General features: G+C 38.8%; 4 protein-coding genes across 7 annotated transcripts; 2 read left to right on the top strand and 2 right to left on the bottom strand.

The window, feature by feature from the left end:
• Positions 1-3,612: 3,612 nt before the first annotated feature.
• On the bottom strand, positions 3,613-31,100 carry LOC121319551 (DENN domain-containing protein 11-like). The gene is made up of 9 exons (XM_041257117.1): positions 30,468-31,100; positions 25,773-25,872; positions 25,047-25,205; positions 16,053-16,206; positions 15,477-15,615; positions 14,555-14,686; positions 5,877-6,027; positions 4,783-4,851; positions 3,613-4,036 (listed from the first exon to the last, which is right to left on the bottom strand). The coding sequence occupies exons 1-9, from the start codon at positions 30,883-30,885 to the stop codon at positions 3,841-3,843; spliced, it is 1,518 nt and encodes a 505-aa protein (XP_041113051.1). The 5' UTR covers positions 30,886-31,100; the 3' UTR covers positions 3,613-3,840.
• A 17,739-nt stretch (positions 31,101-48,839) lies between these two features.
• bida (BH3 interacting domain death agonist) lies at positions 48,840-63,184 on the top strand. 2 transcript variants are annotated; one of them, XM_041257115.1, is made up of 5 exons: positions 48,840-48,930; positions 50,953-51,261; positions 55,597-55,730; positions 56,502-56,723; positions 63,022-63,175. In XM_041257115.1, exons 2-5 carry the CDS (start codon positions 51,000-51,002, stop codon positions 63,031-63,033), a joined length of 630 nt encoding a protein of 209 aa, XP_041113049.1. In that variant the 5' UTR covers positions 48,840-48,930; positions 50,953-50,999; the 3' UTR covers positions 63,034-63,175. The 2 variants fall into 2 exon arrangements, with proteins under 2 accessions (XP_041113049.1, XP_041113050.1); XM_041257116.1 differs by lacking the exons at positions 48,840-48,930; positions 55,597-55,730 and having other exon boundaries at positions 51,082-51,261; positions 63,022-63,184.
• Positions 63,185-66,403: 3,219 nt separating this feature from the next.
• LOC121319549 (bcl-2-like protein 13) lies at positions 66,404-104,870 on the bottom strand. 3 transcript variants are annotated; one of them, XM_041257111.1, is made up of 7 exons: positions 104,636-104,870; positions 102,313-102,481; positions 96,786-96,884; positions 90,640-90,796; positions 84,281-84,350; positions 81,478-81,621; positions 66,404-67,906 (listed from the first exon to the last, which is right to left on the bottom strand). In XM_041257111.1, exons 2-7 carry the CDS (start codon positions 102,428-102,430, stop codon positions 66,980-66,982), a joined length of 1,515 nt encoding a protein of 504 aa, XP_041113045.1. In that variant the 5' UTR covers positions 102,431-102,481; positions 104,636-104,870; the 3' UTR covers positions 66,404-66,979. The 3 variants fall into 3 exon arrangements, with proteins under 3 accessions (XP_041113045.1, XP_041113047.1, XP_041113048.1); XM_041257113.1 differs by lacking the exon at positions 104,636-104,870 and adding an exon at positions 104,424-104,560; XM_041257114.1 differs by lacking the exon at positions 104,636-104,870 and adding an exon at positions 103,248-103,267.
• An 818-nt stretch (positions 104,871-105,688) lies between these two features.
• Positions 105,689-126,542, top strand: LOC121319548 (V-type proton ATPase subunit E 1-like). Its single transcript, XM_041257110.1, has 9 exons — positions 105,689-105,964; positions 113,916-113,981; positions 114,338-114,447; positions 114,698-114,764; positions 119,962-120,051; positions 122,672-122,740; positions 123,054-123,148; positions 124,177-124,264; positions 125,720-126,542. Exons 1-9 carry the CDS (start codon positions 105,932-105,934, stop codon positions 125,780-125,782), a joined length of 681 nt encoding a protein of 226 aa, XP_041113044.1. The 5' UTR covers positions 105,689-105,931; the 3' UTR covers positions 125,783-126,542.
• Positions 126,543-144,179: the final 17,637 nt, after the last annotated feature.

Below are 144,179 nucleotides of genomic sequence, written 5' to 3'. Positions count from 1 at the left end.
GGGTTAAACTAGCAAACACAACTTCAGTGCAAAAAGTTAAGTTTATTATGCCATCTTTATATTTAATTCAGTGGCTTTTCACATCATATTCAATTAGTGTGCCAAGACTATAAATGAGGAAAATAAAAGATTTTTGTTTTCATTTTACTGTCTTACAGCCTTACTTCAGATTCCCTCAAAATACATTTAGACTCACCAGAAGCATTTTGCCTGAATATTGAATATTAAGATTTTTTTTCTGTGTAACCTAATTTACTTCTTTGTAATTTAAATGTCATGCATTGTAAGATGATGTACTATATTTTGTATTAAATATACAATGTATGTCACCATCCAGCAAGTATTAGGACTGATGAATAAATCCTAAATACCTCTGTATCCCAGAAGAGATTTTTATTTTGTGATACCAGTAATTCATGTCAGGGGTAGTGTCCCGGTGTGGTTCAATTGGTAAAGACACAGCCATGGGGTGTGCATGGGGAGTCGTACTGTACAATCACCCTGTTACTCTACAGTGCCCACTACTGGACAGATGCCTGGTGAACTCAGTCAGACACCTGCAGGGCTGGCAATTCCACCCTAGGAGACGGTATCCACTGTTGTAGGGAGTTGCAGTGGTGAGGAAACATAATTGGACATTCTAAATTTGGGGGGGGGGGCATAACAAATATAAAAGATGCCTGCCAGAAAGAAAAATCTCTACTGCAGACTTAAAAATAAAATGAAACACACCAGCTTTTAGATGAAAAAAAAAAAAAAAAATCACAGCTTTTATTTATTTACGTAACTTAATGAAACAGGTTTGTCCACTCACTTGAACCTTATGAAACACTAGCAGATAATTTTTTATCCTTTATCTGTTTTAAATATTATGTTTTGGTGAATCATCCCCATCTCAAATACCGTAAAATATTTCCATTCAGTTTCAAACTGTTCCATTCAGCAACATACAGTACGACAACATACAATTACAATGGAAATAGGTGACTATAAAAACCTAGCTACTGGTACACTTTTTGGTTAATTTGTTTTTAGTAGGATGTTTATAAAAGATCAAGTAGTCAAATAACCAGAAGATTTTAGACTGGAAATCCAGATTTGTTTTAATTTTAGTTATGTTTAGTAATTAAGCTTAACAACAAAGATTAATTGGTGGGTCAAAATATGAGGACAGGAAAATGTATTTTCTTTCTTGAGCCTTGATTCATCCAATGCAGGTACTGATAGACTGCAGGTGAAAAAGGCCCTTATTACTGACCCAAAAAGCAGGCACTGGCTACAGCATATAGGGAAACAAAAAAGAAAATACATTTTACAACTCTTATAACTGAAATAATGAAGCATTTTTCTTAATTAATGTTCCTCCTCCCCATATTCTGCTCTGATAGATTGCACTTGTGGTTATTTTCGAAGTTGGTTCCCTGGTCCAACTCTAGACCCTGTTTCTCTGCAGTCTAGTGGTTGCAAATTCACTGCTGTAAGTGGTCAAGCTTGCCTTCGTCAATCACAGGGTTCTTTTGTTTTTGTTTTTTACTTTCATAAAGAATACCTTCATACATTCAACAACTCCTCTTTAGAGTTATGGTGAGCTACCACTAAACCTGTTCATTGTGTAACAAGTTGGTGCTAATGGCAGAGGCTTTGCTGCTTTACATGATAACATTACATTTATTTGTTGTTTCTGACAAGCTGAAAGGAAGCCTGATTTGAATGTAGCAGGAACTGAGACACCTGAGACAAGCTGGGTGTCAATCGTGTCCAACACCAGCCTTGATGAACTTCCAGCAGAAAGACCCTAATCCGCTCTAAACAAAGACTTTATTCAAAAGTTGAGTGATTTATCATGGTATTTTGGGCACTCCTCAAAAAGACACCTAAAACAATGAACCCCAAATCAGCCAGCTAGTAAAACCCAGTGCACCTGTGCAAAAGAACAACATCACTCCCTTCCACTCCCCTCCAGTTGGCTTTAAGCCTAACTGATATAAAACTTTTACACAATCAATGCAAAAATTTAAAACACATACAAAGATAACATAATCACGCAACAGCAATGACTTTCACTTCAGTCACCAATACCACTTCCCCACAGGGAGAACATCAAGAAATAAATATAATTATTTTTTTTCTTAAAACATTAAATAAATATGTTTTCCCCTTACATATAGTCACAAAGGCTTGTTCCAACAAATCTTCCCAAGCTACGTAACAGCTTTCGTGCTGCTTGTATAAGGTATTTTATAAAGTTGGTACACATCACATTTTGTGACGGAGTCAAAGGGTCAATTTATTTATTTATTTATTTTCAAGATTGTTTTGAAGGAACCCCAGAAGTGATCCTGATTTTCCTAGAATGGAAAATGGTCTACTATGGAAGTTATTTTAACCTCTGATGGAACTACCATAGGGTTTATTTTCAGTAATGGACTAGTCTGTTGTAGGGATGGGACGAATACAGTGGTTCAGAATAATTTTTCTTTAAGGTCTCACTGAACCAACACATTTAAGTTGAAAGCTGTTTAAACTTTTAAATCATATAATTTGGTTGTGTTTTTGTTCAGGTGAGTTTTGAATGGCCAATACAGGTTCACATTATAAACGCATAAGCATAACAATAGTTTGTAACGCCATCATGTAGAATTTAAAAAAAAAATTAAAAAACGGAACCGACATTTAATTTGAACATGGTGACGCTCTTGAATGATGTCATTAGGGTATGCAGAGTGCTTTTGATTCAAATGGAATTGTCGGCTTTTAACTGGCCAATTATCATGTATGCTTTGCCTCATCTCAATTTAAAACTTTAACCTCAACATAAGTAGATCGAAGAATTGTAACAAGATGATTTTTTTCAAAACCCTACATGAAGACGTTACAGACTATTGTTATGCTTATGTGTTTATAATGTGGATCTGCATCGGCGACGCAAAACTCACCTGTCTAAAGATTAAAAGACGACAATTTGGTTTTAATTGAAAGCATTTTGGAGATTATACACACAGCACAACCTAACTGTGTGATTTAAAAGTTTAACCGTCTTTCAACTGAAATGTGTCGATTCACCGAGACTTTAAAGGAAATTGGGAAACGTTGTGTTTGTCCCATCCCTAGTCTGTTGCAATATTATTTTTCTAAGTGTACTGAATGAAGCCCACTTGTGCAATTTTACTAACTTTTTATGCTTTGCATCCATTTTTTAAACAATATCATTTTTAGAGATGTATCACATCTCGCAATGCTAATCAACAAACTGAACACTGAAGTTGTTTACAATTGCGCTCGCATTAAGCAAATTACCCCAAAAAGAGCCTCCATAGGATTCGATACACATGAAAGAAATAAGAATGTAACAAACGATTTCTACACATGTAAGCTTAGTTACTCTATTAAAACAGCTTTCATAGCAAATATTTTTTTTGGCTGTCACTCGTAGGCAAATGTACCATATTGTAGACCTTTGCTTTGCATTTTCTTTTTTAAAACAGTCGTGTGCAAATGTATTAGAACACCTCTTTTATATACATACCTGCATGAAAACCTCTGGGTGTGAGAATTTAAATTTTTTGTCAGTAATCAGTGATATAGAACAATAGGCACTCGTGTGGAAATGTTCGACCACTTTGTGCTTTAATTAGACATCTTAAAACAACTTCTAAAAAGTCTCATGCATTTTATCATTTGTGGCTATGTACTCCTTTTCACTTACTATATAAATGTTGTTCTAATACATTTGCGGTGTTCTAATACATTTGCACACTACTATAAACCTAATAGCTTTGTGGCTACAGGTCCCAGATAGCCACAATCACACAGAGGCACACAGGCGGACAGACCCTCAGCTCAGGGGCAGCAGGGATTGTCTATGACCAGCATGACGTCGATACCGTACACCTCCAGCAGGTCCATGAGGAAGCTGCGGTCTCCCTGGGGGTCCAGCCCCATTGCCCGCACATGCTCCTCCGTCAGAGTCTTGTCCTGGCTGGCCGACACCTCCGACAGTATCTGGAATATCCGGTTATTCTGCTCCATGAAAAACCTGGAACGCAGGGCAGGTGAAAACAATTGATTTGCTTGGAAAAGAAACGGCACAAAACCAATCACATGAAAGGCATTAACATATTCTGGTAAAACACTGATCACAAAATGGTGGTGCCAGAAAACCCTTAAAGTGTGATTCGACTAAGTCCTCGTTGCTGAGGGATAATACAACTATGTCGGTAACATTAGATCAAATTAGTGCAGTATCATTAAAAAGCAAGTCATGATGCTCTAAAACCACTGAATTCTCATGTAAAACTGGCATACTGTACATGCTAACAGACACCCACATGCCTCAACAGATTCTGATACATTAATTGGCCAAATGGCTCTCTAGATATAGGAAAGATCTAGAAAGTGTGACCAAAGTGCATATTGAAAACTCCACTATATCCACGATAATAAGTACATGGGGTTTAATGATCTACATTGTGGCTAAAAACACAGCTCTTAAACAATATTGTAATCTAGCTGGAGTTTTTATTGGTAGAATTATTGAATTATTGGTATGAAAATCAGGTTTGTAAACTTAGAACAAGGGTATTATGATCTGGCACATGCGCTTCAATTAGGAGTCTTGTTTGAAGACACTGAAAAAGACTTCTAGTCAAGAATCAATAGTTTATTTTAGTAAGTCAATAAATGAATTGAATTGGGCATTATTGATATTTTTACAATAATATATTGCTCTTTTAACCACACAGAGCATTGCATGACCCTCCCATGTAAATAACAGCTACTTACAGAATGAAGAGGTCCTCTTCACTGGAGCTACAGTCCTGATCTACTTCCTGGGAGTAGAGCAGCATCTGTCTGTAGAGAAAAGCCCAAGGGCAGGAGCTTGTTAAACACAACCTAGTTACTGTACAACCACCTTCCATGTACACATCAATTTCACTGCGCTAGTGGGACAGGATCAGGCCATGCATACATAGTACATTCATTATTTCATTACAAATGATGATTACATATATTTTGCCCAATTCTGTTCAGCACAAACCTGGTGTAGCAAATACTACTGGTTAGATCAGCCAAAGTGTCTTTATATTAGTAAGTGCCAGCCCCATCTGGAGCACTGCAATGCATTGCCAGCAATACCAAAGGAAACTTGATCCACTCGATGGCACTGGATCTCACTTCTATGAAGGTGTGGCTGATCTAGGAGAGCAGCTTCTGAACTCTGGAGAAATCACCTTAACAACGACTCATCAAAAAATAAAAAATAAACCAGTGTTTGAGTAATTTCAATAAGAACCACTCAGAACGATTGCAAAGGTCAAAAGGAAAGAGGCCGATATAAAAAAAAAAAAAGTGGAGTGTAATTTGAAGCTATTTACAGTTACGTTTTTTGTGCAGTTATTCAGCAAACATGAATCAGAAGCATCTCATTTATATTTAAAGTGTACTTTGCCAAAATTCATAACATTCAGAAGTAGGCCAATGCACATTTTCTATATGATTCCCTCATATTATAGTATGATATTCAATGACCCTTCACATGTTGTGGTAATTAAGGGCTGAATTAAATCAAAATGTATGACCTCAATATTGCTATACTTCACAGTGGTTATGGCACCGCCATAAGTTTGATATAATCAAGTCCCCAAACGTAAGCAAGCCATTTCAAATTAACAGTGATAACAAAAATAGGTTAAACAGATATAGCAAAGGAAGGAATCAATGAACATTTTGGGCATTTATGGCACGCAGGGGAGGATGATGTTTCATGATGTACATAATCTGCATTGCTGTCTGCACTCCGACTGTCAGTTGTACGAAGATGAAACGTCACTCCAGCTTAGCCCCTATGCAGATTAGCAAGTCCTGCGTTTCGCTACCTTTGTTCGCTGAGTTTGCGATACTTGTCTCGGTCGGCACCATTTATCCTCAACAGCGGCTGCAGGTTCTCGTGATGCGTTCTTACATTCTGATTGTCCACATAGACATCATACAGACCTTTCTTCTCCTCAAAAATCTTCTCTGTCGTACCTGAGAAAAAAACAACTTATGAAAAGGAGAAAATAGTAGTGTGTTCCGAGCATAGCAAGACAGTTGTTTTTTTTACTTTGTTTTTTTTTTGTTTTGTTTTTTTTTTAAGGCCAGTGGCTGCTAGCCCCTAGCAATTAAAAGGTTCTTAGGCTCTAGCAAGCCAATTACCTCATTTTTGCTGTTCAATTTATAATTTTGCTAATTATAAACACACTGCATTTAGAAATTAAAAAAAAAACAATAAAAATACTTTTTTTCTTTTTTAAATTTGAAATTCTATTTATTCTGGATTTAAAAATGAGTAATGACTTATGTTTTAGGATCTCTAAGTGGCTATGAAGCCTGGACTGAAATATTCAACCTCGAAACTTCAAAAATAACTATCAAAATAACACCTCAAGAAAGACTTAACAATGATTTTTCCTTAAAAGTCTGCAACTGTCAAAACACAAAATGCTGTGTAGTATAAAATAATTAATTCATTATTTAAACCTCAAAACCCATTTATACAAACATATAGTACTGGGGAATGTCAGATTTTGCGGATTGCTGGTGTTTCTTCGTACCTATGTGAGTGATACTGTCATGACGCCCATCATGTTTCAGAGAAGTATGTGAGATTCAGACACTCAACGACTTGTAATGAATGACCGTTCTATGGTAAACTCCTCTCGATATTTCTAACAAGCCAACCTCAACTTTTAGATGGAGGACAGTGACATTTTAGTTTGAATTGCAATTCCTATTTTGTCAAGGAAATGTATACTAAATCATGGAGGAAAGGGGAAAGGTTTGTAAAGTCACATTTTGTACATTGAGAGGCAGATGTCTTTATGCAGAGCCGGTCATCACGAAGTACATTTTTGTATGCAGAAAATGATCTTTCTGCGTCAACAATATTTACTGGTACTGTCAAGCAACTGACAGCAATTGCAGCAAGAGCTGGGAATTTCGTTTCCATGTTTTCCCAGAACTGGTAAAGGTCGGATTTCACTTCACTGATAATTTTGTAGTATTAAGCACAGTATTCACGCTGTGCTACACAGTTCTCTTCAAACAGTGGAACGGCCTCACACATTTCTCTCAGATATGCTATGATGCTTCACTTGATTTAGGTCAAAGACCCGACAGGCATTGAAAAATGCAGATGCAGGTTGATAAAATCAGGCAGTAGAGTTGCATGCTTCAATTGTGTTCCGTGCTGTCAATTGACTTAAATTTTGTGAACGGCTACATTGCAAAGTAAGGCAACCGAGCTAGTTCAGTTCGATGTTCTCTACTAAAATCACGTACACCAACAAAAATCACAGAACACGGGTCACCCGTGACTTAAAACCAGCCTTAATAATCATAGCAAGGTGACACTGCGCAGCAGTTTCTGAAGGACCCTGTGGCGGGGTGTCCCATCCCCGTGCGTATTTTTGTGTTATATGTTGCGTGTGATGTGTTCATTTAAGTGTATAGGTACTGGTGCACGGGATATAATGGGGCTATATGGAACACGAGTGATTTGAAAATGTATATTTTTATTTAGACACCAGGATGGGTATTTGTATGGAAGCACGGGGAAGTGAACAAAGTAGTTCACTTGCAGATTAAAAGGGGTATTTGTATGGAAGCACGGGGAAGTGCACAAAGTAGTTCACTTGCAGATGTTCCGAGATTCCAAATGAATGACTGTGACAGAGATCGAACGATTCTTGGTGTTAGATCACCTTCCCGACCTGTGAGGGCACTATGTAAAAGGAACGGAGTACCCTTAACTAAATGGCATACAATTTATTCCTTAGGGTAGTTGGAAGTTGGTCACTTAGGAAGGGGGCTGAGCTAAGGCACCCAAGCTCAATGACTTTGACAGGAGACGGCGTGGCATCTGAGGATTGGAGGAGCGGATGCGCTCTTAACCTACGGGTCATGAGCGAGGGTATAAATAGGGGGTGTAGTGAAAGTGATCTTTTCCTTTGTAAATGGTTAGATACAACCTAAATAGAGACCATGTTAATTGCTGTAAAAACCGTGAGTGTTCGTCTTGTGTTTGTTAGGTTTGTTGTAAATGTTGTTTGTCTTAACTCGACTACCAGTAACACAATCCACAATGTAGAGCAAGCCAGCATCAACCCGGACATCACTTTCACCCCTGCATTTCACAGAGAACTGTATTACACAACTAGCACTTATTCACTGTCACTGAAAACTGTGTTTGTGTTCTGTGTTTAGTGTGGGTGTACGTATGAAACTGGACTTTTTGGGTTACGGGTCAAACCTGGGGATTACAATTACCGAGTGATACACGCCGCTGTATCACTCCAACACTACTATTTACAGGTGGTTGCCATAAGGTTCTGGACATTGTAAATCATTCAATAAATATCCTTGCATCTGGAAATCATTGTCTGTCTGTTTTGTATCCACTCTGCACTGCACTCACCTGTATTCACTCACCACTTTGCCACAACAACTGATTAGCAATCAAATCTCGGTACAGCTGCATAAAAGTGTTTTTCGGTTGTGTGTTCGTGAGTGGAGAACAGGTGGGGAGAGGAGAATTAAATAAGAATAAGGAAAATAACAATTGCACCGTACAATACTTGTATGTTCGTCCACTGTGTTTGTCTATTTGTTTTGGCTACCGCGCCGTTTTGTTTGCACTGTGTTTCTGTTTTGTTCAAACCTTTTATTTTGATTTATTAAAAGCCGAGCACAGTAGCGTATCAGTTTCAACCCCAGTACTGCCTGTGTGTGTTCCTTCCTGGTCTGACCACCAACGCCAGCCTGTTCACAGACCCTAAACTGGTTACTAAGCAACCTGGCTCAGAGCTTTTAGTGTGGCGTTTTAACTGACATAATAAACTGTCAGTGAAATACAGTATTAAGAACAATTAATTCATTACAAATATTTAACAGGAAAACACAAACATGGTATTAAAATAATATTTAATAAACTTTCAGAAAGTACCCGTCATTTACTTATTAAATAAAAATCGTAGTATTACATCCCTTCGACGTAACGCCATAGCAGAACCTTCAAAATAGTAGCTGCTACGGTCAAATCTTAACCGTTGGCATCTCTGAAAAACACCAATAAACAGAAATGCTTCCGAAAACTGAATGTCTCATTCATATTGTATGCCAGGTGTGACAAAGACAGTCCTTGACTGCCAATAATGAGACTGTAATCTGTTTCCAGTAAGCCACCTGGCATGTTTATTATTTACAACTGGTTCTCCTCCTACATTACTGATCACAGGTACCAGGTGTCCTGGCGTGGCCTCTGCCTCTTGTTCTCTTTCGACTGGTGTCCCCCAAGGCTCAGTCATGGGACCCCTCCTGTTTTCTCTCTACACCCGCTCCCTGGGTCCCCTCATCTCTCGGCCACCTCGTCTTGGATGCACTCGCATCATCTCAAACTCAACCTTTCCAAGTCAGACCTCATTTTCTTCCCCCTCTTCCTCCCCAATCGCTGATCTCTCTATCTCTATTCCTCTTGAATTCACAACCCTCTCTCCCTCCGCATCCCACCAAGAACCTCTGTGTCATCCTTGACCCCTCCCTCTCTTACTCTTAGCACATTTATTTATTTAGTTACATTTTTATAGCGATTGTAGCCAAGACATCTCTACTCTGGCATGCTCCTGTCGCTTCCTCCTCAGCAACATACACAGAATTCGCCCCTTCCTCATTGACTACTCCACACAGCTCCTAGTTCAGGCCCTGGTACTGTCCCACCTTGACTACTGCAACTCCCTCCTGGCCAGCCTCCCTGCCTCTGCCATCCGTCTGCTCCAGCTCATCCAAAACTCTGCTGCCCACCTTGTTTTTTCCCTTCCTCGTTTCTCCCACACCGTTGCTCCACTCTCTGCACTGGCTCCCTACTGCTGCTTGCATCCAATTCAAAACACTTGTACACGCCTATTGCTGGCTTGACCTTTCTGCTCCCTATCTCAAGAATATAATTTCTCCCTACACCCCCTATAGCCCCCACTGCTCCTCCAGCATCGGCAGATTAGCTGTACCCCCCATTCGCTCCTTCTGCACCCTTGCCCCTCACTGGTGGAAAGACCTACCCATGGATATCAGTACTACTCAGTCCCTGACACATCTGTTCAGACAGCATCTGTAAACCTCACAACTCTCGACTATACTGGACTATGGCACCCAGTTGTACCAGTACTTGCATCAGCTTGTACTTGCTCTGAACTGCTCCACATCTTACCGTATTCTACTACCGATTTTATTGTACTTTACAACTGCTCTTATCTGTAATGTGATAGTCTGAAATGTGATATTTTGTAATGTGACACTTTGTCTGTGATTTTGTAACAATTGTAAGTCGCCCTGGATAAGGGCATCTGCTAAGAAATTATTAATAATAATAATAATAATAATAATAATAATAATAATACACATGCACATATACCACCACCGCCCACTATTTACAAGGTCCACCCCAACTTTCAACTATGAGCCCAAAAGGCTTTTGTCTCTTGGCAAAGGTAAATACATATCTTTTTAGGATTAGTATTACCACCCCCTGGTGGTAAAAGCTGGTATACCGTTCTCTGCGATTAGAGTTCAACAGTCCATCCACTAGGCTACCCTGAAACCTTGACTTCTTCACGAACCAACCAGGTAAGTAATAGGTTAATGCTTGTTTCTTGTTTAATGTTTCCGGTGATTGCAGGGTGTTAACTGTGGCTTCCTTTCTCTTCCACAGGTTCCCAAGAAATAAAACAGTCTAATCCTAAAAATGTAGTTTGTCTATTCTTTGTCTTTGCTTCTACACTTAACACCCCAAAACCATGCCTGTATTACCAATACAAATAGTATAAAATGTGGTACTCAAACTGTTTGCCTTGGTAAGCCGACAGGTCCCGCGTTTCTTCTCGTTCACTGTTACTCTACTGATCCTCAGTCTGGACTCCTTGTTTGTCATGACACCCTGCCTGACACTTTCAGCACTCTTTCAGAGACCGCCGTTTGCTTTTTTGGGTTTTTTTCCCTTCTTCTTAGTTAGCTATTTCCAGTCGTTAACTAACACATTTCAAATTTCATTTCAAAGTTACTCTGTATCTTCATGGTTTCTTTGTGCTTATAATAGACAATTGTAAGCGAACCAAAACAACAAAGAATACAGCCTAAGTATTTTCTTCTTGGGTCTCAACAGTGCCCTGCCAGCTTCCTTTTATTCTTAATATGGGTGGGACTTCCTGTCCCCTAACCCAATCTCTGCCTGGCTGCCTCAGAAGCTAGTGATCCATCAGAGCCTCATTTTTCCAACAGCGGCCATTAGTGGTGGAAATTCAAAGTGCTACAAAACCAAAAACAAAAAACAACCCTAGACAAAGTATACATTAATCTAGGTTGGAGGTTTCTATACCCAACCTCCTGTAATTTATATAGCGTCCTGTTACGACTTTACCACACAAGGCAATCCATTTATTCTACAGTAAAGCCTCAACTGTTTAAAACTCAATAATTCTGCAGTCCCAAACGTATCAAGCTTCTTTTAATTTGAACCTATCTATCTTTCATTCAACTCCAACGACTGAATGACTAAATGTTCCAAATTACGGTACTTTGCTTAGCGGATGTGGAACTTCATACAGGGAAAGTAATTCTTCAAATGAAGCTGTTTCATTTGGCTCAAATATACTTTTCCATACATTGCACTGTCGCAAATAACGCTGAATCAGCTAGGCTGGTCAGTAAAACATTGAATCCTTTTGTATGGAGAGTATCAGTAGCTAAGGCTCATGGTTCATCAACTGAGTCAGATTCAGTTGTATTGAGTTTGCCCACTAATGATGATAAACAAACTACAAGTTGGGTGCCTGCTGATATGAAAAACAGTGAGTTTTGGCCCCCTACTGTATTCTGGATGAATGGCATCCCTTCTAAAGTGTCTCTATGTGAGCAGAAAGAAATGTATAGTAACAATGTGTACAGATCCAGAACTATTGTACATGGTGCAGAAGTAACCCTGACACATAAATTAAAACATAATCCTCTTGTTAATTGTGCATGTAATATGTGCCAAAGCAAGTCATCAGTGACTGGGCTCAGACTTTGTCCGGCATGCAGTCATTTGGCTAAACACTGTAGAATCTTGTTTGAATGCAATGATTCTGTAGGAGTTTCTTTCTCTCATTTAAATGTAAACCCAAAAAGATATTAAGAGGATTGAATGCATGAGTTGTGAAAAGGTCACTTAGTAAAATGGGCGCATCTGGGAAAATTAGAATGTGAGGAAGGTGTCCCCACTAAGCGTGTACAAGTGTCTTGTAGGTATGAAGTCAAGGCCATGGCGACTCACACCTGTGATGTGAGACAATGGATTCGGGAGCCTATTGTCGTGTTCGCTGAGCCAACCCGAGTGGAACCTGAGACCGAAGTGGAGTCCTGCTGGGAGTGAGCTGAAACCCTTGACTTTATGCCTATTTAAAATGAAATGTATTAATGCAATAATATGTGTTATAATCTTTTGTAGTTTTTGTATAATCTTTTAGTTTGGAAAATTATGTAAGTGTGTAATCAAAAGTAACGCTTAATGCTGTTTTAATTAGTAATTGTGAAACTTATGTATTTTCTTTATATAAAATCATGCAGTAGAAGCTGGTACAGTTTGATACGAGTGGCTAGTTCTAGGCGGTTTCTTATGAAGATGGGCTTGATTCCCAGAATTGAATGCTAAGTTTCTGCAGCACCCTTTTTAGCCTAAGAAAATGTTGTTAAATATTGAAATAACGTTTAATATGCTTGCTTTTTACTATAAACTATTTGTGCGTGTAAGACCATATGCTTAACACTGCCTGTTATAATAATATACATGAAATAGTTTCTCGTCAAGATAGGTTCGCATTTAAAATAGTTAATAATCGTGTTCTATAGGGAGTAAACTGTCTAGTTTGACTCTGAGTTAAAAGATGATGCAGCAGAAAGAGACGCTGTTTGAAATATAAAATAAGAAGCTTAAATAATAAAAAGTAATTTTAAAAGTAGAGGATAGGTTTTGAAGAAGGTAAACTTTATAACTTGCTGTGAGCCTGTCTTAAAGTCGTGCCAGAAAGTGAAGGGATAGTTGGCATGAAGAGCGGAGTTCTCTTATCAAACAGCGTCAAGGTTAGAGTGTCTTCTCACCATAGAAAAATTGGAAAACACCTTGATTATCGCTGGAAATTGGAAAGCTAAGTGCACAGCTAGTGAACCGGTTTTAGCTGGTTTGTGTGCCGCTGACAAAAATAGGTCGTCCGCAGTTCAGCTGAATTCGTGCTGTTAGGAAACTCATAGGACAGAGACATTACAATCTTACACTTAAATAAAAAACAAATAGATTATCCATGAAGAAGAAACTCTATATTAGAAAAACATAAGATGGAAGTTCCCTATAATATCTGTTAAGCAAATGTCTGTAAAGAGAGAAGGAAAACTAATTTGAAAAATAGAATGGCATGAGGGAATATATACTGAGACATTAATACATATAATCAATATAATCATAACTAATAGTGTTGTATATATTTCAAACAACACTCATATATTCAAAATAATATTATTTTCTTTGTTTCACCTAGCTTTTTAGATAGAGGACGGGTCGAGAGATGAGCTGGTGAGATCATGATCGGATGTGTGCACCAAGTGTCATATCTTGAAAAATTGCTGACACAAGGCTCTAAATTTTTAGGCTGTTATGTGCCAAAGAGGTAAGAATTGGACTTGATAAAGATTCTCCATGTATTCCTATGGAGAAGAATCCTATAAAAACTCTTTTCGCAAAGGGGTACCACAATCAAGACCTTTGCTTGACAGGGTGAAGTGGTCCATCACTTGCAGATCTCGACCAGACTGATTCCTTTGTTCACGCTACTTTTCCTTATAATAGGGGGTAAGCATATTACTAACATTGTTATATCTTACATGTATTGGTTGTATTGCTATAAGGTTTTGAAACTACGTTTTGGTTTTAAGAGTGTTATATTGAATGAAACTGAAATGTAGAAGTGGGTGCTTGTAGACCGCGTGTATTGGAATTTGGTGGTCTGATCAACCTACCTTTCCAATATTAAAAGCATTTTAATAAAGTGAAAGAGCATTGCTCTGATTCGTAAAACTTAAAATGAATGAGTCTTGCATGTCTTTCTTTCCGATTAAATAAAGGTTATATGGACTTACTTACAGCTCGTCCAGTGCTCGAACATAAACCACTAGGAGTTTATAACATCTCTGTCCTCCTAACGTCTCCCCTGAGTTAAGAGTGTGTGCAGAGTAAATAGAAAATAAATAAGACCGAATAAAAAGAGTACGTGAAAATCTGCGAAACGCAGCAGACGTGACAGCACTTGGTATTGCATGAGTGGAATAACCACTTATTTGTGGAGTATCGTGTATGTGTACAAATGGACGGGTACTAGTGGCAGTATATTTAATAGGAAAATGCATATAATTGGCAACCATCAAAGTGGCACCAACAAAGGAGTAATGTGCTGGTGTGTCTTTGTTAAGTTAGAAGCTTGTGCACTTTTGTACTCACAGGCTACATACGAGACCTCAGTCTCCAGCACTTCGATGTCAGCCACGTTGATGTAGAAGAATGGTCGAAACTCAGGCACAGAGACCCCGATTCCAGGAAGGGACACATTCGCCAGACAGCAGCAGCCATACACTGTGAGGAAGAACAGACTGTTTATTGCTGTGCTCTCCATTATTTCACTGCACATAAAACAAGTGAAATATTGAAAATATTAAGTATTATGAAGGGCCCTGATACAGGAAAATATAGGACTTAGGTCTAACAGAGAACGAACCAGATTAGTGAATTATTGACTGGTGAGCATGGTTTTTAGTTAAAGTTGCTGTTATACACTGTTCCTCAAAGATGCTCACACATCCTTAGTAGTCCCTAGTACTGGCAGCAGGCATTTTATAATAATGCAAAACACAAGCAAATCAGACAAAATACGTTGGTTAAAACAGGTAACAGCAAACCATTTAAATCAGAACACACCTTGCACAAACATACAGCATTCACGTTATAACAAGTAAGACAAGCAATAACAATCACTTAGAATGATGGTAATATCATAAAAAGGTCAACGGATAGGCCTCTTTAGAATATCATATAGGGTGCTGTACTATACAAGCTGAAATCCACCCCACGGCTTGGCTGCTCTGACCTTCAGTGGATGAAATTCAGCTTGTATCTTACTATTTTTATATATAGTTTAATAAGAATAATCAATAATATTGCTCCTTTTAATGTAATTTCTATCTGATACAAGCCAACACATGCAAAATATCTGATACAGAGACATTTTAGATGTCTGTATCAAATTAATATCAGGGTCTATTATATATTACATAAATATGGAAATGTGATTTGAAGATGGTTGCTCTGTAAGAACTTAACAACAACTCAACCCTCCCACACTGCACTTGTTTAAAGGTCCCCCTACCCCTGTAACAGACGACCCCCACAGGAGGAGGAGAGAACATGAGGATGCGTTTCCGGAGGAGGGCGAATTTCCACAGGACGATGATCTGCTCCCCAAAGAACTTAATGAAATGGGACATGCAGCCGGCCGGGTGTGTGATCTGTTGGGAGAGACGTTTAAAACCCTTTTAAAATGTGTTGCTAGGACAGTAGAGTGAGGTTATGAAGGTGTGCCAAAACATCACACACCAACCGTCTCCCAGTGCTCAGCTCTTACCACCTCTCAGTCCCTAGCTCTACTTACTAATAAACCACACAGCCTCTTGCTCTAGTCCCTCAGCTCTAACCACAATGCAACACTGCCACCCAGACCCTAAGGCCAGGGTGCCGGAGCCGGGAGGGCCACAGGGGGCCATGGCCCCCTCACTTTTTAACAAAAGAAACGTGCACAGAGGGCTAAAAAGGCGCATATACAGCACAAAATATTTAGTTAAGGTTATATTCTGCGTAAAAGAGAGGCACTAATTAAATCATACAAGATCCTACCTTACTATCCCTATGTCTAATGCTAATGCTGAGTGCAGCTTTCCATGCCTACCTTCATTTCAGGATGCATGCATCTGTTGATGGAAGGCAGCCAGTGGATTGGCTGGAGGGAGGTAGCTGCTCCATTCTCAATGGGCAGGACACCCTTCTTGTCTTCATAAAAAGCCTCTAACTGAGTGTAGTGCCCCGGAGACTCCAGCTGATGCCTGCAGCAAGACAGATAAGCATAATTATAAGTGACTAAAACTCTCAATCTTCCTACAGTTATAAACTCAAATGGACTTATACCCACATTACTGACCAATTGCTGTCATCCAATTTTCTATCAGTGACTCGTGTAGCTCTTTAGCTTGTGGCCCGATTTACACCCATGTTGGAGTGACTAGCTTTTTATAAAAGTGCAGCTGTAACCTCGGAGGGATGACAAAACCTTTATTTCTGCTTAATAAGCTGTTTTGAGCCTATGTACAAACCATAACCAAACCAATTAAAGCTGTTAACTTTTGTTAAAAGTGACATGCTATAACTTTAAGTAAGCGTCACAGAACGCATAACAACACACTATTGGAACACGTGGGCTTCTTCTGTACACATTGTTCCAGTTAAATGGCACAAGCTCTTTTATTTCATCAGCCTTTGTTCCTTTTCATTATACAAACTGTTACTTATGCTTCCCATTTAAATGATAAAGGAAGTGAGAAATCATTGAAACTGTCTCTGAACATTGTGTGATTTTCCTGTGTTTAATGTAAGCTCTGAATCAACGCAGGGTTAATAAACTTAAAATTAAGCTGTATATAGCTGGTGCACATCAGCAGTTTGCAATCACCAGCCTTGTTCTACTTTTTGATGCGTGGGTATAGTGCTATGCTGCCTGTGAGAATTGAGCAAAACTCATAGCATTGTTCCTAAATGTAACTTCTTGTTATCTGTGACATTGATAACGTGAAGAAGAAATGTGCTTTGACTTGACTTTAACTTTCAATGTGCTTTGTCTTGCATCATGCTAGGAAAATGAGACCAAAGGTCAAGGAAATGACGTAAGCTAGCTGCATATCTGTGCTGTACTAAGTAATTTCTTAGCTCAGCTCAATAACATCTTGTGGCAATGTGCCCCACCCCTGTGTTTATTTGTGTGTTGTGTGTTGCGTGGGGTGTGTTAATGTTGGTGTATTGTAGTTAGTACACGGGATATAATGTGGGTCAAATGTATGTTTGTATTTAGGCACGAGGATTGTACAATCACGCCACATGCATACTAAAGTATGTATTTAGTGTAGAAGCACGGGGAGCACTAATTCAATTGACATGCACGTGTACCAAGATCCCAACTGAATGACTGATTAGCAATCGAGTCTCAGTACAGCTGCATAAAAGAGGCACCTTTTCACTCACTTGGGGTTGTGTGTTCAGTAAGTGGAGAATGAGTGTGGAGAGGTGAGAATTAAAAAAGAAACGAAAGCAAAAGTAAACATAGCAATTGCTACATCGTGCTGAAAGCACCAGCAGGGTACTTGTTTAGTTTTCGTCCACTTCATTTTGTTTGTCCGTTTATTTTGGCCTCAAGTGCCACGTACTGTTTTTCTGTTTAAACTGTTTATTTGTAATAAAAAGCACTGAGCGCCACAGTGTCTCAGTTTCACCTGCCAGTACTGCCTGCCTACATGTGTACTCCCTTCTGGCCTGACGTCACCCTATAGCCAGCCCGTTCACACATCTGCACTGATGCCTGCTCAGAAAATGAACATCTTTGATGACATGAAAGGTGGGATCAGCTCAGAAACATCTACACTCATGTCAGCTCAGAAAGCTCTACACTGATGTCGGCTCAGAAACTAACATCTCCTTGCCAGAAAAAAGCCAACATCTCTGATGTCATGAAAGCTCAGCTCGGCTCAAAAGTAAATAACATCTACATTGATGCCAGCTCAGAACACCATCAACTGAGACTTGTGTGTGAGATCACTATCATCGTTGATTTGCTTTGTTCCTGTTTGCATTTTGATTCATGAATAAAGTATTTTTGATTGACTTTACCTGAAGAAGACTAATTATTATTTATTTATTTACCTTTTTTTTTTTTTTTTTTTTTTTATTTTCTCCCAAATTTAGTCGTGTCCAATAATTATTTTTGGGCTCAGCTCACCACTACAACCCCTGCAATGACACTGTCCTCCGAAGCGTGTACCGTCAGCCGACCGCTTCTTTACACACTGCAGACTAACCATGCAGCCACCTCAGAGATACAGCATCGGAGGACAACGCAGCCCTGGGCAGCTTACAGGCAAACTTGCAGGCGCCTGACCAGACCACAGGGGTCAATGGTGCTCTGTCAGCTGAGGACACCCTGGCCGACCTGGACCTCCCTCCGCCGGGCGGCGCTCGGCCAATTGAGCGCCACCTCCTGGGAGCTCCTAGTGACGGCTGGCAGTGACATAGCCTGGATCTGAACTTGCAATCTCCAGGCTATAGGGCACATACACACGGAGCGCTTTTACTGGATGCGCCACTCGGGAGCCCCCTAAAGACTAATTATTTTTTAGAAGAAATCGAACCTCTTATAGAGGTAAGGAAAGAACGTCGGCCTGACTAAAACATAAAACAACCCCCTTCGGGACGCTTAATAATACAATTAAACTGGAAATGCATGCTTAATCCCTTAAACAAGTTATTTCTGACTTCACTTTAAAATATTAACACCGTGTAACAATTTTTTGTATAATCGTAAATCTCAAAAAACTACTCACTTCTAAATCTTTTGTTGTCATTTTTGTATTACTTTAGTATAAATACATGTTAATTTGGATTCGTATGTTGTTTTTTTCTGACTTTATGTGAACGACACAAAAGCGCCCGTTTTCTCATTGGAAATAGTGATATTTCAAAATATCACTGTCCTGGTCACAAAAGCAAAGTTTGTGGGCAATAATAGCCATTTTCTATACTTTTGAGGCATAAGCAATTGGGAAATAACACTTACTACCCAGGAACAAAAATTGTGTTACATAGTGTAATCGGTACTCAAAAGAAACTCCTTTTGCTTCCTGAGCTACAACAAAGCACGTAGGTAACTGTAACAGAGCGAGGAGCCCTGTACAGTTGTTTATGTTTGAGAATGGGGTCTCCCCCTCCACACCTGTGTTATTTTGTGTGTTAATTTTTATTTATGTATATAAATGACGCAGAAGCGCCGTGTGTTTTGTTACTGTTTTGACGGCGTAGCCAAATGTTTTTGTTTTGTAGTGTGGATGGGAAGGCCCATCCACTATTAAAAAAACCTTGTGCAGAAGGTGGCCATCTCCCGAATTAATTAAGTGATTAATTTGTTGCTAATCGGGTCATGGTCATCTGCATAAAAGCCTGCAGCTCTCTGACCTTGGGGTGGGTGTTCAGAGGAGGAACGAGAGCAAGTGAGGAGCGAGAGGTGATTGAAAAAAAAAAAAAAAAATCGAAAAGAAACCCAAAGGATCAGTGAAGGCGGTTGCCCAGCCTGACCTGGGTTTTCTTATTATTTTTGTGTATTGATTAATTTGTTTCAAAATTATATGTATTTATTTTTGTGCTCTCATACCTTATTATGCCATACAAAACTCTCCAGGTTTAAAATACTATGGGCCTCATTCCAGAGTTGTAATGATCCAAGTCAGTGACTCGACTCAACTCAGACCAAGTCGCAAATAACTCGACTCGACACGAGTTCCTGCTCAAAAGACTCGACTTGACTCGAGTCCCGGCCCAAAAGACTCCATTGGACTCGAGTCAGTCTTTATAATAAAATAAACTTTTGATGCCCACAAGCCTTGCCTCTTTATGAGTGAGAGGAACACATGACAACAGAGAGAACAGCATCAGCAACACGGAAACATAGAGACAGAGAGAAGAGCGTCAGCAACGAGGAAGGTTAATCAAGAGTACCTGCATTCGTCGAGTTCACTATAAGAACTGTGGAGTAGACAGGGAGAGAAATAAGCAGTCTGCATCCTGCCAGCACTGAGATATTCCAAACTAGATAAACAAGGTGTTTAAAATAACTGAAATCGTTTTCGGCCTTTTATTATTTCTTACCAAGTATCAATAAGAAATGACTTATTTGGTGGATCAATCAATATATTTTTATTCAAGTAAGCTTACAACTTAAATGCGGTAGAAAAAATAGGGGTTAAATTGTTTGTTTTCTGGTTTAATGTACATTAATCTAAAGTTATACTATGTTTTAAAAAAAAATATTGTTTTAGAAAACAAAAAAAAACCTGAAAAAAAGCTATATTTTGCTAAAATTGTTATTTGTTTTTAAAATCCAAACTACCACGAACCCAAACTCATGTACAAGCTTACAAACTTAAAAAAATAATAATTTTAATTAGACCTGTTTGATTAATTTAACACATCAGGAATTACATTCTGGATAAATGTTTTAGAGTTAGTTTGGTTAATTTTTTTTTTTTTTTTTGGTTTTTTAAGAATAAACTCATAAAAATGAAAATGGATACACCAGACCACAGCAGCATGGTTTTGGGAATAGGCAGTCAACATTGCTAGACGAAAGGCAGTTGAGGACGGAATTGTATTGTTTTCAGTGCATTTTTTAAAAGCTGTCTCTCGATTTTGTCATAGTGGGTGAACACATCAATTACTACACCGGTAAAAAAAAAAAAAAAAAAAAAAAAAAAAGCGTTTGTTTGCGCTGCTGGGATATTTTGCATGGGTTTCTAAACAGCATACCTGTGCTTTTATGTTAGTAGGGTTATTCAAAATACAATTGACCTCTTAGTATTACTGTATGTTTGCACATTTTAACTACACTGATGATTTTATTTAGATTTTATTATGCCAAGTATAGGTGGTTAAAGGGTTTATGGCAGGGCTTCTCAAACTCGGTCCTGGGGACCTTCTGTGGCTGCTGGTTTTCATTCCAACCGAACTCTCAATTACTTAACTAGACCCTTAACTGAATTGATAATTTGTTTAATTAGACCTTCTTACTTGTTTTCAGCTCTTGAACAGTTGCATATTTCAAGATAGCTGTAACATTTGATAAGTAACTTGAACTGCAACTGTTAGGAGCTGAAAACAAGTCAAAAGGTCTAATTAAGTAAAGAGCTCAGTTGGAATGAAGACCAGCAGCCACAGGGGGTCCCCAGGACCGAGTTGAGAAGCCCTGGTTTATGGTGTTCTGTGTGAAATATTTTCGCTATTTTTTTTAAACGAATTAGTGAACAACCCTTTTTCTGAAAATTACTTATTTTGTAACACACATTATTATGCTAAACTCTTAGCCTTTCAAGACACATTTCTTTCTGTAATATTAAGTAAATTATGTTGAGTTTACTGATTTTGAACTGAAGCATATATGTGCGATCATGCAATGGTTTCAAAACTCTGATTTTGCCTCAGTTGCATTACTTGGACTGTTTTCCTTTGTAGCTGCTATGTTTTAAGGCCTAGAAGCAAGATCGCTATGTGGTATGCATTACTGTGCATTTAACCCAACTGAGCATAGGTAAAAGGTCAATAACAAAATTTGCTTATAAATAGGCAAAGGAATCGTTAATTCACTGAAATGGAGACAAAACACAAGGCAGAAACCGTGGACCTTTAATGGTGAACACCAGTGGGGCAAACATGACCACATTATTGTGCATCTCAACTTTGTATTTTTAATTGAAATGTTCTTTTCTTTTTGTGACTATTACAACACTGCCTCATTCACTAAACAGCAGTACCATGTTTTGCATGCAGTAAGCCCCTTTACTGCATGCTTTGTGCACCTGCTGTATTCAGTAGCCAGTGGCAGGCAATCTAGTGCATGGGGAAAAGCGCATGGAAAAAGTACAGTTTTTCAGTCATTTAAATATAATGAATAATGTTAATGGGTGGAAACGTATGCATATTACATCACAAAATACCGTGAGGGAGTTTAGATAGCTCTGATGGTGTACTACAGTACAGCCTGGAAAAGTGTGAACACTCATTTTTGCATGCTGCATTCTGCATAACAGCTCTCAACAATGCACTACCAGGAGCACTTACCAAATCTGAAGCAGCACTTTACTTTGTTGATCCTGTTTTTTATGTTAATCCCTGCTGTCCCACACATTATTTTACATTTTATAAATCGGTGCATGACAAAACACGTTGTTATAATTAGTTCTAATATTTATCATCTGTGTAAATTATGGTTGGCACTAACATGAATTTCTGCCTTCAAATTCACGTGCAGCAATGGTCGTTCGAATATTCTACGAAAATAATAATTACTCCTTGCCGCTGTTTTCACGTCTCACTGCTAAAGTCTCCTCTCGTTGATCAACCAATGAGCACTACTGACATAAACCGAAATGGCAGATTTGTGACGCATGCCAAAATTAAATCTAATCAGAAGGAAAGCTCGGCCAATCAACATGCAGCAATTATACTGACACTCATGGTGCCCAATAGCAGCTAAGAGACAGAGAAGCAGTATTAGGAAACAGAATGCAAGCAGCATGAACTGTGCTGAATGAAAGCACATTTAAGAAACATTGCTCTAGTGTGAATGAACGGAATGCAAGCACGTTGAATGAAAAGCCGATGAAGTAAGTCCCGGTACCCAGTGCCATCATTGAAATAAGACCCGGTACAGAGTACCAGTGAGTACTGGCAGAACTTCACCCCTGTTCTCGCTGATTCAGCATCAAAAAGCCTTTCATAATTCCCCACCACTTCTACATTTACAGTGCCTATAGAAAGTCTACACCCCCTTGAACTTTTTTTCACATTTTGTTGTGTCAGTGCCTCAAAGTTTCATGCATTTAAATGAGGATTTTTTTTCCACTTATCTACACACCATACTTCACACTGTTAAAGGGAAAATAAAGTTTTTATTGAGAAAAAAATTATATATTAAAAATACAAAACTAAAAGATCATAATTGGTTAAGTCTCCACCCCCCTGAGTTAATACTTGGTGGAAGCACCTTTGGCAGTAATTACAGCTGTGAGTCTGTTGGGATAGGTCTCTACCAACTTTGCACACCTAGTTTTGACAATATTTGACCATTCTTCTTTACAAAACTGTTCAAGCTCTGTCAAGTTCCTTGGGAAGCGTTGATGGACAGCAATCTTCAAGTCATGCCACAAATTTTCGATTGGATTTAGGTCAGGGCTCTGACTGGGCCACTCAAGGACATTTACCTTTTTGTTCCTTAGCCACTTCAGTGTAGCTTTGGCTCGTTGTCATGTTGAAAGGTGAACTTCCGTCCCAGTTTCAGCTTTCTTGCAGAGGGCAGCAGGTTTTCCTCAAGGACTTCTCTGTACTTTGCTCTATTCATTTTCCCTTCTGTCCTGACAAGTGCCCCAGTCCCTGCCAATGAGGAACCATAACATGATGCTGCCACCACTACGCTTCACAGTAGGGATGGTGTTCTTTGGGTGATGTGCTGTGTTGGGTTTGCGCCAAACATAACGCTTTGCATTTAGGCCAAACACTTCCATTTTAGTTTCGTCAGACCACAAAACGTTTTGCCACATGGCTACAGAATCTGAGTGGTTTTTTTGCATCCTTCAAACTGGATTCAAGGTGGGCTTTCTTGAGTAATGGCTTCCTTCTTGCCACTCTACCATACAGGCCTGATTTGTGGAGTGCTTTGGATATTGTTGTCACATGCACACTTTGACCAGTCTTGGCCATAAAAACCTGTAGCTCTTGCAAAGTTGCCACTGGCCTCTTGATAACCTCTCTGATCAGTCTACTTCTTGGTTGGTCATCCAGTTTAGGGGGGATGGCCTGATCTAGGCATGGTCTTGGTGGTGCCATACACCTTCCACTTCTAAATAATAGTCTTGACCGTGCTCCAAGGGATATTCAAGGCCTTTGATATTTTTTTATACCCATCTCCTGATCTGTGCCTTTCAGCAACTTTGTCCCGGAGTTCTTTTGAAAGCACCTTGGTGCTCACGGTTGATTCTTTGCTTTGAAATGTCCTAACCTACAGGAACTGCTGAATTTATCCTGAAATCATGTGAATCACTACAATTTAACACAGGGGGAGGCCTCTTAACTTGGTGAGTGATTTTGAAGGCGACTGGTGACTGGTTACACCTGAGCCAATTTAGGATTGCTATTACAAGGGGGGTGGACACTTATCCAACCAAGCTATTTCAGTTTTTATTTTTAATTAATTTTCTACAAATTTCTAGAATATTTTTTTCACTTGGAAGTTGTGGGGTAGGATGTGTAGATAACTGAAAAAAAAAATGTTAATGCATTTTAATTCCAGGCTATAAGGCAACAAAAGGTGAACATTTTGAAAGTGGTTGTAGACTTTCTATAGGCACTGTAGCTCCTAGTCTGTAAACTTTAGATTCCTCCTGGGTCACTATCATTATGACAAACTCAGAACCGTACTTACCTTTTCTTTCAAGCGCCCTTATATACTATAATAAAGTGTGTGTAACTGCTGACCGCTGCTTCATTTCTGTGCGCGTTGTGGCTTCCCCCTGCCAAGAGGTAATTCTAGTAATTTACCACGATTTAGTGAATGGCCCTCAATGTCCTACAGACAGCAATGTCATGTCGATTTGAATAGGGTGCCTGCTCTCTTTGTATATCCAAACTAGATTCTAGAAGATATGTTTCTTTTTAAATGTGTGCCCGGCAATGATCCAGCTTTTTAGCCTCTCAATTAAAAGAGATTAGCCAACACTATTCTCTGAGATCTCACAGACCCAAGCATATTATTATATATAAAAAGAAAATAATAAAATAAAGAACTGAATCTGTTAAGTAATTTGCAGAGAGCACCAAATCATTGGAAAGGACTACACGATGAGCAGGAGAGAAAATCAAAAGCAGTTTCAATTGAATTATTTAAAAACGGACTGTGTTTGTAATTTTTAAGTGAAAAAATGTGCTGCTTTTATGCAGCAAGTGTAAATACATTTGTAATATATAGTATGAGAGATGTAACTGGATTGTGTGTGGCTACTGGCTGTCCCCGGGGCAAATGATACGGAGCATCTTAAGGTTTATATGCTGGACAGCAAGCGTTTTAAAGTCCTGCACCTACCTGACTTGGTTCTCAAGGAAGTGCATGTATTTGTACAGCAAGGTGTAGGAAGGAGACAGAATCCCCACTGACTTCATCCGGGCCCCTCTTTCCTGAGCACTCTCCACCGGCATGTTCGCGAAGCACGCAAGCCCAAAGTAACTGCCTTTGCGGAAATAGCTGCAGAAGACAGGATAGCAAGACAAACCAGACGTTGTGATGTTACGCTGACTAGTAACATACACCCCCTGCCACAGCTGTAAATATAAAAGTAGAAGCACACTAATGCTAAAAGAAAATTATTTGACAAGCATTTCGACAATAAGTCTTTCTCAATGTCTTCAATGTTGAAACTACTGCTTTCTTTAACAACAACACTGTAATAGTAGTTCAATCTTATTTTTTTATTCATAATAAGTACTTATTATGCCACTGTCCACAATTATGAAAAGTGCAATAAATTGCTTTCAATTTCAAATTCACAAGACTGTAAATATAATGTAAAAACACCAAAAAAGCTACAGAAACATTTATATACAGTCTGTAGGGTGACAACGTACCCTTTTACCTACAACATATATCGGTTGAAACTTTTTTCTCTGTACCGTAGATCAAGACTAGCTCGATGTACTGTGCTAGTGTGGTGCAGTTTTTGTATGAAAAATACAACATGAAAAATAAAAAAAAACACAAAAACACATCAATTAAAACAACAAATAAAATGTTTAAGGGGTTAAACATACTTACTTGAAATCTGAAGAGATTCTATGGGATCCGCTGGCCATAGACTTAAACTCTACTCCGTCTAGGTCAATGTCTTGAGGCAAACACCATTCCACTATGTTACCTGGCAACAGAAAAAAAAGCTAAGAATCACACCAGAACCAGCCTGTATCATACAGCTTTCAAACTGTCACGCCGTCTAGTGCATTCTTTGTATGCAAGGCCTGCCACGCTGAATGCAGAGCTATAGAATTTCAGTAGTTAGGTGAACTCGCTCCCCGATTTCCTCCTAGGGTGAAGAAAAATATAGCAAGCAGTCCAGCACTAGTGTGCTTTCCCACAGTATTACCAGTTGGTATGAAAACAGTTACAGAGATAGTGTTCCTCTTTTGTTTGTGCCAAGCATGGACTGGCACAATTCAACAAGTGCATTCTGAATTGACTACTGATACTACAAATGCTGATTCTAGGTTATCTGTTTGTTTGGATGATATTGTCTTTTGGATGACTAAAAATTATAATTCTACCTTTGGTAGGCACTAGGAAACAACTTCAAACAACATAACTATCCCTGACCTTCTGTGGTTGTGACATTGCTGTATCCACTTCAGACAGGAATCTGGGAGTAATCTTAGATTCGGCTCTAAGTTTTGAGACTTAGGAAACATTGTTAGTTCGCTCTTACCTTTTATAATGGATCCTGAGATTTGATCCATGCTTTTGTAACATCACGTATTGATTACTGTAGTGCATTGTTGATTGGGCTGCTTTCTCCCCAATTGTGCGCTGTCCCCTGGGAGCTCCCCTCCACGGTTGGCAATGGAATAGCCTGGACATGAACTGGTGCCAGGCTATAGGCACATCCTGCACTCCACGCGGAGTGCTTTTACCAGATGTGCCACTCAGGAGCCCCCTTAATGGAACTATGTTGATAGAATCATAGAATACAACTGTGTACCAAAGTGATCTGTATCATTAATATGGCCAGAGTTTAAAACAATGTGGCACTGAATCTGTTTATGTTAACTGGACACCATGTGTAACAGAGATTGAGAGAATCATAGAATACAGCTGTGTACCAAAGGCTGAGCTCGAAATTAACGACAGCCATGTGGCAATTGCCATGGTTGGTCTTATCAATTGCTGCAATGCCCCTCCAAATGCAAGACTCTTCCGATTCTTTGTCAATAGAGTCGTTAGAACTTTACAGTGACAAATCGCATGTAGGGTGTTCAAAAAGTGTGTTTGAATTCTACAACAGCAACAATCTTGTAATTATAAAGCCACGTCCGTTCTGAATGTAGGGTTAGAAATTAACTAAGGATTAACACTGATTGAAACTGAATTTATCAGACATAAGTTGTAAAATAGATTGTGTCTGTGTAGCATCAAAACAACTAGGCTATTATTAATAATGCTGATTAGGGGGTTTAGGAGAAGAACCCAGCAGCAGTTTGACATGCAAGGTGAAAGAGAAGTGAGAGTGATCTGTGTCATTAATACGGCCAGAGTTTAAAACAATGTGGCACTGAAACTGTTTATGTTAACTGGACACCATGTGTAACAGAGATTGAGAGAATCATAGAATACAGCTGTGTACCAAAGGCTGAGCTTGAAATTAATGGTGGCCATGTGACAATTGCCATGGGTGGTCTTATCAATTGCTGCAATGCCCCTCCAAATGCAAGTCTCTTCTGATTCTTTGTCAATAGAGCTGTTAGAACTTTACAGTGACAAATCGCATGTAGGGTGTTCAGAAAGTGTGTTTGAATTCTACAACAGCAACAATCTTGTAATTATAAAGCCACATCCGTTCCGAATGTAGGGTTAGAAATTAACTGAGGATTAATACTGACTGAAACTGAATTTACCAGACATAAGCATGTAGCATGAAAACAAAGCATGTAGCATGAAAACAACTAGATTATATTAAGAATGCTGATTAGGGGGTTTAGGAGACTAACCCAGCTGCAGTCTGACATGCAAGGTGAAAGAGAAGTGAGAGTGTGTCTAAACTGGCTGCACTTTAGTCACGAACACACACCCTGATTACACAGGCAATGCTGCTGCTGAGTACCCCGATTACACAGGCAATGCTGCTGCTGAGGAACCCGATTACACAGGCAATGCTGCTGCTGAGCACCCCGATTACACAGGCAATGCTGCTGCCGAGCACCCCGATTACACAGGCAATGCTGCTGCCGAGCACCCCGATTACACAGGCAATGCTGCTGCCGAGCACCCCGATTACACAGGCAATGCTGCTGCCGAGCACCCCGATTACACAGGCAATGCTGCTGCTGAGCACCCCGATTACACAGGCAATGCTGCTGCTGAGTAAATTATAAATTCATGGAATATCAGGTGGTAAGCGTGTAATGAAAGTAGTGTTCTGTGGAAACAATTCTGCTAAGAAAAAAGGAAGTACAATGTTGATATAGGTCATTTTAGCAAAGCATGCAAGCTTGTTTATCTGTCTGTATAAATTGGGAGAACACACAAGCACTTTGAGACGCGCTCCCACTCCTCCTGGTGACCTTGAAAGGTGTGGCCGGCGTGCTCCCAGGAGAGGTAACTGAGTTCTATCTTTACTTCTGTATAAGTTGTGCTACATTATGTTTGGAAATGAATCATTATAATTTCTAAACCAATGTATTAGTTTCCTTACACAAAGCACTTTAAAAAATAACTAAAATAAAGAGACAATTCAATAATACCTAAGTACTAAAAACGACAGAATGGCCAAAAAGAGAATGCCTTTAATCTAGGATTTAAATATGTCCAGTGAACCAGAGTCCTTGACAGAGAAGGGGAAAGAATTCCACAGTCTGAAGACTACTGTACAACAGACAAAAGGCTGTGTAGTTACGTTTCAAAAGGAAATTCAAATACAAAAAATTGGCACCAGCTACAATGATGCAACATCTAATTTGCAATCTACTGTTGAAGAAATGAACAACAGGCTTTATATTGTGCATGAGTTCTATAGCATGAAGCACAGATAAAAACACAGACTTGCCAAAAAATGATTTTGGTGCCATATTTGGCCATCCCTGAATTTGGTCCTCTTAGGGTGCAATGATCCAACAGTAAAGCACAAAATCTAAGAAATGGGCGATGGTAATGGGCCTGTACTACCCCATACAATAACATAGCGCTCATAAAAAACAACAAATATATTGAAGGGGTATTTGCTTATGGCAAAATCACACCAATATGGGCTTACCGTGATTATGCTCACAGACCTAGTCAGTGAGACAAGTTTTGGAGGCATGTTTTGTTATAAAACACTGATGGAAATAAAACTCTTATTGTATAGCAGTTTTATCCATTCCAGGTTTTAATATTTGATTAGCCACAGTGCATATGTCAAAAGCTCAGGTGTGTCTTATTAAACTGGAACAATCTGCAATTTTGTGTTTTCTCCCTCTCCCATTTTGAAGGCATACATTTCACAGAAACAACCTGACATCCAAACAAATAAACGTTATTTCATCTTTGTAACCTTGAGTTTTTACAGCAGTGCCACCAACCAGGTCACTCAGTCTGACATAATACAACACACCTGTCACAGTTCTGAACTACAGTATGAACCTTTCACGGGTGATAAATAAGAAAATTGATTAACATCCAAACTCTCAAAAAACTCACTCACACTTCGATTGTGGTTACCGCAGCATAAATTATTGTGAATTTACCTTAAAAACGTAATCTTTTGACTGGAGTTATTTCAGGAGTAACCGGTTCCCCTGTTATTGACCCACTTCTTTATAGCAGCCACATGCAAACATGTCAAAACCTCTATGCTTGCCCTCCACTTAGACCCCTTTGCTAAGTAAATAGCTTGGTATCCCTGCCTAGATTATTGTCCCCTCTTCAAATAAAAGTTGTTAATGGGCAAGCCCTCTCACAAGTGCAGTGGTAACAACATATCATCTATCATTTACTACCAACGAAAAATGACGGGTGGGATGTTTGCTCTTCATTTTTAGAAGTCAAGTCACCATTGCAGAAACCAATCAATTGATTAAATGAGTGATAAAATCACATTCAGTCAATCTGCATCGGTAACACTGCACTTGCCCATTAAATGTTTGCCTATTTTGGACTACTCAGGGATGGCACAATATTTAGGACTTTCATCATGGATGAGGCAATACAAGCATTAAATGACCCCATGTTGCATTTATTTGTCTAAATCAAGCTTTTTAGCCCATGTTAATATCATCAATCCTTTAACACCAACTCATAAAACAAAAACAATTTTAAAAAAGGGGGAGGGGTTTTTTTTACCACCAGCACAGCACTGGAAAGCAGTTATAGACCTGCTGAACCAGCCACAAACCCTGTGGGTGTCCAGAGGGACACATTTACCTGTCATACAAATAAACTCATGTAAGCAGCATACGACAAGCACATCTATTCAGCGTCTTTGATTGTGTTGGTAGGGTTTACCCTGCAGTTTCACTGTTCTGCACCTGTCTGCATTACATTACTGTATCTGGAAATGTGTTTCACCACTGGCAGGACACGTTCCACTATTACATTTCCGTAAATTACACCAGGTACTTCATCTCCCTGTAGCCTATACACATGCAATTATTTACAGAGCAATACTCTCCTCCAATACTGCGTTGTGTCTTTCCAGTCTACCTTCACACCACTGTGGCTATGCAAAAATGCCACATTGTTCACTGTGATAAAAAGTCATTTTCTTACCAGATCTGGTATCAAATGTTACAACAAAAACAGCCACGATTTGGTCCTTTTCCTCCCACTCGGGTACACTTGTCGCAGGCTTCTTTTCCGGGCCTCCCGTCTCCCAGCCCGAGAGTCTGCACTCTCCTTTCACGGGACTGTGTGCATCCCAGCACGGCCCCACTCGCACAGTCTCTGCGCTGGCAACAGGAGCAGAATCTGCCTCCCCGCTAGCAGCTGCAGATGGAGATGGAGATGGAAATGCACCTGGACCTCCGGGGCTTGTGCTCCAGCCGGTCCCTGGTGCAGTGCTGCCAAGTGCCCTACAGTTGGCACCCCTTGATACGTATCCGCGCTCCGGTGGCGGTGCTGGTACCGGTGCGCCGGCCGGTATTTCCTCCCAGTCCAGCAGCGGAGCTCGGTCCGACTGCTCCACCATTGCGCGATACCGACTCACAGTTTACTCGGCCTGGAGTGGATTGTGTTATTTTTTTGTTGGAATTATTTCCCAGTGTAACAAAACACTGTATATCAATAGAAAAAAATCAAGTGGGAGGTGGTGACTGGTTATGCAACTTTTTTTTCGATGACGACTCCCCTTTCCCTTGTCGCTCAAGTCTGTACCTTTCTAGCCTCATGCGAGATGCAGCTTGAGGGAGTACAGTTTTCACGTCAGCTGAACACTCACTTCCGTTAACACGAAGCACTGTTCTGCATGGACGGTGCTTCGTTCTATTGATTGTCATTTTTTGTTCAATATCTTATCTTTATAACATTTAATAAAAATAAAAAAAAAACACACACACACATTGCAAATTGCACCAGTAATACAATACATGGATTGCTTTTTGGTTACAGTTTCGGCGACTGCAACAATGTGCTAACATAACTAGCAATAGTTTTTTTTTTTTTTTTTTTTTTTTGTCGTCATGTTTCTTTACCATGTTAATAATTTTCAGATTAAAAAAAATAATAATAATAATCAATTGAGGGTGCTTATAACGAATTGGTTTGCTGCCACCGTCTGTATATTTTCTGACAGGTCAAAGTTTCATCAGCTGGTGATAGTTATTGATCAGCCATGCATCAGTCAACCAGATGGCACAATCGGTAAACAAGTGGGCGGTATTTAGAGAGCTTTGAAATATGCATACCTCGCGCGAAATGCAAGTTTAATGCAAAGAGAAAGCGTGGGAAAGCAGATATGGCGTTGAAAAACAATTTTAAACAAGCAATGAAAAAAAAAAACAGTAATTGAATGTATTTGGCACACAGTTCACAGTGTTAATAACGTGTTTTGGCCGTTTAACCCTTGCAAACACGTTTTAAATAGAACTACATTTAAAGTTGGTGTATTTTTAGTATAATACGATATAAAGTAATTGTAATAACAAATATACTGTATTTTGAATATGTACACGCAATAAATGAAACTCTTTCCTGACTAATATATCCCTAATGAAATTAGGACAAACAATGACAATTCGTATTCTAATAACCGGGACGTTTATTATATTTTCTTACTTTCTGAATATCTGCAAGTGTAAGTTATGTTTGGTTTTAAATCCTACTCTAGTCACTCATTTAATATAGTGATGTATATAGGCCACATTTCCAACAATTGCAAACTTTAAGTAAGCCATTTAAAGCATGAAAAAACAGAAGTTGTAGTATTTTACAAATTTAAAAAGGGATGATTCAAATTAAGTTAAGTAAGGCCCAGTTGAGGCTGAAATGTCTCCCTGGTTGGCTCATAAACCTGGCAGCTCTTGGAACCCCTATGAGGAACACTCGACGTTAAGAGAGTTGGCCTCAGTTTAACTTTTTTGTAGACAGTCTGTTTGACTTACGTAAGAAATGTGTCCAACCCATAGTGTAAAGATATTAAAGGTTGTGTACAAATGGTTTGTGTTTGTACTCATTCATAGACCATGCATGTGATAAGAATCTTATGATCTGTAGGCAATGGAATAAATGCTGTTACATGACAACTGTGTGACCTTATTGACAGAGTTGCTGTGTTTTGTTGTGATTTGTTTCCTACATTGACACATTTTTTAATATGCACAGTTTCATCCTAATCTAACGCATGGCAAACTGCAATTACCTGGATCCTGTAATGCATATATAGCATATGGACATTTTGCTGTCTTGCAGGACCAATTTCAGTGTAAGGTAACAGAAATGCTTCCTGTATGGGAGATGTTTGACGCTGTCTCCTGTCCCCTGTAGATCACTACTCTCTGACGAGATGAGCGGCATCAGATTCGGTGGCGGTATTATCCAGAAGCTGAGCTTCTCCAGCGGTGGCAAGGAGGAGAGCTGTGACAGCAGCGTGGATGACTGGAGTTCCAGGGAGAACAGTCCCAAAGCAGGATGGCGGATGACGAAGGAATGCCAGTCTCCGAGGGCCTCCGAGAACAAGGATTGGCTGACTGGGGAGCTCAACCTGGGCTCTGCCTCTCCCTGCACGCCACAGGGCAGCCGGAGTCCCACCGGCGACTATCATGGCACCCCCTTGCATTACACCATCTGAAGGAAGCTAAGTCTTTGTGATTCTCCCAACACTCCTAAAGTAAGGCAGGGCAGGGGGTTGGTGTCTTAAGCTGTTTAAAGATGGCTCTCGTATTTAAAAAAAAAAAAGGGGGGGGGGGCTGAAACATTCCAAAATGTATTTAGGAATTGTCTAGAATGCAGGATTAAATAACCAGAAGATCATATGCATGATTCTGACTATGGCGTTGAATCCTGCACCCTTTTTTTAACTGGTTTGTGAAGTATATGTTGCTAAGATTGCTGGTGGGTCAGGTGGGGATTTCAGTAATTTTCGGTAGAATTGGTTAACAATCAACAAACGGGTGGAGCCACCAACTTGCCCCACCAAGCTTGAAGCATCTGTTTTGCAGTAGTGCCCGGTCTAGCAGAGAATATATACTTTTTAAAAAATATTTTGCATTTTGAGGGGTAGTCTCATTGTATAGAAATGTATTCCGTGTTTAGGAGGTTAAGTGAGGAGAATCTACAATTTCATGACTGAATGTTCCTACTAACCTTAATGGCTGCAAATTCATATTAATTTTAGTAGTTTCGTAGGAGAATAGCAGCTAATGTTGTTCATATAATTGGATCCAGTATTGCTGTGTCTTCGTGACCTGAAAGCAATTCTAGCTTGGCTTCAGTTTCTTTTTTGTAGTATTAAGATAATGAAGTCATGGCGTGCAAGATGAGGGGTGGAATGAAGGGGTTTCTGCAGCTTCATCTTTTTTATTTGGTTGTACCTGAGTAATTGTTTTGTCCTTCCTCAGAGCTTGTTATCAAAGGTGAGTGTTCTTAACTCCAGCAGTAAATTTTGCCATGGTCCACGGTTACTGAGATTTACTGCCAGAAGAGATCCAGCCCCTCCAGCCCATGTACCATCTGTGAATGTTAACCCTTTCACTCACGAGCCCTTTAAGAAACCCACTGAATGGCACAAGAGGAAGAGCATGGAGGATGATGAGGAGGGCACGTACAGTGCTGTTTCTCTTGGGCATCCACTAAATCCTTGGCTTGGGTTGAGTAGACCAGTTTACCTCAACAAGCTAATGGCTGTCTGTAATTACTTGTGAGGGTCAACTGGCTTGTTCTTTCTCTGCCCACAATACATGTAGGTTGGCAAGAGCTTGAATGATGCAAGGCTACGCTTAGATTCTGGTGCACCATTGAAACGAGTAATCATATCCACAGAACAGTAAGGCTCTTGTAACTTGTAATTTAGTTAGAAACATGTGTGTACAATTGGAAGTTACATGTGACATTGAGGTGTCAAAAGAAGTCTAGGATTGACACCTATTCCTGTTTTGAGCCGTGCTGTGTGCTTGCTCAACCTGTCCAATATACATGGAGTTATTTTTCTTCACTAAATTGTGCTATATCCTTTTAGAGATGAACACAAGAGATCTGACAAGGAATATGTATCTCTGTCTTCAAAGGTAATGCAACTGAGCATGATAAATTGGAACTGCAGTACATCATTGAATTTATGGTTTATGGCTAAACTTGACCACTATGCACTGAAGCCATATCCATATAGAAAGGGTTCATATCAACTCAGATTTGAATAGCAAAAATAGTCACTAAAAAATAATTCCTAATCTCAACAGTGACAGCTGTTGATTGTGCAGCACTGGCTCAGCAATGACTCAACAAACTCACTGACAGCTGGTGAGCCATTGGAAAAGATGTCAGCATCCACAAGTGTAAAACTGTAAATATTCTGTACATGAAAGATACAGATCATGAGTAGTTAATCTTCATTCACAATACTTATATATACATATACTGATGTTTTTAAAATCTTATCCTTTCAACTAAGTCTTCCTGACCGATGCGGCGACATTGATCTTTCAGTGATGTTTCTGTTGACTCAACACTGACAGCACAGGTTGTTTAGGTATGCAACCAAAGTTAAGCCACAAATCTGATTCTGCTGCTGCTATGAAACCTACAGAAAAGTTAATCTAGTTTGTATAACGCAATGGCATGTAAACTGATTTAATTTTCCTACCAGGTATCATGTGTTAAAATAAATACAAAAATGTGTGTTGCAGTGAAAGTTTATGGAACTATTTTGCTGGCTATAATTTAGTTACTTTAATTACAGTTTAGTTACTCTAATCAGGAATTGATCCATTAATTATATTGATAACTTGTGGAATGGCCATCAAGAACCAGAGTTGTGCACCCCATGTATAATGCAACTTGAGACATTGTTTTAAACACTGAAAAGAAATATCTACAATTCTTTGAATGCATATATATGGTTCTTTTGTAATTGGGAAGTACCTGTAATAATAAATCATGCACTGCCTAAGTTTTCCATAGGTAAACTAATCTTCCTATCTTAATTGCTATACAAAAAACATTATATTGTTTTACTGTTCTGCAGTTATTCCATAAAGATCTGACCATTTTGCCTGCATCAGTTAATGTACCATACAATGATAACAGTGTCCTAGCTGTGACTATCTGGACATCTTTTAAACATGTTTTTGTTGGTAGTTTAATTTCTTTTCCATTGTATAATGGCACACTAGGGTGTATGTCATTATGCGATATTGCCATTTATCTTCACCTTGTGCCTCACAACAGCCCCTATGAGTGGTGGTATCCTACGACTCGCCCTGTTGTGCTGTACTGCTCAAACCTGTAGTACACGGCAGTCTATAGTGACAAGACTAAACCTCCATCGGATCTCATTTAGATGGTTCTAGTACATGGGTGTTTGTGTGCTGAACCTTCTCTTGCTCTTTTCAACTCAGAGGTTAGCTCTTCATGTGACACAATATGGTGTCTCGATATGAGACGGAGTTCCTGGAACTGGAGAGGATCGGGGTGGGCGAGTTTGGGACCGTCTACAAGTGTGTGAAGAGGCTGGATGGCTGTCTTTATGCCATCAAACGATCAAAGAGACCAGTGGCTGGCTCCACAGATGAGTGAGTGAGGTTTCTGCTTACATGGAAAGTTTTGGAGGAATAGAACTCCTCTGTACAGTTTATGAAACACCTTTTAAGTGGTCGGTTGGTTTGCTGTGTGTGTACTTGTACTGTTTTGTTTGTAGTTACTGTAATTAACTTGGATCATTAATTTCTTCCATTTGTGGTTGATACACCAATAAGATGTAATTTGGAAAGGTTGTACACATGGTGATTTTCTGAAGGTTGCAAAAATGCCCATTTTGATCTTTTGACTTCCATTTTCTACTCCTTTTTTTATTTTATTTTTTTAAATAACTATTGACGCTTGATAACATCTTGTGAAAGAAATAACTAAATTATTATTATTATTTTTTTTTAATGTGCTCTAACAAACTTTCTCCTTTCACCCTGCTTGCTTTGTCTCTGTAGGAAGCTGGCACTGATGGAGGTGTATGCCCATGTTGTCCTGGGGCATCACCCCCATGTTGTACGCTATTACTCCGCTTGGGCAGAAGAGAACCACATGACCATCCACAATGAGTAGTGCAATGGTAAGGCACTCATGCTCATCCGCCTTTATCAGAATGTTTCCCCTTCTAGCATTTTATCTTTTTTTGTTTGTGTTGTTTACCTGATGTAGCTCCAGCCTCGTGTTCGTTCCTTGGAATTTATCAGTAGTTTTTGGTATCAAGGATAATACTTGCCTGCTTCTATTCGTTGTGAAAGTGAACTGTGTAATACTGGTGACGTTAACTTTTGTCAGTACTTCAGCATGTTAAACAGACAGACCCATATTGCACAAGAATTTATTTTATTTACATAATTGTACCTTGTGGATGTAAATGCATTGATTTTCTTGGTGTAAATCTGTATTTTCACTTGTTTTGGGTGAATGTAAATATTGACCTATAGCTTTTGCACAACTCAGGAGTTTTTCTGTATAAAAAAATAAAAAGAATTGTATGAAGGACCTTAGTAATATACAATATTCAACACATTTATTTTTGCCTTGTGGTAAAATGGAGCAAGTCATTAACAGCTTTTTAGATTGCCTGCTTTGTCTGAACACTTATCCTTGTACTGTATATGGTGGGGGGTGCTGTTGTCTTGTTGTAAAACATTGTTTTATTTTAAATCTCCAGTGAATTTACACAATCTGTATTAAATCCTGGCTTGGTTTGCTTTTATTTATCCTTTTAAATGTCAAGTTATTTGTATCGAATTTTGTGCTGTCTGTGCTTATTTTGTTATTCCCAATCCCGTATTGTTCTCCAACCTCAAGTAGTATATTGCCTTAGGGAGGACGAGGTTGATCTTGCTCCCTACATGAAATAAACTTCCTTGACCTCATTGCTTGTGCTGCTGCTTCTCTCAGGTGAAAGTCTTCAGGACGCCATTGCTGGGAATGCTGTAGAGGGGCACTTCTTCCAGGAGACCGAGTTGAAGCAAATTCTCCTGCAAGTGTCCATGGGGCTGAAATACATCCACACCTCACGCCTGGTGCATCTGGACATCAAACCTAGTGAGGATTGGGGCTGGGGCTGTTTTCGCTATGTTGGATGTTGAAGGCACTTGCGTCTTTAGTTGTGCCAATAGGTTGGCCCATTTGGAGGGAAAGCTTTGAAGATTGTGTGGATGGTTACATTAATAACTAACAATTTTCTTCACCAAATATTGTACAAGTAATGAACAGCCAATGCATTGAACAGTCATCTGAAACCACTGGAGGCATAAAATGTCTAGACACTTGTCACAAAGACGGCTGGAGTGGGTGACGTCAGACCAGAGCCAGGAAATATGCAACAGAGAGAGATGGAGTTTGGTGGAGCTGAGCAAATGCTTTCGCTCAGCATTTAATAAATAAACAGAACAGAAAATAAAAGTTGCAATACCATGGCACATTGCAAACAAAACGGACTAACACTACACAAAACACGGTGAGCAGATATTTTAACTATTATTACTTTTTATTACCTCCATTTCCAATCCCGTTCTCTACTCACCAAACACACAACCCAGAGTGGGTGAAAACATGTAGCTTTTATGCAGCTGTACCAAGACTCGATTGCTAATCAGTCGTGTAAGTCTGGATCTGTTTGGTTTCTCTATTTGTTTTGCGCGATGATTGTGATTATGTGTTTGTGCTACAGTCTGTCAAGTCGATTAAAATTGTATGTGCTTAAGAAGACATAGTAAGTTTAATAATGGAGGTAAAAGGATTCAGGGGGCGAAGAAGATGAGTGGTTTGTGGTTTTGTGTCACTTGGGGCTCTTCCCCTCTCTTTTAGTAGATACGAAAATACGACCGCTACGATGTTCTAGGAGCTAACATTAGTCAGTAAGTTAACCGCTCAGCGGGTCCATGTTTGACGGTGTACTATTAATGATTCATCGTTACAAGGGCTCGTGCCTAAATACAAATATACATTTTAAACACTCGTGTTACACAGACCCATTTATATCCTGTGTACCGATGACTATACACCAACATTAAAACACCATACGCAACATATGCAGAAAATACACACAGGGGCGGGCACTTTGTCAGAGCACTTCACAAAAACATTTTGGTGCACTAATTTTGATATTGGTAACTTTGGATGTTGTATTTGGTTCAGTGATTTCTTATTGTACAATACAAATAAACTCATTTTTCAGGCCTTTTTAAGATGCAGATTTCATATTTGCTGTGTTAACCACAGACGTAATGTGTCCTTGTCCCTGACACTGACCTGTGACCAAATATGAATATTGTAATTTGCATTCAGCATAATGGCCCAAACACCATATGTGCATAAATTCTACATGAATGTTTTTTGGGGGTGGGGGGGACTACGACAACGGACTCCACCCATTGTAATCTAATCGCTGGTTATACTGCAAAATTGAAACAACCAGTTGGTAGTCCCATGATATTATCGTAGCTGCCCTTGCTCACTTTCTCTCAAAGATTTCTTGCACCTCCACAAAGCAGATATCTTTGCCCTTGGTCTGATGGTAATACTAGTACCCGGTGCAGAGTCTCTACCCAAGAATGGGGAGAAGTGGCATCAGCTGTGTCGCGGCAACCTTCCTGCAATCCCCCAGGAACTCTCCATGGAATTGCACATCCTGCTGAAGGTAAGGGAGGGCATCTTTCCCACTGTTGAAGGATCTTTGCTTTACCAAACAAATGGTAAAATACTTCTGGTGAGCTAGTCTGTTCTATGGCAAGTTTCCTTTACTCAAATTGATCATCGTTGCCTTTTTTTACAAATAATTGTATTGTTGTCCTGTCTGTAGAAGAATAACTACTAAAGTGTATTTTGAGAAGTGAAAGCATGTTTAGCACACAGGTGGTACAGCAGACTAGATGCACTTCTGTGATACTGGAACTCACCTTTTTACAAGTAACCCTCTTTCTGTCCAATGAACCGTCCAAGTTTTTTTTATAACTAAACTTCTCATTCACAAGTCCTTCAGTTTGAGTGCTTTGCTACATAATGCTGTTCCGTGACCCAAATTTTATATTCAAATGATGACGACACTCATTCAATCCTGGCATGCACTCAATGTATTAAAATTGTCGAAGGAAGTTTAATTACAGTATGCTAAGAGGGACAAGACAGGAGTGTGATTTAATGTGTGTTAATCACAGAAGTTAACTGCAATTTAATTGACAGTCCTAATTTGCATACTGGGGAATACCGTGTAACAAACAATTGAACAATGAATAGTATTTAGATTTAATGGTAAGTGGTATTGTATACCATTTCTAATTATCGCCCATGGTGTACCTAATATATTTTATCAATAAACCCATTTAATCAAAGGAACTTGATATGCTCAAGACAAATTTAACATACACTGAGGGGGACGGCAGCAGTGGAGTTTGACTCTCCATTCATTTAAATTCTTTACTCCTCGTGCACTGGGATGAATGAAATGTGTGCTAGCAGGATCCTTTTTCTCAAGTAAAATATAACAAGTGACAATCTCTAGAGGTTGTAGTCCTGTTTCAGGAAGGCATGTGACTATTTTAAGATCTATGAAAGTGTCGTTTTTGCTAAAACTAAATTTCAAGAAACAGATGCATGCCAATATCCAACAACCATTTAACCATTTCACTTAATTTAATAATTCGGTACAACCTCCTTTTTATGACGTGCTGCATTATAACATTGCTTGATTGAATTTTGTTGGGTACCGTTTTGGCATGAAGACATGGGCTTGAACTGGACTTATTGCCCATTCCTGATTCCATGCCAAAACTGGTGCTTAAGCTTCCTCCCGACTGTATCAATCCTATTTATCATGAAACCTGACCGTAATGTGTGGCGATGCAACATTGCTCACCAGTGTATATCCACTGAGTAACTCTCTTGCCCTCTCCCTCCTTTCTCAAGGGAGCTGAAAGAAGCACCTTCGCCAGGGGGGTAGACGTCTCATTGGTGGAAAGGCTGCCCGTTCCACGAGTTTTAACTGTGCTGGACACTGACTCTTGCTAATATAAAATTCTGTTGTGTAACACCTTCTTTCTTTAAGCTGAACACTTCGCTGACAATACATGTAATGGCAATGTACATTTAAAGACCATTGCCTTGGGGCCACAAGGTATTGACAAGACCGCAAATGTGCTGTTTTTGTCTGGAGTAAGTGGGTGATCAAACAGCCTATGCAAAATGAACGGGGCACTTGTGTGTTAGTTCCTGCCACAGTACTCTATGAAACCACATGACATGTTGCCTTTATGCTGAGATGTTTAAGGAAATCGAACTGGAAATTGATGTGCAGAAACATTAGCGTTGGGGGCAGTGCCTTGTGGTAGTCTATAAATCTATATTTGTTTTTTTAAACATTTTAATGAATTGCTTTTAGCTATTTTACATTTCTTGTGTAAGTAAAGTTTTAAATATTTTAATGTACTATTTCTCATGATTTCCATTACATGAGAGTAGATGTTGAACACACAGCGGCTGCGATGCTGGCTCCAGGGATCAACCTAGTGCGGTCTCCCCAGCGCATCAGTATGACAACTGTCTGGATTGAGCTAAGTAGGGTACATCTCTGGGGTCTTCAAGTGGGAACCTTCCATCCTCGGTGTTTCATTGACTAGCCCACGACACCTCAAGAGGGCTCAACAGTGATTCTGGCGTCCCAGCATCACCCCCCTCTATCAGCAACTCAGCTCAGCCCAGCTTACTTACCTGTACATCAGCGTTGCTTTATTTCTATTGTGCTTGAGATCCCCATCCAGAATCTTTCCGTCTTCACCACAGCCAGTTGCTGCTCCTTTCTGCTGCTTCAGATAAGTTCTTCACTGTGTGATGCAACTCTTGGCCACTGAACCCAACGTCTCTGAGAAACTGGGTTGTAGAGTGTGCCAAAAATCCTCGACAACCCACCTCCACTGGGTAAACTCGGACTCTCCCATCCTCGCAGTTCCACTTCAGCAGCTAGTTGAGCATACTGAAGTTTCTTCCTCTCATAGGCCTCATCCACAGCATCTTCCCATGGCACTGTTAACTCTACCAGATGAACAAGGCGTGCTGATCCAGACCACAAGACAATGTCTGGTCGAAGGTTAGTGGTGGCAATCTCAGGTGGAAAAATAAGCCGTTGACAAACATCTGCCAGCATCTTCCAGTTGTCCTGGGCGAGGCTTGGTTTTAACACCTTTTCTTGGTGTTTGCTCTCCTGGACAGAAGAATATTGTCTTTTGTGTGTAGTGCTTTGATGGAACTGGTGGCAACTTATTGGTCAGGTTACGCTTGTCTTTCAATGCTAAGGCCAAACATCGCAGCACCTGGTCATGGCGCCAAGTAAACCGTCCTTGGCTAAGACCCACCTTACATCATGTCAAAATGTGCCTTAATGTTGCAGGTGATGAACACAAAGGACATGAGGGATCCTCACCCACCCAGAGGTTTAGGTTCTATAGTGATGGGAGAACATCATATGCTGATCTGATGAGGAAACTCATCCTGCTTTGTTCCATTGTCCATAGGTCTTGTCAGCCAATCTGGCGTTGTTCTACACTCTTCATCTCATCCATTCTCTCTGCTTGGCTTGGGAAATGGCCTTTACACACCTGATCCTCTCCTCCTGCTTTTGCACCTCATTGACTACCAGCTTTCTCTGTTGAGCTGGGGTTGCCTTGTGCCATGTTGGAGGAGCTGAACTGAGACCAAGACCTCATTTTCCATGCTGAACTTGCCCCATAGTATCTCCAATTCGAAGGGCAGCCTTAGCATCTTCCACAGCTTTCTTTGCCGTCCATTTTCTTCCAGTTTTCAACACAGGTGCTGCCTCCCTTACACATTTGTCACGTGAATCTATTAATGTCATTTCCAGTCTGACCTTTTGGCGCACTTAAACTCCTCGGTTAGAGCAGAGATTGGTAGCTGCAGTATTCCTTTACCATACAGTCCCACTCTGCTGAGGCAGCATGGAACTCCCAACCATTTCCTGACGTATGAACTGGTTAAAGCTTCCAGCTTCTCAACTGTTGGCAAGGAAACCTTGTACACAGTCAGTGGCCACAGCAGTCTTGGCAGTAGACCAAACTGAAAGCACCAGAGTTTCAGTTTGCCTGGTAAAGCCCTGCTGTCTATGCTCTTCAACCCTTCCACTTCTTGTTGTCTAACTTCTCCCACACAAACTGTGTCCTTTAGATCCCGTCGTACTATCTCCCGTGACTTTTCACTGGCTTCTCGGACACTGTTGGTGTTGCCTCACCATTAATGTAGAACCTTTTATCTACTACTTTTAATTATAGAGATGCTCCTTGATTTAGTGGGCTTGAATTGCATTCGTGCCCATTCAATGTTATTGGTTAATTTACCCAGTAACCAATTATTGCAGGCTACTGTAGTAGTCTTTGTTGTCATGTCATCCATGTGTGCTCAAATTGGTGGTAGTCGCATTCCAGAAGCCAAGCGCTCTCCTCCCACTACCCATTTTGATGCCCTTATAATTACTTCCATTGCCATGGTAAAAGCCAGTGGAGAAATGGTACATCCTGCCATTATTCCAACTTCTAGGTATTGCCATGTAGTGCAGAATTCTGAAGTTGAAAAACTAAATTGCAAATCTCCAAACTAAATTTGTTATTGTCATCAGTACGCTGAAAAAATCAAATGCTGCCCAAAGAAGTTCATGTGGCACTGAACCATATGTGTTAGCCAAATCCAGGAATGTCACATGGAGCTCCTTCCTCTCCTTTTTTGCTGATTGAATTTGTTGCCAGATTACGCTGATATGTTCTAAGCATCCTGGGAAACCTGGAATGCCTGCTTTTTTTAATGAAGCAGTTCTTTAATAGGTAGGTTGACAATCTCTGAACAATAATGCTGAAGAAAAATCTTGCCTTCTACGTTTAACAGGGAAATAGGACGAAATTGACCGATGCTTGTATTGTAGAATTCTTTTCTTTTTTTGGGGGGGGGGATGCAGACACGACTACAGTAGTTTCATTCAGATTTAACTGGACCTGAATGTATACAAACTAGGGTGTTTTTGATTGTTTGTATTTTCTAAAAATGTTTGTGCAGTGATTGTTGGGCACAAGGGTTTTACAATCAAGTTGTTTGAACACTGAAGGTTTAATTTGGTATGTTTTTTTTTTATTTTTATAAAGTAGAAATTATTTCTTTAAATGGAGATATGCAACGTGTCCATCAGGGCTCTACATATTTTAAAATTCCCAACTTCTTTATTGTTTGACTATTTTGTGTTTTGGATCATGTGTATTTACTAGCGAATGTCTGACCTATTTTATTATTTCAGACTGGGGTACACCATAGTTTTTAGTGATTTGGTTGTATAAAAATTAAATGTGAGTGTTCATTACTTTTAACTGGAATTGTTAATGTGTGGAGTGCACAGCGACGACTATAAAGCAACATCTTTGTATCTTGTATTGCTATAAACCCTACATTTTAAACTAGATACTGTCTGAAAGCAAAAAACGTACATGTGACGGCTGTTTGTCCTGTTGCACGAAACTGTTTTCTTTTGAGGTTTAAAACAAACAATAAAACCCTGTCCATTTTTTTTAAAGAGTAGACTTCCAAGAAAGGGGTACAACTTGCAATTGAAAAATGAAACTAGTGGTGGCCTTATGTTATTGGAACATCTTGGAAACTTTAAAACTCAGAACATGCAAATACATCCCATTTTGTTTTTTTGTTTTTTAATAACCAAAATATGTTGCTGAAAAGAACATCTGAATTTCCCCTGTGAGCTTCCTGGTTCCATCTGAAACCATTTGTCTCCATTTATGTTTCAGTTTTGTTGGGGATTTTTAGTAAAGGAATGCTCACTGCTAATTTATTTCTTTTTGAATATGTAAATAAAATAAATGTGTTTTAGCTGGTTTGCAATGTTATGGTATGACTATGCTGACAGCAGGACAATATACAAATGATCTTCTTCCACTCCTGTGCACATTGCTTGTGCGAGTGTGGCAGGTTGGCTCAGGTCGTGTCGTACCCGGATCAGGAAGTTGACAGAGATATAGACAGGCATGTACTAGCAGGTTAATGCGCTGTGGCGCATTTTTATTCAAAATAAAACAATTAAATAAAAGCAACGCTCACAGAACAAATTAAAAAGGTGGAACAAAAAAGTCTTGCACACAAACACAATAAACCTCCATCACACAGCCCTGTATAGCAATTATTATCTTTTTTACTTTCTGTTCTTGCTCACACATGTTCCTCCTTCAAAACACCCACCTCAAACACAAACTTATATATACATGGCCATCTCCAAATTAACAACCAATGAATTAATTCTGAGACAACTACGTTCTGCACAGGTTTAATGGGATGGAGCTTAACCCCATCCACACTTCCAAACAGTAACAAAGAAAAACATTATTTTAAATAGACACACTACATATAAATACCACACCAGCAACCAATTCTTTTAAATAAACCCACAATATCACATTTAAATTGCCATATATCAAGACAAAACACCACCCTCGCAGGGCTCTCTTCTGCCCTGCAACAGTGAGCAGTTTCTTCCTTTAACTGTTTCATTAATTGAGTAAGTAACAGCTTTTATTAGTCAGTCACTATATAGTCATCACTTTGGTCTGTTCTCAGTTGCCACCAGTGATGATAACTTGAGTACATTGTTAAACTTAGATGCTGCCAGAACCCTGTTCTGTTTAAAAGCAGATGGATTACAAGTTTATAAGTTGGTCAATTAAAAAAAAAAATTAAAAAATGAATACATTTTGGTATCAACAAAATAAGACTGGGGCAATAGACAAGTTAATTTCTCCAACCATACCCCCATGGAAGTTCCATTAGAGGTGAAACAATTTCCATATAAATGTTTTGTTTTTGTCGTGTTTATAATCGTAATCCCCTCTGATAGATCCTGGTTCTTTTCCCACTCTGACTGTTTACTTACAAAATGTATTTGTGTCCTTGAACAGTTAAAATACTGTAAATGCTAATTGTAGTGGTGATTGCAAAGACTGTTATTGCTTTGAAATTCCTCAAATCATATATTGTGTATATTATTATTATTATATTATTATTATTATTATTATTATTATTATGAGATTAGAAGATTTTTTTATCCTAAAAATCTTTTGCCAAAATTAAACAAAATATAACCATATATAAAAAAATAAATATTTGCAAATTAAACAAAATATAACCATATATAAAAAAATTAATATAAATAAAGGAAAATACAAAAAGAAATAGAAATAGAAATTTACAAATAAAGGTTGAATAAGTGGTTCTTGAGAAGATGGCGGAAAGCAGTAAAAGACTGAACAGTCCTGAGCTTAACCGGTAGCTGCTTCCACCACAGGGGGACAAGAGAAGAGAAAGAACGGGCACACCTGAACTTTCTAAAAAGAACATCCTCTTTGCACCCATGTTGCATTTGTTTTTCTTTTTTTAAATGCTAAAGGAAGTACCTAAAATAAATCGGAGGGGATTTCTTTTGGGGTGGGGGGGGGGGGGTGCGGGGGAGTTAAATTGTTATAAAAATAGCAGAAGTGATTCAGACTTGGTGGTTTTTGGTTCTACAACAAAAGGCACAGTTTAAAAGTTCAACAGCGTGTCATAAACCTGCCAATTTAAAGTGCATTTCCTCTGCAAACTATATTAATTGCAAGATAAAACTAAGAATCTGAATGAAGTTGTTTGTTTTTTCCCCTTGGAATTGTGATTGTTGTGAAGTTGCAGATGGATTTGAGCTTTATGATAGTGTTCCACTATGAAAGGTGGTATATAAAATAAAGATTGATTATTTGATTGATATTGCTGCTGCTGTTCTATATAAAATACACAAGCCCATAAACAGTCCGTAGTGCTAAAATGATGATGGTAACATCTACATTTAAAGCATAATTGTTCTTTCATTAGATCATTATGTAAGAAGACTACCTCGAGGGAAGATTCTAAAAACTTCATGTAATGTTTTATGTTACCCAAACAACTTTAAAAGTGTGTAATGAGCAGTAACTTTTTAACATACAGTAACCGATTTACAATCAAGTATGTAAAGACCAGGTAAAATTCTTCAGCAAACATTAGTCCCCTACTTCTCTAAATCCATTATATTATTGAAATGGGCTTACATTTGTTAACAGTAGCTTTTAAAGATGTTACTGTAGTAATGTTTAGAAAATTATACCTTTATAGTTTATAAATAGGTTGTTCTATATGTTATATATTAACATAAAGTGAACAACATTTTTTAAATGTATGTAAGCTGGATGTTAACAGTAAATAAACCAGTGCAGACACAGTCAGAAGGTCCTCAGAATCGCACAGTACCTGAAATTGAGACTGACTACCTTTTTCTAATACATCATTTATTACACGTGTACTATTGTTAACATTGTTCAGTGAGTGTTTAGGTGTCACAGCAGCTGTTTGAAAATGAAAACGTAAATGTACAGATTAAAACTTCATATAAACAAATATTTTATCATATGATTGTGTATGGGAGGCTGGGAGTGTATGGTAAGAGTTTACTGAAGACTGGTGCAAAATCTAGGCAGTTCTCATCTTCACCACATAGTCGGACAGAGAGAATCAGAACATCAGGGTTCCTTTTTTTTTTTTAAAAAGTGTCCCTATAAAAATAAAACAAGTCAATGTATTTTTGTAAATCAGCTTTTTCATCTGCTCATAACCAGTTTAGATTACGATTTATCATCACTTTGACATGTGATGTAATATGGGTGCCTTATGGTGGTGCAAATGATTAATAACAACACTGTCTAATATTGCAGTAAGGGGATAAGACTAGAAGCAATTTTTTGTTAACCACAGCTTTTATTATTCCATTTATACATGAGCCACACAGGTCTTGGTTTGTTTTAGGGGTTCTTCTTTAGATGCAATGAAGGATATAACCGATTGTTCCTGTTTGTAACTGACATGGTTGCAGTAAAAAACTGGATGACTCACTGCCTGGATGACTCAGATACTCTTATCAGGGACTTTCAGCTTTGCATTTGTCTATTAGACAACCCCTGTACTACACTGCTGAAAATTACATTCTATGTAGCACATTAAAACATGGTTGCATTTTGTATTTCTTACTATGAATAGTAGACGTTTTCTTGTTCACAGCATCTTAGATTAAGACAGTGTTGGTAACCACAATATACTGTAACACTCATTATTTTGTATTACATCACTCTAATACTAACTGGTGCATAATTCCTAGAATAGCATTAACTTGTAAGGTGAAATTCTAAACAGATTAGTTAGTAAAACTGAAAGGAATAAAAAAGTTTCTTCTAGTTTCTTCATTGAAGTTTACAGTGACTCCTTTATGAATGACTTGCTTTTAAGTAAAAGTGCTCCTCTTATTCTTGTTGACGTGTTTACAAAGCTTTCATTTTAATAAATACAAAAGTGGTGACTGGTAACCACTGTTTCCATTCTCTGTGTCTTTACTTATTCATTGCTTGTTTTGCTCCAGTGCTATGTTCTGCATTGTTTTTTTGTAGATCCCCAAAGCAAACTTTAATCACAAAGTAAGTATAACAAAACAGCAGTGAAATAGTAAATATGAGGTATACACCACAAACATGTCCATATTATACATCTAACTAACATTTTGGGAATCTATGAGAATTCAACAGGAATAAAAAAACAGTAGTCTTATTTTAGGATTCGTTTTAATTTTGCACCATGCTTTTAAAGTTCTTCGTACAATTGTTATATTGCAGTGATTTCACAGCTCATCTCAATGGACTAAGATAATCTAAAATACTACATGAATTTTATAAGTGTAACCAAAAGATACAGTCCTACAGTATTCCTATGCAGTAATCCATTGCTTGACCGGATTAGGGAGTTTAATTATCGAACCCAGGGCTATTGTGTGAATCTACTAAGACCTGACTTTATCTCTACCAACACCCAGCCCTGGCTGTTGGTTCAAAGCACCGATGACATGCTAATCTCAGAACCTGGTAACTAGAATGCAGTGCTGTCACTACTTCCATAGTATGTTATACAATAGAGTCTTGCAAACTTTGTAGTTGTTCCTTAAAAGTATCCACCACTTGGAATGGATTATCCTCAGTGACAGGATATGGTGGAAGCAGCATGCCTACTTCAGGGTCAACATGCAGCACACTTAGTTTATATATCTAGAGAACCATGTATCTAATCTTAATGAAACTTGCTATGCACATTCTCTAGCACAATAGTGTGTATCTAGATCTAGGGGTATGTGGAGGCCCCCTGTCTGTGAGTCTGTCTTTATGTAAGCATGTCAGATGTCTAGAGAACAGTTATCTAGATAGTTACAAGTATCTAGAGAAGCGCTTTTTCAATTGAGATGAAATTCAGTTAAGAGAGGACATTCTTAGAATAGTGTAGAGTATTGGAATCGGTATAAATCACATTCATAAACTCTAATCTCCCTCCCACATTTAGCCCCGCCCGCCAAGTCTTGTCAAAACCCCGTGCTGGGTTTTTTTTTTTGTTCAGAACAGGACAAAATTAAGCGCTGTTTCTCTCTCTCTCTCGGCGTGGGAGATTCCAGCATCTGGTAAGTTAAGCGCTGTTCTTTTTGTATAAGCGAATTACATTATTTTGACTGGATGTTTTTAGCCGATAATTGCACCGCATTGCATTACATTACACTGCTAAAGTAACTTCTTGCCAAGGGGAACTCCCGTCACATGTGTTTTAGTTGTTTAAAATTCGCAAACTTTCCACGGTTGTATTTGAAAGAATTCACACATCGATGGTTATATGCCGATATAGTCTTTGCAATGAGTGGACCGGATCAGAAATCTTAAAAAGTAATAGATAACGACGTCCTCGTGTCTTTGTTGTTTTGTTTTGTTTTGTTTTGGCGCGCGCACAGCACGTTCGTAGACAGCACATTGCGGCACACGGACACAGAGACAGTTGCTGTAGACAAAGGTTATTTTAACGAATCCATAATATTTGTCTGTGCCATATAATATTATTATATGTCATTTAGCCACACATTGCTTAAGTAGCTCTAGAATAAGTTTTGTTTGTTCGTGATGTTTAACAATTTGAATTCGTTATGAGTAAAATTGTGTTGTACTAAGATTATGATTTAAGAAAAAAAAAAAAAAAAAGCAGAGTAGAAAATCTACTAGTAGAAAATCTACTGGCAGCAGTCTTTTTGGAGTTTCCTACCAGTGCAAGACTGCTGCCAGTCCAGTAGTTTAACATAAGAGCTGAAGAAAGAGAACTACTTAAACAATATTTTATTAACTTTTTTAGGGACAGTGAAATGGGTGGTTATATTAATAATTTGTTTTGAATCAGCTGCCTCAATGCCAGTAAAAATCCTGCTGGTTTTTATACACACACACACACACACACACATTCTTGCTTGGTACTGAGAGGGTCAGAGTTACTGTGTGAATGTTTTTTCAACATGTTTACATAGGGAGATTGGCACCTCATAAGCCCATATTAGATTTATAGTTGGGTTTACATTGTGAGAAGTGTTGAATTTAAATCAAGGGAAGTAATGTTAAAACTGTACAATGCACTAGTAAGACCTCATCTTGAATATTGTGTGCAGTTCTGGTCACATCGCTATAAAAAAGATATTGCTGCTCTAGAAAGAGTGCAAAGAAGAGCGACCAGAATTATTCCAGGCTTAAAAGGCATGTCATATGCAGACAGGCTAAAATAATTTAATCTGTTCAGTCTTGAACAAAGAAGACTACGTGGCGACCTAATTCAAGCATTCAAAATTCAAAAAGGTATTGACAGTGTCGACCCAAGTGACTTTTTCAGCCTGAAGAAAGAAACAAGGACCAGGGGTCACAAATGGAGATTAGACAAAGGGGCATTCAGAACAGAAAATAGGAGGCACTTTTTTACACAGAGAATTGTGAGGGTCTGGAATCAACTCCCGAGTAATGTTGTTGAAGCTGACACCCTGGGGTCCTTCAAGAAGTTGCTTGATGAGATTCTTGGATCAATAAGCTACTAACAACCAAACGAGCAAGATGGGCCGAATGGCCTCCTGTCGTTTGTAAACTTTCTTATGTTCTTATATGTTAAGTTACAGAGATGGGCAAAACAGTAAACCATTTAAATAGGAAACAGTTGTCCACAAATGTATTTAAAATATATAATTTAGTGTGTGTGTGTGTGTATATATTAAAAAAACCCACTAAATTCTGGTATGAAAATCAAATTGTTCTGCTTGCCTTCACAAAAACACAGCTTGCATATGACATTCATTCTCCTCATGCTGTTGAAGGTGATGGCAGAATGAGGGTTGTTTATCTTACTGAGTGACTGAGGGTCAGAAAGCTTCCAGGGTGGAAGCCTGTGTCTGCTGCAAAAACTGTGTAGTAGTGAGGATGTGTGTGTTTCCTGCCTAATATATTTGAAATAACTTAACATGCTTGGAAGCAATGATATTAATTTGAATGCAAATTTCTTAATTACCAGTGAAATAAAAGACTATAAAAGAAACAAAAGCTCATCATTTTTTTTAAATGTAAGTACCTGTATCTGTATTTGTTTACAACAGGCTGAATGGTGAACTTCCTCTTTTTGTTCTTTTTAGATTACTATAAAAAGGAAGCTGTGCAGTGGCCAGAGCAATGTGTTGAGATGGGGGAGGGCATTACAACACAATGGATTCTCCTCGCTTTCCTACAGGACCAGAGGTGCAGCAGCCAGGAATATAAGAAGGAACTGGACACTTTGGAAAATGAGTTGAATAAGAAGATTCCTTTGATTTCAAACTACTCCAGTCTCTGGAGAAACAATCAAGACTGTTTCAGTGATGGTGATGAGGGAGAGCTTCAGACAGATGGGCATTTTTGTTCTGACATTAGAAATATCTGCAGAGAGATGCAGCCTGATGTACAAGGTATGGTGATTTTTTCTTTGTATGTTATTGTGAATTGGCCCATATAAGGAACTTTCTTTACCTTTGGTTTCCATCTGAAGTAGAAGAGATCTTTGTGGTCTCAAAAGCCAGGAAATTGTTTAAATCTGTTCAGCTATCCTTTTAAAAGGGAGCGTCATAATTTAATGTATTATCCATAATGTATTAGAATTATCTGATAAGTCAATGTTTTACAGCTTGTACCCTGGTCAAAGAGATTTATAATATATTTAATTATAGACATATATAAATTACTACTTAATAGAAAAGGCTATTTGTCTTAAGGCATGCTAACCAAGATTTCTATTTTCTTGCCTTTAATTAGCAATGTTATCACTGTCTCTCTCTTCTTCAGTTGAATATCTTTTAGTTCTTGCTTTCATTGTATACTTCAGTTTGGAACATTGTTAGTCAGAGTTACACTAGAAAATGTTGACATTTATTTTAAAAAATAAGTCACTAATATATTTATAGGTATACATTTAAAAAAAAAATTGTTCCTGTACTGAAAGTTTTTAAAATTTAAAATATGCCTAATTCGTTGTCTATTTTATCCTTGAAAACAATGTTGGATCACTAGGCAAGTATATATTAAAAAAAAAAAAAAAAAAAAAGTTTTTACATGAACACAATCTGAAAAGCTTGGTGAAGATTATAGGAATACATATACTGCTTTTTTAATGTATACCCAGTACTGTATCTAAAAAAAATAAATAAAAAAAAAACACAGGGCACCACAGTGAATAAGGTATGAGGTTCAGTTATTGCTGTGAAAAACATGTCAACAAAATGGTGTGAAATACACAAGGCTGCAGATTTAAAATAATATACATCAAAACTGTTGACATGTAGAGGAATTCTGCCAGTCAGGCAGAGGAAGTTTTACCACAGCTGTGCCTTTTGTGTTATTAAAATGAGGAAGGTATACAGTGAAACTACCCATTAGTACCAGAGCATTTTAACTATAGCTATTTATCTTCACAAAAAGCTTGTTTATGTTGAATGGCATTCAGTGTATCCCAAGTTTATGGTACACAGTGTTTTCAAGTAGTTCAAACTCGCACCAATGGTCTAACAGCAAACGGAAAATGTGGGCCACAGAAAACAATGTAGAACCAAAAGATTCTCAGCAAGGGAAGGGGGAACACTGATGTTTATTTTGCTTATGAGAGATGGGTAGATATTTTAAAAATCGACAGAGGACTCTTCCATGAATTTGCTGTTTATGAAAGAGTTACCTCCATATTATGGCACACACATTGCACAGTTTAATATGACATACAATGTTTACTTTTTGGTATTTCGTTTTAAAATCTATACTTTTTACAGAATTAAAAATTCTTATGATGTGATGATGGCAACATGCTGTACATTGTAACACATGTACAGTGCCTTGGAAAAGTATTTGCCCCCTGTCTGATTTTCTGCATTTTTGAGCCCTCTTGAGGTGTTGTGGGCTTGTCAACGAAACACCGATGATGGAAGGTGCCCACTTGAAGTCCCCAGACATGTACCCTACTTTGCTCAATCCAGACGGTTGTCATGCTGATGCGCTGGGGAGACCACACTGGGTTGATCCCTGCAGCCAGCATCTCAGCCGTTGTGTGTGCTGATGCACTGGGGAGGCAAAATGAGCTGATCCCTGGAGCCTGCATTATACTTCAGCAATCAACACCAGACAGAAGGATATCTACATCATCAGATGGAAAACAACGCAAGTGGATGGAGATGCAGATGGTACGTCTTAGTTGGTGCTTATCTTGACAAGAGCTCTACTCTTGTAAGGGAAATCAGTGTCAAAAATATGCAAAAATGCAGAAAATCAGACGGGGCAAATACTTTTTCACGGTACTGTGTGTGTGTGTGTCTATATGTATATATCCTTTTTAAAAAATTTCATTTAGTCGTTGCCAGTGGTTTTTTAGCCCGGTTTTCTCCTCAATTTGGAATGCCCAATTATTGTTTTTATCCCGGTTCACCTCTGCAACCCCCCGGCATCTTGGGAAACAGAGGCTGAAACACGGGTCCTCCATTATTTTTCGCACTGCAGATCCACAGCGAAGCCACCAGACCTATAGTGCTGGAGGACAACACAGATCTGAATGGCTCCACTGCAGACCCGCAGGCACCCTATCAGCCACAGGTGTCACTGGTGCGCGGTGAACTGTAGATTGCACTGCCAACATTAGAAAAAAATGCAAACACATTACATATAGGCATAAAACATTAAATAAAAGTTTAGGATGTTAATTCTAAACATTGTGGATGCGTGTGTCAAGCACAATCATACAGATAAGAAAAAAAAAACTGAAATGGCAATTTAGACAACAGCTAATAACAGATACGAGGCTTAGAGAGTATTAAAAGCAGGGAGAAGTGGGTCTTGAGAGTTGATTTGAAGCGAGCGATTGTGGGAGCTGCACGCACTAAAGCTGGGAGAGAGTTCCAGAGTCAGGGCCATGAAGCTAAAAGAGCGCTGTCAGAGTGTGGCGCGCTTTTCCTTGGGTGTAACCAGCAGGCCTGAGTCAGAGGACCTCCGCTTGCGTGCAGGGACGTAGCTGGTCAGCAGGCTGGAGAGGTACTCTGGACCTGTGTGATGAAGGGCCTTGTAGGCAAGCAGGAGAATTTTGAAAGTAATCCTGAACATAACAAGTAGCCAGTGCAGTTGGGCAAGACTGAGTAATGTGATCATGTTTTTTACATCTGGTAAGGATCCTAGCAGTGTTATTTTGAACCAGCTGCAGTCTGTTTATGGCGCGTGACGGAGGACCACCATAGAGAGAGTTGCAGTAGTCGATTCAAGAGAAAATTTATGCATGAAAGAGTATCTCTGCAACCGGGAGGGAAAGGTAGGGACAAACCTTTGAGAGGTGGTAGAAGGATTTGACTACAGAGGAGATTTGGGCATCAAAGGAGAGGTTACTATCCAGAAGTACACCAAGGCTTCGACTTCGTACAGTGGTGAAAGGCAGCAGCAGACAGTTTCCGAGGTTTGAGGCAGCAATATTGATATTGATCCTACTAGAAGTAGTTCAGATTTGTTGGTGTTGAGCTGAAGAAAATTGGCAGACATCCAGGCCTCAATGTCTTGGCTGCAAGCTGAGAGCTGAACCATGGCCAGGGTCTAGTTTTAGGTGGAGCTGGGTGTCATCAGCATAGGAGTGAAACATAAGGCTATGTGGCAGATAAGGTGACCCAAGGGGAGCATGTAGATGTTGAAGAGAAGAGGCCCGAGAACAGGCCCTTGGGGGACAAGATATAAACCTCATGACTACAGTTCCAATATGGCACTGCCCCACTGAAAGGACAGGTGTTATTAAAGCCATTTGTTGTGCGACTGCCGTGGGACTCTTTTATTCAAATTGCTACAGTATTGGAAGTCTGTTTCAAATTGTGTAATATGGGGCTGTAAACATACTACCTGCAGTGCTAAGTGAACTCAAGTGACTATTTTAGAAAGGCGGTGAAGAGAAAGCAAAAACATTAATCTTATTAGAAATCCAATTACAAGGCTTTATTCATGCCACAACTTGCCTACCATGCTGGTGTATAGTACCGGTAATATACTTTTACAGGCATTCTACCCCCCCCCCCCCCTCCCCCCTCTCCTTTTCATTTACGGTTCATTGAGTTTATACTTGGAGGCAGATAGACACATGGGCTTGTATATGAAATTAAAGGTGTAACTGTATTTTCACAGAAAACAGCCCATACATCCATTTGAGTAATTATACAGTAAATTATTGCACTTTGGGTAGAAGTTCCTGCATGTGCTAGTGATGGGGAAAGTGAAGCTTCTCAAACCATTAGTTGGGGAAAAGGTTCACTGATCCACACGTACAGACAGTACATATTTATTGGTTAAACTCAGTAGTTACCGCTACGGTATAAACTATATGTATAAGGTATTAGTACATCAATGTTTGTGTAGTATGTCTGGATAAAGCATGAGGGGACTTTTTTTGGTCACTTGATTTGAAAAATAAGTGAACACAGTATTTAAATCAAATAGGAATACGATTTAAACAAATAGGGTTTGTATAATTGTATAGCTTGTTTCATTAGCTAAAATGAATGATGAGTGGATCACCAGTAATGTGAGGAATCAAAAATAAATCATTATTTCTCAATTTAATGAATTAACTTTCCACATTTGCTTTTTTTTACCAACTAAAAAAAGGTAATTGAATTGGAATCTTATGGGAGGTACTACCCTTGTACACAGGAAGCAAAGTCTCGAATTAGCCTAGGCTATATATGGAACATACCTACTCTTCCTTATAGTACCTTGATTTCGTACCTTTAACTTTTGCTCAGGAAATGCTGATGATGTTGGTGCAGCAAGGCAAATCGCAGCAAATCTGATTGAGATCGCAGATCAGCTGAACCAAAGTGTGGTTTCACGGGCCTCTGACAATTTACTCAGGAGGATGCAAAACAGAATTTCACAAGTAAGTAGTGCAAATATAGAAATGCAAGTTTACATCATTTCGAAAAGTACAGATGATTACGATGAGTACCCCGAACAGGGTTTGATCCAACTAGTTCAGACTAGCGAGGGTCTACTGTACTCTACAACATATGATACAGTGAGTGTTATCTACAATCAGTAAAGCCATAATAAACCAAACATATATATGTCGGTTTCCTGTAACCTGTCCTACTACCGTTTATTTTCAACCCTAACTAAATGCAATTTCGTGTATCCTTGAACAGGGCTGTCCAGTGGATGACTCTGGAGCTCCAAAGTATGGCTCTTTTGATTTGGAGGGGAGGTTGAACAATCTAGTTTTTGGTAGAAGCAAGGCCGAATGCAAAAAACAAATAATGTCATTTGTAATGTTTAAAGAGCACAGTACTGAAACCGTGCATAGTCTGATTAAAGATTATTTGTAATTAAGGCTGTTTTGTTATTATTAACACATCAAATCTCATATTTGTAGTACAATCAAAGAACAAACCTGTACTAAAAGTTTCTCCTGTTACAGTTCTCAGTACATTCATTCGAAACATACTAGCCAGCTGTTAACTTGTACTTGTGTTGAGTAGAAAAAATGTATAAAAAAATCTGTTGCCCACCTACCTAACTTTAGAAAGCAGAGTTGGGTTATAGGCTACCAATAGTTTTTTATGGGGTGGTTGAACTAAGCTTTGTACTTCCTTTCACAAGGAAGCTGTATAACTGCCCCCATACAGATCCTGCACCTCTTTGCTTTATGTAGGACTGGACCAGCTTGCTGTCCTTCGAAGTGGAGCGCTTGATGCGGCAGGGCATCCCGGGGTTGCAGCAGTTCCCTCAAGAGAAAGTCATGCTCACCCTCACCATGGTGCTAGTGCAGAACATTGGAGTGCATGCTCCCACTTTGCTGCGCAGCTTTTTCAGTACTGCTGTGCAATACATTAACGAAAACCTCCAGAACTTCATACGAGATCAAGGAGGATGGGTAAGTGTCAGTTTCTGTATATATGGGGCCCGTTGGGTTATTCTCATAACCCTGGTTCTCTGAAATAGAAATGTAACCATTACCGTATGGGTGATTACCTGGTAAAAGACCCTGAACCTGAATAGATTATACCAAGACTGCGTGCCAGTGCCTGTGACGCAGTCATGCCCACCTCCAAGGGCATAAGAAGACTGCACGCACAGATACCAGCATCATTTTCCCTTCAAGCATGCTGCAGTCATTGACACCGCGACCTTCGAGGTTAATGGTTACATTTCTATTTCAGGGAACCAGGGTTATGATAATAATCTAACGTTCCCTATCAAATGTGAAATGTAACCATTACTGTATGGTGAGTACCAAAGCCGTAGCAAGGGCAGTATTGCATAATGACTGAAATGCTACAAGGCAAAGCCGAAGGCTACCTTGAGTGTTACCGTATGAAACCCCAGTAACTAGTAGCTAGGGCTAAAAAATTGAGGGAGAAACTCACCTCTATGTTATGTTGTAAGGGTTGAACCTTAAGCCGCCCTCAGTAATCGAGTTCCAAAGCCAGGGTTTTGGGAATCCATGACAGTCAGTCGATAGAACCTTTTAACGGTATGGGAAGTAGCCCACACTGCTGCATTGCAAATGTCCTTGATAGATGCACCCTGAAACAATGCCCACAATGTTGCCATGCCTCTGGTGGAATAGGCAGTGAGCTTTTCTTGAGGGGGCAAGTTGGCTTGCTAATAAACAGTCCTGACTGTTATCCGTTTATATAGTCTTTGCTTAGACAGGGTTTGACCATGGGACTTCGCTGCATAAGACAAGAAATAGTTCAGACTGCCCCCAACTCCTGTCCTGTCAACATAATACACTAGTGCCTGCACAGGGGAAAGCATATGGAGCTGTCACTCCCTGTCAGACTGGGAAGGAGGCGGATGGAAAGTCTCCAATTCCACAGACTGGTTGACATGAAATGCTGATATAGTTTTCAGCAAAAAAAAGCAGGATTGGCATGAAGCGGAACTTTTGTCCTGGCTTCTGCAAAAATTAAACACAAATCACTCACCTGCTTAGAGGATGTGATTGCAAGCGAGAAAGCTGTTTTGAGGGATACAAATTTCAGCTCCGCTGAATGCAATATCCTTTACAGGTGGCCAAAGCAACTGAGCTCTCTTCAAAAATTGCTCCGCCAGGAAGTGAGCTCCTGGGGAGACGGAGTCAATTTTGACATGGCAAGCTGAAATAGTTGCCAGATAGACCTTTTTTTTCATATGAGCTACACCTCCCAAAAAATTATCAAAAAATGTAAAATAATAATAATAATAAAAATAATAATAATAATAAAAAAAAACTGCTGATTTCAACTTATTTCCAAGTTTTATATAAAAAAGCTTTTTCCAAGGATTTCAAATGTGAACTCAGAATTGAAATATATTGTACAGTTCCAGAGCTAGACAAGGTTTTACAATGCATAGCAGAAATCAACCTCCAAAATCGCAAATGCAGACCAGGCCTAAGACTTTCCAGAAACTGAGATTGGAAACATTACCCTGTTTGAGATACAATTATATTTAAGTATAAAAATAAAGAAACAACACACAAGATATTAAGTCAAAAATATATATTTTTTAATTTAAACAAGAAGCAAATTACAAATATTGGTAAAATAGTTTTTAATTGAGCACTCTGATGGGATCAGAATAGCTTCTATGCACTTCAAAAATCACAGGGAGCTAGAGAGAGGCCAAATGGCAGTACACAGAACTTGTTTGCTGTTCCTGGCAATGCGAACCTCAGGTACCTCTTGTGCCCTGGTCTTATGGGGATGTGGAAATATGCGAATTATACCAGTCACCTGGCCTGATTGACTCCAACAGCTGTTGCATGGTCAACATACTGAACCGCCGTCAACTGATACAGGTTGGTCTGAGGCCACCATCCTGCTTGAACACCAGGAAGTACCTGGAGTAGAACCCTTCTATCAAATGGAGAGGGTGTACCGTGCAAATAGCTCACTTTTGTAGCACAGCTGTCACCTGACACATCACCGCAACGTCTCGCGGGTCCATAAATAACGTCGTAGAAGTGCTATACCAAAGAGCCAATTGCAGCGTCTACGGGAGGAAATACGGGCCAAACCCAGCTCTGTGTCATGCAGGCCGTACAACGCTCACATCAACCGGGTGACCCCAGGACGATTGGATTTCAGAAAGAAAATCCGGATGCACAGGGGTGAGGTGGGGTGAGGTGGGGTGGGGTGGAGGGGACTAAACTGGAGAAGGAGCAGGCTTATCCGTATGCCTCATCTGAAGGCCAGGGCACTTGCAATCTTGCAGTGGCCCTTTTAACCCTTAGCAGTCTGTAAAACCAGTTTAAAAGGCTCTGCATAGCAAAAGGACATCTGTACTGCATCTCCAGCCAAGCCTCGCTCCTTGTTCGCTCTATTTTTCACACCTCATTGTAGACGTGCATACTCATAAATCCTCTCCTGATCACTCGTTTCATTGCCAAACTCCTCAATAATGCGATCCAAGTCATTATTTTATTACTATAACATCTCAAAAAGCTCTGCAAATGTCAGTGATATTCTTTGAGCGCTGGATGCGGAAGCAGCTACCTCCTTTGTTTGTGTCCGTGTTATCTCTGGGGTGCAGGGTCTATCTGAATTGCTCAGATACGCATCTTTGGTTTTTTCAGCTTCATTCAGCTCCTATCAGTTTCACTAGGCCATTGAAAGGTTTTCTCTGATTTTTCCGGAGAAAAAATTACTAGAGACATGTGCTTCTTGTCTTTTTGATGATGTTGGACAGGGTTAATCAGTAGCAGAAGAGACTTAACTGCTGGTAATGGGATGTCTACCTCCTCAGAGGGAAACTCTGTTTCACCCACCTGTGATGGACAGCATATCCTCCTGCTGCCAGTCTGTGCTTAAAGCCCTGTTTTGCTCCAAGGGATCAGGAATGGCGGGGGGCGGGGGGGGGGGAGGGTCAGGCAGATGAGCTCTCCAGCACAGCACCACCTGGAGAAGGTACAGCCATGTCTTTAACAGATGATGGGGGAGAGCCCTGCCCAAGTGGAATGGACATGGAGTCCACAGAGCTGCGAGACACCTGTTTCCCCAGCGTGCATTTTGAAAAACTTGCAGAAGCTGCCTGTTTTGCATGCTCTGGCCCCAGACTAGAAGAGCACCTGCTGTGCTTATCCTCCACTGAGAGAATGGCCTTGCATATGTCACAGGGATAAAACCCCAACATACAAACAGCAATGCAGTGTAAAAAAACTGCTGCCTCAGTCTACTCGAGCAGCAGCGCCGCTGCATAGTAATATCTTAGTGTATAGTACTGTATGCAACAAGGTGGACGCAGTGTACAATACTATAAAAACTGTAACGGGGCAGTTGAAGATTGGAACCAAGTCCTTTGGTACTGGACCAGTTATGGTGGGAACTGGGTCGGTGACTTTGTACCGAGTCAGAATGGTATGGAACTGGGCGTGACCGGGATGGTTTGGTACTGGTATGGTTTATTACCGGTACGGTACACGTGCGATGACTTGCACCGGGCCGGTACAGTAACATTGGTTAGGTACCCTTGGTCATGGCCTGGCTTGCAGCTTTGGTATAATCTGTTCAGGTTCTTTAGGAGGTAAACATGTGCGTGTTTTGTGTTATGTTGTCTTATATGTATTTGTGCACGGAGTGTGAGTCATCACAAGTGACTTAAAATATATAGTTGTATTTAGGCACGGGAATTGCACAATTACTCCACGTGCAGATTAAACTGGGTATTAGTATGGAAGCATGGAGAGCACAATTAGTTCTCGTGCTGAAGTACCGAGATTCTAATTGAAATTGGTTTGGTGAGTGAAGAACAGGATAGAGAGGGGAGAGAAATCAATTATAAAATAATAATGTGTGCTGGAAGCTGAGCACGATACTTATTTGTTTCATGTTCGTCCACTGTTTGTCCATCTGTTTCTTTTGACCAGTGTGCCGTTTTGTTTTGTGTTTTGTGAAAGTCTTGTTTGTTTAAAGTCTTTTGTTTAATAAATAACTGAGCACCGTGGCATCTCAGTTTACACCCCGCAGTTACCTTGTGTGTTGTGGATTAATTTCCTGGCCTGACGTCACCAACAGTCATCCTGGTCACACACCCATACGGTAATGGTTACATTTCGTACTGGATAGGGAACTGTGTATTGATGTAAATAGAGACTTCTGTATCATGCCTTTAAGTACTGAATTACATTATCCATTAAGAGAACTAAACATGCATTATTGCAGTTTTTAGCCAAAATAAAGATGCAAGAGAAGTCGACCTAGAGTTAAGCCCAACAATTGTATGGGTTTTGCTACAGTTTATGATGACCATGGAAATGTTGTCATATCTTTTTATGACATTTAATTTACATTAATGTAAACATAAGAATCTGTACGCTTGTTTATTTCATTGTTGTATGTGGGGAAAACGCCAAAATCCATATATTCACATTTGGAAACCATATTCATCCCACAAACTCTGACCTGTGACAAGTAGTTGTAGTTGAGTGCACCTAGTTAGTAGAGAATGAGTCATTTAAGCTGTATGTATTCATGGGAATTGTGTAAAATACAGATCACTGAACAGTGGAAGGAATAACACCCCGTTCACACTTACTGAGTCGGCCTTGGGCCGCCTCAATTTCCCTTCACAGTTGAGGTTTTAGGGGGCCTAAGTGCGTTCACATATGTGGCTGAAAAGGAAGCCTAAATTGCGGCAAAGTGCTTGTCAGGAATGTAAACAATGATGTAAACACAGCATTCCCAGAAGTCAACATAAGAGATTGAGTTGGGAAATTTGCAGACGTAAATAATGCAATCTTATTTTTTTGCAACACTGTTGGCACTGTGCTTATTGCAAAAGATACGATAAAGGCGTGTGTTGACAGTGCAGTCGGTTACTGTGGAAAGAAGCGATCGTGTTGGATCATGCGTAAATGCAGCAAACAAGGACGTGTACATTACATTAGTCACAATACAGATTATTATACTAATGGTGACTGAATATGCAGCATCGTATGCATTATTTATCAATATTGAGATTTACAATCTTAGCTACAATATGAAATATATATACACACACGCACACACACACAAAGAGAGTGCAAGTTGCATTGTTTTAATGAAAGCTGTACGATGAAGAAATACTTAATTCATGACTCACCCAGCATCATCATCGTCAAAAGTGTCGGTGTATTCAGTGCATTCCCCATTGCCATTTAACGGGCTGGAGATCACCGTAGGTTCCAAAAAATCCAAGATCCGTGGTAGGTTTATTTCTGGCCTGCTGCTCAGTATTTCCGAGAGTTCTCGGACAAACTTGCAGGTTTTCACCAGAGATAACACAGACATAAAGGAGACTGCAGCTTCTACAGCCAGCACTCAAAGAATATTACAGACATTTGCAGAGCTTTTTGAGATGTTATAGTAATAAAATAATGACTAGGATCGCATTATTGAGGAGTTTGGTGATAAAACGAGTGATCAGGAGCGTATCTACGTCTATAGAGGTAGGTGAAAAATACAGCGAACAAGGGGTAGGGCTTGGCTGGAGATGCAGGACTGTCATTTTGCAATTCAATACATTTTAAACCTGTTTTACTCGGGGGGGGATTTTTTAAACAGCATGTGTGAAAATGAATTGGACCTGATGCGTCTGACAAGCGCTGAATAAATGGACCACTAAGGGTTCATTTCTGCATCGTCCCAGGTGCTACCCCTTAAAACTGACATTGTTTTGATCTAGTACGCTCGACCTAGTAGGGGAGTGGTTTGAGGTACATCACCACACTGACTCGTTAAGGCCAGCCCAGGGCCTGCGTTTGGTTCACACACGCAGCTAGGCCGGCCCTGAGGCAGCATTGGTACTTTTTAGGCCACATCAAAAAGCTGATCTAAATTTCACCCAGCCCAGGCCCGCCTTTTCATTTTTCAAGCGTTCACACGAGATAAGGCAGCTTGACCGGGGTGTAAGATCATTTTTTATAAGACTAACAGCAATCGAGTGGCTTTGAGATGCACATTCTATATATGGCTACTCTATGTAATTTCACCGCAGCAGCATTTAGACAGGAGCGTGTAAGCATTATTAATGTCTCAGCATAAAGAATGTTTGTTATAATGTAAAAGGTGGGTTGTTTAATTCATGCATACTGTTAATGAGCTGAGTGATTGTTTTGCAATTGTATGCATTTCCTATATGTATAATCTCAAATTGATTTTAATGATAATTTGCAGTTTATTCTATAAATTGTGTCTTATTTTGAACAGGGAGGAATTTAACCATGGAAAGGGAATTCAAGCTGCCAGATCTGGTTATGTAGCAAACATCTTCATATTACATGTTTTACCATGAAAAAAAAAAAAAAATTATATATATGTAAAATGTCTAGGGACCATTCTTTGTTTTGTTTCTTTGTAATTAAAAAAAAAAAAAAAAAAGTGTTAACACTTAGTTTTGTAAAATATATTTTTATTAATGATTGTTCAGTACATTAAATAATCTTAATGCAGTTATTTGTGCAAAAAATGTAACAAGCTTTTGTGTTACCTAATGTTTATAAGTCATTTATGTAGAGCGGTTTAAAATATTTGTAATGTACTTTTATACTGCATTTTCTTTTATCGTAGTAATAAATACTCCTAGAATGTTTAATTTGTTTTGATTTACATAGTCTACCAAATAATTTACAGAAGTTGCATTTTAAAAGTTCAACACAAACACAGACATTGATTCAGTTATGAATAACTTTGAGACCGCTACAACACAACATTATTTTTTAAACTACACTTTTTATTGTCTGCTCTGTACATTTATGAAATTCAGTGAAAGCTGGGGCTTTTACAACTGTACTGTTCTGTCAAAACCTGCAATTACAAGAAGGTACCTTTAGAAAGTTTAAGGATCCCAAAGTGCAGTATCCTGACCCAAATCAACTATTAACAATGTTAAGCATCATTTTATTCTCTATTTCTCTCAATACCCACCTAATCCAGGTACCTGTACAAAACTATTTACTGAAGTGGGGTTAGGACAGGCAGCGGGCAGGTGAAATAACACCAAAATTACCTTTCACAAACCTTTTTATCAAAATTCCACAACCAAAAAATAAAGAAGTTAATGATTCTCCCTTATGTTCGCATTTTTGTTTTGTCAGTTGACAGTGGAACTTAATCTGGGTTGTAAGAAGCCTGAATTTCTGGAATTTTACAATTAAAGCGGTATCTCAATGGCTATTGATAGTTTCTGGCTGGGCTGGCGTTTGACAAGAGGTTCAAATGGTTCCTAAGAACCACAGCCAGTAATGTACCGTAACATGGAAAACTAGACATTGACAGTATGTTGAATAACTGCCCTATCAACACTATCGAAATAATGTCTAATCAATATGAAACCATGATTGCCATTCACTTCATATTTTCAAAACATGTTAATTGTGCATTATTTAAGTAAAGTGAAAAGGGTATTAAATGTAACAGATGCCCAAATAACTAAAGTGATACACATTCATCACAATTGGATGTTTAAGTAAAACGGGACAGGCACCTCCACAATTAAGTGGATAAGAGTATGTCTATAGAAAAGGGAGGGGCAGCTGTATGAATAACTTTTCCCTTCAATTCCTGAATATTGTTAACTTCATCAAAGCACAATGTACTTTAAATCTAAAAGCAGGAATCGCTAATTTTTCCTTTGGCATGTATTGTTCATTAACATAATTTGTAACACGCTCATCGCAAATGACTAAATACAGAGAAGCGAGCTGTGTTTAGACTAAGCACAAGCAACTTTCTTCACCTTTAGAAGCTACAATGATCCACCTGAAGGTTGAAGTGGGGAGCTTACAAACACAGCACTGAAGTGCCATTGGATTACAGTGAAACACGGAAATGAATATATGCCAAAACAAAAATGTAATTGTAAATGTGTTTATGAATTTGAAATGTTTTCATAAAAGGAACCTAGTTCCCCACAGTGAAAAACATAAAGCTTCTAGTTTGACCCGAAACTCTCAAACACAGTAAACTGGTAATATGACCTTTATATAAAAGCTATTCTACTACCTGAAACACTTTTTTTTTTTTTTTTTTTTTTTTAGCTCTGATGATACTGAAGGGGATTAATAAGAACTTAATTTCTGTATATATATAATGAGAGCTAGGAGTAAAAGTGTAGCAACTTGAGTCATAGTGCATAAACTGCATAATATCAAACAAGTTCAAACGCTGCCATTGTAATGAAAACATACCTGAATACCCCCACCCCCACCCCCACAGGGCATGTGATCAAAAAATAAATCATGATATTAAACCAACTTATCAAGGATGCATTTTCCCTTTACAACACAATTTTTCAGTAACTCTTCAAAAAGGTCAATTCTTAAGCATGTTCCTAATCAATTCCCTACCTCAACAGTGTATCCAGTCATTTTTAGTATCCTATGTTACTACATATTTTTCAAGATTTTGCATATTCACACAAAATGTAGACATACTTTAGATCACACCGGCCCTAATTTGAGTGATCCAGCTACACCACTTTGACCCATTTTATTTCAGATAATCAAAAAATGTTATCCTACCCGGTTTACAATTTTCCAAAAGGTTTTCAATTCCTTCCTCTTGTTACACTCCTAGGTAATACTTACTTTGTTTATTGCAGCAAGAAAACATTCCTTAGAAAAGAGGATTTCATTTTGGAACAGTACCAGTTTTTTTTTATTTATATATATATATATATATATATATATATATATATATATGATATATATATATATATATATATCTTACATTGGATGTAAGGGTTGGATTAAGGGAAACAAACAGGTTTAAAAAAAATAACATGAATTTGAAATTCTTTTTTTACTATGCATTTGCCTGCACTCAATCCAGAATACATTCACATTTTCATTTATAACCTTAAAGACTACTAGAATGGAACTGAAACCACCCTGAATCTAAAAGTTAGATTCATCACAAAAAACTATAACTGGTTTTGTGTCCAACTTTTAAAGAAGTGTAAAAGGACCAATGATTGTCTTCACTTAAACAGATCAGTTTGTAAAGTTAATGAATCATTACTAAGCAATCCGGTTCACTAAGGGGGACCTTAAAAGCGGGTACACTGCTTTAGCTGGAGAAGACTTGGTTAAGACCCTCTCTTTCAACCCCAGGTGAATGCAGTTTGTATTTTTATAGCATGCAGGGGGTGGAGGGGTCGCAGAGGAGAAGAACTGGGGTCCAATCTTATTGCAAGTCTTAAAACCCTAAGACCCCTTTAGATTACACAGCCACACAAGAGAAAGAATGGAGCCTGCAGAGTTCCAGTGAAGTTTAGATAATGGGAAGATTAAATTGCTGAATAACTGTTGTATCTGGAAGTGGGAAACAGATCATTCAGACTTCAGGATAAATGGGATATTAGCAATTTCATTACTATAGTCTAACATTAGTGTACTTTGCCTTGACCACCATGCTATAATACATTACACTGCACCAAGGCAACTTTGGTGGCATCTCCAGTATTACTCTATTTTATTCATAAATCTCGCACTTGCGATACAGGTCTCCAATGCTTGTCACTGTAAACATGTATTTTCATTTTAAAACCTGGTAAGTGTTAACCACTTTAATGGCACAGTGGAGCTCCTTAAAGGGTTTGGGATATCTTTTTTTTTATTTTTTTTTATCCATTTCAGCAGATCTATGTTGTGATCATTTACATATAAAGGATCATACACAACAGGCAATGGACAAAAATCAGGAGGTTAGATATGAACTTCAAAACACTTAAGTTACAATTCTAAGGTAAAACTAATAAGTCAAGCAGAGAAACGTTATGGCTAGTGCCTTCTTCACTGTACTGGACTTATTTATAGTTTTACCTTGGACACTAAAAAAACAGCTTGTTGAAAAACAGGGCAGGGTTACTGAACCCAGTGTCTCAGGCAAACGTGCCCCCGAAACTTTCACTATCTCCATTCCCTCAAGACAACAGGGCTTGAATACCCTGTTAAAATGCTTTAGAATTACAATACAAGTAAAAACCATCATATCATAATCAATGCATCGCTGCACAGACAGTAATATTGAAAAATAGGGGGAAAAAAAATAGAAACCCTTAATTTAAATTTAATACATAGACTGGTAGCAATAACATCCTAATACTAACTTTTCAAATTTAAGCCTAGAAATGGTGGGCAGCCTGTCGTGGTTTAGAAATCCTAAACTATTTTTTCCTCAGAACCAGCGCTACGACAACAACCAGCGCCACCACTGCTATGGCAGCTGTACCCCCGTAGTACAGGAATGCATTGTCGTCTGCCAAAGAGATGTCCTTCTCCCCTTCTGGTGGCACCGTTTCTAGCTTCTCCTCTGGAGCCAAGGGCACATTTTCTGCTTCCTTCTGGGCTTTTGGCACCACTTTTGGGCTCTCTTTCAAAATATCTACCACCACCTCTTTTATTCTTAGCTCCTCAGCCTGCGCAGCCGGTTTGGCTGGCTCCGTTACAGGTTCCACGATTGCAGGAGGCTTGGGTGGTTCTTCTGCTATTTTCGGTGCAGTTTCAGCTGCTGCAGGTTGCTGTACGGGTGCAGGCTCTGGCACACTGCTTGGTGTCTCCTTTTGAGGGAAGACGACGGTAGCAGCAGCAGCCGGTGGTGATAGATCAGTCTGCTCAGGCAGAGCAGTGGATTCCAGCAGTGCTGGTGGGGTCAACGGTGGCTCCTCCTGAAGTTGAGCCTTCAAAACTAACTCTTGGGCCTCCTGGATTTCCAGGACTTCAGCCACCGATATAGCCCCTTCTTCCTCTGCAATCTCCTCCTTCTCCACGTGAACTATGTCCGAGTTGGAGGAGTTATTCTCGCTCCTGTCCTCCCCTCCCTCGTTGCTGTCAAGGCTCTTGAGGTCTTCTGGGTCCATGGTTACCTGTGCCCAGGACTCTGGTCCAAGGGAGACTGGCAGGCTCTCTGTCTGCCAGCTCTGGCTCACTGAAAGGGACACGGGCAGGCTGTCAGACCGCCAGGAGCTCAGGACTGCGAGCGACTCGGGAGAGCTCACCTGGCCAGAGTTATCGCTAGTCAGGATGTAGATGTCGTTGCTGTCCTCGACAATGATCCCTTGGTCCTCCTCTTCCTCCAGACTGAAAACTGTGCCCTGCAGGGGGAAGCAGAGACCAGCATATTAAAACATTTGACTAATTGTGACATAACAGATGAACAGGTCTTTCCTTATATATCCCAGGATTCTGATACTCTCAACAACTAGAACACATCTGCAAGGATATGCATTCCTCTACAAGTGACAAAAGTACAGCTATGAAGTGAAACCTGCTGAATAATGTTACTTTAACATTTTATGTACTACTATTCTGGTTTCCTGTAGACGTCTGCAATATCATTTTGTAGTTTCTTTGATTACATGATGTTAAATAAAAGATATATATATATATATATATATATATATATATATATATATATATATATATATATATATATATATATATATATATATAATAATATATTATATTATACAGAGTTAATTGTCCAAAATGTCTGTCTCAATTGTCCAGTCTTGCAATTTTCCAGTCTGTCATTCAAAATGATCTAGACAAGATTCAGAACTGGGCAGACACATGGCAAATGACATTTAATAGAGAAAAGTGTAAGGTACTGCATGCAGGAAATAAAAATGTACATTATAAATATTATATGGGAGATACTGAAATTGGAGAAGGAATCTATGAAAAAGACCTAGGAGTTTTTGTTGACTCAGAAATGTCTTCATCTAGACAATGTGGGGAAGCTATAAAAAAGGCTAACAAGATGCTCGGATACATTGTGAAAAGTGTTGAATTTAAATCAAGGGAAGTAATGTTAAAACTGTACAATGCACTAGTAAGACCTCATCTTGAATATTGTGTGCAGTTCTGGTCACCTCGCTGTAAAAAAGATATTGCTGCACTAGAAAGAGTGCAAAGAAGAGCGACCAGAATTATTCCGGGCTTAAAAGGCATGTCATATGCAGACAGGCTAAAATAATTTAATCTGTTCAGTCTTGAACAAAGACTACGTGGCGACCTAATTCAAGCATTCAAAATTCAAAAAGGTATTGACAGTGTCGACCCAAGGGACTTTTTCAGCCTGAAAAAAGAAACAAGCACCAGGGGTCACAAATGGAGATTAGACAAAGGGGCATTCAGAACAGAAAATAGGAGGCACTTTTTTTACACAGAGAATTGTGAGGGTCTGGAATCAACTCCCCAGTAATGTTGTTGAAGCTGACACCCTGGGATCCTTCAAGAAGCTGCTTGATGAGATTTTGGGATCAATAAGCTACTAACAACCAAACGAGCAAGATGGGCTGAATGGCCTCCTCTCGTTTGTAAACTTTCTTATGTTCTTATGTTCTAATCCTAAAATTCAAGGTGCTGCAAAACGTGTACTCTAAACAACTTGTGATCGAAGGGTATCTCTAGATATAGTTTACAACTGAGTTTTTGTTTATGACAGAAATATAGGATGCTTTATGTATGGGAAGCAAGAACTCAATTTTTCATTGTGGATGAAAGAGACATTGCCAAAGTGTGTCCATGAAGAGGAGCACTCCGCGAATGTTATAATAAAAGACACAAATTGAAAGACTGCTAGACAAAACTTGTTATTTTTAGTACTACTGAAGGGTTACAATGAAGATTTATGGAATGTGATGTAATGCTACAGAGCTGTATTGCTATATATCACATTAGATATACAAGCTGCTTGTTGGGATACCTATATAACAGAGGTTTGTGCGAGACAACTGAGTTCCCAGACCTTCATATCGCCAAGGTTTTGCCTGTGATGGGGCCGCCCAGTTCAGGTAATATTGATTCATTATCTCAAAACTGTATTGCAAGCTAGTGACGAATATTTCTAATCTCAAGAATAACTGTTTTGTTTTGTACTATCAATTAACCACAGATATAATTTGATTATTAACAGATACCATTGTTCTTGCCATTGCTATTCACTAACTTAATTCATGGTAACAAGGCTTAGAATTGGTATAACAATATATAAAATAAACCCACAACCCTACACTACTTTGTATTCTACCATTGAGTGTTTTGCAGCTGGGGATATATAACTAAAGATTATGAAGTTTAACCAATTTGCTGAACAAATGTAAAAGCCAAACTTGCAACATGCGTCATGGGATAATGACTTGTAACATACAGATTCAGCCACAATTGCCAAACATTTGATTTATATTGGGGCCATTTTCAAAGTGTAGATTTAAAAGATAAGTTTTGTCTCATATCTCAGCTGTGGTATGACAGTTGAAAGCCTGAAATGTGGTTACAATTCTAGTTTGAGTAATTGGTCGGAAACAGTAACCCTGAGCAGGAAATTACAGGAAGTCTCTGTGATGCCAAAATCAACCACCGGTGCGCAAAAACAACGTTTAAGCCACAAATGGGTTTTCTGGTTTCTATTGGTCCTCAGTTCTGTATTAAGCTGAGGTCTAGCTGGTACGGCACTATCTGTGGATCATATCCAGTTAAGTACTAGTTTAGTACATATTGCAATGAAAAAAAACAGGGAAGAACGTTTGGGATTAGATGATGTACAGACCTCAGGGTTAAACTGATCATTTCTACTTCGTGCAGGAGAGTAAGAGGAGTGCTGTGCTCTTGTACTACAGATCTGAACTAGCATTTTAAAGCTCTGTTATTGTACACATGGTCTTATATTTTTCTTCATTCTATATTTGTGCACAGTTATAATAATATACTTCATGTGACTATTAATAGTAGTACTTTAATAATTTACAAAAAAAACGTTTTAAAGTATCAGCAATTACAATTGATGGCATTTACATCTCAATGTGCTTTATTTCATTTATATGTTCAGATGTTTATTTCAATGCTTTACTAAGAATAAAATATGTTGAAAATTCACGTAAGTTAGTTCAGAACTTAGTCTAAATAGAGAGTCACTGGACTAACTTAATACCTTGTTTTACAGCCCTCTAGGGGCAGACGACTAATACATTGTGTTCATTGCAATTGAGAACATCTTAAAACCTGTCTGCATTCTACCTGGAGGCACTCGACTCACTGCCATTGAATCTATCCTGCAGACTATCATCAGTACTGTCCTCCATACTGCCTCATCCCCAGTTCGTTGCTGCTTGTAATAAATTGCAATTGACCATATGTTTATGATGGACTGGGTTAGGGATATTAAGAGCAAATGCTCTGACTATACCTCTGTTCTAAATGAATTCTCAATATGCAAAAAACAAAAAAAGAATCCCAGTGCAGTATATAACCAGATAATGCACAACTGTGCTGTAAATTAGAGTTTTTGTGAACAAAAATAGTATGGCAGTGAAAAGGTTATTTTTTACTAGACAATAACTGTGCTGGAATCAAAGAATACAGCTGTGTACCAAACGAAGACAAAACAGTGTAGTATTTTCTGTCTAGCAGGAAATGTCATGGTATCCAACACATTTAGTATGCAAAAATAAAATCGTTATCTCAAATAGTTTGAGATATGAGGCTTTGACACTGGTGGCGGCAGCTTAACTTGCACAAAAGGGTGTATTTCTCTTGTACAATAAGGTTAGCGTTAAGGTAACAGTTTGAGGTAGAACTGCGATTGAGGTTCGGATTAAATGTAATACAGAAGCAGTATCTTAGTGTAGTCTGGTTAAACAATTTCATTTTTTCAGTTGCTACTGTTTAAGAGTCACTCATTCTCCTAAATTCTTGTGGGAAACACTAGCTATTTTTATCTTGGCTTAGTCATTTACCTGGTATATGACAAGCTACAATGTATTTGGATATTTAGTTTCATCTTCAATTAGGGAAGTCTTTTTTTTTGGTTTTCGTTTTCTCATGAGGTGCAGAGCCCTCTTGTGACAATTCAGAAGAATTCCAGTCCAGGTGTACAGTATGTTTGCCAACAAGCAATTCACTATATGTTATTTAAGCAATGATGTACTGTATACAGACACATACACTATGTAAAAAATCCCTTTATTTGTATATCATATTTTTAGGGAATTTCTCTGTGCTGTAAGAAAAAAACAGCAGTCCGCTTCAGGGGTGTTCACGTCTGTTTCATTCCCTATACTTTACAATTAAACTTTAACAAATTGGAAATGTCTGTAACAAATCTGAAAATTCAGGATTTTAGAAATGATTGCAAACATGTATTTGTAAAAGATATAGGAGACTGTACAGCAGTCTCTGGCTAAGAGAACACCCCGCTGGAAGTGTTCTCCAAGACAGAGTTCACCACCAGACACAATATGCCAAGGCCAACCACCACATGAATCAATAAATACAATGTATTTATTACTTGTGTTAAATTAACAAAGCAACAAGACTGTTTTTGAAACTAAAGGGTCTTTATTCTGTCAAGAAATATTGTGAAGTGAAGCAACAGCTGAATAATACTATCAGTTCCGCTCTGTGCTCTCCTCTTTCCATTGCCGTGAATGGGAGGGAACTGCCAGACAACATAACAGGCAAGAAAAACAATGCAAACAGGCCACTGAGGTTCTCAATGTCTTGTTCATTTTATAGGCCACACTATTACTACCACTGGCCTAATATTCAACATTAAAGAGTATAAAGGTTTACATTTCATTGTAAGCTTTGTTTCATTTCTCTTACTGTTGTATGATATTTCAATCATTAAGTGGATTCAGTTGTCCTCATGCTGCTGGGTATGTTACCTGGTTTTGAGTTTGTCTGGAGAATCCTGTGCCAGGCACTTTTCAACTATGCTAGCTCCCCCACATGATTTGAGTGGAACGGAGAAGGCTCTTAGGGTTCTTCAGATGCATTCAAAGCCAGGTAAAGGCAGACTGAGGGAAAATGATAACTTAATATGAAAGCAACAGAACCCAGAATCACTAAGAATGGTTGTAAACACCCCAACAAAGAATTGAAAATCTGTTAAAGGGCTAACATGTTTTGCAGTTTCACGAGTCACCATAAGCATACCCTTGCCCTTTAAAACAAAACAACCAGAACAGTTATGTAACCCTGACTCTCAAATATCAAAAACGCCAGTAAAATCTTAAACCAATAAAAATCAAATTCAAAATAAATAAAAGGGTTGACTTAAATTAATTACTAAAGGTACCACAGACTACAGGGTCCATTTCAATGTTGAACGTTAATACAACTGGCTTAACATTTATAAAATATCACTATATTCTTAATGTATGTAATTGTAAATAAGTGGGTCACAAACACCCCCCCCCCCAAAAAAAAAAACCCCAAAAAAAAAAAAAAAAAAAAACACCCATTAATTCCTCATCTCAGAGGGCAGTTAAAGCAGCTGTAGGATCAGTGCTGGATTACAGCAGCATTAGGAAATGACTAGCTTTCTATTTCCTCTTTGCTTTCTGCGATTCTCATAAATTAAAGTTGGCCCAGGCCCTGGGCACAGACTCACAAATTCAGACTTTAATATCCGTTGATATAATCTTAGCAGATGTAATCCGCTTAGGCAGAAGAACAAAGCTACAAATCCCACCAGAACAGAAATAATTCAACTGTAAAGGATATATTAAAGCAAACGACCAAGCAGATATTGTGTCTACCCTTACGGATATAAAAGCAAACACTGCTTTAATTGATTCATATTGCTATTGAAACTGTCAGAGAACACAGAACTGTTGATTAGTCAAAATGGTCATTAAAGATCCGATTTGCTGGTGGATAGTGCCAATTTTTTTAAATACTTTGTTTTAGTGTTGTCGCCCACACTGCTTTTCACACATCATCTGTGGGGGAGGGGTGGGTGGGCGGTTACTTTATTAATTTAATAAACTGGCTCAAATCAGAGTGGTGGTTGAACAGGCGTTTGGCTATTGCAAGGTAGGGGGCGGATACTACTGAAGTGTACTGAACTGAACCATGAGTTTGTTCCCTAAATTATTACTGCCTGCTGTATCCTGCACAATCTGTACTAGGACCGCAAGGAGGTGTTCAGGCAAGCAGAGGAACTTCTACCTCAGCCTCCAGCAAGAATTGCACAACAGCGATATGACAAGGGTTGTGCCATTAGAGATGCACTGCTATCTTTATTTTTGCAACCCAATGGTGTAATTTTATTTTGTATCACATTTTTGATTCATTAGCTTATTTTTGACTTTTTGGGGGCATTTTCACAAGCTTTCCCTGCCAAGTTTCATGGGCATTGTCCATCCACATGAAACAAACCAGCATGTAAACTGGCCTAATGTTACATCATCCAGTTTATTTTTCACCCATCTGGTTGAGTAATGTCCTTCATAACACATTTGCAATAGAAAGAAAGTTCTCACACAGACAGGTTTAATCTGTGATTAAACCCCTGCCACACAGCTACAGCATTCTGTTGGAATGTGGGAAGTTCAGGGTGCCTGTGCCGATGGGTTTAGTGACTGGCACACCATTGGATTCTCATCACTTAAGCAGATTTGTATTGTTTTTCAATCACATCTGCTGTAAAACCAAGTTAAGAATGACCAACATTCACACAATACAGAACACTACAGCATCAACACTGAGAAAGCAGGCCACTATGACCAACATTCACACAATACGCAACACTGTAGCATCAACATTGAGAAAGCAGGCCACTATGACCAACATTCACACAATACAGAACACTGCAGCATCAACACTGAGAAAGCAGGCCACTATGACCAACATTCACACAATACGGAACACTGCAGCATAAGAAATGTACAGGGATAGTTTAAATATTGCTTCAAACTGTGCTCTGATTGAAAAAATGGTTGCAATGTAGGGCAAATTACCTTAAAATTACCTTTACACCGGCAACCCCTGTAGTCTGGCTGGGCGCCTGCAGACTTGCATGTAAGCTGCCCAAGAGCCGTATTGTCCTCCGACGCAGTAGCTCTTGGGTGGCTGCATGGCGAGTCTGCAGTGGGAAAAAACGCAGTCGGCTGATAGCATACGCTTCAGAGGACAGCGTGTTCGCCTTCACCCTCCCGAGTCAGTGCAGGGTTGGTAGCAGTGAGCTGAGCCGAAAACATAATTGGACATATCAAATTGGGAGAAAATAATAAAAATAATTGGCAAAGACTAAATTTAAAAAAAAAAAAAAAGAAAGAAAATCAAAAGCCCTCAATATACCACACACATCAGCATATTTAAAAATTAAATCTCTCTAATCATTCTCTTCTGAACAAACCAGACTCCATTTTTAATTGCTATGCTTCTGCACCAGGAATTAGGATTACTTACAACTAATTTTCTCACGCTCCCTTTATCTAGTTGTCCCACACAAGACAATATAAACTACACTTCTACTGTCAGGAAGGCATTAATACTGCAATTCTTTCCAATCCAAAATAGGTTTAGTAAGACACACACCTCACTATACCACATTCTTCATGTAAGTTCACATGTTTTGGAGTCCCTTCTTTGTGCTAGACCAATTGTGTGCCGAGTTGAAAGAAACCATTTTGTTTTAATAGTTCTGCTACCCCATTTAAAATATTCAATTATTATATTTCAATTTCATTATTATAAGACAGAAAGTCATGATTTCCATTACATGACAGTAGATGTTGAACTTCATGTTGATTTGAACTCGGCTCTCGCCAAGAAAGGCACCAACTAAGATGTAGCTTTGCAGTAAACTAATGTGATCCATCTGCATCTCCATCCATTTGCGTTGTTTTCCATCTGATCATGTAGGTATCCTTCTGTCTGGTGTTGATTGCTGAAGTGTAATGCTGGCTCCAGGGATCAGTTCATTTTGCCTCCCCAGCGCATCGGCACACACAACGGCTGCAATGCTGGCTCCGGGGATCAACCCAGTGCGGTCTCCCCAGTGCCTCAGCATGATAACCCCCTGTATTGAGCTAAGTAGGGTACATCTCTGGGGTCTTCAAGTGGGCACCTTCCATCCTCGGTGTTTCGCTGACTAGCCCACCACACCTCAAGAGGGCTCAATTGTGATTCTGGCGTGATTCTTTCTATTGTGCCAGAATCTTTCCATCTCAACCACAGCCAGTTGCTGCTCCTTTCTGCTACTTCAGATAAGTTCTTCACTGTGCGACGCAACTCTTGGCCACTGAACCTGATGTCTCTGAGAAACTGGGTTGTAGAGTGTGCCACAAATCCTCGACAACCCACCTCCACTGGGTAAACTCGGACTCTCCATCCTCGCTGTTCCGCTTCAGCAGCTAGTTGAGCATACCAAAGTTTCTTCCTCTCATACAGCTCATCCACAGCATCTTCCCATGGCACTGTTAACTCTACCAGATGAACAAGGCGTGCTGATCCAGACCACAAGACAATGTCTGGTCGAAGGTTAGTGATGGACTAACATCTGCCAGCATCTTCCAGTCTCTAGCAGCTTCCAATTGTCCTGGGCGAGGCTTGGTTTTCACACCTTTTCTTGGTGGTTGCTCTCCTGGACAGAGGAATATTGTCTTTTGTGTGTAATGCTTTGATGGAACTGGTGGCAACTTATTGGTCAGGTTATGCTTGTCTTCCAATACTAAGGCCAAACATCGCTGCACCTGGTCATGGCGCCCAGTAAACCGTCCTTGGCTAAGACCCACCTTACATCCTGTCAAAATGTGCCTTAATGTTGCAGGTGATGAACACAAAGGACATGTGGGATCCTCATCCACCCAGAGGTTTAGGTTCTGTGTTGATGGGAGAGCATCACATGCTGATCTGATGAGGAAACTAATCCTGCTGTTCCATTGTCCAAAGGTCTTGCCAGCCGATCTTGCGTTGTTCCACACTCTCCCACCTCATCCATTCTCCCTGCTTGTCCTGGGAAATGGCCTTTACACACCTGATCCTCTCCTCCTGCTTTTGCACCTCATTGACTACCAGCTTCCTCCGTTGAGCTGGGGTTGCCTTGTGCCATGTAGGAGGAGCTGAACTGAGACCAAAACCTCCTTTTCTATTCTGAACTTGCCCCATAATATCTTCAATTCAAAGGGCAGCCTTAGCAGTGAAATCAGTTTTTTTATTAGAATACACAAGCATTCATATTGTGAGCTGCATATATATTTTAGCCATCATCCTGATTCTTTGTTTGCATCTTTTTCTGATCATATTGTTCATCTTGCACCAGGAATTAGAAAAACAAAACCTGCATTCAGAAAGAGGGCACAGACACAGCTAGAATAAATCCCGTCTTCATCTGTGGTTAAATTAAGTTTCTCTGTATAAAAGAAAGCTGTGACCTCCTTTGTGCCACAATAGCATCTTCTCTCCTGGCCCCCCTCAGTGAAATTATCTCTGTGTAACAGTCAGCTCAAGCTGGGAAAATTTACAAACCTGTTTCAAACAAAATATAAAATCGCTACGTACCAGTTAACCACACATACCCACACACAGACAGTAAATATTACTGTACACATCCTGTATAAATTAATTTCCTGGGAATATTTATTTTAATATTAAAACTTAATATTAAAAAAAGGTCAAAAGAGAATACATCTAAATTGATATCTGTATATCAATTAATTCAATATTTCTTAAATGCTGCCTTTTTCATCAACTCAAATCATATTAAAGTCTTGTGGAAATTCAAAACCTTTTAAAATTAATCACAAATACAGTATGCAAATTCTGAAAAGCTAAAGCCCTGTTTCAGCTCTGGTTTTGTTTCTAGTGATTTGGTTGTGTTCAGAATTTACATTGTGGTATTTCTCTACTGTTGTTAGAGTGCTATACTAGATTTTGTGCAGCTAATTCAAATATTTGTATCTTCATTTTTAAGTTTGAATATGAAAAATGATCCTGACACAAACATGCTACTGTCCATATAACTAAAATGTTAGTTCATATACTGAGCATCAAAAGAAACCTATCACTTGTATTTGAGCATCAAAAGAAACTTATCACTTATATTTGTATAAAATTCACTAAATCGAAAAATAACAAACTCTGTTTTAGAGCAGGTGCTGTGACTTTTTATTGTGCCGACTAAAAACTGACATCACGAAGATGCTGCAAAATGATCTGTCGAGCTTGGGCAGGTGTTGTGACTCTTGGTCTCCCAGTTCGTGGCCTGTGAGCACCCAAGACAGCGAGCCACAGTACACTGCCCTAATCTAGCCTCCAACATGCCGATTGCACGAAGGCGCTGCTCTCTTGACAGACGTGGCATATTGTTTTGTTTTTTTTTCTGCAATTTTCTTTATTGCTTTTATTCAAGCTTGCAATTCAACATCTGAAATCACTCCATATCCAGTGTACAATCATAGTCATAGACATTCAAGCTTGTCCTGGTCAAGAATGAACGACTGACTGATTAAAAATAAATCAAAAACATTTTGTCAATGCCCATCATTCATGTACCTTATTTTTTTTCGAAAATAAATGTGTTATAATAGTGACACATTTATTTTGATGCTCGGTATATATCGATTGTTGCATGACAATAAAAAAAAAAAAAAAAAAAAAAAAATACAATGATATGTCAATAGTGGATAGTCCTGTAAAAAAAAAAATCAAAAAATCAAACACAATAAACCTCAAGGTCAAACAGGTTAAACTCGCAATTTTTTAAAGACGATCTGGAATGCCAGAAATCCAGAAAGCCAAGCTCACATTCTGCTATGGATCCAGAGTTAACTTGTGGACATTCTGCACTCTGCAAAATAATCAATTTCCAATGTAGCCTGCATTTAAAACCTTACAGTTACACCCTCAGAATTCCTATTCCCTTCATTATTTTTTTTTCCTTTAATTAAGGGAACTGTCCAGAGAAAATGTATTGTGAGCCGATCACTAAGCACAACCTTAAAAGCATTTTGGTTTCTTTGTACTATTAAAAAAACATAGCACTACTATGTGCAATATGCTTTTATCAGCTGTAGAGATCTCTGTTAACCATACAATGCTTGAATGATACTGACCTTTAAAATTTACCAGAATCATCAGAATCAGCCATCAATGACTTGCATAAAACAGCAGCAACTAACCTTACAAAAACTGTCAATTCAAAACCAACTTAAAATCAACCAACACGATCTTGAAAACCTTGTGTCAATGCTTTATAAAATAAAAATCTGTAATGCTGTTAAATGTTAATCCAGCATAATTGGCAATTCCAGCAATTCAGTCATTTATTCTGGCAAAAACAAAATGCCTACAAGTTTAACATGTTACCTATATATAGTCAAACGCAACAATAATTTTACCTGTGACGATTTATGAATAAACTGCACAATTTATAGAATAATTTACATAACAATCCCTCGTACAGTAAAGTTGATAAACAAAAATACTGTGAATTCCGACATTTCTTACCCAACTTCTTTAACAAGGATCCTCTGAAAGCAGGTTTCTAAAGCTGGCAATTTAAGCAGTGAGGCAGCTCAAAGCAGACCACGCGAGAAAGACAGAGAGAGAGAGAGAGAGAGAGAGAGAGAGAGAGAGAGAGAGAGAGAGAGAGGAGCGTGTTTATGTTGAGGACACAGCTGCAGGGTTCACTAGCAGGCTTCTGCCGGATCTGTCTTGTTTCTGTACTGGCATTTTTTTTTTTAATTTATTTTAAATCCACTGTAGATATTACACTGTGACTCAATGAGGATACAGCCTTGCCTTATATGTACCTCAATCTGCTTGAAAGATATACACACGGTTATACTGTCAAGTAATCTTTAAAGCGTGTCAAGTTATGGCAAGTCTTCCATGAGGTTAATTCATACTAAATGTTCATAAACAGAACCCGAAGGGGAATTTGTATTTTGCAAGGTGTTCACATTGTTCTGGACAGATACCTGACAAGCACTTGATTTTGGGGTGTTATTTTTTTAAATAGGTTTTACAATCCGAAACTTGGACCGACCTATATTAAACCAAGTTCTGTAATGTCTTGCAGTTCAGTGTTTCCCCAACCATGTTTCTGGCGGCACACAGAGTCTGTCGGTTTTCGTTCCAACGCAGCGCTCAATTGCTTAATTTAACCGTATCAACAAACGAAGGGCTTGAAAATAACGGGAAGGGGGCACTATCAGGCCGTGCAGTTTTAGATAAACAAACAGAAAAAAAGTGACCAGTAGTGCTAAACCTCCAAAATTAAAACCAGCACACACATACAGAAGGTCCTCAAAACTGCGTCCGCACCACACAGAACTCAAAAGGCTAAAACAATTGTCTACAAATCAAAAAGGTTATCGGATTGCAATCAAATGCAATGCTAAACATCTACAGGCGGTTAGGAGGTAGTTATCGTGTTCACTGTGTAGTGTGACAGACGGATCAGTGCAAAACGGTTCCAATTTATTGAACAAGGACTAAAAAACAGACCTATCAAGGTGAGGGGAAGCTACGGGAGCGATCCATGCCTAATGGTAAAACTGTGGGCTTCCCGAGACCCACTTCTACACACCAGCACATCTACCTCTGAAAGGCCTGCTCAAAACACACATGACCAGATACACTGCATCTGCAGACAGGTGTGTTCCCTTAACTCAGTGCTGATGAGACTCAATCTGTTGCACTGGTGCTATTTTTAGCCCTGCAGCTACTCCAATGAAATATTACAGAAATTATTTTGCCACTCTGCTGCATCAGACAAGAATGATCCCAACTGAAATAGTGACAGAGAATATAATGTATTATATGTATACATAAATTATAAGCATATTCATATCTAGATCATTACATTAATAATGAATTAATTAACATTTGTTATTCTGAGAGGTTCTTTTTGTAATTACTTAAATACTGTGCTTTGACTGAGTTAATCAGGAGCTGCTCTTTCATTCTAGTTAAATATAAACCTAACGTAGGGTAGATCAGCCCATGTATCTTTATATTAGTCAGTGCCATCTAGTGTACTGCGTTTCATCCATTAACAGTAAGTGGTCAAATCGAAGTCTGTCAAGTTTCATTCAATTGGATGAACAGTTCTGAAGACATAGTAACAATGCAAGTGTGATATAGATATGTACAGGGACCCCCACTTCTAAGCCCAGAGTTTGACAACGTGTGCAATAAAAAAAAAAAAAAAAAAAAGCAGTTGTCTCAATGCAAATATTACAGTGTGAAATATGTACACAGTCAGAAAATATAACCCTGGTTTGACTCTGTAAATAATTAAACATTTAAAACACGGAACAGTGACGTACGTACCAATGTACAGGCGTCTCCACTATATGTCCCCACTGGGGATACGAACACCTAAGTACAAACCTGAAAAATGTGTAATATTTAAAAAGTACTGTAACTTACAGTATTTATTTTACTTCCCTACCTTTTATGGTTTTTTGCAATCATTCTGATGATCATTGCTAAAACATTTGAGTTCTAGTCATTTTTCAGATGTCCTCCACTTGTTTTGAAAATTGTGTCTTACTGAAGCTGGTTGTGTTTCTTTTTTGAAATGTGAAACATTTTTGGGAGTCACTTACCAGGACAAGAAACCTATAAAGAAACTACGATAAGGAGCTGGGGTTTTTAAAACAGCTCAAAGCACTGCCACAACTCTGACCCAAAACAAACAAAACAAAGAAGACTCAATAAAACTTATTCTTTCAGAAACAGCTGCAAATATTATAAAAAGAAAAAAGTTAATGGAAAAAGAAAATTAGTCATTTGAAAGTACTGCGTATGGAGGCTCAATGGTTCAGTGCTGGCATGTCATTTGAAAGTACTGTGTATGGAGGTTCATGGGTACACTCACTCACACTGGTGAACTCAGAGACAGTAAGTGAAAGGCCTCACTCACCCAGCCGCCCTGCTGGATGATGTAATCGGCTGCAGCCTCCTCCAGATACTGGACTCCCAGCTGCAGCAGGGGGCCGAGGGGCTGCTGGCCCTGCCTCGTCCGCTCTTTCAGCAGCCGCTGTAGGAGCACCAGAGGAACCAACACCTGGAAGAGGGGGAGGGGGGGGGAAACCATTCAGATTCAAAACAACCATTCAGACATTCAGTCCTTCAAAACACCTCACCACGAAGAATACAGCATTGCACTTGAGAAGGTACAGAGAAGCGTACTCTTTGGACTCAATTGCATGAGCTAAGAGGACAGTTTAAACTATTTAAACTTCAGCCTAGAAGAAAAAAGGGCATGAGTGGACTTGATTGAACTTTATAAAATCCTAAATGGTATAGATAAATCTTACAGAAAAACTTCAAAATTACTACAGAGAGAAAGACACAAGGGCATATGGAAGCTGAGTATAAATTTAGAACAGAAGCACTTTTTTCCCCCTACAGAATTATAAATGCTAGGAACATAGATTCTGTGCTAGTAAAGTAAATCCCCCTTCACTAGGAGTAAATTGTGTGCTGACAAGGGAAGAGTCTTTATGGGACTAAACAGCCTCTTCTAAAACTTTCTTATTTATTTTTTTTGCATATTTCACATTTTTGCATATTTCTCATTTGCATATCTCACACCAAGCTTATGGCTGTTGCAACTCAATCCTGACTGACTTTTTAAATAAATAAAAAAGAAACATTTGAGCCATTAAATGGTTTTAATCCGGAGCTTCCATGTCGAGAGACCTCAATAGAAAGTCAACCTGACCATACAGCAGTCATATATGGCAGGGGTCCTATTTGAAATTCCCCTACATTACTCCAACTTCTAACCTCAATCCTGAACTGAACAGGCTGTATACAGTCTTGGGGGTGCCTCGGAGCAGAGACTGACATTGGTGCACAATTATGTCGTTCTTTTTTTGTGAGGTGGACTGCTGTTTACCAAGGACCAACTGACCCCTAAATAGTAGGCCACAATCACACCCTTACATTTCCTTACTCCAGTTTCCTGATTTCAACATGACTGTTTGCTTTTAATCAATATCTATAAGCATTTTTTTTATTTATTATAATCTGATTGGACAGCAGTTTCTTTTTTCTGCATTGACCCTAGCTGGATCCCGGATGCATCTGGAGCATGCTCTGTACCTCTTGTTGCTATGCAACAGTATTCTAGCATGCCGATAAGCTAATCAAAGACATAGACATTCTGATATGTGGAGCTGTTTTACTGTACTGTATGCATGTGAACAATAGGGAGACTGAACTCAACAGCAGAAGTATCTCAACATATTAAACCACTACTACATCGCTGGGTACAAATTTACAAAGCAGACAATACTAACGTGTGATGTTGTTCACGAATATTATTATTATTATTATTATTACTATTAACGACAACCTTCCAGGTTAACCTCTTTTTCGTATTTCTCTTATAAAAAGCCAACAATATTCAAAACTAGAATAGGGCAGTCATGTGTTTTTATTCTCTCAAGCAAAGCAGAATTAAAAGGTAAAAGTGCCCCATCATTATAAGGCATCCCTCTATACCAGGGGTCTCCAACCCTGGTCCTGGAGAGCCGTAATCCTGCAGGTTTTATAGATCTTCAACGGCTAAAGCCTGGAACATATGTTAATCTTGACTAAGATTATTGAGAGCTCAGTTGAAACAAAAAACAAAAACCAGAAAATCCTGTAGCTCTCCAGCACCAGGGTTGGAGGCCCCGGCTCTATACCACAGAACAGGTTACAATGGCAGTATGGGGATGGTCCCTATTTGCCCCATAATGCCTTTACAGTAGCACTTGCATTCTCGTTACACGGTGAATACAAATAGCATTGTCTTTTACAGTACCTATGGCTCCCAACTACAACATTATAAAGGAGGAGCATGGAATGTATAGAACAACATTTTTTTGTTTGGTCTAGTAATGTTTTCAAATACACAAAAATTCTATAGTTTTAACATGAAATAAATGACACACTATATGTTACATTAGCATTAGAAATCAACCAATCATTGGATTTGTCAAATTTCCAGTGCATCTTATTCTGTGTACAGACATCATTTTGCACAATTTGAGCATCCGGAACCACTTAGCTTCACCAACACACAACATATTCACACTCCTTTCATATTCCACACGCTATTTTTCTGCTTCATTTGTCTATATTCAAAACACAGTACACAAATAAAATACTACCCTTGTTTAGTTATGTATTTGAATAATGAGTTGACATGCATGTGAACTATTAGCCTCACTTAAGAATGGCACAGTGCATTAAATGATACACTTTAATTCTGTTGCGAACATAACTGAAGGCTTTGTTTTATTTGCCTCCAATTATAAAAAGGCAGGTTGGTTCAAAACCCAAAGCAGACACACCCTGGAGCTAATCTATACAGGTACTTGGCTTCAAGAGAGGCTATATAAAAAAAAAAAAAAACACAATTTGGTGCCAATTGTTTTTCTCAAACTTGTTTTTGCCTGTGCATTCTCTTCAACTTTCCCAAACTGTTGGGAACTAAAAAAAACATCAAATCACAGAGCTCCTCAAACTATCAGTAAATATACACTGTACTGCAGTGGATGGTAATGTGTTGTTATAGTTACTGCAAACTTCATAAGGCCTGTCTCTCACCAACTTATTGAACTGCTGCAGATGGTGTCACCCTGCTGTGTATACCCCATGGGAGATAAATACAGCCTACTGGTGGTACAGATTCAGGCTTCACATACAAGTTAAAAGGATGTTTGGCGTACCGTACTCCATCCTTGGGAATGAGATGTGGCTTGCTGAACTGCTTCTTTGTAGTGTTTGTAGTCCAGGGGTCTGCAAAAGAAGAAGGGAAATGAAAACATACAAACAAGGTGATGATGCAAGAGTGGTACTTTAAACAAACTGCACCATAAAGTAGTAGGTCACCCTGATGCACGTTCACAGAACATGCAACACTGTCCATGCGCGGCGCCATCAGATTTTGGTTTGTTGTTTTGCAAGTATTATTTGTATCTCCCCCTACCTGGCTTTGGCCAGTGTCACATTTTTGTGGCCAGTGGGCCCTCCACCTTCACTCCCAAATCAAAAATGTGTTTCTATCAAAAAGGTTTTCACAAATCATACTTACAGTAGTAAATTGTCAATTATCAGTCAAATTAACAAAATATCTTGATTGTCCGGAGGTAAATTTGTCAATTAGTGTCAAAGTTAACAGATTCAGCTTCTTTCCACTCCACTGAGAGGAAAGTTAAGTCATTCAATCATTCTTGGGACATCAGTGATCAGAGATAACCCTTGATAAGCTTTAACTTACTGAAACTCTGTTCTGAGGTAATTGAATTTTTATTCTCATTGTTAGCATCCTGACAACTTTTAACACTTCTAACTTTAATCTCTGTTTCAAAGCTCCTTTCTAAAGCGCACGGATCATGTAAGGATTATTGCCCACATTGTCAAACAGGTAACACAGCAATAACGATCCATGATGTGGTACAGCATTTTTAATTGCTCTTACTGCAATGATTTAGAGAACAGATCTCAAATCCCAGTGCACTACAGCGGCCATTTTAAAAACAGCTTTGAAACAGAGTTTAAAGTTATAAGTGTAAACATTTCACAGGAAGTTAACAATGAAAAGAAACGTTATGGGGACGTTACTTAAACAGTTGTAGCATCACGTGGGGATGTATAACGCTATATTTTTTTCAGAACTCCGCTACTTGCTCTACTTGTGCAAAGAGACTTGTCCCACTTCTGCAACCACTGCTGAAATAGCTGGCCAGTCATACATGCCTTCTTTGAGCTGGCATAATCCACAGGAAGCAGCACAGTTGTTTGCTCTTGCCAATGATTAACAGAGGTCGCCTTTCAGTGCCCGACAGAGCAGTGCTTCTCACCTTTGCTTTCTTGCCTCCAGCTAGCTCCTCGCCTTAAAGCCACACCTGAGCGATCAGTTGCACAACCAAATCGCTCTCGAAATTGCGCAACTTAATTAACTGCGAATGCTTTGTCCACACCTGAGCAACTAGTTGGGCAACAAGTTTCCCGTGTTTAGAAGTAGAAGTGTGTGTGTGTGTGTGTGTGTGTGTGCGTGTGCGGTTTTTTTTTTCTAGCAATCTTTTTAAATAGTTGACATCTTTTTAAATTTACCATCTCTTTACGACAGGAAAGTAAACAGTCAACAATCATATTTCACAACCATGCACGTGTGCGACGGAAATATAATTCTGGTTTGGTTTGAAATCTCCCTCCCGACCTGTGAGGGCACAAAACAGCGAAAGGGAAAGTCCTGAAACAGGCGGGTCTGACAGTTCATTTCCAGGGTCGGGAAGTCAGTCAGCCTGGATGAAGGAGAGACTCCGTTGCAGGAATGTATGGACCTGGAGTGTAAACGAGGTAGCAGCTGCAAGCTATAAAACCAGCTGCAATCGTTTACCAAGGGGTCATGCGTAATAGCATAAAGGAGCCGGAGAATCAGTTTTTTCTTTTTTTTCATCTTTTTCTTCGCTTGGGTTGTGTGCATATACCTGGAAGGACTGAGCGCCACAGTAGTGACTGCCAGAGAAACATTACTGGGAAAAGAATATTTGTGAGTGTTTGTTTGTTGTACGTGGTGTTAGTAATTGTCTTGTTTATTGTATCACCAGATGGCTAAACACGTTCCAGAGGTGTCGCTTTTGGCCAGCACAAGCCGGAACTGCACTGCACGAACTGTCACCAAATAGCCTGTTATCACCCACCACGAGCACTAATACACACACCCTGGACTGGTGACCGTGTTTTAGCATTGTGGGGTGGATAACGCTTATTGTTTGGGACAGTAAACCTGTTTATTTGGCTCAGTGCATTACACACTTGTGTATTGCCGGAGCGTTTTCTTTTTGGTCACCAGACCCAGATTACAATAAAACCCTTTCCAAACGGATTTCAATTGTCTGCGATTACTCCTGCACTGCATCACCTCTACACCTGTTCACAATCACCAGCTACTTTGCCACAACGTGATAAACAACGTCACTACAAATCGCTCAGCAGATCGCTTGAAAGTAGAGCTTCTCTCTACAGTAAGCATCCAGTTGCACAACTGCTTGCAGAAACGTCCACATAGAAGCGATTCACAACTGATCACTCAGGGGTGGACTGGCTTTAAAAGAACTGACCTTTTTCAGGAATGCCCCGGAAATACAAACCACTCGTCTGCACTGAATATGTCATTTGGGCTGTACACAACGAGAATAAGGTAGATGATGTGTAAGCTTCCAGTCCAGGGAAGCTGACAAATCAGCATCTTGGTGCTCTTTCTTGAACGTCGTATTATGACGAACCTTCCATCGAGAAAGCCAACCACCAGATGGTATGCTCCTTCAGCCACTGTCAAATTTGCAGCCTTCTGCTTAAGCATGGGGCCAGACATTCAAGCGCCTTAACTTAATTTTTGTCTAAATCACAAGAGTGCGTTGCCAACCTCCTCGTCCTTGCCCACTCTCTTATAGATTTGGGTTCGGACTGACGTTGTTTTCAAACTGTTTCAGGATTTCATCTTCACCTTTCACAAGGCACAGCAACCTGAGAAACCACAGGAGACTCCAGCTCCTTCAACAGTTCAAACTTCTGAGATGAGGCAAATCAACTAGTTTCCGCTTCTCAAACATGATGACAGGCGAGGCAAAAACTACTGGTTATGCAAGTCACAGAGTAATCACTGTACTGCGCTACCCAAACCTGTCTTGCTCTGAAAAGCAATCTCTGTTCATCATTTGAAAATACTCTATCCCAATTAAATGACATAAATGGCATTGGGAAGAACCGTCTCCCAGAATTGTATCCCATTTAAGCAGAAATCCCAATTATCAGTATCCCGATTAGGCGTCCCAGACTGTATTTTAACATTTCAAATGTGTTTTTAGTAAAAATGAAAATATATAGAATTTAAAAAACAACTTATAGTTCAGATGTGTGTGGTTGAAATCACTCCTTGACAAATGTTTACTTTTTGCTTAAAAAATCTCATGCCTAAAGGCTGCCACACACCAAACAAAACTATGATCAACTATGGTACAAAAATTTGTTAACATGATGTGGAAATTATAATTTTTTCCTCTGCCATTTTGGATACAGCTGTTCCCTGCTTGGTCAATTCCCTAGTTGTCATCTTACCACTGGGTGGCAAGGTAAAGTTAAACACGATGACTAAGTGATAATAATAGGTAATAACAAAAAATAGTCTATTATATACATTCATTTAATATTTAAAAAGGGTTATTAAATCCATGTGATTTATATATGCCTACATTACAGAATTATTATTATTTTTATTTTTTTTTACAGAAAAATGTAGCTTTTAATAAAGATTGACTTTAAGTTTAAAACAGTTTGCTATATTTTTCAATATTATGGTAACAAATTTAAAATAAAAATGCCGATCAGCCTCAGATCAATATATAAGGTGTTCAATGATTAAAGTTCACAGACAGAAAATGCCATTTGGCGTGAACCCTAAGTAATTTCAGAAATTCATGCATGTGCAGATACATACATTTTTCATGGTCTACAAATTCCTGTCACTATCATTTTTTTGCTTTTCCTTTATCCTTTGTATGTAGTTTAGCGCACAAAGAAAGCTCACAGTGAAGTCGAAATCTGCTGCTACCAAACATCTACCTGGGATCCTGAACATCGTGGATAGGAAAATAGAAAAATGTGAAAAGACAAAGTTGCCATTTTTTGAACATCTGGTGGGCGCCCCTCTGGGACAGGGGCCCCAGTGGTTGCCCTGGTGTGGACGCCGGTCCTGGGTTTTAAATCACGGATGTGTATCTCACCATTTTGCTCATGTGAAATGCATGTTCCATTTGTCTTGCTTTTTGTACACAACCATAAAAGCAATTAATGTTTACCACATTTAAAAAGAAAAAAAAAAATCATAATTCAAAATGTTTATTAACAAAATATTACAACTTTAAAACACTCAATCAGAATACCTCCGAGTGCCTCCAACGCCCGAGTATTTGGTAGCCATTTTCTGTAACTTTCGGTCGAATCCAGTTGTCAGATACTCAGTTTTACTTTCCTCCTTTTAGTTGGTATCAGCCTTTGTTTTGTGAAACTGACTTTATTTACTATTTGTCTCCTTTAATAACGCACAAAAATGTAACATTGACGTGCTTAGAAAAACTCAAAATGAAATTAATACCAAAACACAAACAAACTGGGCTGTTAAATGCTTAAACGACTGGCTTTCTGAAGAAAAAAAAATACAATTTGACTTAATAATCTTCATCCCAACAAGCATCTTAAACTCTTGAGCTGAACTACCTAGCAACAGTGTTACGTAGAATATGCAGGAAGGCAGGCGCCTCGCAGATATACAGCTAAGCAAGTTTTTTTTTTTTTTTTTTTAATAGTTATTTAAAATCAGAAAAAGGAACTGAAACACATCTAAGCAAAGTTTTTTATAGTTATTTAAAGTCTAAAAAAATGTATTCCTTTTACTGAAACAAAAAAAAAAAAAGAAAATGTTTTCGGGGCTATTTTCTGTTCTGGAAAGTTATACCTCAAAATGTTAATAGATCTTTAGAAACTATATAGATTTCTCCTTTTTTTTATAAAACTTTTATGAATCTGTTTTATAAAAGCAACACAGCACTGGAGGGCATGTGTTGTGCTGGATAGTGACACTTCTTGGTGCACCGTTAGGCATTTGCCTTATTGTTTAATTAAAACACATGTCAATGTATAAGCAGTCATTTGAAAAAAGATGAAAACCACAGCAGGCAATGATGAAGACAAGCTACACGTTTCGAGACTATGAGGATTTAATTCAGAAGAATCAAACAAACAACTTAGCATGCAGCATGGGAAGGCTGAATTGGGAGACGAATTGGGAGTGAATTTTCGTCATCTCTCAGACCTATTCGCTGTGCTTTTCAGCCTACATATATTTAACAGGAAAGGAAAACATATTCTGAATTATCCTGGTATTAATTATTGTCTTAGAAAGAAAGAGAAGTCATATATTACTGTCCTGTCATCCCAAGCAAAACGTAAATAGAAATCCCGTCCACACACACACACCGCACTCACTTACGGTATTCTGCAATGTTGTATTGCCGGTTTGCTATGTTGCAGAGCAACAGCATTAGACAGCAATGAAGTATAATTTTAGCACTTTGTTATCAGAGATAATTGCAATTGCCTGTGGGCTACAGAAATATTTCTTAACAGACAAATCTGTATTAACAGAATTAAAACAGGCTGTGACTTGGAATTCTCAGACACATCACTCCCCATACTGTACTAGAACTCTTACATACTTTATAGGAAGCCATTAAAAGAATTTCAGATTAAATTTTCAGTGTCTTTTTGTTTTTATTGTCCCCCTTTTTATTTTAATAAGTGATTCTTACTACAGTTAAATTGTGTGTGTGTGTGGTTTTTTTTTTTTTAAACAAGGACCCTTATGCACTGATTAAGGCTGTCCATCTATCTGTCTGTCTGTCTGTATCACACTCTGCATGATGTGCATGATACCTGCCTGCATCATACACTCCTAGCCTCCTATAGACTTTTCAAACTGATTAAGCAAACACCTGACCAGCTCTCGGTTTTATATAAACGTTTCAGTGTTCAATGATTATAAGGACCCCATGTATGCTTGTGCAAGGGATATATGGTCTGTGTTTAGGGGCTTTGGGATGAATTAATTTGCTGCTTTTCAATTCTAGTTGCCTGCCCCATGCACGTGCAGCTTGGGTCAGATCAGGCAAGTAAGAGCCAGCTGTATCTGGTGCACCACTGTGTCAACCAGCAGAGACTCCTCTTCACTAGATGGTGCTGGCTTTTAATTTTATGAAGACCAAATGTCTATGACAGGAAAGTAGAACAAAACAGCAGCTCCTGTAGACTCAAAGCACCTTAACACAGCAAATATAAAATAAGCATTTGAGTATTTGCAACAAGAACCACCGGGCATGAAGGTAAACATAATGACATCGTAAAATAACTTTATGGATGTAATTTCAAGCTACTCGGTGCTTATCAATTATAGGACTTTTAATGGGAGCCACAAAGTAACTGAGCCTGCAATATAAGGGGTGAGGAGTGAGTGGTGTGCTGTACTCACGAGCTGAGCAGGCTCTGCATGGCAGTGTGTAAATGTGTTGCAAGCTCCTCAGATACTCTGTCCCCCAGGTGTGCCAGGCAGTCCTCTATTGAGCTTTCCGGGTTGGCAGGGCTGAAAACTGGAGACGTGTGGCAGTCAAACCCTGTGCTTGTGAAGGCTGTGGGGATTTAAACAGAAACAGCAACAATTTGTTAAGTATAGCACAGCTTTCTGGACAGAGACGTTTTCTGTTACTGTGACACAGTGATGGAGGGCACCTTTTAAATAAAATCTTGCAAGCTGTTAGGAAAAGCGAAGTCTAGTTTAATTTTTATTTTGGTTTCTATAGGCTAAATATTGGTGGCGTCAATTAATTGCAGTTAAATCTGTGAGTAACTAGAAAGTTCAATAAGATGTTGTTAATGTTTGTAACTCAGGTCACTCACTCTCTTTACAGGTACAAAAATGTAACATTGACGTGCTAGGAAAAACTCAAAATGAAATTAATACCACAAAACAAACACATAGGGCTGTTAAATGCTTAAATTACTGGTTTTCTGAAAAAAAATACAATTTGACTTAATCTTCATCCCAACAAAGCACCTTAAACTCTTGCACTGAATTACCTAGCAACAATGTTACGTAGAATATGCAGGAAGGCAGGCGCCTCACAGATATAGCTTGGTTATAGCAAGGTTGGTTTAGCAAGGTTTTTTGATAGTTATTTAAAGACAGAAAAAGGAACCGAAACACATCTAAGCAAGATTTTTATAGTTAAAGTCTATTTAAAAAAATTTATTTATTTTACTGAAACAAAAAAAACAAACAACTAAATGAAAATGTTTTACTTTATTACACTATGTAACACAATTTTTGTTCCTGGGTAGTAAGTGTTATTTCCTAATTGCTTATGCCTCAACAGCATAGAAAATGACTATTATTCCCCACAAACTTTACTTTTGTGACCAGGACTGTGATATTTCAAAATATCACTATTTCCAATGGGAAAATGGGCAAATGTGTGTCTTTTCGTTCACATAAAGTCAGAAAAAAACTACATATGAATCCAAATTAACATGTATTTATGCTAAAGTAATACAAAAATGACTACAAAAGATTTAGAAGTGAGTAGTTTTTCGAGATTTACGATTATACTGTATTTACTTTATGTGAACGAAAAGACACACATTTGACCATTTTCCCATTGGAAATAGTGATATTTCAAAATATCACTGTCCTGGTCACAAAAGCAAAGTTTGTGGGGAATAATAGTCATTGTCTATACTTTTGAGGCATAAGCAATTAGGAAATAACACTTACTACCCAGGAACAAAAAAAAAAAAAAAAAAAAAAAAATGGTTACACTGTGTTATTTTTAGTTCATAGGGGCTATTTTCTGTTCTGGAAAGTTATACCTCAAAATGTTAATAAATCTTTAGAAACTATATAGATTTCTCCTTTCTTTTTTTTTTATAAAACTTATGAATCCGTTTTTAAAAAGCAACACGGCAGTGAAGGGCATGGGTTGTGCTGGATATTGTCACTTCTTGTTCAATGTCAAATCCAGTTTGCCTGTATAAGGTACCATTAGCCCTTTTTCAGATTTTAAATATCCTCTCAGGAGTTGCAAGAGGCAACAGTACATCCAGGACCTCGGGCACGGGACTTACAGCATGGAAATCCACTTTCCAAGCCTGTGTACTGTGGTAACCATGGAGACTACAGGTGTTCTACAAGCGCAAGAGAAGAGAGGAGGCTACGCAGGGTTTTTTGCTTTTTTTTGTGTGACTTGACTGTCGAAAAAAGTATGAGTTCGTCCAAAAAACGAGCAGGACTTGATAGCTAGCTAGATAGATAGTTAGCGGGTAATATTAGCAATAATATATAAACCAAATAATATTTGTTTTTTCAAAACGATGATCACTATGACAAGGTGATATGCAAAATAAACATTGTTGTATTGATAAAACAGTTTTCTTTTTTGTCAGGTTTATATAAAAACTGTTTATTTTATAATATTTCTCTTGTTCTGTCCACTGACTGTGTGCCTAAACCAGGAGTTATTACCTCAGGGATCTCCAATCATCCAGGCTTTTGTTCCAACCAGCAAATAAAAAAAAAAAAAGAATTATAATCCACTGGTTTGCATTGCATATATAATTCTCACATGTCCTAGACTTTGGTATTAATTAGGACATTTAAGTGTTTCCTATGCAACAGTAAGCAGTGTACATTTTAAAACAAACTATTAAGTGCTGGTTGGATTAAAAACCTGGACTACTGGACGTGCCAAGGACCAAAGATGAGAGTCCCTGTCTAAGCAATGACCTGACACCACACCGGGAAAGTCTCACTCTTTGACCTTGAATCTCACTCTTTGGGGATGTAAATCTCACTCTTAAGAAAAGCCAAGACTTGGCATCTCTATGTTAGGGTTGCCACCTATCTGGGTTAGACCCGGACAGTCCGGGAATTGGCATCTGTGTCCAGGAGGCAGGAATTAACAAGCCCAGACGCCCTAAAGTCTGTGCTTAAGTGAAACGCATAAGAAACACCAACCTTCCTTAATTTTCTTTGACATTAGTTGCTTATCTTATTAGACATGTACTGTTTAGTACTGATCTGTACATTCTACTTTGTCCCAGCATTTGAACAATGCTGAGGAGGGACAACGAGCATTTCCACATGATGTAAACAATCCAATACAGTACCGAGCTGATGTGCGATTCACGACTCGCAGGATTTGGGGTCTCGGGATCGTTCATCCTGAACTTGAAAATTCAAGTGAATATGGCGGTGTCATGGCAAATTTCGCCCTGCACTTTAGTTGTAAATGAGTAACGTGACCATTCAGTTTTGCGATTAAGAGTCAGAGTAAAAACAAAAACATATTTTTGCATTTTTTATTGGTATTTAATCGTAATGTTTATACTTGTAATTGATCATCTCTGGATGCTTTACATTACACAGATCTACCTGTGATTAAATACATAACCTTTAGAGTAAATACAAAATCCACAAATTATGGTTTAATTACGATGTGTCATGGGAATTAAACCATATATAAGTATGTGTGTATGTATAATATGCTTTACATATTTACCCGTAGCCAAGTTATTATTTGTAACATTGAAAAACCCGAACTAAATCGGAGTATATTTTAACTCATTTTGTCTCTTTTACCAACATACAACCAATAGTGCTGTTTTGTAGTTTTTAACATGTATTAATAACATTTGTAGAAGGGTGGTGAAATCTGCCATGACATAACGGCTGTAAAATAATTCACCCTCTCAAACAGGCTTTTCAAGCCCAGAAATCCAGTGACTGTCTAGAAGAAAAGGTAGACAGCTTCAGAAATTGCATTGACTTATCACGGTGTTACTTATTATTCAAACTCTGTGCTTTATGTGTGGGGTTTCAGAATACTATAGGCATGTTTACACTGCAATTTATGATCCGGATCAAATGCATCAGTAGTATTTCATCCTGCTCAGAAATGACAGTGTAAACGCTTGGCGATCGGATCAGATGTACCTCTCGGGAGATGGTACAGTTCAGGATGAAATGCATCGGTATTTGACCCTGCTCAGAAATGGCAGTGTAAACCCTCCGCGATCTGATCAAACGTACCTCTCAGGGAGTTGGTAGAGATCAGGATCATCAGATCATCCTGTCAGTGTAAACGCTCAACCGGCTCAAGTTCCGGCATGCGCTGCGGTGCAGTGACGTCCTTTGTTTTGAAGGCAGGCGCCAGACTGAAACAATCCCTCCAGCTCACGAGGGGCGAAGTGCACCAAGGAGACGTAAATTACGTTGTTGTTACTAATTCCAACTTAAGCCTGACTTAAAAGTAAATTCCATGCCAAGTGCACCAAAGCAAAATCAACCCTGGCGTAGTAACGACCGTGTTGCGACAGAGGCGCAGCAGAGAAGGGAATTTGCCAGTTTCTCGTGTTGGCCTTTGCATTCTGCAAGCAAAAATGTCAACAAAAATACACAACTTTACACACACTGCAGTCTCTATATAAAGACAAGGACATTTTTAATTCTAAGCTTAACATGACAGAAGGCAGCAGCATTCCTTTGGTTCATATACTGAAGGTCATCCCATATTTCATCTACAAGACGAAGGAGGTTCCGTCTTGGTAATCGATACGCCGACAGAGCTCAAGATCAAATATATCCTGTCTTCCTATGTGATTCTTTTGCGACGCATTGCACAGTGGTACTGTAAATCATCAAACCAACATACTATTCCACCCATCTTTAGCTTTTGCTAAGTTACTTTACAATATTCGAAGCTGATTTGCTTTTAAATTTAACTTTCTGCCTCTATCCGCTGTTATTTGCCTGTCTGCGCCAGCTTTACACCTACCCACTAGCAGGCGTACAGTTACAACCCGAATAAGTCTTATGTCTGCTTGGCGCACTCTGCAAAAAATTTGCGCTTACGTTGTCATTACACTTACGGCTGCTTGGTGCACTCCACCCCAGAGGAGCAGGGAAGAGAATGCACCTTTTTTTTTTCTTAAATAAAATATTGTTAAAGTTAACAGTAAACAGCTTGTTCATTTTTGTTTACAAGCAAATTGTGTTTTTTATTTTTATCACAATAACACAATTTTTGTTATGTCCTTCAGCGGGATGATGTAGAACGTGAAGCTTGGACTTACGCTCTAACTGCACATGTGAAACCCTCAGGCTGCGTGAAAGCTGATCCTTATCAAATGGCAGTGTAAACACAACACCACTTATCGTGATCAAATGTACTGATGCATTTGAACCGGTGCTGTAGGGGAAAAAGCCGACTGGGGGAAAAGTAGATCACACAAGCGCAGTAAGGTAAAAGGAAGTCGTGGCAGCTGTTCGATTAAAGGGGAAGTTAACTGCACTCAGCATTTTCTGTCTGATCATTTTATTTGCCAGATCTTATGGTAATGTGTTCACACACCACTTTCTTGGTTTTATTTATGTATTTTCTGTGTAAAATATGTGTGATGCAAAGTTTTCTGTTATGTCTTTATACTCGGACTAAAGTGTTAAATGTTTATCAAGTTTTTCTGCCGGTGTGTATTTAAAAATATCGGTGTCAGTCAATGTAGGCTGTAGTTGATGGGTGATCGCAAAGATTTATTTACTGTATATTATTCAAAGGTTTTACACTTCAAATTCACCATCAAGCAAGCTCACAAACTACTGCAGGTGAAAATACTATATACAGCAGCACAGAGAAACACCTCCTCTGAATTCATGGTTGCTGGAGCCACTGAACGATGACCTCTGTTGCTGTATCCAATATTAATCTGTTCTCTGCTGTTTCCACAATAAAGACTGTTAGTTTTGACTGATGGGCCGGGGAGGCAAAATAGGTTGATCCCTGGATCCAGCATTACACTTCAGCCATCAACACCAGGCAGGATAGCTACATTATCAGGTGGAAGTAAACGCAGATGGATCGCATTAGTTTACAGTAAAATAATCTAGGTCTCAGTTGGTGCTTATCTTGGCGAGAGCCAAGGCCAATATCAGCATGAAGTTTTAACACCTCCTCTCATGTATTGGAAATCATGACAATCTTTGTCCAGACTATTTCATTGTTAAGAAAACGAACCTTACAACAGCTACTTGCCAGGTAAGATTAGCCTCTAATGTAACATAGCTACCATTTTTCCTAGTTTTTATAATTATAAACTAGCGAATTAAGCGTGTATGTATTACTTTACGGCATCTACTATTGCTTGCAAGTTCTATTACTAGAAATATCAACACAATACTGTGTATACTGCATGACTATTGATTTGTACCAAGATCTGGTGGTATTGTGTTAAACTGTATTACAGTATACTGCTGATGATAAATATGTCCGGGTTTGGTGTGTGAAAAGGTGACAACCCTAGTGTGTGTGTTTGTGGTTTAAACGTGTAGAATGTTGTCATTGGAATCCAGGGTGTGGGATCTACACTCTCAAAGTTATCTATCTGTACAGTTTCTCCCAATATGAATTGTAATGCTGCTAAAAACTTGTTGTGCGACTTTTGAAGTGGCCTGTCTCTTATGGTTACCAAGCCAAAAGCCAAGCAGACTATACCAGCATTGGGGTCAGTTGTGCTGTTAGGCCGAGAACCGGTTTTCCCCCACCAGGACCTGTAAACTTTCCAGCTCACCTTTCAAAATCTCCTCTTCAAGAAGCTTCAGCTCCTCTTCAATCTCCGCTTTGACTTTTGCAGCGACCTCCTTCTCCAGGGGTGTCTCTGCCTGTGCGCCTGAAGTCAGAAAACATTAGCTGTGAAAATAACTTAAAGTAATGAAAACAGTGGTTGAGTTTCCTTTAGGGGACTACTTCTACTAGGTTTTTATTGATTTTTTTTACAATTCATTTATCTGTAGGTATCTTGTATCTGCATGTATATTGGTGCGATAAAGTGCCAACAAAAAAAGATTACTTGACAAAATTTGCCAAATAATAATAATAATAATAATAATAATAATATTCTCTTTTGCAAGGGAATGTAACACTCTGTGGTACTTCTATGCTTACTAACTATTCCAGCAAAACATATAAAGAAGAATCAAGGTGGGAAGCACTTCGGTGTTACACAAAATCCAATGCCCTAATTCTGGTTAAACAATGTTAAAAAACAGGTAACATACAGTATATCCCCCACCATAACTGGAAATTCAAAATCAGAGCTGTCAGCTTGATGAAACAGTTCATGACATATATCAACAACATGTACAGAATAGTATAGAAGTAGAATTAGCCATGACACATGTAATAAAGATTCTTCAGATAAATACAAAAATATAAGTGTGACATACAGATGGCTGGATGTACAGACAGAGTCTCATGTCAATTGGCTATGCGGTTCTCCAGACATAGTAAAACGTGTGTAGTGTGACATATCTACATACACAAATACAACCACAAACCATTGTTAAGCACAGGGAATTCACAGAGCTAATGCATGAGCCACCCCTTGCCCTGCTTTGCATTGTTTCTGGTTTCTGGTGCATTTACTGAGCACCAGAAGATGAAAGCAATCTTCCACAGAGTCACACAAGAGCTGCAGGCAGACTGCGAGGATGATGGGAAATGTAGTTCTTAGAGGTACATTCAGGTACATGGGAAGCTATCTTGAGGCAGGGAATGCAATTTAGAAGTTTTTTAAAAAAGTGGACAAAATGCAAAAAAAAATAAATAACACACACACTTTATGTACCAACACTTTGGAACAAGGAACACAAAATAAAAAGGTCCTTATGTACCCTTTAAATGATGTCACTTGAAAGGAGTAATGGCAACACGCTGTAGTGCATTAATTCCAAGCAGGATTACATCGTGTAAGAACCATACTTGTTTTCTGACAGAAACGAACAGCCAAAGTGTAGTTTTCTTTTGCGAGCAGCTGCGTGGAGTAGAGAAGTGTTCTACTTTTGATTAATTAGTTCAAACAACCTGTGCTGTACTTACAGTATTCAGGTCATGGTTGTCCCTTTTCTAAGTTGTCTTCTATTACAGCTGCACAAAGCAATAATCAGGTGATGGATGTGTCGACAATATGGTTCCTAACAGCTTGGTTGCTCCACAGTTGCTTTGGTGAAGGCCCACGGCTCAGTGTGTTGCGTAACTTTTAGTTCAATTTGTTTGGAGGGGGGTATCCATTTGTTATCAGTTTTACCCCACCCCACTTTTACATGATTTTAAATGACCACTTTGATTATTGCATCACTTACCTTAAGATCAATGAGCAACTTCCATCTTTGTTGGCAAGCCAATCACCTCTTTTCATCTGCTAAACCCCACTCTGAATGTTGCAAAGCTATAGAACCCAGGATGCCTGGACTTGTGTCTCTGCCTGGACTTGTGGGGCAACTTACCAGTAGGGGTTGTTGTAGAGCAATGAAGTGAGCTATCCCAAACCCATGAGAGAGCAAGGGCCAATGCAGCTCATCCCTGTGGGCAGCCAGCCAAGATCAGCAACTCAGCATCACCAGGATTCAAACCATTGAGCTCCTGATTGTATAACTCACTCTGCTGCGATTGTGCCTTTACTGTATGAGCGACAGGGGACCCCAGAGGGGGGAAAGGTGGTGGTAAATAGTTTTATTTTCTTTAGGAATACAAACAAAAGCAAGCAGTAAATGCAATTTACTGCTCTGCCAGAAATACTGCATGTCATGAAGATTCCTCCGCTATCCTAACAAGCTGTCTCACCACACATCGAAAGCTACAAGCTTTTAAAAATGAATGCAATCAGCAACGTGCGCTGTTGGAGTGGCTCTGTTCAATGGCTAGACTGCTCACGTCTGAGCAACAGTACAGTAATTGCACATGACAGGCTGTCAGAACGGATGAGGGGTGATGTGGGAAACACATTTCCATTGCTCAGAGGCATAACAATAGGTTTGGCCGTGTATCACAATAAACAGCAAGATAAAAATGGCTTTTTACAAACTGAAATAGATCCCCTGAAACTTGTTATACCATAATACAATCCCCAATGCATCTGGCAACTCCTTAAAACAGAAGCTGGGCTACTAAAAATGCTGCTCTGGGAATGTGAACTTTTGACCTCCTACAATGGATTTAAGCCACTACATTGAACAATCCATACATGTATCCAGGCACACATTCCTAGAATGTACAGTATGTTAATGTTAAAAACACAGAATCTGTTTAACTAATCCAGTCCTTGTCATTTAATCAAAATACTTGCAAACATTCCTAAACACAGGGCCCTTGTGCTGCAATTCTAAAGCATGGCTTTTTAATTTAGTAAGGGCAACAAATTACTATTTACTTTCTGTTCAAACCTCTATATATGTTCATATTTTCTTAATGCAGAATATGTCATTTAAATGAATGGGCAGTTTCAACACAACCGAATTAGCGGATGTCCACAACGCAGCCCATTGTTTTTCACAAACACTGTCACAGGAAGTATTTACGGTAAAGGGTTCAAGGTAGATGCTACAACACTATATAGATTTCACAATTTTGCTCATTATTTTCCTCTTCATTATGCTTCTTTTTGTCTTATCCCAGAAACTTAAAACATTAATAATGAGACTTACAGCAATGAAAAGCCTTCATTTCTGCGATTCAAAGCAGACATTAGATGTGAACCAGTCCAGTTCCCAAATGAGCATCTTAAAAGGACTTCTAACCAAAGTTTTACAAATTAACATAAGCAATATCATCCCTGTTCCTCTTTTATAATTTTTTAATTTTTATTTTTATATAGTGCCTTTCATAGTGGACCACCATCACAAAGCGCTTTACAAAATGAGACTAGAGAGTGTGTGTGAACTACGCATCAGCTGCTGAGTCACTTACAACAACATCTCACCTGAAAGACAGAGCCCAAGGAGGTTAAGTGACTTGCTCAGGGTCACACAGCGAGTCAGTGGCTGAGCTGGGATTTGAACCGGGGACCTCCTGGTTATAAGCCTGTTTCTTTAACCACTGGAACACACAGCCTCCGTAAAAGAGATTTTGATTATTTACTTGCATTTTTAATAGGAATATGCAGGTGATTTAAAATAACACCATATAGTGTTGATTAAAAACAAAAGAAAAAGTGCTGTAGCATTTTTTTCATTCAATCGAGCCATGTGACCTAATACACAGAAAGTGATCATATACCGGGGAGAAACTATACTGCCTATTCTTTAGCTTTATAGACCAACTTCAAACTACGCACAAGAAAAGTACAGCGGAATGAAATGCACAAAAAAAATCATGTTTGTACATTTTAATTTTTTTAAATAGACTTCAATATCTGTTCCCTAATTTTTATTTATTAATTTTTTTAAATGCCTTGGGAACCCCCGCATGGACTTGATAAACGGTAGCAAAACACTTTCAATGGAACTATTGATAAACTGTAGCAAAACACTTTCGATGGAACTACTGAATCAGTCTGACAGGGGTGTCTGGAGCTGTTGCAATACTTAGACTGGACTGTTGTAAGAAACTGAAATCACTGTGTGAGAACAGGTCAGCTAAGTTGACAAATTGTTACTTCAGCTTGTGAAGTAACAAGAAAATTGACCCAGAAATTGTCCCAGGTGTATTAATCTGAAGTATAATTTAAAATTAAGCTGTCATTTCTTAATGACACTTTAAAAAATAGCTTCACTTGATTTAAATGAAACACATTAGATTTAAGGTTGTAATCCTTAAATCTGATTCTTCTTTTATCCTGGAGAGAGTAAAAAATAAAACAGAAAAACCTGCATATATTATATTGCTACATTATAGCGTGTGTATAGAACAGCCGATTGCAGGCTATTAGATATAAGTTTCGCCAATGCAAATACTGCAAGCACGGAGGAGATATATATTATTGTGATGAAGGAATGAGTTAGAAAATGAATGTGGATCGTAGGGCTAACAAAACAACCCCAGTAAATCGAAATGAAACACCCTGTCAAGCTGAAGACAAGCTGCTGCCACTGTTTTAATACTTTTACATGAAGAGGAGGACATAGAAAGAGAGAAAGTTCTGGGACCAGCCAAGGATTTTTTGTTATACAAATACAAACATAGAAAAAAACAAAATGAAATACTAAAGAGTAGGCTTCAATATTTGTTGCAATAACATATTGATGTACTGGTATTTATTTAGTTGTTTTGTTACCAGGTTTAATCAATTGTGCCCTGGGACCTCAACTAGAGCATCATTTCAAATAGCCTAACTAACACATCACATTAAAGCATGCTTTCATAGCTGTTTAATGTGATTGAGTTACTGACGCTGTACTTTGATATGATTGGCTAGTATTGAGTTTGCTGCCTATGTAATCGCCAGCGAAACAGAAGAGTGTCCTAAATTGGGCAACACAAGTCCCACTCTTGTTGCCGTCAACAAAAGTTCCTTGTGTGACCAGGCCTTAAACCTATATAATTATATAAATCTTTATCAATCAGGTAGAAATGGCACAAAAAGGAATTGCTAAAAACCTAGTACGCTGCTAAATAAATAAAGGTTGCATCAGGCCCACATTTACAAAGCTTAGAACTGCTACCATTAGCCTGTGTAGGGATCACAGGCCCCTTAGTGTAGCTAAAACCATTTGATACATCTTACAAATTTTTCACTTCCATTATCTACAGAGGCCTCAGATGTGCAGTTTTGAAAGAAACACATGTTCAAGAAAACATGTATTTTCACTAGTACTTTAGGTTAAAAAAAATTCACAGTTTACATGCTTGTGAAATCTGTTACACTTGCATCATTTTACATCAGCAGTGTCTTTTGGGAAAACACCTGTTGAAGGGGTGGGCTAAAGATCAAGGATGTGGTTTGCAAACAAAATTTCCCAACTATGGGACCAGATATACTTTAAAATAAAAGGTATGTGTTTCCTGCAGCATGTTTGTTTTGTTGTTTTATATTTTGTAAACTGCACATTTGAGACCTGTATATACCAACAGAATTGCACAACTGGTAAGATTTAGGGAATTGTTTTGTTACCTACAATCACTTTAGAGCACAAGCTACCTTGTACAAACCTGGGCTTGCTTCTATCAAGCAAATGAGTGTGTGCCAGAGGCAGACTGTCCAACACTGCAAAACATCTGATGCCTTGACCAGAATACTACCCTTGGACTTGAATGCAGGCTACAGAAATGTTGTCTCCCTCTAGGTTTGTTTTCATTGTGCTCCTTTACCTCCCCAGCCTTACCTTCTACTGCAGCACCCGGCCTGTCCTGTGCAATGAGGCCAAGGTAATTGAGAACGACGTACTTCGTTTCATAATGAAACCCTTCTGGAACAGTAGCAGAGGGGGCAGCAGAAGCCATCGAAGAAGAAGTGTTCACACAGACACAGCCTGGTCACTCAGTCTCAGTGTCCTACAGCAAACAAAAACAACTAAACTGAAGGGATTGTGTCGAAACTGAAATTCCAGCAATGGTCTATGCTGGTCAGAACTAGTGGTATGATATTTTAACACTATACAATTAATCTGCTGTTAACCACTATGGGATTTTATATATATATATATATATATATGCACGCACGCACGCACGCACGCACGCACGCACACACCTGCTTGGACCCAGTAAATATTAAAATTCTTAATATAAAAGACCATTCCTGGCTTTACTACGAGTTTAATACAACACACCTGAGCTTGTTACTTATACACTCTGGCTAATCAAGCTCATAGTAAAACCTGGAATAGGTGAAACTGCTATGTAACAGGAGTCTTACTTGCAGTTACTGGAATTTGCAGCAGGGTATCAGACTCATATTAGGATTAGCCAATGTAACCCTGACACCACCTTCCCCCTCTGTGCATTTCTATCTCAATTGACCTCAACACTTGAAGTAATTTACGCTTCTTGGGCCTCAGGCCCCCAAAACCATAGCGTGTGTCCCCAAGTATTAGGCGAATACTTTAAGAAACTGAAAAAATTTCAATAACCGTCGTCCTTCAAGGTCAGAGAAATCAAAGCTTGCTAATGTTTTAGGTGCCTTCCAGGTACCTAGGGTCAAACAACACATGTCTGAATACCATGAATGGTTTCTCATACCATCAAGGTTGAAGCGGATAAGTCCCACACTTTACTTACAGTAAAAATAACCTAATCTCTATGAAGAGTAATAGAGTCATACCTTTAAAAAGTCACCTCTCCAACAGGAAATACATTGTGCAGTAAGCAAAGCCTAGAAGTTAGCTTTTAGTTGTACTGTGGATAGAAGAAAATCTATCTGTTTGTAAGGGATAGATTGTAAACCTGTAACCCAAGACTGCGCAAATCAAGGACCACTGTCTGTGTCACTATATATACAGTAGAAGACAACTGCTCAACTGCCAGTCACTATGTGATGTTAGAAGTGACAGGGGAAAAGGGGGACTGCAGAGGATTCACAAAAGTGTCAATCAGAACACACAGTTACACAGACATTGAATGCAAAGGCAGGCTGCATTTACCAGCCAATCCTAATACAGTGGACATGTGTGTTATTGCACAACAGTCCAGCTGACTTTCTGAATTACCAAATGTTACCCCCTGTACTTCTCATGTCTGCTGATCAGTTGTGTTGGAATGCTTTGCAAATCCTGTTTTGCTGACCCAATTTTTTAAATTATTGTTTTGCTATAAAGTTGTTGTGTGCTGGAAAAAGATCATCTTTTTCTAACTTTTCATGATATTACCATACTTGGTCACTGTTTCTTATGCCACACTTTTTAACCTAAATGTTACTGGATTCTCTTATAATAAACAAACCGTTTAAAAACGAATGCAATATTTTGGAATTTTATTTCAAAACTTATTTTAATGTGAGACTCCGAAACTTTTTCCCCCCCCACATCTGTGTTACCATCTGAGTGTGCAGAAGCAATTAACTGCAAACTTTCAGACATCAACAATGTCATGACCTTTCCAAAGGTACAGTCAGTATTCCAAAGCTCGTTTTGTAAGCTATATAGAATGATAGTCACTATTGCCACACAGTTACTCGTTAAACTTCAATTATGCAGAGATATTATTGTCATGGTTAAAAGAATATATAAAATAAATCGCAGTTCTATTTTTTTCTCGAGCCAAAGTTATTCTAAATAACCGAAATGACAGAATAGAAAAAAGTAAAACCTAATAAATAATTTGAACAATATGCAAACTTGCCATTTCTAAGAATTGAACATTTCATTTTGAGCATGTGCTTTCAACAGGACAGCAAGACACCCAACAGACAAAAATGTGTACTTATATCTATTACAGCGATGGATAATATTTTAGCAAAAGTTAGAAAAAAAAACACAACCCGCATTATTTCTCTTCTCACCCGCACTATCTTGGTTCACAATCCATGTTTTCTCGCCTGTCTGTGGAGGTCAGACACACGCTTCTAATAATAATGCAATGTACTGTACAGAAAAACTATTAAAAAACATACACTATGTTTTTTTCCTTTCCCAGTTCCGGAATCGACAAATAAAATTATAAGTGGAGGCTGAAATATATAGACCATTTCTGCATAAGCACCCCACTCCTTACCTTACAGCTTCAGACTGTGTGTATCAGCGCTCTGTGGGTCACGCTTATATGTCTGTGTCTCCTCTATTCTAAACTCTCAAGTTCCAAATTTAGAGGCAGAGCAGCCATCATGGAAGCAGAAATACACAACAAACAGCAACACTATGGAAGGGTCAAAGGCACATTTTCGATTATGTTATTACATGAATTGAAAACGCAGTTGTATGTCCTTTTTTTGTTTGTTTGTTTTTTAACTGCAGTTGAGATCGTCAAGAAAATACATTACTTAGTTTTTAGTATATCTCGCATGCGCTTAACGTGTCAAAGGTCATAGGATGTGTGCGGCTCATATATAAAATATTTACTTTTAGCAACTTTACAATACATTAAATTCAGTAGGCATTGTATTGCTCTGTACATGATGCAAATACATTGGCATAGGTACATTAACTTCATTACATAATATGTTAGCAATTGAAGCATCATTTATGTATTGCTTTTTAAAATGAATAATTCGCGATCCAACCATTTCTTTGGTGACAAGGACATTTATTTAATTCAACTACTGGTGCGACAAGTTAAACTTTACAACATACACGTTTATGCATATTCGTGTTTAACCACTGAATAAATTAATGATTTTAAATATTTCCAAAATCCACAGCACAATAAAACAACGTAAAATATGCTGCCACCGTGTGTTCGACATAACCCGTTCCACCTTGGGTAGCTATCGGTCATGTGACAATAACTAGCTATTGCATTTTTTCGTTTTATTTTATTTTGTATTATTAAATATAGATGAAGACGCTAAAACAATAATGAAGCTGATACCGTATTTAATGTACTAATCAATATAAAAAGTAGTGTTTCGGCGTTCCCTTTTTTGTCATGTGACGAAGGTGAAAAATGGCGATTCTTTTTTAAGGTTTTTTTTAATATAATTACGATACAAACCGTGTTAAATGATAAATATTACGTTTATTTGAGTTTATTTTACAAAATACATTAAATGATATTTTTATATATTTATATTTGGGGAAACCTTTTTTTGTCAGGTCATGTGACGTGTGCATCCAGTTCCAGCTGGAGCGTCGGCGACAGTCAGCTGACCAGATATTTGACATTTTAACATCGAGCGACTGCAGCAAAGACCCGATCATTTTGAATTTAAAAAGCAGAGGAAAAAAATATTTAAAACGATTTGAACAACTCACTAATAGACAAGAGGAAGATAACCTTTAGCAGACTGCAGTATATTCAGATAATTTAGCTTGTTAACTTTAATCTTAGTACAATCCTCTGTTTGTCGCAGCCATGGCACTCAGCGATGCAGATGTTCAGAAACAGGTATAGTACAGTATGTTTAAATTATTTAACAGTACGAAACACAATATTGTTTCTATACAAAATAACGTATTAATTATTACTATATATCATTATAATTATAAAGATAAGCATTTGTTTTCTCGTATCATACGATATCTATTTAACTGCTGTAGGGATGACGACTGTTTTTTTTTTTTTTTTTTTTTTAACCCTTTATTTATTGTGTACAATTCGTATATTTTTATTGCACGTAACAAGGTTGTCATTCATCCTTGTTTTTTAAATTGTTTACACTGACAGGTACAGTCCTTTAATTCAGACAAGCCTACTGGCGATGTGTTGCAGTTTATTCTACAGCCTAGAAATCCTACACTGGTTTCATCACCTACAGTACCGTTTTCGACGCTAAGACATTTGCCAGAAACGTTTGTGCTGTATAATTCATTTCCATAATTGTAGCATATTTTAAGTGTATAGGTTATTCAGGTGTAACTGTTGTCATTTTGCTGAATTACAATTAAAATATTAACTGCAGGTTGTACAGACTCAGATTAGCACTAATGTTGGACTATCTAATTTTACTTTGGGTAAAGTAGTCTAAGATTAGCCATAGGTCATTCATCGTTCATAACTTAAGAAATTTAGACACTTAAGAGCATATAATGCTTCCTCAAAATCTTACAAAATCTTGTAAGTTCCTGTATCTGATAGGCATTGATTATGCCTAAAAGTCTATATGCAGTGTTTTTTTTTTTTTTTTTTAATCTAATGAAACAACTCATAGCTTATAGTTTAACTGTAAGGATGAACTAAACCAGAAAAACTCTATTGGCCACAGTCTTTATAGGTTTTCATATTGCCAGTATAAATTCTACTGCCATTAAGAAACCACAAAAAAACTGCTACCAGTAATTTAACAGCAGGGCATTATTTTATTGGCCTTGAGTCTGGGGTAAGGTACATGGGTAGTTATATTAAGAATTTGTTTTGTTCAGCAAAATCTGCTGCCTTAGTGTCGGTACAGAACACTGGTATGATTCTTTTTCCCCTAAAATGCATCCAGTGGTACCTGAGATTTATAGACAATTAGTATTGCAATACCTTGATTATAGGCATTGTATTTTAAGTGAATATCTGGTGAAATTCTTTCTTGTTCTATGAAAACTTGTGTGATGCTTTGTATTTTCTTTGGTTAACTTACATGCAGAAGTTCCCACTTTTAGTTTCTGAAAAGCAGTGATGATTTTGTTAATGAAGTAGCCTATTGAATGGATTTTACGAACGGAAACAATTATTTATAACAGTTTAGGAATAAAGTTGGTAAATGTTTTTACAATGTCGTATTTTAAAAGTGAGTGTTCATTGAATCACTTGAAACGTATAGATTTTTGAATTCTACTCTTTATGAACCATGAAACAACCTTCGACTGTGACACATGGCTAATCTATGTGGCAGATCTTTCAGACATCAGAGCTGTCTCCTGTGTTTACCAACAAGCCTCTCTCCATTAAAAATCAGACCCAAAACAATGTGTATCTCTCTTCGCTGGTTTTCTAGTTTATAGTAAACTGGTTCCCCCTCCTTGCCTCTCCACATTGTTCCAGGTCTGTAGCAGTTCTAGTTTGTTTGTGGTGGCAGGGAACTGTGTACTGTAGATAAAGTCACTGAAGTTGAAGCATGTCGAGGACTGTAGGTCTGGATTCAGCCAAATCCAGCTGGGGATTGAGCCGGTCCTTCTGTGGATTTGTAAACTAACAGACTTCATCACAGCAGTATTGGCAGGTTCAGTCTATTACCAGTACTAACAGTCCTCTTCAGTTTAACTTCTGTGCACTTTATTATAACCAGGGTACTGTACAAGCCCAGTATGGTGTGTATGTGTGTTTGTTTTGTTTGTTTTTTTGTTTTTTTATGTAAGGAAACATGGCATGTTCCAGCAATTACTTCAGTAGTGAGTTAATAAGGCATCAAGCCCAGTCTCAGTAGCTTATATTTTAATAAACTTTTTACGGGAAATGCCTACAAAACCTGATATTTTCAATGTATTAATATTTTCTTGGCCGATACTGATAGCTGATGGTTGTCTGCCCATATCTGCTGATACCAGTGGGATATTGATAATGATAGATAATGCAGGTAAGCTATTGTAAACTACTAGAACAAGACATAGGACCTATATTTTTAAACTGTTTCATAATTATACATTTTAAACAATGAACAGATGTTGTTTATTTGTTTTATTTATGGCCAGAATTAACAGGTAGTGTTTACTTGTTGCATTTACTTTTAAAAAAATGAATACAAAGAATAACATAGTATTATATTGTGTGCTTGACAGTAATTTATGCATTTGTTTTACAGTCACCAAAAATAACACCTTTCATTTGCACTGCTAAAAACACTTCTGTAGAAAAAAATATATAATGTGACGTTTATTTTTATAGCCACTTACTGTCAAACACTGCATATTATAACTTCGACCTACAATAGAAAAGAAAAATATAGCTTATGCAGTGTCAACTACAACAACGTTAGTTAAATTCTTACTTTTAAGCATACACTGCTTAAAAATACAGCACAACTTAAATCGTTCACTTAATGAGAAACACAAAGTGTCATAAAATGTCTGGTTACAAAATTCAGTCAGTTGAATTTGTTGCTTAACAAAAGACGGCACAGTAATCAATTCCTGCTTTAAAATGCCTCCAAACACTGCCGCAACCAATGCAGATTAAGCAAGAGAAACAAGAATGACAAAAGGTCATTCTGAAGTTCAAGTTCATAATAATAATAATAATAATAATAATAATAATAATAATAATAATAATAATAATAATAATTCAAACCATCAGTGTTATTTAGGTTTCAACCTACTTTTTTTTTTTTTGAAGGCATCAAAATAATATTCTACTCACAGTTCATAAATATTTAGATAAATCCAAACACTGCTCTTCTGAGACTTATTTACTGCAGGATGATCGCACCTTACACAGGACTGGGAAAATTAGTGTCTCAGTGTTCTTGCATCATTAGTAAGGGTGCCTGACCAAACATGAAATTCTGTGATGGAAGAAATTCAAGCATGAATATCGGTGTACGTTATCGGCTAAAATAACAAAGACCGCAGATAGCCGATTTGTCTCTCTCTTTTTTTTTTTCTCCTTATACCGGTGCTATGCTGGTAGGGTACTGATTATAGGTGCACCCCTAATGAATATAATAGAACATACTTCAATAAGGATGAACATTCTGCCATAACCAAAACATTCTCTGATGCCTTGATTCATAAAATCTTAAATTGAAAATTAACACTGCATTGCATGTTTCCTAATAAATCAAATAAACCTTTTTTATGTAATATTTCTGATTTTACTTCCACATATACCCTGGCCTATCAAAAAAGAAACCTGTGGTGTGTGATGTTAGGAGTGAGGCAAAATATCTTGCTATCCCTTTTATAGCCCTCTTGTAAATTCAGTGGTACCACAAAATGTATCACTTTTCTCGGAATATCATTCCAGTTTTGGTAGCTGGCCACTTTTGTGATGTTAAGTTGTGGGACTGTAGTCTATTTTAGACAAAAGTAATGGAGATGTTTCGTAAACAAGAGGTCTGAGTGGAGTTTTGGCAATAACAGTCCTATCCCCAGTTGTATATCTTTTCCAGAAAATTGATAACATTTTGGGGTACTACTGCTCCTCTGCAATGGCTTTCTCATTGGAGTCATTTGATATATTTGAAGAGTGGATAACTGTCAAACTATCTACCCAGAGATACTTATTTTGCAATCAAGCTATAAACAGGCAGCAAATGCATTAATCAGTCCATGTTTTTATTTTTACTGACAGGCTCCTCTGTGTGTGTGTATATACTGTATATACAGTGTGTGTGTGTGTGTGTGTGTGTGTGCATGTGCATGCGCATATATATATATGTGATTCTGAAAACTTGTAAGTGTTAAATTGGTATGGCTTGCTGTAGCAGCTAAGGCACTACTCCTGTGAATGTACAACTTCTGTGATACAAAAAATGGTTATGTGGCCCATTTGATGATAGGGGGCACCGCGAACAGATCACATGGTACTGTATGGAAAGATAAAGAGGGTGTTAATCAGTCAGGTGGCAGGAAGGATCGCGTCTTGCAGTATGACTGGTAGAGTTCTTTATTTCTATGATTAATACATTTGCTGCTATTCCAAGGTAAAGTGACCCACGGTGCTTACATGCTGTATCTAGAGAACCGCATCCAGTTGTGTTGGTTAAGACTTTCTGTAGTATAAGTTATGTTAACTAATACAAATCAAAATTAAATGACACACTAATTTGTTCAGCACTATTGAGTGGTTACAGAAGTTATTGAGAGTATCACAATTGGTCTGTTTGTCTTTAGATAAATACATAACTGTATGTCCCCTTCCATTCTATTCCAGTTCCGCAGAGGCCCATGCAGTAAAGCAGGGGAGGCAAAAGTTGGCCCTTCCACTCCTGGTCTTCGTTCCAAGTCTGTACTAAATTGTTTCATTGAACCAATTAAAACATAATTCAATCCCTGAAGTACTGTATTACGGCATTTTACCTGGTAAACCCTGAGTGCAGTGGCCTGCCACAACTGTGATTGGCCACCCCTGCAGTGAATTGTCAGATTCCACATGTCTTCACCAGTGTAAAAGAGAACAGGCATGAAAGGTCAAATAACCATCTTGGTGTTTAGTGGAAGGCGGAGCTCCATAACAGTCCTGTGTGAGTAGTTGTACAGTAGCACAGGGATGCGGAAGCTGTGAGCAATGTGTAAGCTTTAACAAGGCTGATGGAGTAAAGTTTAATATAGTGGACTAGTGCAAATCAGGAGCAGTTGGGGCACGATCCTGTTATGATTAGTCGGAATACTGATTTATAATCTTTACCACACTAAAAAAAAAAAAAAAAAGTATTCTATGTTTAAATTTGATATTTTTAAATGAGTCATATCTAAGGCTATAAATCATTGTTTAATATTTTAACTTTTTTTGTGTGAGCGATTTTTTTTTTTAAACCATTATAAATATTTCAATAAAAACATTTGACTGTATTTGTTAGCGTTGCAACAATAATGGAATTTTTGTATCATGATTGACCAGAAATGACCACAATAACTGCTTTTGTTGTGATAATTCATTTTGGTATATTTTTATCTTCCGAAAGTTACAGCAGGGTCAAAGAGCTACTTATAAAGTGTTCCTTTTATAATTTTTTTCTACAGCTTCCGTCCCATAAACTGGGCAAAATATTCCCCTTCCCCTTGATCCAATATGGCTACTGTAGTTTCCAAACACCACACACTTTGAAATATTGCTTTTATATGTAGTTCACAGCTGTATTCTATGATTCTCTGGTCAAATTAATTACAGAGGCTGCTGGCTTTAAGATACTGTCTTTTTTGTACACAAGTTTGTTTGATGATTCTCTAGAGTTGTTTAAACCTTTATAAATTGAATAGTCACCATTGATTATTAGTCTCCCCCAATATAAATTAACCATTTTAATTTACCTTCAGAAACCGTAGATACTTTATGTGCTTCTTCCTCTTCCCAACCACTATTCATGTTGTTTTTCACATATCTATTGAGATGATGGAGAGGTTCAGGTTAGGCAAGGAGACGATTAGTTACTACTTTATCTCCAAAAATTTGCAAAGACATTTTCTGGGACGTCACCAGCAGCATAGTGTACTTTTTTTGTTTAATTTGGTTAAAAACAGGAAGTTGCAGCAATGATTTACTGTATGTGTGTGTGTGTTCACGTCTAAGAATGATTCCATAGGCCTTTGTTGGCATAACTTATCCTTCAGTGTCTTTTTTTTGTTTGTTTTGTTTTCCCTGAGCAACCCATTATGTGTTCAATTCTTGCTGCTGACTGACTGGGTGGAAAAAACACAAAAAACTTGACATCTCATGGTTGTTTTTAACTTAAATGCTCATACAGGATTGGTTTCTGACTGCACCACCCGAGTTATTTACTGGAAGCTTTTTAACATCAATCATATCTTTTTAGAAAAATATGGTGGTAAATAAAGCCTTGCATATTAAAAACATACACTTATTTACTATAAGGCACATAAAGTCAAACCTATATATAGTGGTAAAACGCTAAATGGGAAAAGCGCTAGTCTACTTGACGTCTGCCCAACGCAACAAAACAGGGTGTGTCCACGGCTTACCCAAGTGGCTCAGTGCTGCTATCTGGTCAGGTTTTGTTTCTCACACTCCATGTAGCCAAACTGACTACAAAGGAACAGCCTTTTTACACTTGCACACCCGAACTGAGCCGAGCCGAGCCCTCGTGGTTCGGCTAGTTTCACACTTGTCATTTTGTCGAGCCAAGCCGAGCCGGAACCGTGAAACTCTGGCCCCGCAAGATATCTGATACTGGCTCGTGTTGAGCAAGGCTGGGGGCGGGGTTAACTTGTACTGTCCGAAACGATAGTCTACAAAAGATTTCACAGGAATTGAGAAATACGGGACTAAACCACAGTGTGAAACAGTGTTGTGAAAATATTTAAAAAAAAAAAAAAAAAAAAAAAAAAAACAGGATTACAAAAGAAATAAAGATAATAAAGCAGGTCAGACCGCAAAAAAAAGTAAATATTATGATTTAATGGATGCAGTTCTTGGTCACAGACCTGCAACGATTGATATAGTCTTTTTTCAAAAATACTGTATATTAACATTGCATGTATAAAAACAAGTTGTAAAGAAAAATATCTTTAAATATGTTATGTTTAGATTTTGTTTTTAATAGGCCTACTTTAAATCTATTTTTATGAAGGGTTTACTGATTGTTCAAGTAATATCTGTAACGTTTTAAAGTTATCAGTAGTTAATCTAATTTTAATAATATGAAATGAAATTATTCAGTTTGTATTTGCATTCAATCAATTCAATTTTGCAACAATCTGGTTCTCTCTTGTCTTTTTCAATGAATATAATTAATACTAAGATAACAACTACATGGCCTACATTTAATTAATAGTTTTTGTAATCTACCAGCGGCTTTTGTTGCATACACATCGCTGATTATAGTGCCGACTGGAAACCAATGTTCATGTTGGGGTGCGTATTTATTTATTTTTAATCAATGTCATCCTTCTGGATGTCCTCTGAATGACTTTTAATTTATTAATTTTTTTAAACCATATAAATGCAAAACCATAACACAATGTATAAGGCTTTTTAAAATGTATTTATTTGTCCTGTGGTTACCTTTTAATTCATTTTTCTGCACATACCACTACTTTGTATGTGATGTAGAATACGTGAATGTAAACATCTAACACTGCTTTCGCCCTGGCACCACTTTCTTTACAAATTAAGCACTTTAGTCCTTATTTCTGAATTCCTGTGAAATATTTTGGTAGACTTTATCATTTCGGTCAGTACGACCTCATGATCCATTCTCAAAAAGAATCTACACCACTACTCTGTGCGCCTGTGTCCACTGAATTTGACGTCGTGTTCCACAGTGCTGCTTCTACTTTGAACAGTAGTGTGAACATACCCGAGCAGCGCTGGGTGGGCTCAGCTTGGTTTTGGCTTGGCTCGGCTCGGGTATGCAAGTGTGAAAAGGCTAGAAGTGCGTCTTCATGCAGCCAGGATTATAGAAATGTTGTCTTTGTGTTGCCATGATCAGAATGCTTTTGTTTTAAGCTCTTTGTTTACAGCCATGATGAAGCATTCAGAACTTGATGTACGATACAAATTCTAAGCGACGTTAGCCAGTAGTGCATAGGCTATTCAGGTATTTCTTTACAGTGTATTATTCCGAGGTTGGCCAGGTTTGGGAAAAGTGCATTGAAAGGTCCTTTTGATTTTGATGGCTTGCCGTGGGCAGCCAAAGCTTGCAGCACCAGGCAGTGGAAACAAGGCAGTAGTTTCTTACAGTTTTCTATTCTAAGCTTCTGTTTCTATTCTGGTTGTAACTGTCTTTCTTTAACAGATCAAACACATGATGGCCTTCATTGAGCAGGAGGCCAATGAGAAGGCTGAGGAAATCGATGCAAAGGTAAGTTGACCCTGTCTATATTCTATACAGACACCCGTGCCAATGAATAATGCATCCGCTTACATTTTCAGATAGTTTTTAATAATTTGCCAACATACAGGTGAACTGTTATTGAGTGAATAATCAGTAGTGAGAATTATTCATTTAGGGTAGCTGCCTATTATGCGCTCAATTGTGTACCACATATCTTTTATATATGTTTTTTCCATAGGCTTGATCAGCCAGCAGCATCAAGTTTTCTGTCAATTTTGATATATAAAATACAGATAATGCACAACCCATATGCATATAGTGTGTAAAAGTATGCACATTTACAATACAATACAATTCCTTTTTTAAATTTTTTTCTTATCCAGGCAGAAGAAGAGTTTAACATTGAGAAGGGTCGTCTCGTACAAACTCAGAGACTGAAGATTATGGAGTACTATGAAAAAAAAGAGAAGCAGATCGAACAGCAAAAGAAAATGTGAGTCACTTCCCTGTGGCTTCTGTTAAACTGGGAATGTGTGTTCTGTGCTAATGCAAAACCACCTCCCCTAATATCCCCAATTATTATGAAACATGGTATTAATATTGTTTATCATAATTTATTGAGATTCTGGAGTTACATGGAGGTGTCTGTACTGTGAAGGGGCAGCCCATTTAGACAATGTGCATTTAAACTTTCTAGTGTGTGTGCTTGTGCTTTAACTGTTCTCTACTGCTTTGTTTAACAGTCAAATGTCCAACTTGATGAACCAGGCCAGGTTGAAAGTCCTCAAGGCCAGAGATGATTTGATTTCGGTTAGTATCATGAGTTTATTTCTTTTTGCATGCATCAAGCTGGGGATTAGTTTTTGTTTAATTTATTAAACATTTAAACATATTGGGTCAATGGCAACAAACTTTCAGAGTTGGTACGCATCAAGCGTACTGAGTTGCAGGCTAGCTAGTACGGTACTTTCCTTAGGATCAACCCCAGCTGCGGATTAAGTTAGTTCCAATTGTAACGATCCTCAGGTTTAGTACGCAACAGAGGATCAAGACCGTATCCAAACCTCAAGTGTGGGGTGCGTCACAAACCAATTGATTCCAGTTCATTCTAGTTCAAAGGATTTATGTGATTAAGCATATTTTTTCTACAAAAAATAAATAACAATAAAAAAAAACATAGATGTAAAACACGAAGATAATGCCTTTTAATTGCCTCATATAAGAGTCTCAAACTGGGGGTCACAGGGATGTCTGAAGGGTGTCGCAAAGGATTTGGTAGGTTAAAGTTATTGCATGACATCGTTTCTTTGAATTTACAGTTGGTGATTACGTTTAATTTACAATATATAAATACTGTACTCACGTGTCACTATGAAGTGGTGATATATTAAACTCCTTTGAAATGCCTGTCCTTCCCTTCTAGTCAAGGTCCAATCATAACAGTGTCCGTTATCAGGGTTTGGTTGGTATCTCCCTGGGTGGGGGGGGGTCATCTAAGTTGATTGACAAATTATGAAGCACCACACATGCGACGATTATTTGGCTTGCTCAGCGTGGTATGCAAACCAAACAAAAAACAAACAAAACTATGTTTTAATATTCCAAATGTTCTCTCAACACATGCTCTTGCCTTCTTATGACTCCTATGATATTTCAGCTCTGTGGGTGATTTGGGATTTGGCACTGGTGTAAGAAGATGCCTCCTTGAAGGATAGCCTTTGTTACCCAAGAGGGTACCACGATAAAAGCCTTCCTGGAATTTTAATTTTAGTCGACTGTTATAGAAAATTCACGCATCGTGTGTGCTGCCAGCCCATCGTGCTACCACGTTGTGTTTTCAGAGATGATGGTCACATATCATCTGTCCGTATGATTGATGTGTAGCTATGCTTGTTGCTGAAGCTCGGATCCTCGTATTACCTGTGAAAATGAATACTAATATGCATGTAGTCTATGGCCCCAGTAACTCCAGGTATTCCAGATGTAGAATAAAATATGGTGCAGAGATCTTGTTGCTCCTCTTCATTGGGCATTCAAAGGTAGTGCTCATCAATGCCACTATGAGTTTCGAGATCCTGTGAACGGCACAGCAAACGGTCTGTCAGTTCTGACTGCCACCTTGGATAAACGATATCGCATTTTAAACTCCTGTTCATTGTATGTGACAAACGGATCTTGTAAACAGTGATAATACCTGGATGTCATTCAGCCAGACTGTACTCTTCGAGCATACAAAACATAACCATAGTTGCCTAACATCTTTGCACTTGTCGAATTACAGGAACAATTGACCTGTAGGCTAAAAACAACATCCACCTCCATGATTTCAGTTTAGCAACCTTGGAGTGACTAATAAAAGTGTATCGTTATCGGGTTTTATTTAATTATATTTCATGCCTTATTAAAAATTAAAAGCTCTGCTAAGTGTTAGAAACATTCTGTATTCTATATATTTGATATTGGTTTTATTAATGGCTTCATTTCAGAAAATGTGGCTTTAATGAGGTTTCTCATTTTAACTTGTTAGTACAGTAACTCTTCTAGTTTGTCTAAAGAGTTTGATGGTTTAACTATTAATGGTCTATTTATTCAGCGCTTGTCAGGCGCGTCAGGTCCAATTTATTTTCACATACACTGTTTATTTAACACACACTGTTTAAAATATTTTTTTTCAGAGTAAAACAGGTTTAAAGGCACTGCATTGCAAAAGGATACTCAATTACTGCATCTCCAGCCAAGCCCCACCCCTTGTTTGCTGTATTTTTCATATACCTCTTTATAGTTGTGCATGCTGATAAATCCTCTCCTGATTACTCGTTTTGTCACCAAACTCCTCAATAATGCAATCCAATTTATTATTGTATTACTATATATAACATATATAACTATATTCTTTGAGCACTGGATGCGCATGCACAGAACTCGCTCTACGCTTACAACTCCAGACCTGCGCACGCACAGAACTCGCTCAACGCTTACAACTCCAGACCTGCGCACGCACAGAACTCGCTCTACGCTTACCACTCCAGACCTGCGCATGCACAGAACTCGCCCTACGCTTACAACTCCAGACCTGCAAACACACAGAACTCGCTCTACGCTTACAACTCCAGACCTGCGTACGCACAGAACTCGCTCTACGCTTACAACTGCAGACCTGCGCACGCACAGAACTCGCTCTACGCTTACAACTCCAGACCTGCCCACGCACAGAACTCTGTACGCTTACAACTCCAGACCTGCGCACGCACAGAACTCGCTCTACGCTTACAACTCCAGACCTGCACACACACAGAACTCTCTCTACGCTTACAACTCCAGACCTGCGCACGCACAGAACTCGCTCAACGCTTACAACTCCAGACCTGCGCACGCACAGAACTCTCTCTACGCTTACAACTCCAGACCTGCGCACGCACAGAGCTCTCTGTACGCTTACAACTGCAGACCTGCACACACACACAGAACTCGCTCTACGCTTACAACTCCAGACCTGCGCACGCACAGAACTCGCTACGCTTACAACTCCAGACCTGCACACACACAGAACTCGCTCTACGCTTAGAACTCCAGACCTGCGCATGCACAGAACTCTCTGTACGCTTACAACTCCAGATCTGCACACACACAGAACTCGCTCTACGCTTACAACTCCAGACCTGCACACGCACAGAACTCGCTCTACGCTTACAACTCCAGACCTGAACACACACAGAACTCGCTCTTATTTATGTTTTACGCTTACGTTTCTGCGCTCTCGTATTTTTGCCAGCGATTTCACTCCATAGTTAACCGCTTTGACAAAATTTGAAATGTTTAAACAAATAACACCCGTATTTCACAGCGCTACTCTTGGGCTAGCGTGCCTGAGGTAATTAACATTAAATTCAAGGTGAGTGCTGATCAGGGACTGTCCGACATGCTGTTAAGCAATTAAAATATTTATAGTAATCCTTCCATTAATCTTCTATAAATGTGATTATAACTTGTTTTATTTCAGTAAAGACTTCCTTAACCTCTGGCATAACACATTTCAAGTATCTCTGCCAGAGTCCTGTGTGGGCCCACTCCTTCATGCAGAACTGCTTCAACTCTGTGACATTTGTAGGTTTTCAAGCATAAACTGCTCGTTTCAGGTCCTGCCACAACATCTCAATGGGGTTTAGGTCTGGACTTTGACTAGGCCTTTCCAAAACTTTAAATTTCTTGTTCTTCAACCATTCTGATGTAGACTTGCTTGTGTGTTTCGGGTCGTTGTCTTGCTGCATGACCCAGCTGCGCTTCAGCTTCAGCTCACGGACAGATGGCCTGACATTCTCCTGTAGAATTTTCTGATACAGAGCAGAATTCATGGTTCCTTCAATGATGGCAAGTCGTCCATGTCCTGATGCAGCAAAGCATCCCCAAATCATGACACTACCACCACCATGCTTGACCATTGGTATGAGGTTCTTACTGTGGAATGCAGTGTATGGTTTTTGCCAGAAAAAACAGGGCCCATTTTGGCCAGAAAGTTCCACTTTTGACTCATCTGTCCATAGAACATTGTTCCAGAGCTCCTGAGGGTCATCTAGATGCTTTTTGGCAAACTTGAGACAAGCATTCATGTTCTTCTTAGTAAGCAGTGGTTTCTGCCTTGCTACTCTGCCATGAATCCCATTTTTGCCCAGTGTCTTTCTGACGGTGGAGTCATGAACACTGACCTTAGCCGAGGCGAGAGAGGCCTGCAGATCCCTGGATGTTAGTCTAGGGTTCTTTGTGACTTCCTGGACGATTTTACACCTTGCTCTTGGAGAGATTTTGGCAGGACAGCCACTCCTGGGAAGATTCACTACTGTCCTAAACTTTCTCCATTTGGACAATATGGCTCTGACTGTGGTTTGGTGGAGCCCCTGAGCCTTAGAAATGGCTTTGTAACCCTTTCCAGACTCATAGGCATCAACAACTTCTTTTTTTTATTTTTATTTCTGGAAGTCTTCAGGAATTTCTTTTGATCGTGGCATGAGGTGCCTCTAGAACCTGTGTGCTGATAACTTCACTCTGATGGTAAGGGCCAAAGTTAGACAGATTTATATTGGGCAGGACTGGCCCAAATCAGGCCTTATTGTAAACCAATGTATTCAAACAGCTGACCCTCATTATCCCTTTAATTGGGTTGAGTTAACTAGGGGGGCAATAACTTTTTCACACCTGAAGATTACATGTTTGATTACCTTACACACCAAACAAATGAAAGAAGCACCAAACTTTGGTGTCATTTTTTCTCTCAGACTCCCTCTATATACTACTACAACCCACAAAAAGATCTGACCAATTCAATGTGAAAAATGTGCAAAAATGCAGAAAATCAGACAGGGGGCAAATACTTTTTCACTGCACTGTACACTGTACCAGTTTTGTGGCAGTTCTACATAAAAGACAAATCCAGTCACATGTTCATTATTTTCATTTGCTATGATTCCAAAATAATTCCATACTTCTGATTTACCTCTCAAACTATTATCCACTACATGATATAAACCCTGCGCTATCATTTGCTTCACCTCATCCACAGGCATTTTTAATATCACCAAGTAGACGTGATAAAAAGATCTTGAGACCTATCAAACAAGCAACAAAACAAACCGAGATTACTGTTTAGTCAGCTGACTCCTCCCTAATCGCCTCCTGTTTTGGTGCAGGAAATACTTGTACCTTCTAATATGTTATTTGGGAAAGGGTTACAGACAAGTACGCTGAAAGGACAGAAAGCGTTTTTAGTTATTCAAATTCAGACCCGAACCTGACCAGAAAATCAAATTTTTTTGACCCACCCTGAACCGCAAACCACGAAACAGTTCACATTCTGACCCGATGCGCTTTTGCCGGTCACCTGTGGCCACCCGACCTGAAGCAGGACTCTAATCTCTGCATCGTGTTGCACCTGAATCGATTTAAGAATCATTTTCTTATTCAAGATACAATAGATGGATAGGCTGTAATGGTTGCTATGTGCTTTTTCTGTCAGGATCTGCTGAACGAAGCCAGACAGAGGCTGGGAAAGATTGCGAAGGATCCGGTCAGGTATGCCGCCTTGCTGGAAGGACTAGTGCTGCAGGTAAAGTTTTACACGTCAAGTCTTGGGTCGGAGAAAAGCCTCAATGTAAAGTTGCAGTCCCGTCATTTGTACTATGCATTTGAAGATAACATCCTGATGAATAAAATTCAAGATGGAGGCAAGGCATCACCCTGTAGTTACAGCTATAAAAAAAAAGTATGTTCCTTTTATTAAGGTCCTTGATTTAGTAAAGGTTATAATCTCTCTTTCAAACAAATCAGTCATTTGAGTGTCGCTATGGACCTATTGCAGATATGCCAACATTTGAAAATGTAAAACCTAGCACCTGCTGAGCGAAGCATCGACAAAACCCTAGCAACCCCTAACACCGCCCCCTTCCCTTCCGAATTATCAGTTTCACACACTCCTAAAGAGAAAATCAAACAATAATTAATTTTGCTTATATAGATGTAATTCTTAGTTAAGTATTTAACTGTAATAAAACTGAATAAGTCTTATTAAAACTGTACTTTTATTGTCTTTATCCCAGTAAGACTTACTTCTTTCTTGCTGATTTAACCTGTGGCTCAAATGACTTTTTCAAATTAAAAACCACATTTTTTTAACAAGATTCAACATAACATTTTATTATGTACAGAGTATTTATTGTTTATACACAAGTATATGCAATTAGCATCACTCTACCCATAAATACATGTCTTACTACTGTGTATATAAAAAATATAGCATTTGTTTAACTAACTGTACTGTGTTGTGTTGGTGCAGGATGACAGGATTTGGAATCCCAATGAAAGTCAATGGCAACTTGTCAAAATGTCATTCAGCACTTGTTTCTGTACTTTTCTCTGGAGGCATTTAATTTTATCTGGCGATTTGCTGAAACAATGTTTTTTTTCAAAATGAGCCTAATATAACAGGTGTTGAGAGATCTAGCATTGAATAACCTTATTACAGTCTGTGGCCCTGAGTGTCTACATAGATAGCAGTGGTGCAATTGGCAACCTAATTTCGTATTAGATTATCTTATAGGCATTTATCAATGACGTTTTGTTTGTCAAAATAAAGAACAAACATCTTTTTTTTTTTTTAACGGAAGATCCAATAACTAAAAACACTGTTGTGCATAATAGTTAAACAAAAAGGCACAACTTGCATTACGATTTAAAAAAAAAGAATTAATAAATACAAAGGACTAAGTTTAACAACTGAAAAGAATATGTGTGCATAAGTATCAAATATCATACATATAATCCAAACACAGCATGCTTTGAAACAAAAGAAGGTAAATTGGTAGATTTAATAGATTTAAATAAAAAAAGAAAATATATTGCCTTAACCCTTTGCGGGACATTTATTCAGCGCCTATCAGACGCATCAGGTCCAATTAATTTTTACACGCACTGTTTATTTTACACCAGCTGTTTAAAAGTAGTCTACTTCTGATTTTTCTTATTTGGCTTGTACAACGCAAATGTAGAGGCCTAAAGTCTGTATCCTAAACGAAGCACACTCTCACACACTCAAGGTTTTAATGCAAACCGGTAACAGCAGACTTCCTACTGGGTTCTAATTTAATGCATCGATTTACCGATATGTAATCGAAGTTCAGAAAATTTAAGGACAGATGATCAATAATCGTGGCATCGATTAATTGTTGCACCCCTAAGAAATAGATAGATAGATTTGTTTTTTTTACTGGGTCTCTTTTTGGAATCTGTGTTGCATTCATTCAAATCAAATGACAGAATGTACAGGTGAATCACACTGTTCCAAATTTCACCATGTTGCTAAGCAGATGCAGAGCTAGGGCTAAGGAATGTAAATATGTGATATTGGCTATTTAAATATAAGTTTAAACATACTTTCTTTTTCAAACATTGTACATGTCCGACAAACAGAATGCACCATGAACGTCCATAGATTGCTGTGGTTATTTCCCTCACGAGGATAGACTTCAGGGGATCATGGGTTATATTTATAACTACAGTACTATGTTCATCGTGTTTTCTCTATTTAGAAAGAGTGAAGGCTGATTTTTGATTTGGAACAATGAATAAAGCTTAGTGTTAAAACCGGAAAGTTTTTACAAGAAACGCATTGTGTTGCCTTTTCTGTGATCTGTCTTGTCTCAATTTCAATGTAACACTAAAATATTCACACACCATGGGTTCATAAATGAACTGGGAAATACATTTCTCAACATTTACTCAGGAGTGTTCGTCAGGAGAAATAAATATCTTCTAAGGTTCACCGTGTATCAAGATCTCTCTCCTTCCTACAACAATTCTGGTTTTCTCTTCCCACAATACACCGCTCATTTCAATCGGAGCACCAACTTTGTTGCAGGAGTGTGAAAAATAAGCTGCGATATGGACAGCATGGGATACATTAATGGGTAAATACTGCAGGTGGTTCTGTAACACTTTAAATGTACCCATGGTGGCTGTGAGTTTTTACACTGCATATGTGTATGTTATTAAGTGCTTGTTAGAAATATTCTTTTACCTAGTGTAGATTTTTACAGTTACGGACTCCATATATAAAAAAAAAAATACATAAAACAAACGATTGCTGATTCATCAGTTTTTGTTTTGGCTGTCACTGTTGACTGTGGAGAGGTTTGGTATATTATATAAATAACACATTATTTATCTGGCAGGGATTTTATCAGCTACTGGAGCCCTCTGTGGTTATTCGCTGCCGTAAACAGGATCTTCCTATGGTGAAGGTAATTGTATCCTATTTCAGTCTTCAGCTTTGACTTATGTTTCGTTCTTTAGGTTAAATAAAGAATCAATATGGCATGATAAGGCTTATCGAAGGACTTTTGCATACAGTAATGTGAATTTAGAAATACTGAAAGAAAATGAATACATTTATAACAAATGTATCCCGTCAAAATCTAGGTCCTTGTGCTTGATTAATGGTGCGAATGAAGGTACAGTCTAACACAGCAGGTGACAGGCTAATATTATTTAGAGGGACAAATTGTACAAATGAGTTTGTTGAAACGTGTGTTGTGTGCATTTGGATTTGTTTAGGCTGCTGTACAGAAGAATATTCCCATCTTCAAGGCAGGTGTGAAGAAGGATATTAATGTTCGCATCGACCAGGATAACTTCCTGTCACCAGAAATGTAAGAATTAGTAGTTTCTCTTGAAAATATTTCAAACATTAATTTTCTATGCTTATGGTGTCTCAAGCACACCATGGACTCTTGTCACAAAGATTTAACTTGTGAGTTATTTAATATCTGTTTTATTCCACGGAGTCCATTAGGGGAGTGCCGATTTAGGACTGTCAATTAAGCCTCCAAGCAGAAATCGATTCATTGGGCACACAAAATATAATCATTCAAAAAAAATATCAATGATTGTACTGCCTACAGAAAATTTGCCTACAAACTGGGATATGTATTACTTTGAGTTTAATCAGAGATTGCACTGGAATCTTGGGATTACAATCCCACAATTCACTGCAGAGATGACACATTTCTAAGGAAATAAGCAAAATGAAATCAAAATGATTTTATATTAGAAGGATGAAAGAAAGACAAATCTCTGCAGATGAACTGTGAGTGTGGTTAGTTATACTCAAGAACAGTGTAAAAAATGGCAGCTGAGGGAAGGCTTTGTTTTGTGTTGATCATGTACACATTTATGTTAATTTAATTAATACCCAACCATTTCAATCTAATCCGAAAATACACGCATCGTCTGTCCATATAGTTGTGGCCATGTCCACTACCATCAATGATGTTACTGTAATTACTTGAGTACTTTTTCACAAAACAACCTCTAACTGTGATCCAGCCAAGGTCCAGTACACCTTATAAAAAGAGCACAAGCTTCAAGTGGTTCAGATTTTGCAATCAGAAAATCCCTGCAAGTGACCATATGTTGACAAAGTGAAAATGTTCTAGACTTATTTTATTCATAAAATTGACTTTGGTGGCGGTTGATTAGGTTAACTTTAAAATCATTAAATGAAAGAGACCTGTGAGTTTAAACAATTATGTATTAGATGAACTTCCTACCAGTGTAAAATGACTGGGTGGGATGTTTGTTTTCAGTCCCCTAAAAAAGGTTTTAATTCCCAGGGTTTTGCTCTTTTTTACTTGGTATTACCACAATAATGTTAATTTACACTGTTCTATATCCCCAGATCTGGAGGTGTGGAAATCTATAACGCTAATGGAAAAATCAAAGTGGCCAATACCTTGGAAAGCAGACTGGATCTTATGGCACAACAGGTATGGGATTGAATTGGGGTTCCTCACAATATATAGTGAAGGCATTCACACTTGTCTGTGTGTTTATATGCAAACTTCAGATGTTTGCATATATCTAGAGAACTGCTCATCCAATTGTGATAACTTTGCTAAGGGCATTCATTAGCGCAGATTGTTCTAAAACTACAAGGGGTAAGAAGAGGGTGTGACATTTATCCAGCAGTGGTTTTCAACCTGTGGTACACATACCAGTACTGGTGCGTGACAGGCTTGCAACTGGTACGGACTGGCAGTTGTTCTTTATGACGATTCCTCAACCACTATACTCCCTTAATCACACTGTCGTACAATAATGCTGCCTCTCCCTTTTAAAAGCATATGTCAATATTTATGAATGTGACATGACATCAGTGTGTATATTTAAAAAAAAAAAAACCATATCGCATGTTTTAATAAACTGAAATGCGAAAAGGACGATAACAATTTTATCAAATACAAATGCTTGTAAGTGCAGGGAGGTATTAACACCAGCAGAATATGGAACCCCAGTTTCTTGCAACAGTTGTGATGGTGAGCAAACGTTTGAGTACGGTTGTGTGACAATTTCGCTTAAAATGAACAGTTGCATTTAAGAAATGTAGAACAAGAACAGTGAAAAAGAAAAATACACTTAAGGTTTGTGTGTTGCATCCGTGCCATTAACAAAATGCCCTGGAAACCAATGTTGTCTTTCGCCAGTCAGATCGTAGAGTGCCTAATAAAATTTTGAGTCAGTACAAACAGATTTTTTTTATTTTGTCTGTTGCATCTTGCATCCCAGATATAATGGATTTAGTTGCATTGTTTACCGTCAGGGGTTTAAGGGTGATTTAATTGCGCAACAGATTCCCCAGTTAGATAATGAGCTGATAATATTGCTTCAGCCAAAGCAGCAGGAACAGTAATTTAAGAGCATCGTTACCATAGTGTAAAACAGTATATAGCTTGAGTTTTGTACTAAAGCAAGGTCAGCTGTTGCAATGAAAAGTTTTATTTCCCAAACAGACCATTTTAAGAAATGTGAAAGCAAAATACTTGGGACTGGAAGTATACTGCTGAGAAAAAAAATGAAAGGAATTAAAAATAAAATATACTGCAGCTTACTTGATTGCAGTAAAAAAATCAATTTACTAAATTTACTAATATTACAACTGAACACAGACATTATTACTGTAGCGAAATGTAGACTAGAAAGTAGATTTCTGCAAATATTGTACTATTTAAAGATGAAACATGGTAAATCTAATTTTTTTGGCTGCCATTTATAGACAGGATTCAGGTTGTACAGTCCCTTTTCCATTTTCAGATTTTTTTTTTTTTTTTGTTAAATTACATTAGCTCTTCAAGAAGTATATCCGTTGTTGAGTAGGATAAATAGTAGGACTAACTCCCAGATTTTTATTAATTTCTTTTTTTTTAATTTCTTTTCCTTTCCAGATGATGCCAGAAATCCGAGTAGCGCTCTTTGGTGCAAACCCAAACAGGAAATTCTTAGATTAATGCACTCTGCCACACCCATTGGTGCCAGATAAGCAGAGCATGGTTTTAAACAGGAAACAAAAAAAAGAACATCTGACATTTACATAAATATATTTAAAGATTCCATTATGTGTCTGTACTGTAAAACATTGTATGTTAAGTGGAGAAATGTGAGTTTATGTTGTTGTATAGCCCTGTGTTTTATTTGTTAGAGGTAAAAAGGAAAAAAATTGTTGTGAATCAATAGAACTGCAATATTGTTATTTTCCACCAGGAGGAGATATTGTGTGGCTTGACTTAGTGGTTCAAATAAAACTTAGAAGTACAGAACGGGTATGAGCAATCTACCAAAAGTCCTCGCTGTGAATCTGTTATCACATGCTAACTGTACAGTATGTCTGATATATCTTCTATCTCATTGCTGTCTTTATGCAGAACAACCTAAGGCTTGTAGTTTTCCTTTTGCGGTGCAACTGCTAGATCTGTTTGTGTCTTTTAGATTAGACGGACAATAAAAAAAAAAGCCATTCTTGTGTTGATGATAATGCAAGCCTCCAGTGTTTAAGTGATTGTTGAGATTTATGACATTGGTATAATTTCATTTACTGTATATGTGGTTTAAAAAAATAAAGATGCTTGGCCATCTTAAACTTAATTATTTTTGTTTTGTTTTAAAGGGATTTTTCCAAATATGTTTAAATGTCACCACTGCACTTATGTTCACTGTTTTCAAAGATAACTCTTGTTAAAGCAAACATGTATTTTTATTTTAAACCTGAAAGTCCATGTCTGCTTGCATTGCTTTAAGGTAGTCTGTTACTGTTTCACTTCCTAGCTCACTTCATCCTCCAGTGACCACGGGGTCATAGCATGTGATTAGTGAGATTACCTAGGAAGTACAAGACAAACTGAAATGAAGTCTTACCTACAGATTTCTTTAAACTAGTACCTGATACCATTTAAAAACAATTATATATACCAGGCTGTGATATATTATTTTAAGAGGTAAGAATTGTGTTTGCTACAACCACTTTTACAGAATTGCTCCATAACAGAATAAAAAAAAATGCCTTCTTGATACCCAATACTGAATCAACACGCAATCAACATACACCTCTTATGGTCTTTAAGTTGTCACTGTCTTGGTGTCCATTTCTTTGACCTGCTATGCAACCTTTATACACAAATCCACAATATAAACACAATCAAAACAAAACATGGTGTGTATATATGGAGCAGGTCGCCTGTGGCACATCGTGTCAATGCTGTGATCTGGGAAAATAGTGAACCCAACCCAATATTAGGTACAGGTACTAATAAAGTGGCTTAAACAATGTATGTCTGTGGTGAAAGAGATTCAGAAGTACCTTAACAGAGTATATGAAAATTATGTCATGCACACTATCTGTTATTCAGGAATAACCACTAAGAATTATTGGAGACCTCATAAAAGTATAAGATTATTTGACAATTGACTTTGAGTAAGATTGAAGGCTGGACTGTTGTTTTAAAATAAAAAGGTTAGTTAGAAGTTAGTGTTCTTTTCTTCTTCATGCATCCAAGAGTATAAATATAGCATAGTGCAGTTCAGGGGGCATGTAGCTGGGGATCTCAAATTTCAAGGGAATTGGTCTCTAATTCTCTATTTAAGCCCTGATCACCTGCACCCCCGCTGTCTAGTGTTTTTGTTGCAGGAAAAGCTCAGACACTGACATTCCTGCTTCAGCTTAACACCTTTGCTAATATTTAAACTTTTTTGACTCGCTCCTTTCACTGCAGGCCATTTCTCTGCACAGCTCTGCTAAGATGTTATCAGCTATTTTCCTAGCTGCTCGGGTGATTCTTCTCATCATTCAGCTTCGCTATTCAGCTGCAGGCGCACCAACGTTAGTCTTTCCTGCTCCATCCAGTCTCCAGCCCAGCAACAGCACCATTAGAAAGGCTGGCCCTACGCTAAACTTTCAAAGCTCTGCTTACAAAGACATCGAAACCCCCGTGGTCCCCCACTCCCACAGAGACAGCACAATTTACCGTTCCATCAGAAGATCCTGTCCTGGACCTCATTCAGGTACGTTCAACGTTTTAAAGACCTATCCAGCCCATTACAAACTCTATTCAACCAGTGGCGGCTCATGGCTTTGACGGGTCTCATAACATACTCCAACGACACCCATAACTCTTCCACCGGTGCCTCACAGACCATGGTTACCGAGTGTCTGGGGAGTGGTAAGATGGCATGGGGACAATGCAGCTTCATCAGGCACTGCGAGCCTGTGCCTCAGTATTGCAATTCTCTGGCTTCTGCTGTGCTTTCACAATGTAACAGCAAGTTCAACTCACCGAATTGTGACATCTAAATACTGCAGGCTCGTCTCGTAGACCTAGGTTAACTTATTTATATACATCACTAACTGTTTTAAAACATCTATCAAATATATTACTCAAAACTAAAAAATATTAATAAATATAAATGTTTTTATATATAGACAAGGATTTTAATCACAATAACCAAATATATTGTACCCTGCTTCACTGAAACCAAATGTTTTAATTCCAAATCACAACCTCTAGACAGCAGTACAATGCCACAAGTTTACATATTTTAAATTGGTTTGCTGTCGCTGCAAATCTCTCACACTCCAACTTTCCTATCCATTCCTGCAGTTCGTCGTCACTCCCAGGGATTCTCAGTCCCCTCCTGCCTCAACCTTTTGCCTTCCTATATTCATCAAGGCACTTTATTCAACTTTCAATGTCATCATTTCATTCAATGGGAGCTGCCAGTCAGATACGGAAACCATGTCCTACGATTATCAACATTTCAGTCAAAGCGTCCAACCCTGCAATGGACAATACACTCATAGACAGCTCCTGATCAAATCAATAGGTTTTGCAGCAGCCTCAAAGCAAAGCATTCTTCATCCTCAGGTTCTGCAGTGGCCTCAGATCTATGTATTTATCTCTGCCCAAAGGCAGCCCTATCTAGATCACACTGATCATGATTTCCATTACATGAGAGTAGATGTTAAAACTTCATGCTGATTTGAACTCGGCTCTCACCAAGATAAGCACCAACTAAGACGTAGCTTTACAGTAAACTAATGTGATCCATCTGCATCTCAAAGCATTAATACATGGTGAGAGATGCAAAGGGTGCAATGGTATTAAGTGTATAAGTCCAGAAAGCCTAACATCTCAATATTTTTTTTATTAATATCACCACCCCTTCTTCCCATTTAGACCTTCTCAATACCAATCCATTTCAATGTTTGTACATTATGTTTAAACTCTTGAAAATGTGTCTAACCTATATAACCAATACCACACAGACACAATAAGAAATACATCACATTTAGTATTACATGTAATCTTTGTTCTTATTTTAAATATTTTCCCTGTAATTGGATGGACAAGTGAATCAGTTTTAATCAGATTATCACAGGAGGCACACTGAAGACAAGGACAGCAGCCAGGTTTGGTAGGGAAGATGAACCAACCTGTCCCTTAAATTGCGTGCCCTGCAATAAGTGATAAAGGAAGGAATTTCGAATCAGTGGAAAGCTAATACTCCCTTATAACAGATTGTATAGCACTACTTTGTAAACCATATGTTGATGAGAAAATCATATTTTTTAATATATATAAAAAATATTTTTTTGTTTTACATTCTCAATAGGTCATCTCAACTTTTAGAACACATTATTTGTTGTGCCAAAAGCTCAGTCATTGTTGCTGCCTTTTCTTCAAAATCACCCTCCTCACAGATCTTGCGCAACCTATATATTTGCATAAACTAGTAAGCATGCTAGAAATGGAGCTGGAGGAAGTGAGACAGCAACAGGATCTTGAGGAACTGGCACACCCACAATTCATGGAAGTCTGCATCACCCCTAACAGACTGAAAGCCACCAGGGAGATAGAAGGTCAGAACAGCTGGGTTCAGGTAGGCAGAAGCAGGGAAAAAAAAAAGAAACTTCGTCAAACACACCACCAGAAATCAAAACAACCAACAGATTTGAGTCACTTCAGAATTTTGATGAGCAGAACCAACAACAAGAGAATGAAAGGAACAACATCCAGGACCCTATTGACAGTGGTGACAAGACAGTAAAAAGAAGGGAGGTCATGATTGTTGGGGACTCCATATTGAGAAACACAGCAAGTTCAGTTCGCAGTTTGGACCCCCTTACTACAACAGTGTGCTGCCTTCCGGGAGCCTCGGTCAAGCACATCACTGAGAACGTGGACAGGCTCCTAGAACGAACAGGAGACGACCCGGTAGTAGTCGTCCACATCGGTACAAACAACATTGGAAGAGACAGACCAAAATCCCTGCAAAACAAATTCAGAGAGCTAGGAAGGAAATTAAAAGAGAAAACCAAAACTGTGGTATTTTCTGGTATACTACCCGCACCTTGCAAAGGACCATATGGACAGCTGGAAATAATAAATCAAAACGAATGGTTGAAGACGTGGTGCACACGGGAAGGCTTCACCTATCTTGATCATTGGACCACTTTCTACAACGAGGACTATCTGTATAGACGGGATGGACTGCATTTAAATAACAAGGGAACTAGTCTACTTGGAGAAAAGATCCTCGAGCAGGTTCGGAAGCATTTAAACTAGAAAGGAAGGGGGGAGAAATCAACAAAAAAACAGAAGGGAGACCGCATCAAAACAAGAACAACAACTCAGGTAAGACAACCATTAAATGTATTTATCTAAATGCTAGAAGTATCAGAAACAAAATTCTAGAACTTGAAGCTACTGCACTAACAGGTAACTATGATGTGATAGGTGTTACAGAAACGTGGTTATCTGAGAGTGATGGGGACGAATATAATATTTGTGGGTATACACTGTATAGGAAAGACAGGCAGGACAGAAGAGGAGGAGGGGTAGCGCTATACATAAGAAACAGTCTTGAAGCCCAGGTGTTAAACCTGGACAAAGAAAATAAAACCGAATCAATATGGGTCAGAATAACAGACAAAAATTCAAAAGGCATAATAATAGGAGCATGCTATAGACCGCCAGATTCAGACGGTGAGCACAATAATCTGTTATACAATGACATTAGAAATGTGTGTAGCAAAGGAGAAGCCATACTAATGGGGGATTTCAACTTCCCCCAAATAAAATGGGAAAACCCGGTGGGTAGCGCGAAGGATGAAATAGAAATGGTGGAAATGACAAATGACTGCTTCCTAACACAATTTGTCAAGGCACCGACTAGAGGGGAGGCATGCCTTGATTTAGTCTTTTCAAATAACGAAGATAGAATAACTAAAACAGAGGTCAGAGAACCACTGGCAAACTCAGACCACAACATGGTCTCATTTGAAGTGTTTTTTAAATCCTCAAAAGTAAAGACTAAAGCTAAGGTTTACAATTTTAGAAAAGCAAACTATGAAGGTATGAAACAGAGACTAACAGAAGTAGATTGGAGTAAAATAGAGAAAACACCCACAGAAGAAGGATGGTTGTTCTTCAAAAACGTAGTACTAGAGGCGCAAAACAATTACATCCCTAAAGTAGACAAATCTAAATGTAAAACTAAATTGCCAAAATGGTTTAATAGATCAATTAAAAAAAATATTCAGCGAAAAAAGGCACTTTACAGAGCATTAAAAAAGGACCAAAAAGAAAGTACACAGAAAGAGTACACAGAACTGCAAATGCAAGTCAAAAAGGAAGTTAGAAAGGCCAAGAGAGAAATAGAAATGAACATTGCTAAGGGAGCTAAAACCAATTCCAAAATGTTTTTCCAATATTACAACAGCAAGAGAACATTCAAAGAGGAGATTAAATGTTTAAGAGATACAAATGGCAAAATCATAGAGGAAGAAAAAAAAATAGCAAATATGTTAAATGATTACTTTTCACAAGTTTTTACAAAGGAAGATACTGACAACATGCCCCACATGTCATCCAGTTCCTATCCAGTTTTAAATAACTTTAGCATAACTGAGGCAGAAGTGTTAAAGGGACTAGGAGCTCTTAAAATAAACAAATCCCCTGGGCCGGATGAGATCCTCCCAGTAGTACTCAAAGAAATGAAAGAAGTAATTTACAAACCGCTAACCAAGATCATGCAGCAGTCTCTTGACACAGGGGTGGTACCGACAGACTGGAAAATTGCAAACGTAATACCGATCCACAAAAAGGGAAACAAAACTGAACCAGGTAACTACAGACCAGTAAGCCTGACTTCTATTATATGCAAACTTATGGAAACTATAATAAGATCCAAAATGGAAAATTACCTATATGGTAACAGGGTCCTGGGAGACAGTCAACATGGTTTTAGGAAAGGGAGATCGTGCCTAACTAACTTGCTTGATTTTTTTGAGGATGCAACATCGATAATGGATAATTGCAAAGCATATGACATGGTTTATTTAGATTTCCAGAAAGCTTTTGACAAAGTCCCGCACAAAAGATTAATTCTCAAACTGAACGCAGTTGGGATTCAAGGAAACACATGTACATGGATTAGGGAGTGGTTAACATGTAGAAAACAGAAAGTACTGATTAGAGGAAAAACCTCAGAATGGAGTGTGGTAACCAGCGGTGTACCACAGGGATCAGTATTAGGTCCTCTGCTATTCCTAATCTACATTAATGATTTAGATTCTGGTATAGTAAGCAAACTTGTTAAATTTGCAGACGACACAAAAGTAGGAGGAGTGGCAAACACTGTTGCAGCAGCAAAGGTCATTCAAAATGATCTAGACAAGATTCAGAACTGGGCAGACACATGGCAAATGACATTTAATAGAGAAAAGTGTAAGGTACTGCACGCAGGAAATAAAAATGTACATTATAAATATCATATGGGAGATATTGAAATTGGAGAAGGAATCTATGAAAAAGACCTAGGAGTTTTTGTTGACTCAGAAATGTCTTCATCTAGACAATGTGGGGAAGCTATAAAAAAGGCTAACAAGATACTCGGATACATTGTGAAAAGTGTTGAATTTAAATCAAGGGAAGTAATCTCAAAACTGTACAATGCACTAGTAAGACCTCATCTTGAATATTGTGTGCAGTTCTGGTCACCTCGCTATAAAAAAAGATATTGCTGCTCTAGAAAGAGTGCAAAGAAGAGCGACCAGAATTATTCCGGGCTTAAAAGGCATGTCATATGCAGACAGGCTAAAAGAATTGAATCTGTTCAGTCTTGAACAAAGAAGACTACGTGGCGACCTAATTCAAGCATTCAAAATTCTAAAAGGTATTGACAGTGTCGACCCAAGGGACTTTTTCAGCCTGAAAAAAGAAACAAGGACCAGGGGTCACAAATGGAGTTTAGAAAAAGGGGCATTCAGAACAGAAAATAGGAGACACTTTTTTACACAGAGAATTGTGAGGGTCTGGAATCAACTCCCCAGTAATGTTGTTGAAGCTGACACCCTGGGATCCTTCAAGAAGCTGCTTGATGAGATTTTGGGATCAATAAGCTACTAACAACCAAACGAGCAAGATGGGCCGAATGGCCTCCTCTCGTTTGTAAACTTTCTTATGTTCTTATGTTCTTATGTTGATTAACTGGTAAATCTCTCAAGTGATTTTGGATGAAAGCTCTTTATCCTCTCGTTCATCAAGCTAGGTCTTTAATGCCTCTATTCCTAAATCATTAGGGATGTTAGTGTACAGACTGGAGACATCCAGTGTTACAAGCGTGTTATTCTCAGAAATCAATGGAGGGTTAGTGTGGGAATGACAGTACAAGCGTATCATTCTCAGAAATCAATGGAGGGTTAGTGTGGGAATGACAGTACCACCCATCGTCCTTCTCAGACATTGCAGCCGTGGTGATCAACTATTTTGCTGCCGAGATGGGACTGCCCCAGCAGGTTAACTTCAGAGCAGAAGGAGCCACACCTACCTGCACCTTCATAGGGCTACAGCAGGACTTCTCAAACTCGGTCCTGGAGACCCCCTGTGGCTGCTGGTTTGCTTTCCAACCAAGCTCTCAATTACTTAATTAGGCCCTTAATTGAACTGATAATTTGCTTACTTAGACCTTTTTACCTGTTTTCAGCTCTTAAACAGTTGCAGTTCAAGTTACTTATAAAATGATATAGCTAACTTGAAATATGCAACTGTTCAAGAGCTGAAAACAAGTAAAAAGGTATTGACTTTATTTTCTTCCTAAGTATTGGGAACTACAGATTAAAAGTGAAATGGTGCTTTTGGCTGATTTACTTTTGCTGCGCCAATACCTTGTAAACACTGTGAGGGAAAGGAGCGGGGGCTCTTTAAAAAAATGGCCACGGTCCGAAAAACTACATTTCCCAGAAGTCCCGGTGCCACAATCAGGAAGGGGCGGGGCTGGGGCGCATATAGGGAAGCAGGCTTTACAGTCAGGTGGTGTGGCTGTGGTGAGGCAATTTTGTCTCTACTGTGATGTTCGCCGTTTTGAACCAAGCTGTGTATTACTCGAACTTAGTGGAAAAATTGCTTTTTGTAAGTACTGTGCAGCACGTGGACCTCGGAGGTCCGACTGTTATTGTTTTGCTTTATTTTTGTGTATGGTTTAAAAAGAGAAACTGTATATGTGGGGTTCTGTTTACCTGTTGCAGTGGGTGAGTAAAATCACTGCAAACAGAGTATGTTAAAAGAAACTGAGTCGAGACATAAAAACAACCAGAGACAAATGGGGAGTTTCACAAACCAATGTTTATTTGAAAGGAGAGTCTGTGTAAACAAGACATTCACCAGGCTTGCTTGTTTTTCCTTTGTTCTCCTGGGAGGGAGTCATTGCCCCAACTCACCTGTGCTTCCTTTTTTCGCCTGGGAACGAGACTTTGCCACAACTCACTTGTGATTCCTTTATTCTCCTGGGGGGGGAGAAATTTTCCCAACTTATCTGGGCTACCTTTGTGCTCCTGGAAGGGAGCCCTCACCTCAACTTACCTGTGCTTCCGGCGTTCTCCAGGGAGGGAGGCACTGCTTCAACTTACCTGTGTGCTCACCGTTCCAGTTCTCCGGGCCGAGGAAGTCAGCAGCCAGGTCCAAAAGAGAACTGTAGTCCAAGGGGTGAATCTGAAGTCGTTAATTACTCCATAACTCCCTAGTGTAGAGAGGGCCGAAAAAGTGAGCTAGTTATCAGTCCATACAGGACGCATAGCGAACTGTCAAAGTATGTAAATATTTGTAAATAAAAATCCACTCACCGCATTACTGTCTGTCTCCTGGCCGTATGTTCTGCTGAAATGACACCACTTAGTGGTGAAAAATTAGAGGGCACTTCACAACACGTAAACTGTCCTTGCTGTATAGAGAGTCTCTGGCAGTTCTCACTCGTAACTTGGCACGATGAACGGTAGTTCCTCTCAATTTAGGACTACACCAATGGTAGTGTGTTTTATACTATTTGAACTGAGTAGTAAAAAAGTAGTCATGTCACTAAACAAAAGCTATAATAGTCACATGACTACTTATTTACAACACACTACAGAGTCACTTTTAGTTTTAAGATTAAGCAATAAAGAAATAATGGTTTTAGTGTAATGGTGTAATGAGGGGCTCATCATTATATGATCCATTCGAGACAATAGTCTATTAAGCCTAGCATAGATGAAGCTAACGGTGCGGAGGGAAATTTATCTACTATGAAATATATCATTTGAAAGCAGTGAGACATAATTTGAGACATATATTAACACAATTTTATCATCAAAATATGCTATCTACATATACTTACATATGTTGTACTTTGTGAAGTCATTTTTACAAACAATGAAGTATAATACAAGCTTTATGGTTAATTATTTTTAAAAAGTACAATTTCAGTAAAAAAAAAAGACGAAATAGATAAATCAGTACCAAAGTTACTAATCTCTTCATAAATAATTTTTGAAGACTCCAATAATCTCAAGTGGGTCATTATGTAACAGACAAATGAACCTGGTGTTAACTATGCTTTCGGACTGCAGAATTGGGCATGGCACCTTTGGATTTTGAGTCTTTCTCACTCTATCCCAAGATGGTTTAGTACCTTGAGGGTGTGTTTCTACTTTTGTTTTTAAATACACATTATAAATACTGTAAGAAAGGCATTTATACTTATACAAATTAAAAAAAATAGTATTGTAAAGTATTGCTGCTGGAGATACTGTGGCCGGAGCCCCAGAAGAGGGAGCTGCCTGCTATGAAGAAGGGGGAGTGGCTATGAAGAAGTAGTAAGGAAAAGCAATTTTTTTCCTTATATAGAGAATGGGGTGTTCTACTTCGACTTGCTAGGACACAACTGTCCCCAGACCAACATCCGAAGCATCATGTGGAGGATGAATTCAAATCAAAATCTGGTGTGATATGGGTAGGGGCTTGGCAAAGTCTCTGCTTAATAGTATCAAACACCTACTGACATTCTGCTGTCCATTTAATTATTGGATTTTGGTGGTGATGGGTTTCACCTTTCCCATAATAAATCCCAAGTATGGAGTTTCTAATTTGGCAAATGCACATTTGCCCAAGTTGGCTGTCAGAGGCTACCCTCAGAGACTGCAGGAGGGCCGTGAGCCTAGCCATATGCTCTTGCCAGGTGGAGATGTTAATAACCACATCATCAATATACGCTGCTGCATATTCATGATGTGGGTGCAAGACCTGGTGCACCATGTAGCCCAAACAGCATGGTTATGAAAAGAAACAGACCGTCATGGGTAGAAAATGCAGTTTTCTTCTGTGAACTGTGAGAGGACACTTGCGCGCTGTGGCTGCCACTTCTCTTGTATTTACTCAGTGTGCTGCTTAACCTGGCTTGTTTACCATGACTTTCTTTCTCTGCTGCAGTGGTTTATGAGGGACTTGTCAAATCAACGCTGTGAGGATCATTTGTTAGACCTTTTCTGGACTTGCTGGAGGCGGCTGAGGATAAATTATTATTTTTGACTCTTTTCTGGACTGTCGGTAATGTCTCTACATTACTCTCTCTCTCAATTACTGTACTTGTAATATAATAGTCATTTTCGTCTGTCGAATGAGTTAAGGAATGTGTGTCGTGGCCATGGTGTATTACTTAGGTGCAATATTTGCACAGGGGCTGCGGTCGCTGAGTTATTTTTAATGATTGTATTGACAATAATATATGCTCTGTCTGGTCCCAAAGGTGACATTATTCTGTTAGACGCCCAGGTGTTAATCTCGGCAATCTACATAGTATTCCAAAAGCAACTGGTGATTTAATACATAACCAGCCATTAAGTGTCACCAGGTCTGCCAAAGTAGCATTATTTAATGCTCGCTCCATGGCAAATAAGACTTTGCTATTGAGTAAATTTATCATAGACCAGAATCTTGATTTTTAATGCTTAACTGAAACTTGGCAGCAACAGAATGATTGGTTCTGATTAAATTAGGTAATCACTTCTAGCTATGGTGTTTTAGATAAGGCTCGTTTGTGAGGTCGTGGTGATGGACTGGCTATTGTTCATCGATTGGATATTACTGTTAAATGCGTATGTCTACCAGCTCTTAATTCATTTTAGTGTTTAGCATTTAAGTTAATTTCTACCTTACCGTTGGTAGTGGTTGTTATTTACAGCCCTCCAAATTACAATTCGTTATTTATGAAAAGGGCTGGGATTTAGTCGCGGTGGTTGCGCGTGTCACGGATTCCGTGACTCTTGCTAGTGGCCGCGATTTTTGCTGATGTGCGTGACTTGCGCGGATGTTAGTAAATTGTGTTCAATCTGTATGTGATTTTTTGGAAAGTATTTCTCATTAACATTAAATTTCACATTAAAAAAAATGCATTAATCGTTTATTAATTTGAATAAATAATTACATATTTTTAAACTAGCTCCAACACCGTACTTCCTGTCTTTGCAGAAAAAGAAAAAAATTCTGAATCAAACTAAGCTCTTCGATTAAGTACTTTGTGAAAGTTATGTTAACAGTTCATAAATTCAGCGTGTCTGTATCTGTGCGCGCATGTGTGTGTGTATGTGCACTATACTAACAGCCAGCATTCGCTGCGGGACATACATTGAACAGTTTCCTCTTTTTAATTACAATTATTGTTCCACTTGTTGTTTAAGTACGCAGAAAGAGTACACAGAACTGCAAACGCAAGTCAAAAAGGAAGTTAGAAAGGCCAAGAGAGAAATAGAAATAAACATTGCTAAGGGAGCTAAAACCAATTCCAAAATGTTTTTCCAATATTACAACAGCAAGAGAACATTCAAAGAGGAGATTAAATGTTTAAGAGATACAAATGGTAAAATCGTAGAGGAAGAAAAAAAAAATAGCAAATATGTTAAATGATTACTTTTCACAAGTTTTTACAAAGGAAGATACTGACAACATGCCCCACATGTCATCCAGTTCCTATCCAGTTTTAAATAACTTTAGCATAACTGAGGCAGAAGTGTTAAAGGGACTAGGAGCTCTTAAAATAAACAAATCCCCTGGGCCGGATGAGATCCTCCCAGTAGTACTCAAAGAAATGAAAGAAGTAATTTACAAACCGCTAACCAAGATCATGCAGCAGTCTCTTGACACAGGGGTGGTACCGACAGACTGGAAAATTGCAAACGTAATACCGATCCACAAAAAGGGAAACAAAACTGAACCAGGTAACTACAGACCAGTAAGCCTAACTTCTATTATATGCAAACTTATGGAAACTATAATAAGATCCAAAATGGAAAATTACCTATATGGTAACAGGATACTGGGAGATAGTCAACATGGTTTTAGGAAAGGGAGATCGTGCCTAACTAACTTGCTTGATTTTTTTGAGGATGCAACATCGATAATGGATAATTGCAAAGCATATGACATGGTTTATTTAGATTTCCAGAAAGCTTTTGACAAAGTCCCGCACAAAAGATTAATTCTCAAACTGAACGCAGTTGGGATTCAAGGAAACACATGTACATGGATTAGGGAGTGGTTAACATGTAGAAAACAGAAAGTACTGATTAGAGGAAAAACCTCAGAATGGAGTGTGGTAACCAGCGGTGTACCACAGGGATCAGTATTAGGTCCTCTGCTATTCCTAATCTACATTAATGATTTAGATTCTGGTATAGTAAGCAAACTTGTTAAATTTGCAGACGACACAAAAGTAGGAGGAGTGGCAAACACTGTTGCAGCAGCAAAGGTCATTCAAAATGATCTAGACAAGATTCAGAACTGGGCAGACACATGGCAAATGACATTTAATAGAGAAAAGTGTAAGGTACTGCACGCAGGAAATAAAAATGTACATTATAAATATCATATGGGAGATATTGAAATTGGAGAAGGAATCTATGAAAAAGACCTAGGAGTTTTTGTTGACTCAGAAATGTCTTCATCTAGACAATGTGGGGAAGCTATAAAAAAGGCTAACAAGATGCTCGGATACATTGTGAAAAGTGTTGAATTTAAATCAAGGGAAGTAATGTTAAAACTGTACAATGCACTAGTAAGACCTCATCTTGAATATTGTGTTCAGTTCTGGTCACCTCGCTATAAAAAAGATATTGCTGCTCTAGAAAGAGTGCAAAGAAGAGCGACCAGAATTATTCCAGGCTTAAAAGGCATGTCATATGCAGACAGGCTAAAAAAATTGAATCTGTTCAGTCTTGAACAAAGAAGACTACGTGGCGACCTAATTCAAGCATTCAAAATTCTAAAAGGTATTGACAGTGTCGACCCAAGGGACTTTTTCAGCCTGAAAAAAGAAACAAGGACCAGGGGTCACAAATGGAGTTTAGAAAAAGGGGCATTCAGAACAGAAAATAGGAGACACTTTTTTACACAGAGAATTGTGAGGGTCTGGAATCAACTCCCCAGTAATGTTGTTGAAGCTGACACCCTGGGATCCTTCAAGAAGCTGCTTGATGAGATTTTGGGATCAATAAGCTACTAACAACCAAACGAGCAAGATGGGCCGAATGGCCTCCTCTCGTTTGTAAACTTTCTTATGTTCTTATGTTCTTAATTGTTGTACGGTTGCACTTAATTTAATGTACACGTCTCTTGTCTGCCCCACACCCTCTTTGTAAGATCCTCGTGTGTATTTCTCGCCCCCAGTGTGTTACGCTTGCAGTCTCTTACCCTTTCCCGTTTGCGTCTTTATTCTCTGCTTAGTTCAGCACGTACAAATTCGACTGTTAAGTTAGTAATCACTGTTGCAGAGCAAATAAAATAGCAACACATTGAAATGTCATTTGCTTGTCTCGTCCTTCTTTGCTGAACCTGTGTGCACCAACGCCGCAAAATGCTTTTATTAGAGACAGTTATTTTATTTTATTTTATTTATTTTTTTTTATCACCGTACTTTATTCTCCCTCTGTCATTTTCTCATTGATTTTGAACGCATTGACCGTGACTGCTCCGTGATTTACGTCAAAATTTTCCGCGACAAACTCCTAGCCCTATTAATGAATGAGCTATCTGATTTATTATCATTTCTGTGTTCAAATCGGCTTCTGATTATGGGTGATTTTAACATCCATGTTGATCCCCAGAACTCTTCATTGGCTAGTGATTTTTCGTCTCTATTGGATTGTTTCAGGTTAACTCAGCATGTAAATGTTCCAACCCATCTTCTGGGTCAGATCCTGGATCTGGTCATTACTTCTGGCCTGTTAGTTCACAATCTGCAGGCTGTGGATTTGACTATTTCTGACCATATGGCCGTACTATTTGAACTTGAATTACCAGTACCCTAGCTTTAAACTAAGTATACGGTTACATATCGTAATATTAAGTCAATTGCTCAAACTGCGTTTACTGAGGCTGTTTTATCTACACCCTTGTTTGATGAACAATCTTACGCACTAGAATCGAATGCTGCAGCCACACTGTAAGTCCACACCCTCTGGTTCTAAAGAGCAATGTAATAAGTTTTTGGAATTTTTCCAAACTAAAATAGACAACATTAAGCAAGAGCTTATACCCCCTTCTATGCCTGGTGTGTTGTCACCTGTTACAACACAGTTTACGGGGCCTCTTTTTTCAGAATGGTTGTTAAAATTAATCCTACAACCAGCTCTCTGGTTCCTGTTACAACATCTCTTATTGTTTCTAATTTTCCAGCCGTCAGTTTTGTGGTGGCCAAGATTGTTAATGTGCCTCTGAGCACTGGTGCAATCCTGTCAGCATTTAAATGTGCAGCAGTCACACCATTGTTGAAAAAAACTACCTTAGACCTGGAAATTTAATGTAATTATAGGCTGTAACAGGGCGAGGAGCCTTGTACATTTATTTGTCATTTATTTATAGAACGGGGTCTACCCCTCTGCCCCTGTGCAATATATTGTTTTGTATTTGTTTGTATTATGATTTATTTTTTGTATTTTTTATATTTATGATGGCATAGTCTTGTGTTTTGTTTTTATTTATTTAAATGTGTTCTGACAGAGACAAGGTTGGCAGCTCGTCCTCTGCCAGTAATTAGAAAACTCGTGCAGAATGTGACAGAGGGATTCATAAATAATTGATAGCTAGTTAATCCCTCAGTCACTAATATAAAAGCCTGTAGCTGTCAGCACTCAGGGTGGGTGTGTACAGAGGAGAGTACAGGAGAGCGAGAAGAGAGAAATGTAAAACGAAGCAAAAGAATAGGAACAGTGACAGCAATCTGCCCAGCCTGACCTGCTGTATTTTGTATTCATGATTTTGTTTTGGTTTAAATATTTATTTTGCTCTGTGAGCAGTGTTTTTCTGTTTAAACCTTTTATTTTATTTTTATATTATTTAAATAAATGGCGCACAGCGTCAACTGCAGTACTTGCCTGTATGTTTTGGTTCCTGCATCTGGCCTGACGTCACCACATGGCATTCCTGTCACACATGGTGTCCTGAGTGGGATTGCAGTGTCTCCAGGACTCAGGCCAGGAAAAGGTACTGCAGTTTTTTCATTTTTTTATTATTATTACATGTTGAGTGAGGAAGAAGAGGATGGGCGGCAAGAGGAAGAGCTGCAAAAAGCAGCAGTCGCAACAGCAGCAGCAGAGACAACAGCAGCAGCCGCAGCCTAAGAGGTGGTGGTCCCGGGTGCCAACCTAGTTTGGACCCCCGGATTGGGCAGCCGAACAGGAACAATGGAGGGCTGAAGGGGCCCCCATGTGTGGTGCCTGTGGCGAGTTCGGGCATGACAGGGAGAACTGCCCCTACGGTGATCCCCAATACCAGGAGGCCTGGAACCAGGGCCTGGTTGAGGATGCCACAGAGTAGTTCTGGGCGAGAGACCAGACCCGGCCAACACCCCAGTGGGAGGAGCCCGAACGTCCTGTGCTTGAGTGTGAGGAGACTGAACGTCCACAGCCCAAGAGGAGGTAAGGGGTAGTTTGACACTTCCTTATGACGTCTTACCCAATAAAATCAGGCCAATATGTGTTCCCTAGTTTTATCAGTACCCAAGTGTCCTGAAAAAGGGATATCATGCACCAGCCTTATGACCTGGCTGAAAAGACTGGGGAACCATCAATTGTGTTACAAGCTGTCCTGTGCCCGTGGAAGGGTCACCCTATATAATAATTGCCCCTTGATAATAAAGTGTGGATATACTAGCGCCCCAACGCTTTCAACTTCCTTACCTTCAATAGACCGGACCTGTCCCCAAGCCTGCACCAGTGTGGGGCCGTTGTGTTGGTCCCACACCAGGTCCATGCTTCGGTCCCACACGCCCGGTAAATTCAGAGGGGCTGGAGTAACATCTGCCCTGGATGGCCCAGTAACCTCGCTCTATTGGTCACACTGCATACCAGCTCCCTTTGATTGGCGTTTGATACCAGCCGAGCTTTCTCCCACCAGACCCCAACCTCGTCTCATTGATGCATCTTCCCATTTTTCTACCACCCCCACTGTGAGGTGACGCTGCATTTGTCCTACCAATATTATATATATACAAAAATTTACACCCCGTATATTGGGGGTATATATATATATATATATATATATATATATATATATATATATGTTTTTATATATGTTTTTAGTGTGGGGTATGCCGCCGTATCTCCATGGGTACAGGAGATCGCTACTTGGCCTTGTGGCTGCCATGACACATCGCCCAAGAGAGCTGTCCAAATTAAGGTCTGCTCACACCCTGAGTCCACTAATGCATGTTGTAACAGAAAGACAATGATTGTTGATGGTAAATCTCCCTCCTGACCTGCAAGGGTGCGAAGTAACGGGAACAGAGTACCCTGGACTACTTGACCTGACACTTCGTTCCGAGGGTTAAAAGGAAATCGGTCATTTAGAAAAGGGGCGGAGCCGTGGATTGGAGAAGCGGCTGCAATCATTTCCCAGGAGGTCACGAGTGACGGTATAAATAGCGGTCGAAGCAAAGTAACCTGTTCCTTCATTTTGGTTAGTATGAAGTGACCCAGAAAGACCTGTGTTTTTGTGAAGTAATCGTGTTTGTTTGGTACTTTCTATTTGTTGCTTGTTATCATTAGACAGCTAACACATTCCGGAGCTGTCGCCAGATGCCGGCACAAACCCAGAACAACACTGCACTTGTATCACAATAAACTGGATTTATACCACAGTACCTAATTCACACACGAAAGGGACTTGTATATGTGTTTTGTGTTTAATGTGGGGATACAATAATGGGACTATTAATTCGGGACCAGCCTGGGGATTATAAATGTAAGTAATACACGCTGCTGTATTACTTACCAGCATTATTATTTAGTGTTTGTTTTGCCATCAGGCACTGGACATAAAACAAACAAAAAGAAACCTTTGCATCTGGATTAAAATTCTCTGTCTGTTCTTTGATCACCACTTTGCCACACATGGGTACTGACTTTACTGACAACTACATCAACAATACAAGGCCTCTCCCGACCATTTCCCAATCTTTTACCCTCGATGCCCTATAACAGATAACATGCCGCAACATTGCACTTCATTGCTGGGGAGCACAGCCGGGCGATATGTCCTGTGGGATGGCACCTGGAATAGATAGGAGGGGCAGAAGGCACTGGGGTTACATATCTGTCCAATTGCTGATAAGGCAGCGGGTCAGGGGCATTGTCTCTACCCCAGCTGGAGGTCAGTTGTCGCCTGCATGGTAGGTCCTGGATCCCAGCAAGATGAGGGGTGGCGGTGGTACAGGTGATGCCAGACCCATGCTGCTCGGTGGGGAGGGAGAGGTCAGTAGGCTGGTCTGGGAAATCAGTGTCCTCGAAGTCCTCAACCAGGTATCCTTCCAGGTCATGCTCCGTTGTCATTTTATGTGCTCGTGCTTTAAGGGGCACCATAATAGGACATGCTGGTACTTGGGGTGTGTCTCTGATGCCGATCCTCTCTATTTGTGCCATGTACCTCTCCTCTCTCTTTCTTTCCGCAGCATCCTGTTTCTGATCCAGTGCTTGCAACAGCGCGGATAGTGCAGTAACGTCCTTGATCCCATGTTCTGACACCACGTGTGGCAAAGTGGTTTACAGTGCTC

The sequence above is a fragment of the Polyodon spathula genome, chromosome 8 (assembly GCF_017654505.1).
Source record: "Polyodon spathula isolate WHYD16114869_AA chromosome 8, ASM1765450v1, whole genome shotgun sequence".
NCBI classification, from domain to species: Eukaryota; Metazoa; Chordata; class Actinopteri; order Acipenseriformes; family Polyodontidae; genus Polyodon; species Polyodon spathula.
This window is presented reverse-complemented; position numbering and strand designations above follow the sequence as displayed.

What these genes read in the sequence shown, in the direction of transcription:
- LOC121319549 (XM_041257111.1), bottom strand. Translation starts at nt 102,430, where the DNA reads ATGGCTTCTGCTGCCCCCTCTGCTACTGTTCCAGAAGGGTTTCATTAT. An exon ending in GCCGGGTGCTGCAGTAGAAG is followed by an intron (nt 96,885 to 102,312) that starts GTAAGGCTGGGG and finishes TTCTGACTTCAG; the next exon opens with GCGCACAGGCAGAGACACCC. An exon ending in ATTCCCAAGGATGGAGTACG is followed by an intron (nt 81,622 to 84,280) that starts GTACGCCAAACA and finishes CCCCTCTTCCAG; the next exon opens with GTGTTGGTTCCTCTGGTGCT.
- LOC121319551 (XM_041257117.1), bottom strand. Translation starts at nt 30,885, where the DNA reads ATGGTGGAGCAGTCGGACCGAGCTCCGCTGCTGGACTGGGAGGAAATA. An exon ending in TTCCTTGAGAACCAAGTCAG is followed by an intron (nt 16,207 to 25,046) that starts GTAGGTGCAGGA and finishes GTCTTGCTGCAG; the next exon opens with GCATCAGCTGGAGTCTCCGG. An exon ending in GAAGAGGACCTCTTCATTCT is followed by an intron (nt 4,037 to 4,782) that starts GTAAGTAGCTGT and finishes CCTGCGTTCCAG; the next exon opens with GTTTTTCATGGAGCAGAATA.
- LOC121319548 (XM_041257110.1), top strand. Translation starts at nt 105,932, where the DNA reads ATGGCACTCAGCGATGCAGATGTTCAGAAACAG. An exon ending in AACTTCCTGTCACCAGAAAT is followed by an intron (nt 123,149 to 124,176) that starts GTAAGAATTAGT and finishes CTATATCCCCAG; the next exon opens with ATCTGGAGGTGTGGAAATCT. An exon ending in TGGATCTTATGGCACAACAG is followed by an intron (nt 124,265 to 125,719) that starts GTATGGGATTGA and finishes TTTCCTTTCCAG; the next exon opens with ATGATGCCAGAAATCCGAGT.
- bida (XM_041257115.1), top strand. Translation starts at nt 51,000, where the DNA reads ATGGGGGAGGGCATTACAACACAATGGATTCTCCTCGCTTTCCTACAG. An exon ending in GATGCAGCCTGATGTACAAG is followed by an intron (nt 51,262 to 55,596) that starts GTATGGTGATTT and finishes ACTTTTGCTCAG; the next exon opens with GAAATGCTGATGATGTTGGT. An exon ending in TGCAAAACAGAATTTCACAA is followed by an intron (nt 55,731 to 56,501) that starts GTAAGTAGTGCA and finishes TGCTTTATGTAG; the next exon opens with GACTGGACCAGCTTGCTGTC.